The sequence below is a fragment of the Hyperolius riggenbachi genome, chromosome 1 (assembly GCF_040937935.1).
Source record: "Hyperolius riggenbachi isolate aHypRig1 chromosome 1, aHypRig1.pri, whole genome shotgun sequence".
Lineage (NCBI taxonomy): Eukaryota > Metazoa > Chordata > Amphibia > Anura > Hyperoliidae > Hyperolius > Hyperolius riggenbachi.
The window spans coordinates 445,925,252-446,069,430 of NC_090646.1; the positions used below are offsets into that span (position 1 = coordinate 445,925,252).

The 144,179-nt window shown below is 43.4% G+C and overlaps 1 protein-coding gene and 1 long non-coding RNA gene across 5 annotated transcripts; one reads left to right on the forward strand and one right to left on the reverse strand.

Annotated features, from left to right (window-relative positions):
- Positions 1 to 3,555: 3,555 nt before the first annotated feature.
- Positions 3,556 to 43,824, forward strand: LOC137519746 (uncharacterized). The gene is made up of 3 exons (XR_011021127.1): positions 3,556 to 3,663; positions 18,500 to 18,631; positions 43,740 to 43,824. It is a non-coding gene; the product is annotated as an uncharacterized lncRNA (long non-coding RNA).
- A 5,485-nt stretch (positions 43,825 to 49,309) lies between these two features.
- On the reverse strand, positions 49,310 to 120,047 carry CABP1 (calcium binding protein 1). Of its 4 annotated transcripts, XM_068238685.1 has the most exons (7): positions 86,436 to 86,668; positions 85,458 to 85,619; positions 57,628 to 57,658; positions 55,465 to 55,608; positions 55,087 to 55,196; positions 54,819 to 54,966; positions 49,310 to 50,572 (listed from the first exon to the last, which is right to left on the reverse strand). In XM_068238685.1, the coding sequence occupies exons 1-7, from the start codon at positions 86,478 to 86,480 to the stop codon at positions 50,547 to 50,549; spliced, it is 666 nt and encodes a 221-aa protein (XP_068094786.1). In that variant the 5' UTR covers positions 86,481 to 86,668; the 3' UTR covers positions 49,310 to 50,546. The 4 variants fall into 4 exon arrangements, with proteins under 4 accessions (XP_068094786.1, XP_068094785.1, XP_068094788.1 ...); XM_068238684.1 differs by lacking the exons at positions 85,458 to 85,619; positions 86,436 to 86,668 and adding an exon at positions 119,083 to 120,047; XM_068238687.1 differs by lacking the exon at positions 85,458 to 85,619 and having other exon boundaries at positions 86,436 to 86,664.
- Between the last annotated feature and the right edge of the window lie 24,132 nt (positions 120,048 to 144,179).

The window sequence follows — 144,179 nt, forward strand, 5'->3', positions numbered from 1 at the left end:
CGGACGGAAATCGTTCATTCTGTCAGCGGTGTGCGCGGCGATTTCACAGCCGTTTCGATCACTGTGATCGAAACAGCTGTATATCGGCGGGAAAATCGTTACGTGTATGGGCCCCTTATGAAGTAGATGCATCCTAGAGTGTATCATGAGTCAGTGAGTCAGGAATAGTGTAAACACATCTCCCTGCTAGTTATATTTCAGCAATATTACAGCTCATCTAGTTACTTGTTACCACCTCAGATCAGCCTCCTCCTCATGTCTCCTGCATCCCATGACACAGTGAAGTATATCTGTGAGCTGTGTGAGAAATGAAGGATGACTTTTAAGCAGGGAGAGAGGAAGATAGAACTGGGTGAATAAATAAAGTGCCCCTAGCACTAGTGGTAATGTGTACCCTAATACAGAGTATTAAATAAAAGTTGTTTTAATTGGTAGTGTTCATTTAAGAAAAAAATGACTCCTTGCTTTATGAAATTTCTTTGCTCTATTACCCAAAATAATTCTGTCATTGTTTTCATGTATTAAATCACATCCATAAGAAACACGGGGTGCAACAGTTGATTAGATGAACTTCTTATTTTTCACCAGCACTGCCCTTTGGGCAAGACAAGGTTGCTGGTTCAGAAAGTCCTGAGCTACTCTTTCCAGCAGACACATTGATGATGGACACAGACTATACACTGCACAGAAAGGAGACAAGATTTTTGTGACACAGAAATGCTCTATAGCTTAGCCTAGAAGGTGATCAGGAGTGGAATAAATCACAGCAAGGCTGTCAGCTGTGTGCCACAGGAATGCCTCAGTGCAACCATAGTGCCCATGGTCAGTCAGGCTGCTATGAAGGGGGTGACAGGGCTTATGCAGCTCAGGGCTTTTTGAAATCGTAATCTTCCTTGCCCAAAGGGTAATACAAATGATGAGCTGGTGGCTAAGTTTGCAAAGTCTTGTTGACATGTCATAAATGCCATAAATAGTTAAGCAGTTTCCCACTTCCCTCCAAGTCTTGTAAGGGATTCATTGATTACTTCAATATGAAAAATGACAGAATTATTTTAGGAAAAGGAGACAGAAATGTTACAGAGTAAAGAGTTTTCTGTAATAGGGACAATAATAATTCTGATATAAGGTATTCAAAAAAATAGTTATTCATTTTTCTCTCTCCTCCACTTTTCCTACTACACTTGTACAAGCATGCTCACATATAAGCAACTACCACAACCTAGAAACACAATCTGTCTCTGATGCTATGGCACCTCTCCTCACATCATCCTTCACTGACCCAGACTCAGCAGCTACACACAACTCAATCACACAAGTCATGGATGCCGTCGCACCTCTTACCAATGTCTGCCCACACCGTGTCAGTTGCCAACTCTGGCTGGCCAAAACAGCTTAAAAGGTGCTATAGAGCAGTGTTCCCCAACCCTGTCCTCAAGGCCCACCAACAGTGCATGTTTTGAGGAAATCTGTAGAGGTAGTTAATTAGCACTACTGAGACACTAATTACCGCTCCTGTGAATGTATGTGCCCTGCTCTAGAGTATCTGAACGGCACTGGAGAAAACAAACACATCAGAAATGAGGACTTCATTTCATACAAAAAAGCCTTAAACAACTTTACAAATGGTCTCTTTCCTGCAAAACAGTCCTATTTTTCTACTCTCATATCCAGTCTGGCTTTCGTGTGAACCACTCCACAGAATCAGCCCTTACAAAAGAGGCCAATTATCTTCTTACAACTACAGTACATCCAAATGCCATTATGGGGTGAGTGAAGGGTGAAGTGTGTGACCTCTTATACACTTTGTGGGCTTGATTCACAAAGCGGTGATAACCCAGTTATCACGCCTAAAAGACTTTAGGCGTGATAACCTTTGCACTAGCAAAGTTATCACCGCTTTGTGCTCTAACTCGCGCGAAGCTACCGCGCGTACGCGCGCGCAAAGTCCCATAGGGCATAATGGAAGCTTCGCGCGAAGCGCCGGGTGCTGCGCGCGGAAAATTTGCGCGAGTTTCTTCTTATCATGCCTAAACTGAGTTTAGGCGTGATAAAGGGGTTTTCACTCGCGTGCAAACACTTTGCACCGCTTTGTGAATCAGGCCCTTTGTGTGTGTTCTGTGTTCCTGTCTTCCTTTTTCTGGTGTGCAGATCTTTAAAGAGAGCCCACGGTGGGCTAATAAAATAAAAATCTGATCCGGGCTGAGCTGATCAGGTAACCTCAAAAACGCGCTCCTGTGGGCCACACTGGCCCATGTTCCCTTTTGTGACCTCTGGAATGAGAGACTGTCTCATTCACAGCGTGCAGGGAGTTGGGGGAGCGGCAGGGGCCCAATGGCAGCTCTGAAAATGCTGCAGGAACGCCCCTGGTGGGTGTTTTAAACAGGGAATCCCTCTCCCCTATGTTTACTTCCGAGATAGCGACAAATAATGTCGCAAATTTTGGGGGGCCAAAGCGCAGCGGTAGGGGGGCAGAGAGCGGTGATGTGGTGACACAGAGGCATGGCATGAGGCAGAGAACATGCCTCTGTGTCACATCTGCCCTTCAAGGAATCGCCTCGGGTTCTCTTTAATGTAGGTCCAACTACTGCCAAGGGATGGCCCTTTTTGACATGATATGTACTCGTTGACCATGGACATAGTGTTCACTTGCGATGTAATAAAGAAACCTTTTACTAGATGTAAAAAAGGAAAACCGAGAGCCCAATATAGTGTAGTATGTATTGTAATAAAGTGGAAAATGAATGTACGAATGTTTATACTCACAAACCAGGGTTACCGCACAAGTAACCACTGAAGATGCAGGTGTGGAGATTAAGGCCTGTCCCCATTTAGGGCTAAGATGTCGCTCTCTGTAGTTCAAGAAGAAAAGGATGAAGGTGAACAGAGGCGCCAAAAGGATAAAATTAGCTAAAATTGTTAAAATCGCTGTGGAGACAGTGGTGGACTTACCTCCCCCAAGCAGACAAACAGCTGTCAATTTTTAACAAAATAAATGTATTTACATACTCCAAAGTGTACAGCAATTAATTTCACAGTTTTATTCCTGCTTCCTCAGGCAATAATAAGGAGTATCACACAGCTCAAAGGCGTACAGAGGTGCTAGGCTAGGCTCTAGGCGTACACCTGACTTTGAGCTGTGTGAAAAAGCCTTCTTATTATTGCCTGAGAAAGCAGTAATATACCTGTGAAACGCGTTGCTGTACACTTTGGAGTATGTAAATAAATGTATTTGGTTAAAAATTTACAGCTGTTTGTCTGCTTAGGGGAGGTAAGTCCACCACTGCCTCCACAGCGATTTTAACAATTTTAGCAAATTTTATCCTCTTGGCGCCTCTGTTCACCTTCTGCTTATACTAGATGTGTACTTAAAACATATAACAATACCATGCTAAACATTCTATAAATAAGTGGATCTATCACTACCATTACATGTTACACAACTCAACTGGTTGGTAGCACTACAACATAACTTTATTATTTTGTGCAAGAGTATCGTTTTTCTTCATGAATAAACAATATTGGTCCCAATTTTTGTCTTCCCAGGCACAAGAGAAACTCAAAAGAAGAAGTCTCATCATAAAGACAGCAAGCAGACCAAATAAAGTGTATTGGTGTCAATTTGACTTAACTCACTGCTAAGAAAACAGGAGCTGTATACCTCCAGTATGTTCACTATAAGCTGTTGCTCTGTGCCTGTAGGGATAGTAAACTAGCTGCAGTGTGTGCTGATCTCTGCTACCCCAGTATGTACAGTATAAGCTATTACTCTGTGCCTGTAAGGATAGTAAACTAGCTGCAGCGTGTGCTGATCTCTGCTACCCACAGTACAGTATAAGCTGTCACTGTGTGCCTTTACTGACAGTAAACTAGCTGCAGTGTGTGCTGATCTGTTACCTCCAGTATGTACAGTATAAGGTGTTGCTCTGTGCCTGTACTGATTGTAAACCAGCTGTAATGTATGTACAGTATTGGTTGTAAAGCCTGTACACACATACAATTTTGAATAGCCAATTTTACTACTTCTAGATATTATGAGAGCTCAACTCTGTTCACAGTATTCAAAGTCTCTTGGCCCTCATACTACATGCAGTGGTAAAATTGGTCAGTGATTGACCAATCAAAATTAAATGTGTATATGCATCTTTATTCTATGCCTATACTGATAGTAATATATCTAATTAAAGGCTAGGGGGCTTCATCCAACATTTTGCTGGGCGGGCCCATTATTATTAGGTTACACCGCTGTTACATTCATGTAATTTGGTCCCACTCATAGCCACGCCCACTCCCTGCATGGCCACACCCATTTTTGCCACGGCAGATCCTTCCCACCCGGTGCCCATTGGTGCCCCAGATCTTTTAGGATCCTAGCAACTCATGGCTTAGCTCTGCTTATTTGACATAACTCATGGTTTACCTCTCCTTATTTGACATAACTCATGGTTTAGCTCTCCTTATTTGACATAACTCATGGTTTAGCTCTCCTTATTTGACATGGCTTAGCTTAGCTCTCCTTATTTGACATAACTCATGGTTTAGCTCACCTTATTTGACATAACTCATGGTTTACCTCTCCTTATTTGACATAACTCATGGTTTACCTCTCCTTATTTGACATAACTCATGGTTTACCTCTCCTTATTTGACATAACTCATGGTTTACCTCTCCTTATTTGACATAACTCATGGTTTACCTCTCCTTATTTGACATAACTCATGGTTTAGCTCTCCTTATTTGACATAACTCATGGTTTAGCTCTCCTTATTTGACATAACTCATGGTTTAGCTCTCCTTATTTGACTTAACTCATGGTTTAGCTCTCCTTATCTATTAATCTCATGAATTATCTCTTCTTATTTGTTTATCTCATGCATTAGCACTTCTTACAGTTAAAGGAGTTATCAGGAAATAAAAGGTAAAATGAGAGCTAATTACCCAGTACTTCGTCCAGCCCCAAGCTCCCAGCATGTCCCTCGCCGCAGCTCTGCCCGCAGCTATTCGCCGTCTCGCGGTGACTACATCAGGCTGACCTGGAGGTCGGCCTTTACTGCGTCACCGCCACGTGGACCGACACATACTGCGCAGGAGCTCCAGTCCACGTGGCGGTGATTGACAGCACCTCTTGCGCAGGCCCAGTAAAGGCCGACCTCCAGGTCGGCCTGACGGCATCACCGCGGACCGGGAAGCAAAGACGGGGAACGGCTGCAGGCAGAGCTGCAGCGAGGGATATGCTGGGAGCTTGGGGCTGGACGAAGCCCCGGGTAAGTAGCCCTTGTTTTACCTTTTATTGCCTGATAACTCCTTTAAGGTGAAAAATAAGTAATTTTTGTGAATCAACCCCTTTCATTTATGTAAACGGACGCCATCCCTGCAGTGGAGTGGTGGGAAAGATGGCTGGTGCAGGGGCGGTGATGGCCAGCGGCGATCAGAGTATCAGACATAGTTCGACATTCTAAACTATAAAGGATGGCGCTGTGCCAGATGTTATGAGGCAACAGCGCCACCTTGTGGCAGCAAGATTTATTGTGTCTTGCAGGAAAATGTCAATGTTTTACATATTTCCACTAGGGATGATCAATGATATGCAAATACTTCTAAATTTATGCAAATTTATGCAGCCTGAAATTTTATCAATCATGTCCTACATAGGTTTTAACTGATTGGTCCAATTTCAAGCTGCATATATTTGCATAAAAAATTATATCAATTTGCATAAACTCAGAAGTATTTGCATCTCTTTGATCATTCTAATTCTGACACAGGAAAGGAAAGGGTTACATTTTTCCAGTTTCTTTACACATCCATCATACATTTAACCCCCTAGTAGTCGTAGGTAAGTGTGATGCACACCTCCAGTTGCCCAAAGGGGATGTGCCAAGGCTCAGTCCAGCAGTACTCCAGACAATTCAAACTTAGGAAGAAGATTGCCGGCACCATCCAACGTAATTTTCATGCTCTTTTTATTTTTCAATTCATCACAGCAAATACATGGCGACGTTTCGAGGGTAACCTCTTTATCAAGCTCTTGCTGCAAGTGAAATACATTCAACCTAACCAAACCATCTTTATATACTATCCATGAAGTGCACCTGACCAATGAACCACCGATTTCATTACCACCAATCATAATGGTCCTTGTACATAGCGGACCTGATGGGGAACTGTCTTAACTTACTCTCATTGGTGCATTTGAACTGGGGCATCTCACACCCCCACTACACACCCACCTTGGATCACGCCTGCACCTCTCAGGTGTCAGCCATCCCCGCCGTCCTCCCGTCTGGCCGCCGTAGCGGACCTGACAGAGAACTAGCGTGATGACGCGTACATACCCGCACGCATGCGTAGTATGACGCGTCGGGCCGTCACTGTATGACGAGCTCTGCGGGCACGCCCGCAGATTCTCGTCATATGATGTTAAGAGAGATGCCGGCGCGCCCAATGGGCGGAGACCAGGAAGTAAACAAAGCGGCATGCGGCCAGTAGCTCGCATAAGCCGCTGTGTTGCAACGCCAAATAGGCGTCATATAAACGCTACACTCTAGACATCTGTCATCACTCTAACTACTATGCATATATACATACATAGCTACACTTTATAAGCAGGAACCCAATTAGATGTAAAATTCAATTTTGATTAGATCAACATATTAATAGATAAAGTTACTATAAACCAACCATACTTATACACAAGTACCCGGACGTTTTAATGATAATAATCGTAAAAATCAATATGCCACCACATTAATACCAACGTTCAAGCACATGCGCACAAGTATGTGTCTTTCAAGGTAAAGGGAAAGGGACATCAAGAAGCCAAACGTGCCTGTGTCAAATGGTGTCGCAGAGTATGGGAACTATCAAATCATATTATATATCTGGATACAATGCAGCCGTAAGGGTCTACCTATAAAAATGGTATTAGATCTAATTCTCTATTGAGACCCCTCGGCTCCATTGTATCCAGAGTTTTTATCCAAAATGCCTCCCTCCACAATAGTTTTTTAATCCTATCCCCGCCCCTTCTTAGAGGCATCACTTGTTCTATTACCATGAATCTCAACTGACTGGCATTATGTTTAGCCTGTACAAAGTGGTAAGCAACCGCCTGGTCTGTTAGTTGTTCTCGAGTCGCATGTTTATGCGAAGACAGTCTTTTTTTCAACTTTTGCGTTGTTTGTCCCACATATAATAACCCACAAGGGCACTTTAAAGCATATATCACATAGGAGGAGTCACAAGTGTGACATCCTCTGATTTTATATTTCGTGCCCCGATGGGGATGAACTATTTCTTGTCCCCTAATTACGGAACTACAGTGTACACAGTTGAGGCATGGATATGTGCCTCTCCTAGTAGTCATGCATGTCGGTCGCTGCTTATCACCTGTATCGGCATGTACTAGTTGGTCTCTCAATGTGGGTGCCTTTTTATAGGATATAAGGGGGGGGTTTCTAAAATGTTCTATTTCTGGCAGGCTGTCTGCTAGTAGATACCAATGGTGTTTGATAATTTTGGCAATCGTCTGACTTTGAGTATTGTATTTCGTTACAAATGGAATTCTATTGTGTATCCGTCTCCTACGTCTTTGTCCCTCACACTGCGTCTCCACTCTGGTACATGCTTTTTGTATCACTACTGGCGGATACCCTCTTCTCGTAAACTTATCCCGTATCTCCTCCATCCTCTCCACCCGTTTGCTATCATCTTCCACTATGTTTTTTATTCTCTGAAATTGACTGATAGGGACCGACCTCCTCGTGGCCCACGGGTGGAAACTCCCATAATGCAGAAGGGAGTTCACATCCGTGGGCTTTACGTAGAGGTCGGTAACCAGACGGTCACCCTGTCTGGTAACCATAGTATCCAAAAAACTGACCTGTTTCTCTGAGCAGTGTACTGTAAGTCTAATGTCTCTGCATCTAGTGGCTACCTCATCCACGAACTGTTGTAGGGTCGAATGTGACCCCGCCCACACGCAAAATATGTCGTCTATATATCGGAACCACTTAATAGCGTGTTTCTTAAAAATTTCATTCGTGTAAATAAACATCTCTTCGTAGACGCCCATATATATATTTGCGTAGGACGGGGCCACATTCGACCCCATGGCTGTGCCCCGTATCTGCATATAGAACTTATCTTCAAAGCGAAAATAGTTGTATTTCAACACTATCCTTAATAAATCACAGATAAATTTAATCTGTACCGAGTCATAATCTGAAGCTGTTTCCAACATATATTGGACTGCCTCTATACCCCCATCATGTGGGATGGAGGTATAGAGGCTCTCCACATCCAGCGTCACCAATAACCAAGGGCCACTCAGGCCCTCCATGTTTCTAATGATATTCAGGAACATTTGTGTATCTCGTAAATAGGATTTAATACCCACTACAAATGGTCTTAATAACTGGTCTAAATATTTGGCTATAGGGGCCAGGATTGAACCGATCCCAGCCACTATGGGTCGGCCTGGTGGATTCTCTAACCTCTTATGAATTTTAGGACAGAGATAAAAAACTGGAGTTATTGGATGATCCTGTAAAAGAAAAGTTGCAAGTTTATCATCAATAGTATTATTTGCCACTGCCGTCTGTACAACATCACTTATCAGCTGCCGTATTCCACACAATGGATCATTATCTAACATCCGATAGGTCGATGTATCGGAGAGCTGCCGCAAGGCCTCTCCCCGATACATCGACGTATCCATCACCACAACTGCCCCACCCTTATCCGCCGGTTTGATAGTAATGAGCGGATTATCTGCCAGTTCTCTCAATGCTGCCTGTTCCTGTCTACTGATATTTTTACGTACAGTGAAACCCGTCAGATTCTGTTTTCTAAATAGCTCATCTATCTCATTTTGAACTTTTTTTATGTAAATATCTATAATTTGACATGATGGGGGCTGAAATTTGCTTTTAAGGCGTAAGCCTGTATCCTTGAGTTGCAGCTGTTCAGTTTCAACATCACAGACCGGAGCAAAGTCCAAAGTTCGGGGCAATGAAAAGAAATATTTCAGCTTGATGGCACGAAAAAATCGCTGTAACTCTATATCCACTTCCAATGGACTAGGAAAGTTAGTTGGTGCAAATGATAAGCCATAATTCAATGCAGAGAGCTGCGTATGGGTAAGTGGATAAGAGGAGATATTAGTAACTATCATGTTCTCCGATATGGTCGATTTTGTCGAGACCGAAGTCGCTCCTTGATTCCCCCTTCTCTTACGTCCGCCCCTACGTTTCCTTTTTGACTTGATGCTAAATCCGAAGACATTTCTTGGGATGAGCTAGTAGGTATTCCGGATATTTCAGATTGGCCATTTCTTGGCTTACTGCCAGGTCTTCCACCTTGTCGTGGCCTCCGTGGGAGGCGGGAGCTTTGCACTGGCCTCTGCCAATTGTAAATGAATCCACTAGTATAGTCGTGCTCATCTCTTTGATATTTCTCACGTTTTATAACTTGTATTTGTTTTTCATGTAGCTCAAGATTATTTGTCAATTCCTCCTCAAATGCATCATATTCTGCCACTGGAATCAGTTGTCTGAGTTTAGTTTTAAGTGCAATCCGTTGTGACTCCAATTTGGGAAGCTCCTCTTGTATACGTTCTATGGTCAGTACCATTGAATCAAATGACGCTCGATTCCATATCCTGCTCCATTTGTCACAGAATGTCTTGTCTGTAGGAAACATTATGGGGGAGACGTTAGATCTCATTCCTCTGGGTATGCGTTTGACCCTATGGTACTCTGCTAGAGTCCTTGCATGTAATTCAAAAGTAATATGGGTTCTTGCAAGTTTAATGATCTGTTTCCGTATCGCCTTGTCATCCGCCATATTCAGAAAGGCTACCTCTTTGGAAACCTGTCCCATAATCCTGGTAGTCTCCTCTGGGGTGTATGAGAATATGAGGGTCCCCACATCAATATCCTCCATGGTTGCACTAAGGGTGCTCTCACAATGTACTGGTAATCCACTAGTAGTCGTAGGTAAGTGTGATGCACACCTCCAGTTGCCCAAAGGGGATGTGCCAAGGCTCAGTCCAGCAGTACTCCAGACAATTCAAACTTAGGAAGAAGATTGCCGGCACCATCCAACGTAATTTTCATGCTCTTTTTATTTTTCAATTCATCACAGCAAATACATGGCGACGTTTCGAGGGTAACCTCTTTATCAAGCTCTTGCTGCAAGTGAAAATTGAATTTTACATCTAATTGGGTTCCTGCTTATAAAGTGTAGCTATGTATGTATATATGCATAGTAGTTAGAGTGATGACAGATGTCTAGAGTGTAGCGTTTATATGACGCCTATTTGGCGTTGCAACACAGCGGCTTATGCGAGCTACTGGCCGCATGCCGCTTTGTTTACTTCCTGGTCTCCGCCCATTGGGCGCGCCGGCATCTCTCTTAACATCATATGACGAGAATCTGCGGGCGTGCCCGCAGAGCTCGTCATACAGTGACGGCCCGACGCGTCATACTACGCATGCGTGCGGGTTATTGGTGGTTATTGGTGGTTATTGGTGACGCTGGATGTGGAGAGCCTCTATACCTCCATCCCACATGATGGGGGTATAGAGGCAGTCCAATATATGTTGGAAACAGCTTCAGATTATGACTCGGTACAGATTAAATTTATCTGTGATTTATTAAGGATAGTGTTGAAATACAACTATTTTCGCTTTGAAGATAAGTTCTATATGCAGATACGGGGCACAGCCATGGGGTCGAATGTGGCCCCGTCCTACGCAAATATATATATGGGCGTCTACGAAGAGATGTTTATTTACACGAATGAAATTTTTAAGAAACACGCTATTAAGTGGTTCCGATATATAGACGACATATTTTGCGTGTGGGCGGGGTCACATTCGACCCTACAACAGTTCGTGGATGAGGTAGCCACTAGATGCAGAGACATTAGACTTACAGTACACTGCTCAGAGAAACAGGTCAGTTTTTTGGATACTATGGTTACCAGACAGGGTGACCGTCTGGTTACCGACCTCTACGTAAAGCCCACGGATGTGAACTCCCTTCTGCATTATGGGAGTTTCCACCCGTGGGCCACGAGGAGGTCGGTCCCTATCAGTCAATTTCAGAGAATAAAAAACATAGTGGAAGATGATAGCAAACGGGTGGAGAGGATGGAGGAGATACGGGATAAGTTTACGAGAAGAGGGTATCCGCCAGTAGTGATACAAAAAGCATGTACCAGAGTGGAGACGCAGTGTGAGGGACAAAGACGTAGGAGACGGATACACAATAGAATTCCATTTGTAACGAAATACAATACTCAAAGTCAGACGATTGCCAAAATTATCAAACACCATTGGTATCTACTAGCAGACAGCCTGCCAGAAATAGAACATTTTAGAAACCCCCCCCTTATATCCTATAAAAAGGCACCCACATTGAGAGACCAACTAGTACATGCCGATACAGGTGATAAGCAGCGACCGACATGCATGACTACTAGGAGAGGCACATATCCATGCCTCAACTGTGTACACTGTAGTTCCGTAATTAGGGGACAAGAAATAGTTCATCCCCATCGGGGCACGAAATATAAAATCAGAGGATGTCACACTTGTGACTCCTCCTATGTGATATATGCTTTAAAGTGCCCTTGTGGGTTATTATATGTGGGACAAACAACGCAAAAGTTGAAAAAAAGACTGTCTTCGCATAAACATGCGACTCGAGAACAACTAACAGACCAGGCGGTTGCTTACCACTTTGTACAGGCTAAACATAATGCCAGTCAGTTGAGATTCATGGTAATAGAACAAGTGATGCCTCTAAGAAGGGGCGGGGATAGGATTAAAAAACTATTGTGGAGGGAGGCATTTTGGATAAAAACTCTGGATACAATGGAGCCGAGGGGTCTCAATAGAGAATTAGATCTAATACCATTTTTATAGGTAGACCCTTACGGCTGCATTGTATCCAGATATATAATATGATTTGATAGTTCCCATACTCTGCGACACCATTTGACACAGGCACGTTTGGCTTCTTGATGTCCCTTTCCCTTTACCTTGAAAGACACATACTTGTGCGCATGTGCTTGAACGTTGGTATTAATGTGGTGGCATATTGATTTTTACGATTATTATCATTAAAACGTCCGGGTACTTGTGTATAAGTATGGTTGGTTTATAGTAACTTTATCTATTAATATGTTGATCTAATCAAAATTGAATTTTACATCTAATTGGGTTCCTGCTTATAAAGTGTAGCTATGTATGTATATATGCATAGTAGTTAGAGTGATGACAGATGTCTAGAGTGTAGCGTTTATATGACGCCTATTTGGCGTTGCAACACAGCGGCTTATGCGAGCTACTGGCCGCATGCCGCTTTGTTTACTTCCTGGTCTCCGCCCATTGGGCGCGCCGGCATCTCTCTTAACATCATATGACGAGAATCTGCGGGCGTGCCCGCAGAGCTCGTCATACAGTGACGGCCCGACGCGTCATACTACGCATGCGTGCGGGTATGTACGCGTCATCACGCTAGTTCTCTGTCAGGTCCGCTACGGCGGCCAGACGGGAGGACGGCGGGGATGGCTGACACCTGAGAGGTGCAGGCGTGATCCAAGGTGGGTGTGTAGTGGGGGTGTGAGATGCCCCAGTTCAAATGCACCAATGAGAGTAAGTTAAGACAGTTCCCCATCAGGTCCGCTATGTACAAGGACCATTATGATTGGTGGTAATGAAATCGGTGGTTCATTGGTCAGGTGCACTTCATGGATAGTATATAAAGATGGTTTGGTTAGGTTGAATGTATTTCACTTGCAGCAAGAGCTTGATAAAGAGGTTACCCTCGAAACGTCGCCATGTATTTGCTGTGATGAATTGAAAAATAAAAAGAGCATGAAAATTACGTTGGATGGTGCCGGCAACCTTCATACATTTAACCCTAAACTTTGAACACTCAATTGTGAGCCATAGTGATTGGCAATTATTGACGTGATAGACTTGATGCTTTCTTTAAAGCATACAGAAAAAATATCAACGTTATATAAATCTAATCTTGGTGCTTTGGTAAATAGACTCAGTTCATGCTCACTAAAAACTAATTTCCCCTTTACATTTTTATTACTACCCCTGACAATATTTTAAAGTCTGATAATCACTCTGAAAAGACAGGGTGTTGAATTTGTCTCTGCAGATTTTCCGGGCGGTTAATGTCCATGTCAAACCTTATTAGTGAAATCTTGCGAGAGAGGAGACAAATTAGAGGAGCTTCTAAATAAATCTGAGCGGTGTAACAATATCCAAACTGCCGCCTCACTGTACAGGCTGCTTCATTTACATATTCTGATTACTAATTCCCATTAATCTAACATACTTCAAAGGGCTCAGATCACCATATATAGTCTGGCCTTATTCCAGTGACAGGAAACGCTTGGAGAGAGAGAGAGAGAGAAAAAATGGAGACAGCAAGAAATGAGGTATAAATAGATTAAAGATTAGTGACACACTGTTCTCTACAGAAAACTCAACAGCTGACTGTACATCATCCAAATTAGTTTTTCCTCTTCTTGTGAAAGTCTGATTACAGACTTAAAGTGGCCTTTAGCTAGAAAAAATGTGTGTGTACATGTGCTTGTGTTTATGGCCGGATTTGTACTCTTTCCCACCCAAGGACCCTGTCACCAGCCGTCCCCCTTTAGTATAGATATCCAGATGACCACTCCCAGTATAAGTAGCCAGATGACCATTCCCCCTCCCTCCAGCATAGGTTGGCTGTTGACTCTTCCCCCAGTATAGATAGTCAGATGACTCTTCCCCCCCTGATGACCGCTCTCCCTCCAGTATAGGTAGCAAGGTGACCCTTTCCTTCCCCCTAGTATAGCCTGCTGACCACCCGCCCTTGATCCTGTGGTGCCCTAAGCCATGGCTTATGTGGCCTTAGCTTAATTCCTGCCCTGCATGTGTTTGTGAGCAGCAGTGTAGCTAAGGATATATGGGCCCCAGTGCAAGTTTTACACTGGGCCCCCCAAACACTCTATACATAACAATTGATGCGGCGTACTAAAACCTGCCAAGGACAACATAGTGTCAGAGGTGCAAAAAGGGGATGGAGAACATTTTTTTAACAATTACTACTATTCAAAGCATATATAGTATACTATACTATATGACTCTGTGCTGTGTTACTGCTTGTATCCATGTCTATAGTCATCATTCCATTTTACTGCATTGTCAAGCTCATTGTGTTATGTTTTTACATGAGTGCTGCTTGATTATGAATGTGTGTACTGTGTGTAGTTTTTGGTGTTGTGCTATTGTATTGTGTGCTCTGCTTATGGCTCTGTCCATCTGTGCAATCATTAGTGCTGTTTACACATTATCTATATAAGTGGAGCTTCTGTGAGTGTAGAGTGGTGGGTGTGCCAAGAGATGGGCTTTTGTAACCTCATGTTCATTGATTAATGGATCTGGACGATGGGCAGCTGAGTTTCTAGGTGTAGGCTCTATTGCGTTGGCTGCTGTAGTGTGCTGTGCTGCTTTCACCCTCTGCTTACTGTCAGCAGTGTTCTTTTCTTTATAAATTGAGTTGAGCTTTGTTTGGTGGGAGTGTGTATGAGTGGAGTTTGTTGGCTTTGATTTACGATGCTGTGAGCATGTGCTGGTGTTAGTCGGTGGATGCAGAGTGTGGGCGGAGGATAGTATGACCTCATATCCACTCATCTGTATGTGTGTTTTGTGCTACTGGCTGCCATCCTCTGTTGGCAGGTTGATGTGCCTCCTCTCCAGCCTTCTGACATCATATGTGCTTGCTAACCATGGACACTGTGGTCACAGGTATTATAAAGGCATCTTAGATATCTTAGATTATACAGGGCTGGATTTAAGATAAGGCCACATAGGCCATGGCCTACGGCACCACAGGATCAAGGGCAGGTGGGCAGCAGGCTATACTGGGGGGAGGGTCACCTGGCTATTTATACTGGAGGGTGGGGGTCACCTGGCTATCTATAAGGAAGGGGGGAGGGTCATCTGGATTCTTATACTAAAGGAAGGGGGTTAGGGGTCATCAGGCTACCTATACTAAAGGAATGGGGATTCATCGGACTATATAAACTGGAGGAGGGGGTTATCTGGCTACCTATACTGGAGGTGTGGGGAGAGAAGGTCATCTGGCAGCTTATACTAGAGGGAAGGGTCAACAGGCTACCTATACTGGGGGGAGGGGTCACCTGGCTACCTATACTGAAGGAGGCGGCTGCTGACAGTGGCCTTGGGCAGTAAAGAGTACAAATCCAGCCCTGAGATTAGTTCCTTAGAAGTTCATTACACAGGCAGTCCCCTACATACAGACAGGTTCAATTCTGGGAAGTTGAGTTTTTTTTATAAGTTGAGTCATGTATTGTACATATTGGTACATATGGATAAATGTTTCACTTTTGAACAACTTTGGATTTGAACATACAGTATAAACAACCCATGTCAAAGAGGTACCTGGGCTTAGTGCTGCCGGTCTCTCCTTCACAGGTTTGCAAGTAATAGAAAAATATAATAGAGAGAAGCTCAAGAGAGGATTAATTGTTAAAAAGGGAGGCTACTATGATATTACGTACCGATACCTTGGTGAATTGGGGGTCCAACCGTAGAAACAAGGTTAATACATTTTGAAAATTAAAGTCTTTTGTATAGTTCTTTTTAAGCTCCAATGGTGCCTCTCCTTCCTAAGTGGGCGGTTGCCTAACATGCCTGTATATAGGACCAGTGGGAGGGGAGAGCACTATACCCTGTGTGGCCTGAAGAGGCGTGTAACACACATGAAGCAGCTGTTGGCGGCCAGGGGTGGTCTGTCATTAGCTGTCTGCACCGTGTTTAAATAAACTAAGCTAACTGCTAAGAGTGCCAGAGTCCATACCTTCTTTCTTAACCTCCTTGCCGATTATCCCGAGCTCAGCTCGGGGTAACCTGCGTAGGAGGATTTATCAGGCCCCGCTGGGCCAATTTTCAAATTTTTTTTCCCCTACACGCAGCTAGCACTTTGCTAGCTGCGTGTGGTATGCGATCGCCGCCGCTAACCGCCGATTCGCCACTACCCGCCGAGCCGCCCCCCCCCAGACCCCTGCGCAGCCTGGCCAATCAGTGCCAGGCAGCGCTGAGGGGTGGATCGGGGTTCCCTCTGACGTCCCGACGTCCATGACGTTGGTGACGTCATCTCGCCCCGTCGCCTGGCGACCGGGGAAGCCCAGCAGGAAATCCCGTTCTGTACGGGATTTCCTGCTTACTCTGATCGCCGAAGGCGATCGGAGTGGGTGGGGGGATGCCGCTGCTCAGCGGCTATCATGTAGTGAGCCCTGGGCTCGCTACATGTTTTAAAAAAAAATAAAAAAGTGCTCTGCTGCCCCCTTGCCGGCAAGGGGGTTAAACAATGGTTTTGTAACAAACTTCTGGTATGGTCTCTGGAGGCTGTTCTTATAGTGTGGAGCAGCTGGAGGAAGCTTCCTCTTCCTCTTTGGTCAAACGCATCCCCGGCTCCCCTGTAGACGTGAATCAGCATAAGGGCATCCCCAGCTCCCCTGTAGATGTGGGTCGGCATGTTGTTTCTGGCAGGATGCCCGCAGCTCAGAGCTGCCTTTATAGGCTGAGGAGGCGTGTCTGATGGGGGGTCAGCTGTGATGTCATCAGCTGACACCTTTTTGCAGGAGGTGCCTTCAATTCTTGGGGCTGGACTTTTTCTTTGCCTCCTGGGTACTTAAGGCCAGAGTATTCACTTGCTCGTTGGCCTTGATACTAATCAGTTCACTGGTTCTTGGCCCTTAGCTAGTGAGAGTTTGAGAGATACATTTTATATATTGCGCATCAGCACAATATATATGTACTCTAGTCAGTCAGTATTGTATTATTGTAATATTGTGTATTGTATTGTGTACCGACCTTTGCCTGCCTCTTGACTATGAATCTGCCTAACCCTTCTGTACTACTGCCATCGGCCTGCCCCTGACTTCGATTCTGCTAGATCCTTCCAATACGACTGACATCTGACTTATGTGTATGACTCTGCCTGTTATTTGACTACGATTTTGCCTAGCCCTTCTGTACCTCAAATATCTGCTCACGTGAACGACCTCGGCCTGTCTCTGATTACCCTTTTCTCACTAGTACTGTGATGTGCACTTGTTACGCTAGCCCTATTAACGTATCAGCGTGATAGGTTTTCAGTTGTATTCAATGGTCTTTGACGTTGTTTAGACAACTTGCATAAATGTATACAATATTTTAAAATGTAGGTTAGTATCTGTATTATGTTGCTGTGTGGGGTAATGGCATAACGCCACAGGCCTTATATACCACTGGCTCTATCCAGATGTGCCTCTTAACAGCTGTCAATGTTAGCAGCAGAGAAAGGGAGGAATTAAAAGGAAAATATTAATATTCCATTAATTCTCTTGCAAATTTGCATGTGGCAGCTTTCTCATCAAGCTCACACTGCTCAGCCCGATTGATTTTTTTTTTTGGCTTGTACTAATCTCTGAATGCTTTGAGAGCAGCTGCTAGTGCTTGATATGCAGGCTTTGTATATATTCTGCATACTATTAATATAATTCCTCATTGCACTGTTTCAGATACAATGAAACGTAATTGTAATGCTAAATTCTTGTGATGGAAGAGAAATATGGTCTGGTCACTAAACATATGGGTAAATATAAGAACCATAGCTCCTTGGGATATGTTATGAAAAAAAGCTATTTATTTGACTAAAATTCAAGAGCAATCACTGAACAGGCACACTTAAACATACTTTATAGCCATGGGCACTATTATAAAGAGCCTTGTAGGTTACCAAATCATATACTGTAATCATCTTACAAAGGAATTGCAGTAGCACCAGTCTTTTTTTTAGATCCATCTATCCTTGATTGAACAGTCAATGTACTAATGATTAAGAGCGCTGCCAACTTCTCCCTGTTCCCCAAAAAATGTAAACCATTTTATGGTCAGCTGCCCTAGGTTCACACTGTCTTTAGTAGAGGTTAGGGACGGGTCTCTTCCATGAGGATACCTCGACGCAGTGGAAGAGTCTAGCACGGAACACAGCACACAAACTGTTTTTAGAAGCCAACGTCCTCCATTTTGTTGCATCTGTTTTGAATGCAAGTTGTGTTACCTACCTATATTTAGGCTCTGCACATCCATTCAGTTAGTCAATCAGATGCAGCCTGCCTTGGGAAGCACTGCCACCTCCTCCCGCTGTATAGAAATGTAAGTTTACTTATGGCTAGCTGCATCCATGTGCTATTTCAGTTTACATTCCATTTTAATCTTACGGTTTAGTGCATCTGTTTTGAATACAAGGTGTGTATTTAGCTTCTAGGGGGCTCTGCACGCCTCTGTTGGTAGTCATTTCAGTTGCAGCCTGATTAGGAGAACTGCCAATTTCTCACTGTTCCCCCAAAAACGTGTAAACCATTTTATGCCCAGCTGCCCCAGGTTCACACTTTGTTTTTTTTCTTAATTATAGGTTAGGGTCTCTTCCATAAGAATACCTCCTTGGGAAGCGCTGCCACCCCCTCCTGCTGTATAGAAATGTAATAATCACAAGGCATGTAGCAGAGTGACTGCCACAAACAGGATAAGGATTATGCACTTCAAGGTACCGTCTCAGAAGCAGTAAAAATGTATAAAAGTATCTATATCCGAGACTTTCACAAGGAACACACTGTGATGGCTACTTGGCTAGAGCTAGGCAACCGGCTCTTGGCATCTACAAAATGGTAAATCTTGTGAGGTGATGAGGTGATTCATGGTATACAGTGATGATTAGTACTGACCAAATTAATTCAAGAAAGATCAACTGGTGAACCAACATAAGGTTTATGGGTCCACAGGGCACAGCTGTGTTTGCAGCACATACACGACGCTAACCAACCATACCAGTTTCATGTCTGTAAGCTGTTGTAGGGGAGCTTGAGTAATTTATCATCTAGAAAAAAATTGCTATTAACTTCCAAATGTCAAAAACCTTTGCAGTTTCAATTCCAAATTTTGCTATAGAAAATTAGTCCATAAAATCTCCAGGGCTGTATTAGTGTACCAAAGAATAAGAAAATTCCAGCCCTGAAACAGGCATAATACATATCCATCAAATCAGTTTAGAGTTTGCAGCAGTGAAGCTTCTAGAGAAATGACAAAGATGGGCAGGGGCACACCATGCAAGCCACGCCCCAGAACGCTGCAGCCACCCATCCAGCATAAGGGGATGCAGGCATGTGGGAAGCGAATACACCCTGGACCAGATGCGTATCTAGGGGATCTTCCATTATATACTACTTTCCATTTACAAAAACTTTGCCAATATTCTAAAGCAGAGTTATGTTTGTGAATCCATCTGAATCCTGGTTGGTGGTCTGCATGTTTTCAGTTGCTGGAGCTGCATCAAACTGATATAGGAGATTGACAAATGGGCATATGCGGGCTAATCAGTTTTCTCCTTTTAACCTTTATTCACTTGTATTATGATTGCGATAAATCAAAATTAATACTTGTTAGATGTAGTTGTGAATCCAATCTACTTTGTGCCAAGATAGTTGCATCTCTCTTTCCCCTCATAATTGCGTGTTTCAAAAATGTTATGCTTTTGGACCTTAGGTCCTGGAGGGAAGGGGAGTGGATATACTATAAGCACATTAACTGACCACCTGTCTTGAGCTTAAAGAAAAACTATAACGAGAGGTATGTGGAGGCTGCCATATTTATTTCCTTTTTTTTAAAAAAAATACCAGTTGCCTGGCAGCCCTCCTGATCTATTTGGCTGCAGTAGTGTTTGAATAACACCAGAAACTAGCATGCAGCTAATCTTGTCAGATCTGACAATAATATCAGGAACACCTCATCTGCTGCATGCTTGTTCAGGTTCTATAGCTAAAAGTATTACAGGCAGAGGATCAGCAGGGCTGCTAGGCAACTGGTATTGCTTAAAAGGAAATAAATATGACAGCCTCCACATACCCCTCGCTACAGTTGTCCTTTAAACTCCCCTACATAAAAAAGGCAGCAGAATGTACTTTTATAATTGAAAAAAAAAAGATATACTGGTTACTAAAATACGGAATGCTGCTTATTAACTTTTTAGACATGTCATTCCCTGTATTTTTTTTACTGATTCTATCTAGAGTGTTGAGTGATTGACCACTGTCAGTATTGTATAGGAGGCACACTGTTTAATAGTCAGTCTGTGTTGACAGTCTTTTCGAATGGAAGCTTATAGCTACGTGTCATAAGTTTTATAATAGGTGTTGTAGCCACATCACAGCCTCCTGACTTATGTTGTGGCTGCCAGGTTCTGTCACGTAGCCCCGCCCCCTGCTGAAAAAAAGTCATAGTGAGGAACTAGCCAGCAGGTAAATATACCTTCCAAATGACAAGACGCTAACATTGTTAAATGTAAAAAATGTCAACGCTTACCTCTTTAAAGTGGATCTGAAGTGAACTTATCATTAATTATTGCATAATTGTGTTCCTTTCCTATTGTTTATAAGGCATTCCTCAAGCCAAATACTTTTTTGTTTTTGTTTTAATACTCCAATTCCCTATAAACTAAACATGCCACGCCCACAGCTTCTCCAGAGAGCCTTGGCAATAGCAAGGGCTCATGGGAGCTCAGTCTGGGCAGGAAGAGGGGGAGGTGTTACTAGCCATTGATTTCAGAGGCAGAGGGGAGAAGGGAGGAGGAGGGGGGATTTTTTCACATGCTGAGTGCTCAAGATGCAGATAAGCCTGCCTCTGTGTAATGTTTACAAACAACATGGTTGCTGTCATTGTATCACAGAAAGACATAATCATATTCTATTAAATCTGCTTGCAGCTAGATTTGCTGTGTAAACTATCTAAACTTTAGAGAAGATATATAGACAAGTTACTTGTTATAGTTAGTTTTTCATCTCGGATCCGCTTTAAAGGGAACCTAAACTGAGAAGGACATGTATTTTTCCTTGTAAAATAATACCAGTTGCCTGACTCTCCTGCTGATCCTGTGTCTCTAAGGCCCCGTTCACACTTGCGTTTCTGTGCCAAACGGACCGGATGACCGGATCCGGTCCGGTTGCATCAGGTATGTATACGGCTGCGATCCGCATCCGTTTGGTAAAAGTTATAAATAAAACTATATAATTGTTGGGGTCTGGGAGGTCAGCAGAAGGAGCACCTGTAGAATCAGGTCCTCCGCTGTTTAGGCCTCACCTCCACCTCCAACATACTGCCAAACAGCTCCAGCACGTTAGTCACTGCTGCTCCACTCCAGAAATGCTTGGCCCATGTGTCCCCATCCAAAATGGCCGCTAGAATACGCATAGGAAGTGGGGTAGAACGTCAGGTGTTTGTAGCCAGTGTGTTCTGTGCTTTCCGTTTCCCATTGGTTTCTATTTCCGGATGGTGCAGTCAGGCTCCGGTCCGGGTGCGTGGGCCGGATGATCCGGACCCGAAAAATAGCGCATGTTGGAAAAGTGTCCGGAGTCCGGATCCGGTCCGGCTCCGTTCTGTACGGAACGGACGCATGTGAACGTCCGCATAGACTTTGCATTGCTATGCGGAACGTACGTTCCGTTTGTACAGTATACGGTCCGGATCCGATCAGGCGAATCCGGACAGCGAACGCTAATGTGAACCAGGCCTTATACTTTTAGCCACAGCCCCTCAACAAGCATGCAGATCAGGTGCTCTGACTGAAGTCAGACTGGATTAGCTGCATGCTTGTTTCAGGTGTGTGATTCAGGATTCAGCCACTATTGCAGCAAAGAGATGAGGAGGACTACCAGGCAACTGGTATTGTTTAAAAGGAAACATCCATATCCTTCTCGGTTTAGGTTCCCTTTAAGTTAGGAGGTCTATAAAATGATGAACACAATCAATAAAAATCCTTTCTATTTTCTAAATCTTCCATCACTTCCTCCAGAGCTTTAAAAAAATGATTGGTGTTCTGTTTTAAATTTAGCATAAAACTGCCAAAATAATAATAATTAACCAGCGGAAATACACATAGCAATGAAAGAAAGGGTATTGCTGAGGTGGAATCATATCACAGGAATAATATTAAATCTGCTGACAGAATTTAATCCATACAACAGACAGAACAGAAGCTCAGCTAGGAAGAAATGACAGATTGTGTCAACACTATACAGGTAGCAAGAATATTTACTGAGAGAATTTACAATGTATAGCTCAGTATTTAATCTGTTATATAGAAATCCACAGTTTTTGAATTCAATGACCACATTTTCATTTCAGTCTAGGAAAGCCATTTCTGCAAGTTGACACTGACATTTGCACAGCGGTAACTAGCACTGGGGAGGAAACATTACTTAGGAGAGGGTAATATGATGGCACAGTAAAGGATTATGGGAGAGAGAAAATCTTGGTAGAATGGGGCACATAATCCAAGCTTATCTCCCTCCCAGAAGGCAGTCGTTTTATTAGTATCCTATAATCTGCGGCCACCTCCCTGTCTGCCTACTGTTCATACAGTGTTCCAGATAACATGACATTATACTTGTGACATGTATAACTCGCTATTTTCATTTTTCTTCTTCTTGAGGAATTCCATCTAAATGTATTCATAAAACCTGATGGAATGAAGTTCCCTGCTGCTAGTCTAGATCGCACCTAACCAAAAATTGGCTGCAAAACTCCCTGTCCAAAGGAGCGGTCAAAAACAGTCACCCAACTGATGCTGTGTGAGAAACTTTTGGCAATTCAATTCGTTCGATTTCCCTCCTTTGAGAAAACATTGACCCCTTGGGTTGACTATAGCGCTATTCAACTTTTTCAGCTATTTCAGTTTCGATGAAACATATGATTATCTCTAGCATATCCTTCCTAGGCCTTGATGGAATATCCTTTATCTACAATTGTTAATATCCACACTGGATGTGTTTAATGATCAAAAAATGTAAAATGTTAAGTTTACTATGTTGATTACTTATTTACCGGTAAATTGCCTTCATTGATATAATGAGGATTATAATAAAAGTAAAGATCAATTTTGTCTGTATATGCTATTTACACATGTTTGTACCTTACTGTATATACTCGCATATAAACTGACTGGGGTATAAGCCGAGGTGCCCACTTTTTCCTCAGGAACCAGGAAAAAGTTATTGGCTCACGTATAAGCCCCTTCCCCAGTAGCCAGATAATAATAATAATATAATAATAATCTGAACATTTGTATAGCGCTTTTCTCCGTTCTGACTCAAAGCGCTCAAGAGCTGCAGCCACTAGGACGCGCTCAGGAGGCCACCCTGCAGCGTTAGGGAGTCTTGCCTTGAACTCCTTACTGGATAGGTACTTGACCTAACCAGGATTTGAACCCTGGTCTCCCATGTCAAAGGCAGAGCCCTTAACCAGTACACTATCCAGCCACCAGCCAGATGTGCCCCCAGTACAAGTCAGGCCCCCTCCCCATAGCCAAATATGCCCCAAGGCTGATACAGTTGTGTCTCAAGACTCCATCAGCTGGGGTCATAGATATGAGAGACAGCGATTGCCACACAGGAAGAATCCCTGATCGATGCACCGCTGCCACGTTGCTAGCACGCTCGGCTCCACAAGCCAGGGGACACAGGTAGTCTTGAGCAGTGCACTCTAGACACCATGTTACAGGGGATGGGGGGGGCACAAACACAGCAGGGAGGAGGATTGTCAAAAGGTGGATCACTAGTGCACAATCCTTACGCTCCTCTGCCAGTAACTAAACCTGCTCCACCATCTGCTCTACTCCACTGACTCGCATATAAGCCGAGGGGGTAAATTTTCAGCACATTTTTTGTGATGAAAAATTAGGTGTACCGCTGTAATGGATAGCGGAGATACGGCCGCAACAGCAAGCGGCATGGCGGCTATCTCCGCGTCGCAGCCGGCGGTTTCTGCCGCACAGTTACATGCTGGTGCTTTGCCTGGTCCTTCTATCGCTCATAGACTAAGGGCTACGCGTGCGCGCGCCGAGCGAAAGGACCTTTATGCATCTAGAAAGGGGAGTCAGCTGATCACTCGGTCAGCTGACTCCAGCTATGCTCAGGATTGGCTGAGTGACTGGGGCGGCGCTATAGAGCGCGTTTAATATATATACGACCTGCCGGTCAGTTGGTCCGCGTCTGCTGTTGCAAATGCTACGTGTTAGCACTCAGACCTAGTCAGATCCCAAAATGTGCTAGAACCAGCAGGAGCTGGGGATCCACACTTAGCCAGATTCTGTTGATAGCTTAAAGTACTAATTGAATTGTATTATTTGTTATGGCCTTCTGCTAACTTGACTACTCTTCTGTTTTCTGATCCTGTACCTTTGCCTATCTGATATAGTTGCCGACTCTGCCTGAAATACTACTCTGATCTAGCTTTCTGTCTCTGTACCGTATCTGTCCACTCGTTGCCAAACCTGCTTGTCTGACTCTCCTGTCCTCACCAGTGAGCCTAGTCACTGGTGAGGGATCCTCTGCTAGCATCACCTGCTTCTCAGGTGACTACTAGCTGCAGTACAGTCTTTATCACCTGCTCCTCAGGTGAATAGTCACTATAGTACTATCCTCTCCACCTGCCCCTCAGGTGATAGTGGCTACACTACAGTCTGAATCACCCGCTCCTCGGGTGATCAGTACGCTTATTTAAACATAGTTCTACCCGCTCCTCAGGTGAACTATCTCACTATTGTCTGTATCTCCAGCTTGCTGTAGTTTGTATTCCTGTGTTGTATAGAGATATTCCTCTATCCCAGCTCCTCTGGGAAAGCAAGTATCTCTATCATTACTGTTGCACCAAACACCTACCCTTACATTGGTTGTCCTGGTTCTGGCTATACCAGTATTATTGGTGATTCTGCAGATCACACATAATCAGGTATAGCATCTGTATTGTTGGTGATACTGCAGATCACCAATAATCAGAGAAGTATGTTCTCGCTGACACCAATCGTTACAACCGCTATATGTGAGTATATAAGGTATATATGCTATGTTTGGTTATGCCAAATAAAGTATTTTGAAACTAAATGTATTGAGAGATCCAACATATACTGCATGATATTATGTCTAGGGGTATTTAAGCCATCATCAAGCAAGAAAATATGATACTCAGAATAATTCTGACAGTACCTTTTCATCTACTTTTTAGTACTTTTTCAGTTGAAGAGTGCTGAAAAGTTATTTTAAAAAGAAGATGAAAAATGATCTCCTAGGAGAAAAGTTAGGAGAAAAAGTGAACAGCATATTGCCCAATGTCTATTGTTTCATTTTTGTTATTACAGTAAAATCCCCTTTATCCAGAATTCATGTATCCAGAAGTCTCAACTGACATGCCTCAAGGGGAGAACGGGAGTGGAACTTCTGGCTTTTGCAGAGTGGTGCACAACAGAAGTGACAGGGGCAAACGCAGGATTTTTAAGGGGGGGGTTCCTGAAAGGTCCAGAAGCACGTATGTCCCCGAGTGCTTCCGAATGCAGGTGGCTCCATACTGCCCATGCACAAAAGTGCGCTGGCGTATTACGGGGCTGCCTATCTTTGGAAGTACTCAAGGACACGAGTGTTTCTGAGGGCTTCTGGTAGCAGCAAATGTGAACGGGGTACAGCGCTGGAACAACTCCCCAAGAGAGGAACAGGAGATAGATTTAGTTTGGACAATTCAGTGGAATATGCTACATAGTGTCACATAGTACAAGCGATACCCATATGATGCAGGGATATATGCATCTGCGGAAGATGTCGGCGCTACATAAATACTAAATAATAATATTTTGCCTCACCAGGATTGCACTTTTATTTAGCTTTCCTGTAAGACAAGAACACACAGCCAGCACTAGGGGAAAAGGGAAACAAAGGTGAATGAAGGAGGGCTGGTGCACACCAAGAGTGCTTCTGATCGTTTTTCAAATCAACAGTGATTTGAAAAGCGCTTGGCTAATGTTACCCTATGTGGGTGTTCCCACAGCAGCGTTGTGATTTTTTCAAAATCGCAGGTATACTGCATGTAGCATGTTTTTGAGCAATCCATTCAAAAATCGCTCTGAAAATCACTTCACAAAATCACACTCACAAATTGCTAGCGATTGCTATTGTGATTTTGGCGTTGCACTAGCCCAGAGAGAGGAGTGGAGAAATTGAGAATAGCCTGAGATGGAGCAGAGAACTTATCTGTATTGAAGTCCCACATCACACAGGCTACTTGCCTGTAATCGGACTCCTGTCCCTGTCAGTCTCTCACACAAGTCAGAAAGAAGCCCTCCTGGAGTCTAGGGACTGTCAAAAACTTTTCAGCTTGTTATCCACACCTTACCCACACATGCAGTCATTATAACAATGGGGAGAGACCAGACAGATGTTTGCCCACAGACCCTGAGTCCAGGCAAGCTCTGCATCATGCTGTGCATATTTACCAGCTTGCCTGCACTCTAATTTCATCATGTCTGACACTTCTGTGCTGTGGAGAGTCCAGGACTCCATAATCAACATTCTCTCACTGCAGGCTGCATCTTCTTGTGAGGGTTGTGAGGGAAGCTCGGCTGCCTCTCTCATTCTATTAGCTGGAGGGAGGCACCAGAAGTAAGAAGGGAGGGAGAATGAGGCTGTTTATATTATGCAGGCTTCCCTGGCTGAATACACAGCTCAGTGCAGGGGGGAGGTTCCAGACACCCGGAATAGCCCCCTGAGTTCGCCAGTGAGTGACTTACCATGTGTCCATGTACATGTCCCAGCGTTTTATGCGACCTGCATCGGGTCATATGACACGCAGGGACACATGCCCGGCAATTGGTATGGTTTAAAGCAGGGGTCAGGAACCTTTTTAGCTGAGAGAGCCATAAGCTCTACATATTTTAAAATGTAATTCCGTAAGAGCCATACAATATGTTTCAAACTGGGACAGTGCACATGGGCAGCAGAGGGCTCACGTCTCTGTTGCCATGGTGATTTGTATGCAGTTGATCCACTGGGCAGCGGGAGTGTCAGACACATCTTCAACTTCTCTTGGGTTTCCGCAACATCAGCAATTTCCCCGAGAGCCAGACAGGAGAAATACCGACTAATAGCTTGTACAATTAGCTAGCTGACTTGGGGGTTGATTTACTTTGTAGGTCGAGATCCCTGCACTTTGGCCCAATAGGCTGCCTGTCAAGTGGCAGACAGCCAATTGGGCCTATCAAAGTGCGGGGATCTCATCCTACAAAGTCACTGGACCTGACAGGGTCCAGAGTGGGACAATTGGAGCAGCCATTTGTTTTGGGGGAGCGTGAGTAAGTTAGTAGTGCATGCTACAGCAGTAGCGTGCCTACTTTGAAAATGTTACTTGCTCTGCCACACTAAGCTGTGCTACTTGAGCAGTGTAGCTTAGTGAATCAAACCCTACTGATTTGTCTGTGAGCCAGATGTAGCTATCAAAAGAGCCACATCTGGCTCCCGAGCTCCCGAGCCATACGTTCCCTACCCCTGCTTTAACTACCTGCAGACCGCCCCACGACAATGGGCATGGCCACGGCGGCAACCCCAGGACCACATGGCATCAAGTCCTGGGGCTCTGTTTTGCAGGAGATCATGCCGCCCCACCTTCAGTCTTTGAGCGGCAATTGCCACCCGGGAGACTGCTAGACAGCGAAACCGCCATCTTTACACATAGTACAGCGCTGCAATCAGCGTGTGACACGGCTGTCCCCCTGGGGGACAAGAGAGCGATCGCCTCTCATAGGCAGAAGCCTATGACAGCCGATAGCTGTGATTGGCCAGCTGCGGGGGGGAGGGAAGGGAAATAAATGATAAAAAAACTGTATATTTTATTAAAAAATAATCAACAATAATTTTTGTAAAAACTAAAATAAACACAAAGGGGCAATCAGACCCCACCAACAGAGAGCTCTATTGGTGGGGGGAAAAGGAGGGGAGGGGGGAATCACTCGTGTGCTGAGTTGTGCGGGCCTGCAGCTTGGCCTTAAAGCTGCAGTGGCCATTTCAGCAAAAAAGGCCTGGTCTTTAAAGAGACTCTGAAGCAAGAATAATTCTCGCTTCAGAGCTCATAGTTAGCAGGGGCATGTGTGCCCCTGCTAAAACGCCGCTATCCCGCGGCTAAACGGGGGTCCCTTCACCCCCAAACCCACCCCCGCAATGCTTGGTCATAGACTTGGTCGTGAGTGGAGGCAGGGCTGCAGCCGTTAGCCCTGCCTCCAGTCGCGTCTATCAGCGGCGCATCGCCGCCTCTTACCCCGCCCCTCTCAGTGAAGGAAGACTGAGAGGGGCGGGGGAGAGGTGGAGATACGCGCTGACAGACGCGCGTGGGGCAGGGCTGCGGCGGTTAGCCCTGCCTCAACCAGGAAGCGCTGCACCGAGGGGATTTGGGGGTGAAGGGACCCCCGTTAAGCCGTGGGATAGCGGCGGTTTAGCAGGGGCACACATGCCCCTGCTATGTATGAGGTCTGAAGCGAGATTTATTCTCGCTTCAGACTCTCTTTAACCTCCCTGGCGTTCTATTAAAATCGCCAGGGAGGCTGCGGGAGGGTTTTTTTTTAATTAAAAAAAAAACTATTTCATGCAGCCAACTGAAAGTTGGCTGCATGAAAGCCCACTAGAGGGCGCTCCGGATCCGCACTTTCGATCGCCTCCGGCGATCAAAAGTAACAAGGAAGGCCACAATGAGCGGCCTTCCTTGTTTCGCTTTCCTCGTCGCCATGGCGACGAGCGGAGTGACGTCATGGACGTCAGCCAACGTCCTGACGTCTGCCGCCTCCGATCCAGCCCTTAGCGCTGGCCGGAACTGTTTGTTCCGGCTGCGCTGGGCTCGGGCGGCTGGGGGGACCCTCTTTCGCCGCTGCTCGCGGCGGATCGCCGCTGCTCGCGGCGGATCGCCGCAGAGCGGCGGCGATCAGGCAGCACACGCGGCTGGCAAAGTGCCGGCTGCGTGTGCTGCTTTTTATTTGATAGAAATTGGCCCAGCGGGGCCTGAGAAATCCTCCTGCGCAGGTTACCCCGAGCTGAGCTCGGGATAACCGGCAAGGGGGTTAAGGAGGGGGGGGGGGGGAGATTCTTCCTCCTCCCCTTGTACAACAACTCCAAGGTTCTTTCCCCTTCAGATGGGTAAACGACTCCATTAACTATCTTGGTATCCTTATCCCAGCAGATCTCTCTAAGCTGTTCTCCCTTAACTTCCCTCCTTTAGGCCTCGATTCATCATTGACTTTGGGATAACTTTTTCCAGTTCTTTAAATTACCAAATTTTTTCAATTTCGATATCGATAACAATGCGGTAACCATTCGGTACCGTGAGCCGCGACCCTGGAAGTACTGTGCCCGATCAGTGGCGAACGGAGAAGCAGATCGAGGACACAGTACACGAGCAGAAACGAGTCATTGAGCTGCCGGCCGGAGCTCTGACTCAAGGACTGGACCCCTACTGGTAATCTATAAGCACATTAGGGACGTGAGTACATCTATGCAATCACATGATTACGGAAATCACAGACTGTACGCTTCAAGGCTAAACCTCATTAACTGATATATACTGAGTTTTATATACAGACTCTTTATCGAGGAAGATATACCAATGACAACTAAATTTTCATAAGGCACGGCAACTATTTATATTAAGACATATTAGTATTGTGATGATTTGCTCAGCTGCCTGTGCAGGCAGCCAGCCTTTTGACCATTGTGTAGGTTTGCATGTTGCAGGACTCTGGAAAGAAGAGCTTCTGTCAGTTTTGCAGCTTGTGCTTGCAGAGGAATTTGCATACGTTGTCATGCAAATTGCCTGGCCACATTCATTGGAGGCGTGTACTATAAGTACTATGTCTTTCCCACAATGCTTCGCTGTTCATAAGGATTTCGTCCTATGTAACACTCCTGGTGGGGTGTCAGCCTTGCTCTCTGTTTGAACATCAGCTTAGAGTAATTCCTAAGTCTGCGCTAGGCAGATTTCCCTAGTGCTGTTAGGATTGTATTATCTGTATTGCCTGTTCTGTCTTGTCTTGCCTGTTGCCATTGTCCAGTCCCAATGGTGGTTGACAGGAAATGGTTCTGATCTCTGTTCTTGGAGTATAGCTGGTGCAGCGGTTGCTACCAGCTATCTCTTCTGTTCTGTCTCCTGGGATCGCACTAGCTACTTTTCGCTAGCGCTGGGGATCCTTCTGTTCTGTCTTCTGGGATCGCGCTAGCCACTTTTCGCTAGCGCTGGGGATCCTTCTGTTCTGCTACTCTGTACTTGGATCGCGCTAGCCACTTTTCGCTAGTGCTGTGGATCCTATCTCTCGCTTGTCCCTGTTTTCGTGTGTCTGTCTGCTACGCTTGCTGGAGGCTCGGTGAGGTAACCGTTAAGCAAGCGCTCGCGTCCTCTGTTTCATGTTTGTCTGTTAATGGTTAGTTAGGCGTGCTTGTCTCTATTGTGCTTATCACGTGGAGACCGGGCATAACCGCGTGCACTGTTGCGAATGAGTGCGGTGTTCGCGGTTAGCTAGCATTTGTTATTTTCCGTATCTCCTCATTGTATTATTTGCTGTGCCTTTACTAACCTCGTATTCTGTTCTCATCTGCCTTGTGTCTCGTCTGGCGATCGCACCTCTCGCGATTGCGTTCCTATTTCATATCTGCTGTTGTGTGCATGCGGTTGCGGGGTGGCGACTGGATTGGCACACACACATACAACCTGTCCCTTTGCTCATTCTCATTCGCAATCGCCTCTCTTGCGATTGCGTTCTGCGTTTCGTACAATTCCTGTCTGGCATTTGTGGAGGTACAGAGGATTGGTTCCTCTGCACTCCCCAGCGCCATCTGCCGACAGGAATTTTCCCTCTACGGGTGCGTAGCACCTTTTGCTGGGTTCCTGCAAATTATACGCTTGTGGAGGATTTCCGCCGTGTCAGCGCACGCGTTGTGCGCTGATCACGGGGAAAGTTCCACAATCGTTACAGTATGAACAGCCCAACCCAAAACCCCAGTGTAGACGGAAATTCCGATTTGTACGATTTTGTCGAGTTTGGGTCCTGTGTCTTTAAGAGCTTTAAAAGGCTTAATTCAGAGACCAAGGCGGAATTTCTTTCTGAATGTGTGAGGTTTTGTCTGAATCCCACCTTTCAGATTTCTGATCCGTCCACGTCGGCTCTTCTGTTTGCCTATGTGCTCTTAAAAGACGATTTGTTCACCTGGGCTTATAATCTGTTAAAAATCAATTCTTGGAATGGTAATCTGTATCAGTTGCTTGCAGAGATATTCTCTCACTGGTTTAAACTGCCTGGCTTACCACCTGCTCTGATTGAGTGTGTAGCTGCTGATAAGTCAGCTGATCTTTCCCTTCCATGCAAAACTTTTCAGTATGACAATCAGTTCAATGTGTCTGTTGCCACTTCAGGTTTTAAACAGCAGACATGCAAAGTGGCTAAAAAGAGAAAAACTAAAAAACGCAAGCATCGGAATAAAACACTTCCTATTGATGTTTGTAATGATTCCGTCTCCGGCTTTTTTGCCCCAATCCAAAGCTTATGTGGATCCTGCTATAGGTAGGATCGCACACTACATTAAAGCAGTTAAAAAATCTGTTCTTGTTCCTGAACTCCAACCCTATGGAGATTATCTGGATACTGGCCTGTTTGAACCCCCATTTGCTTCCTGGGATGTTGGGGCCTTGCTGGAGGAATTCGATTTTGATTGGAAAGCCTTTTGCGATTTTTACATCGCAAAAAGCGAAGATGTCTTGAATGCTTGTCTTGACTCTATGTACCTTCTGATTGATTCCAATGAATGTGACAAGGATGATGTGGATCTGGTGATCTATGTATGGCAAACGATTTTGGATGAGTTGCACACACACCAACCAATTGATTCCAATAAAGAGACATCGTTGTCGGATGATTGTTCCTGCCTTTCTGGGGTAAAGCATGTGAGTCTTGACTTTGTGCAATCTGAAATGAATGAGTGTGCCGCTGTGGTTGATTCCTGTGCGAATCCTGAAGGATTCGCTCCTGACAGTGTGCAGTTTGAATCTGTGCGATCTGATGCATGTTTCTCGGATGTTCCTGCAGATTGTGATCGGCATGAGTCTGCCGGTTTCCTCAAGGATGTGTGGGATCCTTTGTCATTTAGAAACAGATCTTTGAGATCTTCCGTCTGTGACCCTGCTATGGGGAAAAGTTCTCGACTATGCAGCGTCAAAAGTAAATTTAATATGCCTAATAAAGTTTGTCCTGTTGATGTCACTATTTCTTCTGCAGATGAGTCTCTGTCTCACCCTGTTCTCACCTGTAAGGGCCTGTTGCCTGGAGACAGTTGCTCCAGTGTTTCGGTCCTAGATGCCTTGCAGTCTGCTCCGCAGATCGCGGAGGTTTGCGCTATAGAAGCGTCAGTTTCACAACCTAAAGTGAATTTTGATTCACAGGTTTTGCGTTCTGATTCCTCGGATTCGACATTGTTAGCCGAATCTAAGAGTGAGACAGCACTTCGGTTTTGCGAATCTGATGCTGAACCCTCTTTGCCTTATTCAGAAACGCTTTCTCTGAACCTGCCCTGTACCATGAATAACAATATGATGTCCAATCACATTGACATTTGTGAGTCCCTTTCTTGCTCTGAGGGAAGTTTTGACTCTCCACCCTGTACTCTGGATGAGTCAACATTGCCTTGTACAATATCTCCTGCCCTGCCCCTAGAGGCTCGTCTAGGTATTGCTGCTATTTTTACTTGTTTTTCTGCAGTTTTGGAGTTACAAGCTAGTTTGACTGCCACACAGAATTCTGGGTACAGTGAGAATGAAGTTAGGGAGTCAGTGTGTGTTCCAGTAAATATACCTGTACATTCCCCTCATGATGATGAGATCCAGTCTCAGGTTATGGTGGAACCATTCCTGGGACATCTGCCCTGTCCACAAAATAAAGTTCCAGTTTTGCCCTGTAACATGGATAGTTCAGAATCCTTCCTAGAAAACTTGAAAAATGATGTTCCTGAGGTCTTGTTTGATGTTCTGGAGGTCTCCGAGTTCCTCCCAAAGGGTGCAGAACTTGTAGGAGATGTCTCCTGTCCCCCAAGTCCTTCTGAGGTGTTACCCTCTTCCGTAGGCATTGCTGCCTTGCTGGCTACCTTTTCAGCTCTGGTGGAGCTTCAGTCATGTGTAGTCAATGATGATATTGCAGTCACAGAAATTTCCGAATTTGAATCCGAGTCTTCTTTTGAAAGTCCAGTGCTTGAGACCATTGCTCGTGATGATTCTCTGCCCAGTCCTGGTTTTGGTTTCCTCGTGCCGGACTCTGAGGTTGGTAGTTCCCCGACATGTCCTGAGGTTTCTCCTGTGCTGGTGTACCCCAGTGTGCTCTGTGACCCAGAAAGCCCAAGTGTGCCTCGGTTACCAACGTACTCAGATGCTTCCTCGGTGGAGACATGCTCTGATTTAGCCTGCCTGCTTGCATGCCCAGAAGTGGTCCCTGAAAGTCTTGATCTTGATGGGTGTCCTCGTAATTCTGAATCCGGAATTGTCATTGGTTCCATGGGGGTTCTTGGTAATTCTCCATGTGAGCCTGGTGATTGTTCTGCCCTCTTGGGATCTCTGTGGAGCTTCAAAAGGTTCTGGGAGATTCCGGGAGAAATTTTGCTTGGTCCCCTGGATAAGATCAACGGTGGCTTTTGTGTTGTAAGTGGGACACTTCGAACAGGTATTGTGGCAGGTTTGGTAATTTTCGGACGCTCCTTGGAAGGTGGTGGGTATTGTCTGGAGGGTGTCGATGGCTTCTTCTCTGGCAGTCACAGTCCTGATGGGTGTTATACTGAGACTGGTAGTACTGATGGGCATGTTTCGGTGGCTTCTGTTTCCGATGAGGTCGGTTTCGGGTGGACTGACTCTGGAATTGGACCTTGTCGGGCTACCCCGACCTTCATGAGTCTTCAGTTTGAGTCTGTTGCTAATAGCAGTTTTGAGGGTCGTCTGGAATTCGACCCTGGAGGGGGGGGGGGGGGGGGGGGGGGGGGTACTGTGATGATTTGCTCAGCTGCCTGTGCAGGCAGCCAGCCTTTTGACCATTGTGTAGGTTTGCATGTTGCAGGACTCTGGAAAGAAGAGCTTCTGTCAGTTTTGCAGCTTGTGCTTGCAGAGGAATTTGCATACGTTGTCATGCAAATTGCCTGGCCACATTCATTGGAGGCGTGTACTATAAGTACTATGTCTTTCCCACAATGCTTCGCTGTTCATAAGGATTTCGTCCTATGTAACACTCCTGTTGGGGTGTCAGCCTTGCTCTCTGTTTGAACATCAGCTTAGAGTAATTCCTAAGTCTGCGCTAGGCAGATTTCCCTAGTGCTGTTAGGATTGTATTATCTGTATTGCCTGTTCTGTCTTGTCTTGCCTGTTGCCATTGTCCAGTCCCAATGGTGGTTGACAGGAAATGGTTCTGATCTCTGTTCTTGGAGTATAGCTGGTGCAGCGGTTGCTACCAGCTATCTCTTCTGTTCTGTCTCCTGGGATCGCACTAGCTACTTTTTGCTAGCGCTGGGGATCCTTCTGTTCTGTCTCCTGGGATCGCACTAGCTACTTTTCGCTAGCGCTGGGGATCCTTCTGTTCTGTCTTCTGGGATCGCACTAGCCACTTTTCGCTAGCGCTGGGGATCCTTCTGTTCTGCTACTCTGTACTTGGATCGCGCTAGCCACTTTTCGCTAGTGCTGTGAATCCTATCTCTCGCTTGTCCCTGTTTTCGTGTGTCTGTCTGCTACGCTTGCTGGAGGCTCGGTGAGGTAACCGTTAAGCAAGCGCTCGCGTCCTCTGTTTCATGTTTGTCTGTTAATGGTTAGTTAGGCGTGCTTGTCTCTATTGTGCTTATCACGTGGAGACCGCGCATAACCGCGTGCACTGTTGCGAATGAGTGCGGTTTTCGCGGTTAGCTAGCATTTGTTATTTTCCGTATCTCCTCATTGTATTATTTGCTGTGCCTTTACTAACCTCGTATTCTGTTCTCATCTGCCTTGTGTCTCGTCTGGCGATCGCACCTCTCGCGATTGCGTTCCTATTTCATATCTGCTGTTGTGTGCATGCGGTTGCGGGGTGGCGACTGGATTGGCACACACACATACAACCTGTCCCTTTGCTCATTCTCATTCGCAATCGCCTCTCTTGCGATTGCGTTCTGCGTTTCGTACAATTCCTGTCTGGCATTTGTGGAGGTACAGAGGATTGGTTCCTCTGCACTCCCCAGCGCCATCTGCCGACAGGAATTTTCCCTCTACGGGTGCGTAGCACCTTTTGCTGGGTTCCTGCAAATTATACGCTTGTGGAGGATTTCCGCCGTGTCAGCGCACGCGTTGTGCGCTGATCACGGGGAAAGTTCCACAATCGTTACAAGTATACTCTATCTCCAGTAGGAATTTTTTCTGATAACCTAATTTTTACTCTCAACAAAATGTTTTTCTTTGCTTTATATATATATATTTTTTATGCACATTGGAAGGTCTATGTAAGATTGAGTGTATGAATGATATATACAGGGATTGAATGGCATATATGAATATCCATCATGTGTTGAATATATGCGCAAATATTGTGGTATGAAATTATTTATTCTACGTGACAATTGATTTTATATGCATATTTTGAATAAATTTACATATACTTTTTATTAAGTTGAATAGCACTGATTATTTATTAGTGGCAAATTGATATATACTATATCATAGACCCAGCGCAACTGGCTTTTGTTTATTATTGATATATTGTTTTGTATGATGTGAGTGGGTTCCCATATACCTAACTAGTTTGCTGCAGGGTGAAATAGAAACGCTCATAGAGCACCTACCTAAGCGCCCTCTACTCTTTGGAAGTACTGCATAATACTGGTCCACCCTCCCATTCCCCTGCATACCATATTTGGTATGCCTGGGAATGACGGCCTAATTGGCCCCCTCAGTTTCCACTCAACTGTGCTTCCCCTTCTCTTCCGGCTATGGTTTCATATATAAGGTTATACCTTCCTCCTCAAAATTCTATGTGTTATTAGTTCAGTTAACTGGCCACTTTATATATACATTGCTCATCGTTATTATTCCTCTGCTGAACTCATTCTTTATGATGTATGCAAGGTGTTTTTCCTCCTTACCCTTTCCCTCTATCCTCCCCTTTCCCTTCCCTCTCCCTTCCCTCCCTTTACCTCCTTTTCTTTTCCCTGCCCTTTCCTTTTTATTTGGAAACGTTTTGATTAAGAAACCTTGTTGCTGATGCTCAATGTTATTCCTGTCAATTTTTTCTGTTATATGACTCATTGTTCCTTACTTGGGAATGTTTGTTATGCTATTCCTTGATCTTAATCAACATTGAAGTAAATAAATATGGCATAAAATGCTTCCTCAATAGGATGCTCCCTTTTATACAGCTGGTTTAAACACACAGAGGCTGCCCTGGCAAATTCAATAAAGTGTGGATGAAATGGATGGCCTCTCCCTTACTGGTCACGACAGGGTATCTACAGGTGATATGTTAATGAAGATTGCCTACTTTGTTGTAAGTAATAGTGGTACAATCTTGCAATTTTGTCAATAAACATTTTTGTTAAAAAAAACCTCTTCCACAGTTAGCAGCAGGTGTGCGTATTCTGCAGTAGTGATACTGAGACTTTAGAGGATATTGGCGCAGGATATTTTCTGAGGATATTGGATGGGATTATTAATTAAAGATAAGTATCTGTTATTAATTTAGAATAATAGAGGACTTTAACTCTTTGTGGAAATGGGTAAGGGTTACATCAGTACCCCTATACCTATTTTACCTGTGGGGGGTCAGGTTGACATCTCAAGGCCCCGTTAGTCTTAAATGTGGCTCCCAGATACCGTCATAAGCTGCCCCCCCTAGGGCCTGGCCCTAGACCCACCAGTAAAGGGCTGCTTACTCCCACCAATTCCAATCACGAGGTGGGGATGAGCCCCTTGTCCAGAGCCATTCATATCATGTACCATGTGCACTGGTACAGCTTAGGGTGTGGACCCCCCCATAGCCCAGGCTCTGAACTCTAGCTGTACCAGATGTTAACCACTTGCCGACCGCGCACTCATACTGCGCGTCGGCAAAGTGGCAGCTGCAGGAGCAGCGACGCAGTTCTGCGTCGCCGGCTGCAGGCTAATTAATCAGGAAGCAGCCGCTCGCGCGAGCGGCTGCTTCCTGTCAATTCACGGCGGGGGGCTCCGTGAATAGCCTGCAGGCCGCCGATCGCGGCTCGCAGGCTAAATGTAAACACAAGTGGAAATAATCCGCTTTGTTTACATTGTACGGCGCTGCTGCGCAGCAGCGCCGTAAGGCAGATCGGCGATCCCCGGCCAATCAGCGGCCGGGGATCGCCGCCACGTGACAGGGGACAGCCTGTCACTGGCTGCACAGGACGGATAGCGTCCTGTGCAGCCCAGATCACCAGGGGGGACAGGGAGGAGAGGAAGGGGGGGAATCTCGCCGCAGAGGGGGGCTTTGAGGTGCCCCCCGCAACACCCATCAGGCAGGAGCGATCAGACCCCCCCAGCACATCATCCCCCTAGTGGGGAAAAAAGGGGGGCGATCTGGTCGCTCTGCCTGCACCCTGATCTGTGCTGGGGGCTGCACAGCCCACCCAGCACAGATCAGCTAAAACAGCGCTGGTCCTTAAAGGGGGGTAAAGGGTGGGTCCTCAAGAGGTTAAGATATACTTGCCTTAATGTTCTATAGGCTTTTCAGACCCTTTCAGGATACTTATTTCGTCCATCTTGCTGCTTTATGCCTTATGACCTGGACATGACTAGGACCAGTCGTAGTCCGTTGCATGCGCACTGCACTCTGCCCACCCCTGCCCACAGTTGTGCACATCAGCCATGGCCTAGAGCATGCTGGGCATGCACAATTTGGAAAGAATTGGAACTGCACATGCATTGCCCAGTACTCTTCCGGTGATGACTGCCACATACAGCCACATATAAGTGATACCTAAAGATGTTAAAGGACCACTATTGTGAATTTAATGACATTTTAATAAAGCTCTAATCAAAATTAGCAGAATTTCAGTACATTTTTTTCCATTGGGTATACTGATTTATGTAGAATTCCACAACTTCAGATGTACACATCACTATAGTAATACAGTGCCTTGCAAAAGTATTCACCCCCCTTGGTTTTGTACCTATTTTGTTACATTTCAATCTGTAATTTTTATGCTCCTTAATCTCATGTTTTATGTGATCGATCTACACAAAATAGTCTAAGTTGAGAAAGTGAAATGAGGCAAATATATATATATATATATATATATATATATATATATATATATATATATATATATATATATATATATATATAATAATGTCATGTGCATATGTATTCACCCCCTGTGCCATGAAGCACCTAAAAAGTAACAAGCAACCAATTACCTTCAAAACTCGCATCATTAGTGAAATTAAGTCCACCTGTGATTGTGTGTCTCATGATCTGCCACTATAAACACACCTTTTCAGAATTGCCCTAGAAGCTTCAGCATCACCAAGCAGGAGGCATCACACCATGAAGACCAAGGAGCTTTCCAAACAAGTCAGGGACAAAGTTGTTGTGAAGTACAAAGCTTTGAATATCCCCCAGAACACCATCAAATCCATCATCTTCAAATGGAAAGAACATGGTTTCACAACAAACCTGCAAAGAGAGGGCTATTCACCAAAAGTCACAGACCTGGCAAGGAGAGCATTCATCAGACAGGCATCATAGAGACCAAAGGTAATCCTGCAGGAGTTGCACAGTTCCACTCCAAAGAAGGGAGTATCTGTCCACAGGACCTTTATAAGCAGTACACTCCATAGAGCTGGGCATTACGGAAGAGTGGCCAGAAAAAAGCCATTGCCTGGTGTTAAAAAATAAGAAGGCATGTGGGCAACTACCCTAATGTTTCAAAGAAGAGGCTCTGGTCAGATGAGACTAAGATTTAACTTTTTGGCCATCAAGGAAAATGCTATGTCTGGCACAAACCCAACACATCCCGTCACCCCAAGAACACCATTGCTACAGTGAAACGTGGTGGCAGCATCATGCTATGGGGATGTTTCTCAATGGCAGGGACTGGGAAACTGGTCTGAGTCAAGGAAAAGTCAAAAGATGGGGGTTGCTAAATACAGGGATATTGTTGAGCAAACTTGTGTCAGTCTGGCAGTGATTTGAGACTGGGATGGAGGTTCACCTGCCAGTAGGACAATGACCTGAAGCATACGGCCTCGTTCACATCATTTAGCGTCCGATCGCACGCCATCTGCGCTCCTATGCGCTGCGCTGCAGATCCCATTCATTACAATGAATGGGATCTGCGCTGCGATTCCCAAAAATGCGTGCAGCACGCGATAGTGCAATCGCGCTGCCACGCAGCGCATATGATGGGAACGGTAGAAGGGCTGTCTATGCCCTTCTACCGTTCTTGCGTGTCGCACACTATACGCGCTGCCAAAATGCGGACGGCAGCGCGTATAGTCTGAACGAGGCCTACTGCTAAAGCAACACTTGAGTTGTTTAAAGTACCCCTGACCTGGTGTTAAATTCTTTTAAAAGTGTTCTATTACTGGTGCTGTGACTTTGTCACAGCACAATCATCCCCCCTCCAACGCCCCCTGTGGCCCGTTCTAGCAACAATTATGAGTGGGCAAGAAGTGACCGTTCTTCCTCCCCACTGTGCGTCCTTAACTCTGCCCCCTCCACCTGCCGCTTTAGATCCATATATGTTTTACTGCACAGAGCGCGCTGGGGAGCTGCGCTGTCTGCGGGCTTGTGATAATTGAGGTTGGATATCCTTCCGAACTCAATTATCATAAGCCTGCTGACAGCGCAGCTCCCCTGCGCGCTCTGTGCAGTAAAACATATATGGATCTAAAACGGCAGGTGGAGGGGGCAGAGTTAAGGATGCACAGTGGGGAAGAAGAACGGTCACTTCCTCCCCGCTCATAATCAACGTTCTGCCTCAGTCGAAGACGATGACTGAGCAGGACAGGGTCCACAGGGGGTCCTGGAGGTACTGTCCAGTGACTGGACAACTGAAGAAGTGAATATTATTCACAAGACATGTTTAGTTGTCTACTTGTTATAGGGATCTTTTAAATGTATTTGTAGAACGAGCGGCGGGGACGCCGTTTCATCTGTCCCCGCCGCTCTCTCTGCCTCGCCGCGCGCTGGCCTCTCGCGTGCGCACACTTCGAGACTACTGTGCGCGCGCGCGGTCAGTGTCGGGATATTTACGCCTCCCGGAGGCGAGTCAGCTGACCCGCAGGTCAGCTAACGTCACAGGGAGCGCACCTCGCCCCTGATTGGTCGCCTGGCGGGGGCGTTGCCATGGGCTTCCCTGCCAGCATAAAGACAGCGAGCTATCAGTAGCTCGCTGTCTGTTGTCGTGTATACCCGTGTTAGCGCTCAGACCGTAGACTAGATCCCAGATGTTGTTGCCAAGGATTACACACCTAAGACTAGGATTGATCTATTGTATTATTGTTGTTTTGACCCTGCTCGTTCCTGACTAATCTCTCGCTCTCTGATTCTGTACTACGCCTATCTGATATCGTTGCCAACCCCTGTCTGATCTCTGACTCTGAACCTGCTCGCTGATTCTGTACTTTAGTCATCTGATTCCGTTGCCGACTTCCCGTCTGTGCCTCACTCTGATATTGCCTACCGATTTTGTACTGTACCTGCCTGTGTGTTGCCGACCTATTTCTGTCTGACGCTCCTACTCACCAGTGGGCCCATTGCCACTGGTGAGGTTACTCCCTAGATCCTTACCTGATCTCCCCCGCCTGGGAGGTTAGCGTGGGAACCTTCGGAGTACTACTGTGTGCACCAATCACTTCACACACACACGATTAAAGTTGGTTGCCTGTTACGCTATATCTGTATTATTGGTGGTTCTGCAGATCACCTAATAATCAGATATAGTATCCGTATTATTGGTGATACTGCAGATCACCAGTACTCGGACCTCAGTTGCTACACATTGTCACAATTTGTTTACTATTTATTTATTTATTTATTTATTTGTTGTATTTATAAAGCGCTAACATATTACGCAGCGCTGGACATTAATTTAGGTTACAGACAATATTTAGGGGTGACAAACAGCAATATGACAATACAGGAATACAAGAAAACCAGATCACACAGCACAGTATGAGTACAAGGTAATGCTTAGTCAGTCACTGGATGGGAGCATGGAGTTAGGCAAGTTAGGTTCACTCAAATGCATAGCATGGGTGCACAGTAATAGAGGTGCATGATCAGGTAGGACACAAAAGGAGTGAGGACCCTGCCCAAAGGCTTACAATCTAGAGGGAGAGGTAGGGACACGAGAGGTAGGGGACCAGAGTTCGGCTGTGGGTTTAGAGCAATTGTGAGGGGTGGTAGGCAAGAGTGAAAAGGTGAGTTTTGAGGGCCTTCTTGAAGGTGTTGAAGGAGGGGGCTGCCCTAATGGGTGGAGGTAGGGAGTTCCATAGTGTCGGAGCAGCTCTTGAGAAGTCTTGGAGGCGTGCATGGGACTGGGTGATGCGGGGGACGGTCAGGCGAAGTTCATTGGAGGAGCGGAGTGAGCGGCTTGGTGTGTATCTCTGAGTAAGATCAGAAATGTAGGTTGGACAGGTTTTGTGGATGGATTTGTAGGTCAGACACAATATCTTGAATCTGATTCTGGACTGGATAGGAAGCCAGTGGAGGGATTCACGGAGGGGAGCCGCCCTGGTTTACTGAGAAATATATATTTGTACATTTACTTATCTCCAAAGATTGGTTTCCTCTCAAATTCTTATGTATAGACCAGGTAGGTCTCAGTATGTACAAATCAAATACTGTGTCTACAGTAACTTTCAACCATGCAGTATTTGAAGGTTTTCCTTTTCAGCTATATATACATATCTCCAAACTTTTTGAGATAAGAAAGGACACTTTAAGACACACCACTGCCACACCTCTAACCACACCCTCACCACACCTCTCACCATGCATATCCTTATTATCATCATTCGTTTTTCTCCCTTTTAACGTTTGAAAATATGAAATATATCAATTTAATTGAAGGGAATAAAGTTTTGAGTCAGTTAAACACATTTTTCAGTAGAAAAATACTTATATTTACACAGATCTGTACATCAGTCTTGAAAGAGGGAAGAATGAGGGAGAAACAGAGACAGAGGGATTTTGTTCCCAAAGAGGAAATGTACCTTCGACATTTTAACTTGGGATGTAAAGGGTTTACAACTACTGACACTTATTGAATGTATTATATTCACTGACGGTTCTCTCATGAAGCAAGGTGAAACACTTGCATCAGGCACAGGATACAGCATGTTGGTACTGTATGTTTACACTTACAGAATGCAGTCACGGTAGGAGGAGAAGCGAGAGGAGAGCGAGTGTGGTGAAGAGGTCATCATTGGGAAAAAGCAGCTTGTTGTGCTGGGTGAGGAGTCTGACAAGTTTGCCTCAGGCTGCAAGAAGTCTAGGACCGGCCCTGATTATATTCATACAGGATTAGAATAATATGGTTTAAGGTGCCAGTCATTAGATCATTATGTGATGACTGATACCTTCCTTTTGACCTCTGCTTTACATAACCTACATAGATCTAGGAAGTGGGACTTTAGTGTTGTGGACCTTTGAGGTTGTCAATGAAGAACCAGCAACATACATACAAGGAGACAGAGACAGATAAATCTGTACTGTGGTTTCCTGCATCTCAGTATTTCCACCTGTCATATTCATTATTTTTAAAAAAAAAGTCCATTTTGCATAGAAGTAAAAAAAAAAATATCATTAAGCTGTGGTTTTTCAGGTTTTATTTTAATACAGTCCCCATAACGCTAAGTCAACTTTATAAAAAGAGACGTATTATTTCTGAGTCTGACTACAAATACACCAATGGCTTTTTGTCCTTGCAGCAACCTGTGTTGTGACCTGAATAAACTGGGTCTGTATAAGCTGTGTTGGATGGCAGGCGAGGCACTGCTGCTCCTGCAAGCTGTGTTGTTAGACAGTGTAATCTCAATGTGGATGGCTCCTTTCCTAGAGCGTCTCACGGATAAACACATTGAGATTAGCAGACCAATTGGATAATGATGTCAAACCCAACCGCTGACCTTCTGCAAACCAGAGAGAGGCAGGCCATAGCCGATGTGATAGTTAATAGCCAAATGTGCTTTAGTGCGTAATTGTTATCATTCTATATATATTTCTGCATTACTAACAGGCACATGCTCAGCTGTGTGATCTCTATTATGTAATATAATCATGCAACATCTGCAAGGCCTTTATGTCTACTGGTGGTTTACCGTAATGTGTTCTGTGCCTCTATTTATATGAACATAATATTGTAGATATGAGGTTTTGGCACAGATGCCTATGAATCATGCAGCACACTTTAATACAAGAATAATAACGTGAAGCATTCCATTTATCCAGACCGCACATCTGTCAAACATTCCTACCTCAGGGTCTTCTCAGGACCAGGGGATAAAGACAGTCATTTGGTGTCTCCATCAGAGTTGTTACATATGTCTGGTCACAGAAATAGAACAGTATTGACTTCCATGGTATAAGGCTGACATCCAATACCCTATATTTATTCAAATATTTTCATTATATCTTGAAATGATAGTCCTGAAATTGCTATATAGCTATAGCCTATGCTCCTTCCTGTCACCAATTTATGTCATTGCTTTTTTTTTCAAAATGTGTAGGGTCAGAGGGATACATTGAGTGTTACATCTTCTAAACAACCTTGTGTGTCTCTTACTTATTGTGCTTGTGATAGGCCTATCGAAAAAGCAGCAGGAGAAGAGAAAAAACAAAAACAAAGAGTACACTCCCACAGACACATTTCAGAACTCTGCAAAGAGCATGCATGTATGATTTTATGGGCACTGAGATATTGTTTAGATTGTTTTTTCCTTAAATATGTATGCAATGGGGAGAGGAATCAGAGGAAAAATATATGTGAGGCTGTATGAGCTTTTTAAAAGTGCAATCTAGAAATCCTAGTTGCAATTTGCAAATAGTATTTGTATTGATAGAGCAGATACAGCAAAATGAGGGGAATACCAGTAGTTTAAAAAATGGTGATGGAAAATCACTCCATGGATCATTTCCTCATTCCTGATAATTGCAGAAAAAGAACAAAGCTTCAACCTATTTATAAAAGGCTGATTTATTTCTGCAAAGTTTAACACCACTGCAATGAGTTTCAGTAATCTTCTCCTGAATTTCTTGCTTTCTGCAAGAACAATATTGTTCAAAGGCAACAAATATACATTTGATAAGTGCTGGACTGAAAACCCAGTCCCATGGATAAAGACAGACTACAATGAATCGGCACACAATGGGTTAACCGTGACAAGACTGCGGTTGTGGTACAAGCACAAGAAATGTGAGGGAGGCTCGAGTCTATCGAGAAGTGTTTGACGTTTCAGGGGTGGTACTGCCCTCTTTATCAAGGAAGAGCCTTACCATGATACATTTTATCTTTCTGAATGTGTTCTCAGTATTGTACTTATTCTATGTTAATATGCTTGTTCTATGCTATATAGAGATTTTGTATCATACAATGACTGATCTGGTTTATTGCTGTATCTGTGTAGTGGCATTTAATGCATGTGTTGTTTGTTATATATATATTGCTACCTGTTTATCACTTGTATGATATCAGAGTGTTTATATTTATATACGCAATTATATTATTGTCTGCACTCTAAATGTGAATATCCAGTGCTCTCACTGACAGAAATGTCTAGGATGAGCCATACATTACTTTTCTCCCATGTTGCTGTCACTTACAGTAGGGAGTAGAAATCTGACAGAACCAACAGGTTTTGGACTAGTCCATCTCTTCATGGGGGATTCTCAGCAAGGATCTTATTCTTTATAAAGACATTCCCTGGAAAATATTTATACAATGACATCCAGCCAGCTTCCCTCCTCACTGCACATTTTTTTTGGGCAGCTGGACAGAGCAACTGCCATTCACTAAGTGCTTTTGAAAATAAATAAAATCCTGAGAATCCCCTATGATGATATGGACTAGTCGAAAACCTGTTAGTTCTTTCAGATTTCTACTACCTATTGTAAGTGACAGCAACATAGGAGAGGAGAAGTGTTTTTTGTGGTACATAATGAGGGCCCTAATCAACACCTGGCCATACCCTGTTTTAACCCACATAAAGGTTCTGTTATATTTTACCCTGGGCCCACAAGTGTATTAATAGAAAATCTTCATGTGTCTGTAACGACTGTTTTGCTAACCCTATTAGCAGTCCTTGCCACTATGAACCAGGCATATGCAATTTCCGGCATTGGAGAACCTTAGTAAATGACACTCCTAGTGTGTAACATGATGAATTAAGTTCCCCCCACAAGTTGATTAGTTGGGTTACACTTTATTGTTCTTGCCATTACCAATGACAATAGTGCAGTATCCTTTTATTACAGTGAAATCATTGCACAGAACCTTCTGAAAGGAAGAACTTGTACTGTGAGATTTAAATGTATGTCTTTTTTTTGTAGCAATCTAATCACAACATTCATTGGAGTACAAAGTTAAATATTTATAAAGATGCAGTACACATAAAATGCTAATACTGTCGTGATGCAGTTGGCACTGTTTGAGTCTATGAAAATGATAAATCTGCATCAATAAATCATTGAATATGAACAAACAAAGCACACAGCATCCCAGGTTAATAGTATTGTATGTAGGTAAACAGTGGAGGCACAGAGAATAGGTCGGCTATTCTACAATAGTTATAGATGCTCGCTATGACATATATAATATGTAGCATGCACATTTTGTTATTAAATATAGCTATATGGTGGGGTATTGGAGATGATTCATGCTTCCTTGTCTTTCTGTCGCTGGAGGGTTCCAGTCTGCCCTGAGGAACATGGTAGATTTGCTGGTTACTAGTCTGGCCGTTTCAAGCCTGAGGGTAGGTTTCTCATTTTATAAGCTATGGTACATTTTTTAATGTTGTAAGCTACTGAAAGAAGTGAAACTGATTTGATTTGTCGGTGTAGTACTGAGCTTGGGGGATAATGATATTTAGCATCTCTATACAGGGATAATAGAAAATGTACTGCCTCCATTTCATGCTTGCCACAGAAACACTTTGGTTCCACTCACAACACTTGTGCTTGGTGTGAATCTGCCAGATAGAAACAACAGTGCTATAAAGGTTGTGAGAGCAGAGGCAATAGGGTTACCATAACACATCAATTATAAAACCAATATAGTTGTGGTAAGGTAGACAATTAACAACTTTCGGCCTACCCTTGATAGCCATTTGACTTTTTATAAGATCTGATGGGGGCTAAAGGCCACCAAGTCCCAGTCTCTCTCCAGGCCCCAGGCATCTGCCTAAACTGCCTTGTGGATGATTCGGCTCTGTGTGATATGATAAACAATGTTTTCTTGTTCAGTTACAATAATCATAACTAGGTACACTTGTATGAACTGACTTTAAATATTATTCTTTCATTGGAGATTGGAGGGAAAATGTTAATTTATCTTTGCAGGGAAAATGCAGCCTTTCAGCCACCCCTATTGTGCCTGATGGTAATTGTGACCTTTTACATTATTCTTAGCCAAGAAAAACATTTTCCTTCCGTGGCTTAAAAGAGAAGGCCCTGTCCTTGTAAAAGGGTCAGCAGGCTCCCCATGACTCATACAAGGCTATTCTAGAGCCTTGCTAAGCAAGACTCATTCATGGCTTCTGTAATGGTGGAATTTATTTCATGATGCCGAAAACAGTAAAGGGGATCATTTTTGTCTCACTGTAAAAATTGCCTTGCTCTCACTAGGATTAGGTGTCCTTTAATACATTCCATGTGGATAAATGAACACATATATGCCTGCTGTCTATGCCAAGAAGGCACGTTTTAAATTGCAGGTTCTCTATTTCCATTGCAGCTGCATGGAGAGAAAGAGTGCTTTACATGTGGGCTGAGGGCTCCCATCTGCTTCTCTGTGGCGCTGGAATACATTCAGTTAATTTACTGACTGAGCACTCTACTATTAAATCCTCAGTTCAGCCTCCCATTTTAGTGTACAACATGTGATTGTAAATTTGCATTAATTAGCAAGGCACAAAGTTTTGTGCATTGCACATCTATACTTAATGCAATAAATATATTTCAAATGCCAGGCTAGTTGAGTCCTACCCAGCCCTCTTATTTACCTTAATGCCAGGAGAGCAGGGAGTTCCTTCACCAGCACAGAGCAGATCACCTGACCTTAGGCTGGATCCACACTATAAGCGCTTTTGTGAGCGCTTGCGTTTTATTAGCGCTTGCTGAGCGCTTGTTAAAAAATCTCCAGAGGTAAGTGAAGCTACTTGTTAGCACTCGCTCCTAGTGCATGTAAGGGATGAGGCATCCTGGTGTTCTGATTTAAAACAGACACCTAAACATGCAAAACGCTATGTGCCAACCTGTTATTCAGTCTGGGCTACAAGTATAACAAAGTGCCATTGAAACCAAAATTGATGATTCATTTGTATACAGATGCTGGCAGGATAGAGAGGATAAAGTAGCAGAGGTGAGAACTCCAGTGGGAAGATCTCACCATTGAGATCACCAAAAATAGTAAAAGTCTTTAATGATTCAGCTTACCGGTATCTATTTCTATCCAAAATGTTATTGCTGAGCAGACTGAACCTGTCATAGAGGGTGTTTTGGGGTTAGACAATGCATTATCTTTATGTTTATAATGCAAAACGACAGTTCTATAACAGACAGTCAGCTTAGTCCCAACCGCCCATTATTACATAAGGAGATACCTGCTTTGAGGTTCATTAATGTCTTGTGGATGTTATATAGTTACATAGTTATAGTGGCACCATTTTTGCTACTGCCTTCCAGGATCCACAGAGCTGTGGCAGATCACCACTCTAACTGGAAGAGTCCTCCTTCCTAGCTCTGTGATGGATAATGAGGAGCTATGTCAGTAGCCAGTGAAGCAGTACCACCAGTCCACCACTTAGAATTACAGATCCCTAGTGAGGAGTCAAGGAAAGTTAAATAGGTTTGTTTGCCTGGGACCTTGATTTGGGGTTCTCAGCTCATTGATGCCAAGAGATTACATTTTAAAGCATCTTTCAAGTTCCAAGAATGCACATACACTCTCAGAGACAAATTGCCTTTGGTTGAACATATGGATCAGTAAATACATGGGTGCTGGGTACCCGGTTCAAATGTCAGCCAGGGCACTATCTGCAGGGATCTTGTATTTTCTCCCAGTGTCGGTGTGGGTTTCCTCCCACATCCCAAAAACATACAGATAAGTTAATTGGCTTCCCCCTAATAATTGGCCCTTGCCTATTATGGACAACAACTATGGTAAAGATTAGATTGTGAGCCCCTCCGAGGGACAGGTAGTGACATGACTATGTACTCTGTACAGCACCACTAATGATATTGGCGATATATTAATAATAATCATCATCATCGTCAGTTTATTAGGTGAGACCTACTAACGAAGCCTCACTCTGACCTAAATTACAGTTCTTTTATAGCATTTTTTATTTACTGTGTTTAGCTCTAAAAGCTACAGTTTAATTTTTTTGTTTTACATTTTTGTTTTTTAGGGACATCTGAAACACAACACAATATAATTTCACCTACTAGTTTGAATGGTAAAGTTTTGTGAGTAGAAGTGAGTGTTACTTTACTGTTAGTAAAGGAGTCTCTGACAAAAATTAAAACACATTTTTAAAAAGTTTGTAATATTATGAATACAAAGTCTGAGGTCTAGTGTCTAGGCCCTATTCTATGTAAATCTCTTACTTTTACTACACAGTAGCAAAACAAGATCTTTCTTGAACGTAAAGAGCTTGACAATCAAACCAGTAGGTGCTGACTCTAAGTTTGACATTTTCATTTCCAAGATTTATAATTTTGCTGATAGAATACGTTAAAGGGACACTTAAGTCAAACAAAAAAAATGAGTTTTACTCACCTAGGGCTTCCAATAGCCCCCTGCAGCTGTCCGATGCCCTCGCCGTCTCCCTACGATCCTCCTGGCCCCGCCAGCAGCCACTTCCTGTTTCGGTGACAGGAGCTGACAGGCTGGGGTCGCGAGTGATTCTTTGCGTTCCCAGACACATCAACACCCTCTATATGGTATATGATATATGCTATAGCAGCATAGATGGCGCTATTGTGGCTAGGAACGCGAAGAATCACTCGCGTCCCCAGCCTGTCAGCTCCTGTCACCGAAACAGGAAGTGGCTGCCGGCGGGGCCAGGGGGATCGGAGGGAGACGGCGACGGCACCGGACAGCTGCAGGGGGCTATTGGAAGCCCCAGGTGAGTAAAACTCATTTTTTTTGTTTGACTTAAGTGTCCCTTTAAACATCTTGTACTAAACTGTAACAAAACAAAAAAAATCACTATTCACTGCTGTTCAGCTTCCTTGTATGTTGGTTTGCTAAGAACTGGTCCTTTCTGCTGCATAAATTCTATTTAAGGAGACTTTATTGATAAGTGTATGAGCAATCTGATCATGTGATAGATTTGTAACTTTCTGATTGGTTGGTCATGATCATGTGATCATGTCTTACTTCAGGTTTCTCTGTAGACCAAACGGCAAATACTGTACAAGTCAAGTGAGACATCGGCCAATCACAGACATGCTTGCTATTGTGTATAGCTGACAGATGCCAATGTGTCACCTGAAAAGATTGTTACACACTTACACACTTTTGGCTGCACTTTTGTAATGGCCGGGCAGTAAGTTCTGACCTATGCAGGGGGGGGGGGGGGGGGGGGTTGAGAGACAAATGAGTGCTTCAAGCATTGCTTCAAAGTTCCTACAAAGATCAAAAGGCATTAGGGGACAGTGGTCTGGACAGATTGCTACAGAGGAGGCCAGCAACATTGGGGGAACATCTGTACACACTTAAGATTTTTGGCTAAAATAATTATAAATGATTGCTCTGGCCAAGTGAACCCTAAAGTGTGTACATTGCTTTAGCTCTGCTTAAACAGATACTACTGCATATATGACATACGGAGAATGATAAGTACTTAGATTTATCAGTTCATATAACCCTATAAAACCATATCTAGTTGCATGTAACAACTGTATTCTACACTTCCCTTGCATTGCAAGCTCACAGTTATAAATATTATTCTCTATTTATTAATATAATGGAAAATGCAGGAAGCAGATTCTATTCTATTATTGCACAAATCCTCTAAGAGGTGAAAGTCACATGATGGGTGTTGTCTCATGCACACACAGATTTGTTTCTTCCCAGCAGCCTGTAGCCTACTTCATGTTGTCCAACAGTTAAAAGGTATCTCCTGCTACTTGCTCCATAGGTTGGAAATCACATCTGAGGAAGTGGGATGGCACACTATGAGTCAGAGCAACAGGATTAGCAGGAAGAATGGCCTGTGCTGTACTCCATAGCAAGATACTGCGACATGGCATGTGCCTCCAGAACAGGGACATTATACTTGATGTGGGCACTGCCCTTCCAAGTCCAGATATTAGTGGAGTGATTGAGGCACAGCTTTGCCAAAACAGCGCAGTCAAGTGGGCAAGATGGACGCTAATTCATTAATGGTCAGCGAGACATCATTCGGACAAACTCTGCAAAAAATAAAAATAAATAAATGCTAGAACCATCTTCCAATTACTGCAGAATTCTGAGAGATACAAGCAAACTAAATAGCCGCTTAAGCCCCATACACACGCTCAACAGCGGTCTTTTATGCAGCACAATTATCAAACAACTTTTGTTGTGAAACAAGTTGAAACAACCAAAAAAAGCTGTTTGCTATAGTTCACACAACTGATAAGACTGATAAGACGCCAATCCTCTGATGAGTCTTATCAGTTGTGTGAACAACAGCAAACAACTTTTTTTGGTTGTTTCAACTTGTTTCACAACAAAAGTTGTTTGATAATTGTGCTGCATAAAAGACCGCTGTTGAGCGTGTGTATGGGGCTTTAGGCATGTTACGGAAATTTAAGTCACATTTATCAAGAAAGGTATGGAAAAAAATAGCGTAAAATCAGTGCTGTAGTGCAAGGCAGCCAGTCATTAATTGGAAAGATATACAAAGTAACAAATTGTCCTTCCTGGACAGTACAATACAACACAGAGAGGAGAGACAAAAAATGTATGTCCTTTCTGACTCCCAATACACACAGAGATAAGCTGAGGGTTATTAGAACTCTGGCAATACTAGAACACAAGTGAATATAAAGAAATACAAATTATATATATATGATAATATTTGCAGTTTTCTAGACTAGGCCTTTCGAAAAACAATAGCAACAATGTTGATGAGAAAATGTGCACTACACCCTATTTATAAACAGGCAAACAGGAGGTTTGCCAGAAAAGTTCACTTTTTTTTAATAATATAATGGCACTTTTCAGATTGCCACATTTATACCGTATATACTCGCAAGCAAGCCAAATTTTTAAACCCCAAAAAGGGGGTCAAAAGTTGGGGGGTCGGCTTGCTTGTGAGTCACCTGTGGTCCGCGCCCCCCACTCCTCCGCCGCCGCTATCACCTGAGCTGGCGCCGCATCTTCTATTATTCCTCTCTCCGCTCGTATAGTAATTCACAGCAGCGCGCCCCACGGCAGCTGCTGTGATGATGAAGCAGGAAGCCATAGAGAGAGAGCGGCTTCCTGTAGCTATGGGAACCGCTCTCTCTCTATGGCTTCCTGCCTCGTCATCACAGCAGCCGCCGTGGGGCTCGCTGCTGTGAATTACTTTACGAGCGGAGAGAGGAATAATAGAAGATGCAGCGCCAGCTCAGGTGATAGTGGCGACCGCGGGGCGGGGGAGAGGGGGCACTACCTATACTGGGCACTGTACTAGCTATACTGGGGCACTATACTGGGCACTACCTACCTATACTGGGCACTGTACTAGCTATACTGGGGCACTATACTGGGCACTACCTACCTATACTGGACACTATACTAGCTATACTGGGCGCTATACTGGGCACTACCTACCTATACTGGGCACTATACTAGCTATACAGGGCACTATACTAGCTAAACTGGGGCACTACCTACCCATACTGGGCACTATACTAGCTATACTGGGGCACTACCTACCCATACTGGGCACTATACTAGCTATACTGGGGCACACTGGGGCACTATACTAGCTATACTGGGGCACTATACTAGCTATACTGGGCACTATACTAGCTATACTGGGGCACTATACTAGCTATACTGGGCACTTTACTAGCTATACTGGGCACTTTACTAGCTATACTGGGCACTATACTAGCTATACTGGGGCACTACCTACCCATACTGGGCACTATACTGGGCACTATACTAGCTATACTTGGCACTTTACTAGCTATACTAGGGCACTACCTACCCATACTGGGCACTATACTAGCTATACTGGGACACACTGGGGGGGATCACGCGGCCAGCATTTCCTACCCCCGGCTTATATGAGGGTCAATCATTTTTTTCCCTGTTTTTTTCAGGTAAAAGTTGGGGGGTCGGCTTATATGCGGGTCGGCTTGCTTGTGAGTATATATGGTAAGTGGCAGTTGACTGAAAAGACCACCACTTTTCAGCATGAGCTCTACTTTTATAATTGCCATTATTTAACACACTTTTGTTCCATTCATTTCATCAAAGAATATTACATCAGATTTGACATTAATTGAAGGTCAAGAAGCCATGTACCTTCACTTCTCAAATAACTGTGTGTCGCTTTATCCTTAAATCACACTGGCATTAGGAATACAGCCAAGGTATTGTTACAAAAGGAGATCACACAAACCATATTTTATTAAGCTGAAGGCACCCATTAATGTAGTGTTCTGTGCTAACCAGCTTTTATTTAAAAGCATTAAAGAGACTCTGAAGTGAGTCTACAAGCATGTAATTACTGTAAAGCACCTTACATAGTGCTAAACCGCCGCTATCCCGCGTCTAAATGAGGGGTCTTTACCCCCCAAATCCCCTCTGTAAATCTCGTGGGAGAACTTCCTGAAAAGGCAGAGCTTAGCCCTGTAGCTCTGCCTCTCAGCGCGTCAATCCCCGATTATCGCCTCCTCTCCTCCGCCCCTCTTAATTTGCCTTCACAGAGAGGGGCGGGGGAGAGGCGGAGATCCGTGTGGCGATTGACGCACATGGAGGCAGAGCTGCAGCTCATAGCTCTGCCTCCATGAGCAGCAAAATCCACGACCAAGAAAGTCTTAGATTTTGCAGGGGGGATTTGGGGGTAAAGTCCCCTTGTTTTGCCGCAGGATTGCGGCGGTGTAGCACTATGTAAGGTGCTTTACAGTAATAACATGCTTGTAGACTCACTTCAGAGTCTCTTTAAAAAGCATTCAGGAATTAACCTGTGGGTTGATGCTTTACTAGCTTAAAGAGACACTGAAGTGAAAAAAAATATATGATGTAATGAATTGGTTGTGTACGGATAATTACTAGAACATTAGAAGCAAAGAAAATATTCTCATATTTTTATTTTCAGTTATATAGTTTTTTTTATATATCATTGCATCATTCTCTAATATTTGCAGTTTACACACTACTTAGCATTCTAAATGATTTTACAGAACAGCAGTGAACTTGTGAACCACTTCTCTGCAGAAAAAAAGAAAATACAATGACTGACAGTTGAGATAACAAATTTCAGACCGGGCTCTCTGTGTCTTTGAAGTCGTGGAGCTCAATGGCTTTTTTTGCATAGATAATAACTGAAGTTTCTTAACTCTTCCTGTACTGGAAACAATATTAGACTAATATATCTACTTCTTATCATGTCATAATTTTTTTTTCGGTTCAGTGTCTCTGTAAAGCGGAAATGTAGATACATTTTAAACACACTGTTTCACTTGCCTGGGGCTTCTGCAAGCCCCCAGCAACCGTCCTGTCCCGCACCGGTCCGCCACGAGCCTCTGTTCTCCTTCCGCTGCTCCGGTTCTTGACTTGTAAATGGAGACCAGCGCAGCCTTGCCACACGCATCTTTTCTTTGCTTTCCTCACTGCAATAGCGCTATTGCAGACTGGAACGCGAAGAAAGGATACGCGTGGCCAGAGCCGCGCATGCACTGTGGTCCGGCGGTGAAACTGAAAGTAGCTGGCGGCGGCAGAACGAAGGCTTGTGGAGGACCGTATGTATAATGTTTTGGATAGGTAAATCTACAATAGAGCCTCGGCAAGATAAGCAGTATGTTCTGTATAAAAAAAAATGTCTGTTAGAGAAAATATACATATTTCAGTTATAATGTATGTAACTAACCACAGTCCATATATGTTACTCCTATACTGTACTTTGCATCTCTGATAGCTAAGCAGGCTGTTTTGGAACAAATTGGTTTCAGTAAGTTGTGCATGTCAACAGTTCAGCCATTTAATGATGTCTGACTAAAAGTATTCATGTTTAAATTGAGACTGAAGCAAGACCGTGGCTCATATGCAATTAACTTTTTCTCCTGTGTTTTTGTATTGTTATGCCTTTTATGCCTCAATAAAATGCCTTTGAAACCACCAGCAAGCAAGAAAATACTCAAAATCATTGAGAGTACTTTTTCACCTACCTTTTAGTACTTTTTCAATTGTAAAGTGCTGAAAAGGTTTTGAAAAAAAAAAAAAAAAAAAAGAAGCTGAAAAAATATCACCTAGGAGAAAACTCATGGAAAAAAATGAATTGCGCATGGGCCTGTGTTCATGCAACAGACTTGACCGACTTATTTATTTTGATACTATATTAACTATACAGTGCCGTGTGTCATGCCTGAACTGGAGTGTTTTAGAAAAGGGCCCCTCATTTTCCCTTTTCAGTTACCTGTTATTATATTCCAAACATTGCTACATTTATGCTATACTAACCTTCAAAGTCCACCTGTCCATCTCCATTTAAATCAACATCACGTATGATATCTTCAATGTCCCTGTGACCAACTTGCTGTCCCAGAAGCTTTTTCATAGCCTCTCGTAGCTCACTTGTACTGATCTCTCCATCGCCATTGGTATCAAACTAAAACATGTATGAGATATTATAGGTGATATGTAGATATTAGAGATGACATATGTAGATAATAATAATGGTTTGACAACAGTGAATAGGTTAACAGAGTTCAGTCCATGTTCTTCTTACCTCTTTGAAGGCATCTCGGAGCTCTTTCACTCCAATCATATCAGCTGTCTCTGCAAGAAGCTTTGGACCCATTAACTCCACAAAGTCATCAAAATCCACATGACCTCCGACTACAAGTAATGAGAAGAACATCGGATGAAGAGTTATAATTCAACATTACAATGATTCATGTAGTCAGTGTGCTTTATTTATATACGGTATTGGTTTGATGGCACTTTTACATAATAAGAAATGATTTGGATGTTGACAAGTCACAGCAGATATTTAGGGACACACTGCTATTGATAATTACTGAGACATGAGAGGCATAAAAGACCCTGTGATTTATTACTTCTGTAAAAATTAAAAAGTTTAATTATAGACAAGAAAATGACTCACGGTTCATATTGATTTGCTGAGACAGTTCTATCAACTCCATCTCAGTTGGCATATATCCCATGGTCCTCATACAATCCCCTAGGTCCTTACAGCTGATATATCCATCCTTGTCTTTGTCAAACTCTTTGAAGGCTTCTCTGAGCTCTGTGAACAACAGAATAATTATTACAGTTACTTAGGGTTATCTGAAACCTTTTGGAAAAACAGACAACTTGTTATACAACAAGAATACCTAATACCACTTGAGGACCACAGGTTTATACCCCCTAGTGACCAGGCATTTTTTTTCAATTCAGCACTCTTCAGCTTTAACATTTTATTGCTTGGCCATAAAACTTAGCAGCCAAATGAATGTAACCCTGCTTTTCTTCTCACTAATAGAGCTGTCTTTTGGTGGGATTTGATTGTTGCTGCAATTTTTTTTTAATTTAATGAAGAAAGACCAGATTTTTTTTTTAAACACTATTTCTTTTACTCCCCCTCCTTCCCCCTTACATTGGCCCTAGACTGCACTCTATACACAGCATTCCACTCTCATAGGTATCAGCCTATGAGAGGGATTAGATTGTGAGCCAATCAGAGGGATAGCTAAGTGACAGGGCTGTCCCCTGTACAGCGCTGTGCTAGATTGCAGTGCTGTACAAATGATAACTGCCCTTTTTTTTATATTGCAGCCTGCCAGCTCCGATTGCGGCTGGCAGGCTGCTAATGGATCTTCGTTCTGTGTCTTTACAGGGAACGGGCTCTCATGTACACGCGTGTTCCCTGCTAATCCCCGCCTCCAGGACTTGACACCAATCGGCGTTAGTCGGTCTTGGAGGTGCCACTCTCCCACCGCCCATCGGCGTGAGGCGGTCAGGAGGAAAAGATTCAGAAGGAAGTCAACCAATGATTATGAATGAACATCATTATAATACTTTGGGCACCCATGACTTGTGCAGGTCTGCAGGACATTACTCCCCAGACATCAACTGATTATGCCATTGGATACTTATTAAGGAATTGTAAACTAAAATTTAAAAAATGGTGTATAAATACAGCACATGTGTAAGATATTGCTGTATTTTTTGCTCATCTGCATCCTTTTTTAGAATGTGTGAAAAAATATAGGAGCGATTTCTCAAGTTGCTTCCAGTGATTCTGCTACTGTCACTCAATATGCAACAGAACTAGAATTTGACATTAGTGTTTTGTATATGTTGTATTACTTCCATTACTTGCTTTGCATCTCCATCGTATTGTATGTTGCTGGCTAGCCTAGTATTTATTTATAAATAGTTGTCTCTAGTTCTAATTTATATTATGCCTGGTATACACCATGTAATTTCCACTTCTATACAAAATCTATCAGAAAAATTATCTGAAATCAGGTCAGACCTGTTGGAAATAATCGATTCAATTCAATTCGACCCATCTATCTGATAGCGATTTGCATAGTATGTACCTGGCATTGGAGTACTTTACTGTGAGCACCAAGATGCCACAGTGGTGACGGTGACAACAGCAACCTTGCTGACTAAAGGAACTAAACAGCTAAGCTAATCTGATACTACTGTGGAGGTATATGGAGGTATATTAGGGGGTATATTAGGTGCTCAGGAAGTCAGGTTTAAGAAATACCTTTCTTGCCTTTTTATTAGTGCCATTGATTTTGGATAAATGGCTCTAGTAACATCACACTAGATAATCCTAATGGTGCCAGAAGACCAGTGATGAGCTAGCTGGGGGTAACAAGGAAGGCAGTAAGGAAATGTGGCAAGAAGCCAAGACAGCAATAATACGTGTCAACAGGTTGTTGTGGTTAGAGGGGGTAGTAGTACTGTTTATTACAGTAGGAAAAACAAAAGTTTGCTTTCTTAAAACAGAAAGAATTTGCGATAATTCAGGTTGGAGTGAGCTTGAGATGTCTCCCAGTGCATCACTGCTGAATATATGCAAATTAACCATTGTTACAGTAGACGTCCTCTATAGTCAGTGCTTGTTACTAATATAACAGTAGAGCTATGTATGGGGAGTCGGGGACCAGATAACCTAAGGCCCAGTATAAAGCCAAAGATCAGTGATCTTTAGAGAACAACATTGTCACATCTTTCATTCATAGATCACATAATATTCAGTAGACCAGATTATAGTGCTTTGTTTTTACACACAGAGGTTGTTTACCTTCTATTTCCTCTGGACGTAGCTCTCTGTCCTACAACAGAACATATTGAAAGGCAGATTAGAGGAGAGAAACAGAGCATTGGCAGTGAATGAACAGGATTAAATGGCTGAACTACAATAATCTGCACAATAATCATGCACATGACTCTGGGGTTATAAGGGAAAGGTATGTGTATGCTCGGCCTTGTATGTTTATCTATAAGTATGCAATAAAATTACATTCAAGGTACACATGATGCCAGGGGTAAATTGTAGCTGTATTCTAGACATTACATGTATATCCTGTACTGTATGCACTACTATTAATGATACAAATATTAGTATGACCCTGACAGTTCAATGGCAATTATGCATGAGGCTGCACTCCCAGTGCAAGTATATAACGGAGGATACAGAACTCTAAGGGGGTTAAAAATATCCATAGTAATTTACTGAACGCAACAGATTTTTCCATATTGTACACAAGCAGTAACACTTACAACCACTAAGAGCCCCTGGAAAAATGCCAATCCACAAGCCTTCATACTCTTTCAAATGACAGCTGGACTGAGATATATGGTTGTTTGCTGTTCTGGTTGACAAGGCTTAATTTACAGACTTTAGATTATATATAAAGTCTAGATTGCTCGTAAAAATATAATGGATAGGCATTTGTCTAATCTAAATATCAAAGACTGGCCCTTATTCAACTCACTTTTTCTCCTAAAGTTTTCTCCTAGGTGGTAATGCAATGCAATTTAAAATGCACCAAAAAATAGGTGAAAAAGCACTGTCAAAATTATTGACTATTTTCTTGCTTGCTGGTGACTTAACCTCCCTGGCATTATGATTCCCGCGGCTGCGCGGCCGCGGGAGGGTTTTTTTCACCTTTTTTTTTTGCATGTAGCTAGCCTAGTGCTATGCTTCATGCTTCCATGCTTCCCCCCTCCCTACGGCGTCCCCTCGTATTGTCCGGTCGCCGCCAGCGCCGCTTGCCCATAAGGAAATCCTGTTCTGAACAGGATTTCCTTGAGGGCTTCCCCCATCGCCATGGTGACGGACGGAGTGACGTCATGGACATCACAGGGAGTCCTGATCCACCCCATAGCGCAGCCTGGCGGCGATTGGCCAGGCTGCGCAAGGGGTATGCGGGGGGGCCCTGTATCACGGCGGGTAGCGGCGCATCGGCGGCAGGCGGTGGCGAGGTGCTAGCTGCGTGTTAAAAAAAAAAAAAAGGATGCAAATCGGCCCAGCAGGGCCTGAGGAATCTTCCGCGGCGGCTTACCCCGTGTCCACGAGGTTACCGCTAAGGAGTTTAAAGGGCATTTTACTGATAAGGGCCTCAATTCTGGTAGGGTTATCAAACAAATTACTTCATGTGAGGTAATTTACCTCATGAGGTAATGACATTTATCAATTCTATTCGGTTTTAGTCATGTTTTACCTCATGAGGTAAATTATGAGGTAATTCACGAGGTAATTTACCGAAAATAGCTATTCTCATGGAAATTAGGGGGCATGTTAGCACATAATTTACCGATCAGTTTAAGACCTGCCTGTACCTTGAGGTAAAGTCAATTTGTATGCATTTTGCAGTTTTTAGTGGAGTTCCTATTGCTGTTTTAGTGGAGTTCCTATTCAGGCTGTGTAATAGAAAAGAAAAGTAGATATAAAATGTCGAATATTTACTGATTTTTTTTGTAAGGGATGCCTCTCTCTCTCTCTATATATATATATATATATATATATATACAAACACACACACATATATATATATATATATATATATATATATATATATATATATATATATATATATATATATATATATATACTTTTCATAGGTTGCTACATAATCAAATACACATTTCCCCTAAAAGTGTAGCTTGAGTTGGGAATCTGTTTGCTATGTACACACACACACACACACACACACACACACACCAGTATGGAGAGCGTGCAGTGCACAACGGAGTGACATCCGGCAGGAGGGGTAAGAATGAGAACAATGGACTTGGCTGCGATTGGCGCTTAAAGGCTCAATATGTTGTGATGTAAGGGACCTCAGCAGACCTCAGGAAACACCTGTACTTATACTATGTTCTTGCTGCTTCGGCCAAGAATAGTCTTGCGCGTGTCAAAAGGCTTAAGCCACAAAATAAGCTGCCTTATTAGCTGTTTTATCTCAGGGCTAATTGTAGAGGCTCACTCCATGCTGCTGCAACAGAGGATGGCACTGTCAGAAAAACAAATGCTTGCGCACACAAGTGTTTGTATTTCACCTGCATTTGGATAATTTCATAGTTGTGTCTGACTAGAGTTTGCTCCATTAAAGGGAAGGTCCAAGCAAAATAAAAAAATGAGTTTCACTTACCTGGGGCTTCTCCCAGCCCCCTGCAGCCATCCTGTGCCCTTGTAGTCACTCATGGCTTCTCCAGTCCCCCGCTGGCAGCTTGCTGACGCATTGAACCAGTAACGCGTAAAAATGTATGTGTTAATGTTCTGCACTAGCGGGAATGCGTAAAAATGTACGCAATGCGTCCCGCCGACCTCCGAGGTCGGCAAGCTGCCAGCGGGGGACTGGAGCAGCAGTGAGTGACTACGAGGGCACAGGATGGCTGCAGGGGGCTGGGAGAAGCCCCAGGTAAGTGAAACTCTTTTTTTTATTTTGCTTGGACCTTTCCTTTAAACCATTGAATTCAATTACACCTATACAGGGGCGTATCTGAGTAATATAGAGCCTATGTCAAAGACTGAAATTGTGCCCCTAAACCCCCCTCCCCCTGATCAGAGCCCCCTACCACTCTAAATACAGCATCCTATCTCATGTACATGTGTTATGATTGCCTGTGTTTTTTGACTTGGGATATTGCTGATGTTACTTTTTGGGAAATGTCTCTAATTATTCCCTCTTTGTCCTCTTTTCTAACACTAAGCCAAGTGCGCCCTACAAACGTAAGTTAAGTAGCCATGTTCCCCAGATAACAGAATTAATCTGATTCGAGGTCTGAGTGATGGGATCAGGCATGGTGCCACCGCACAGGGGCAGGCATGGCGCCCATGGTGCTGTGGCGCCCATGGCACGAGCCATGTCTGTACCCCTCTAGATACACCTCTGCATCTATAAATTATTTAAATCATAGGATAATACAGGTGAAACTCAAAAAATTAGAATAATGTGCAAAAGTCCATTTATTTCAGTAATTCAACCTAAAAGTTGAAACTTATATATGAAATAGGAACCCTTTGCAGGTGTTTTTGATTAAAGTGGAATAAAACTCTGACATAATATTCAATAAAAATGTGTTTTCCATAAAAGGTACTCTTTCGTTGGTACTTCGTACCGCTCAGACTAGCCAAATTTAACATAACTAAAACACCAAACTGTTTCAGGGGGTGCTCTTCTCTGGGTACACATGGACATGTATGGTGGGCCTGTAGAATAGTCCGTAGACTATGGATGAGGGTATGTACTTGGATATCATCCTTATTACATGTCTATGTGCCCAGACACCCTGCTCACGCTCTTCCACACATGGATCTATCTCATACTCAAAACTCCCTAATTAATTATATATTTATTGCCACTACACTTACTTGGATCTATTCTATTCTTTGAAAAATTAAGAGCTAGAGTGGAAGATAAAATGGACAAATTCAACAAAATTTGGCTACCCCTCATAGAGTACCTCTATGGTCCAGACTATTGTAACTGGGTTAAGGATACCTGATTTTGCCCCAATCCGTTTTAACAAGACCTCATAGCATCTTGCCTTACGGTAGACCACTCCCCGCCCCCCACCTTCTTACTTACTTACCTAATTCCTTCACTCCTTTTTTCTTTTTCCTCTTTCCATCTTCTTCAAACTCACATACTATAACTTTATTTCAGTCTATGTGCTCCACACAATAGACTAAGTTGGCTGAATTGCCCCTTTCGCAATTAGCGAAGCAAATATATATTCCTCCCTCCCTGCACACCTCTCCCCTTTGTGTTATCACCCCACTGGTGGTTAGGCCAAGTAAGCCTCTAAATATTAACAGTGAGGGGTTTAGCTCCACCCGGCCTTTATGGCTTTATGAATGGGTGGCTGACTCCTTATATAAATGTCATAAGTCGCTTTGCATCCCACTTCACCCAATTAGATTGGAAGATAAATGATTGCTGTGGCCTCAAAGAATTTGATTTATGCAACTTTTGATCGTCCAACCTACTGTCTTCACAACTGTCATAGTTGTACTTGTTTACACTGCATTTATATTCTGTATCTTATACTGTTACTAAGTGTTATGTGGTTTGTGGTTCTATGATTGCTGACTTATGTATTCACAATCTATTGTCTTCAAAAATTTCTTGTTAATGTATGCTTCATTATTCTCAATTTCAATAAAAATGATTGAAACACAAAATGTGCTTTCCTTTTTATTACCCATACAGTTATCATATTTGCATTTGTGCACAAGTAATATGGTCTGTTTACAAATTACAAGTTCCCAAAGTACAGTTTATCTGCTCTGAAAGCTGACATTGCATTTTATTCATAGATTTGAATATATAAATACAGCAGCTATCTAGTGAGAATGTCTCTTCTGTCTCTGCTTATCAGCTAAGTACAGTTCCGTTTCATTTCCGTGGTTGGCTGTAACTAATTCTAGCAGGAGAGGAATGTAAACAAAAGATAATGTTATCACCTCTTTGGCTGCGGATCATAAGCTGAAGGAGCTTTCCACTGCAGAATGAAGTGCTGTGTTTAACTGTTAGAATGCTGTTCTGCTCCAATTTTTTTCTGGTAGTAGGTTTAACCACTTGAGGACCCACCCTTTACCCCCCCTTAAGGACCAGCGCTGGCTTGATTGATCTGTGCTGGGTGGGCTCTGCAGCCCCCAGCACAGATCAGGGTGCAGGCAGGGAGATCAGATTGCCCCCCTTTTTTCCCCCCTATGGGGATGATGTGCTGGGGGGGTCTGATCTCTCCTGCCTGCTGTGGGTGGCGGGGGGGGGGCACCTCAAAGCCCCCCTCCGTGGCGACATTCTCCCCCTCCCTCTCCTATCTGCTCCCCCGGGAGATCTGGGCTGCACAGGACGCTATCCGTCCTGTGCAGCCAGTGACGGGACGTCCCCTGTCACATGGCGGCGATCCCCGGCCGCTGATTGGCCGGGGATCGCCGATCTGCCTTACGGCGCTGCTGCGCAGCAGCGCCGTACAGATGTAAACAAAGCGGATTATTTCCGCTTGTGTTTACATCTAGCCTGCGAGCCGCCATCGGCGGCCCGCAGGCTATTCACGGAGCCCCCCGCCGTGATTTGACAGGAAGCAGCCGCTCGTACGAGCGGCTGCTTCCTGATTAATTAGGCTGCAGCTGGCGACGCAATACTGCGTCGCTGGTCCTGCAGCTGCCACTTTGCCGACGCACGTTATGAGTGTGCGGTCGGCAAGTGGTTAAAGCTGTAAATAATCTTTTACAGCAAAGAAGAAATGCTGAGCTTCAGACCACTTTAATTTGCTAATTAGAGTCTGACACTTTGAGCCTAGAATATTGAACATTTTCACAATATTCTAATAGTCTGAGATTTTGATTTTGGGGTTTGCATAAGCTGTAAGCCATAATCATCAAAATTGTAACAAATAAAGACTTGAAATATCTCGCTTGGCATGTAAATGTCTTGATTCACTAAGACAAATAGCATGCCTTATCAAAGTTAACACGCCTTATCAGAGTAGCATAGCGAGCACTACAAACTTATGCCTGCTAATTGGCAATGACGAGAGCTCCACTCGTCCTGCCCTGAGCCCCTGCGGGTTCGTAGCGTTCGCTATGCTACTCTGATAGGGCGTGTTAACTTTGATAAGGCATGCTATTTGTCTTCAATGAATTGTGAATCAAGCCCAATGAGTCTATTTCATATATTAGTTTCACCTTTTAACCACTTGCCGACCACCCACAGCCCATGGGCGGCGGCAAAGTGGACACCGCAACGACCGCAATATGCCCATCGGCGGCAGCTCGTTGTGGCCTAGCTGGCCGGGGGATCGCGCACTGCATGCTCCGCCCACCCGTGACCTCAACCTGCTGGACAATTAGCAGCGCCGGCTGGTTATTAACCCCCGATCTGCCACGATCTAAGCGTATAATACGCTTTGTAATATATACAAAGCGTATTACACAGGCTGCCTCCTGCCCTGGTGGTCCCAGTGATCGAGGGACCACCAGGCCAGGTTGCAGCCCCCCCAGTGAGCACACACACACACTGATCTGCCCCCCCTGTCCTCTGATCGCCCACAGCACCCATCAGACCCCCCCTGCCCACCCCCCAGACCCCTGTTTGCACCCAATCACCCCCCCTAATCACCCATCAATCACTCCCTGTCACTATCTGTCAACGCTATTTTTTAGATTACGGATTCCTGATCACCCCCCTCAGATCCTCCCCAGATCCCCCCTTGTACTGTATACAACTATTCTCCCCTGTAATCACCCACTGATCAAACAACAAACAAACACAGAACATTTATATCGCGCTTTTCTCCTGGCGGACTCAAAGCGCCAGAGCTGCAGCCACTAGGACGCGCTCTATAGGCAGTAGCCATGTTAGAGAGTCTTGCCCAAGGTCCCCTACTGAATAGGTGCCGGCTTACTGAACAGGCAGAGCCGAGATTCGAACCCAGGTCTCCTGTGTCAGAGGCAGAGCCCTTAACCATTACACTATCCAGCCACCGCTGGATATCCTGCTATCACCTGTCAATCACCCATCAATCATCACCTGTCACCACCACCCATCAGATCAGACCCTAACCTGCCCCTTGCGGGCACCTGATCACCCGCCCACACCCTCAGATTGCCCGCAGACCCACCCTCAAATCACCCCTGAAAGTGCATTGTTTACATCTGCTCTCCCCTCTAATTATCCACTGATCACCCATCAATCACCCATCAGTCACCCCGTCACCACCTGTCACTGCTACCCATCAGATCAGACCCTAATCTGCCCCTTGCGGGCACCCAATCACCCGCCCACACCCTCAGATAGCCCCCCAGACCCCCTCTGATCAACTCGCCAGTGCATTGCTTGCATATATTCACCCCTGTAATCACCTACTGATCACCTATCAATCACCCCGTCACCCCCTGTCACCACCTGTCACTGCTACCCATCAGATCAGACCCTAATCTGCCCCTTGCGGGCACCCAATCACCCGCCCACACCCTCAGATAGCCCCCCGACCCCCTCTGATCAACTCGCCAGTGCATTGCTTGCATATATTCACCCCTGTAATCACCCACTGATCACCTATCAATCACCCCGTCACCCCCTGTCACCACCTGTCACTGCTACCCATCAGATCAGACCCTAGTCTGCCCCTTGCGGGCACCCAATCACCCGCCCACACCCTCAGATAGCCCCTCAGACCCCCTCTGATCAACTCGCCAGTGCATTGCTTGCATATATTCTCCCCTGTAATCACCTACTGATCACCTATCAATCACCCCGTCACCCCCTGTCACCATCTGTCACTGCTACCCATCAGATCAGACCCTAATCTGCCCCTTGCGGGCACCCAATCACCCGCCCACACCCTCAGATAGCCCCCCAGACCCCCTCTGATCATCTTGCCAGTGCATTGCTTGCATATATTCTCCCCTGATCACCCATCAATCATCCCGTGTCACCACCTGTCACTGCTACCCATCATACCAGACCCTCATCTGCCCCTTGCGGGCACCCAATGACCCGCCCACACCCTCAGATCGCCCTCAGACCCCCCCGATCACCTCCCCAGTGCATTGCTTGCATCTATTCCCCCCTCTATTCACACCCTGAGACACCCATCAATCACCTCCTGTCACCACCTGTCACCCCCTAGCACACCTACCCATCAGATCAGGCCCTAATTTGCCCCGTGTGGGCTGCTGATCACTCGGCCAAACCCTCAGATCCCCCCCAGACCCCCTACCGATCACCTCCCCAGTGCATTGATTGCATCTATTCTCCCCTCTAATCACCCCATGAGACACCCATCAATCACCTCCTGTCACCCCCTAGCACTCCTATCCATCAGATCAGGCCCTAATCTGCCCCCTACGGGCTTCTGATCACCCAGCTAAACCCTCACCCACCCCACTGCAGTGACAGAATTTTTTTTTCCTGATCACTGATCACCCTGCTTATGACCGGTTCCACAAAATTCAGCCCCTCATAGACCACCTGTCATCAAAATTTGCATATGCTTATACCCCATAACAGTCATTTTGAGGCATTTAGTTTCCAGACTACTCCTCACGGTTTTGGGCCCCTAAAATGCCAGGGCAGTATAGGAACCCCACAAGTGACCCCATTTTAGAAAGAAGACACCCCAAGGTATTCCGTTAGGTGTATGATGAGTTCATAGAAGATTTTATTTTTTGTCAAAAGTTAGCGGAAATTGATTTTTTTTTTTTTTTTCACAAAGTGTCATTTTCCACTAACTTGTGACAAAAAAATTAAATCTTCTATGAACTTACAATACACCTAACGGAAAACCCTGAGGTGTCTTCTTTCTAAAGTGGGGTCACTTGTGGGGTTCCTATACTGCCCTGGCATTTTAGGGGCCTTAAACCATGAGGAGTAGTCTAGAAACCAAATGCCTCAAAAGGTCCTATGAGCACCTTTAGGCTTTACAGGGGTGCTTACAATTTAGCACCCCCCAAAATACCAGGACAGTAAACACACCCCACAAATGACCCCATTTTGGAAAGTAGACATCCCAAAGTATTCAGAGAGGGGCATGGTGAGTCCGTAGCAGATTACTTTTTGTTTGTCACAAGTTAGCAGAAATGGAAACTTTTTTTCTTTTATTTATTTTTTTTGTCACAAAGTGTCATTTTCTAACTTGTGACAAAAATCTTCTATGAACTCACCATGCCTCTTAGTGAATACTTTGGGATGTCTTCTTTCCAAAATGGGGTCATTTGGGGGGTATTTATACTATCCTGGAATTCTAGCACCTCATGAAACCTGACAGGTGCTCAGAAAAGTCAGAGATGCTTCAAAATGGGAAAATTCACTTTTTGCACCTTAGTTTGTAAACGCTATAACTTTTACCCAAACCAATAAATATACACTTATTGGATTTTTTTTCTATCAAAGACATGTAGCACAATACATTTGGATAAAAATGTATATAGAAATTTTACTTTATTTGAAGAATGTCAGCACAGAAAGTTAAAAATAAATCATTTTTTGACAAAATTCATGTCTTTTTTGATGAATATAATAAAAACTAAAAATCGCAGCAGCAATCAAATAGCACCAAAAGAAAACTGTATTAGTGACAAGAAAAGGAGGTAAAATTCATTTAGATAGTAGGTTGTATGACCGAGCAATAAACCGTTAAAGCTGCAATGGTCTGAATGGAAAAAAAAGGCTCTGGTCCTTAAGGGGTAGAAAGACTGTGGTCCTCAAGTGGTTAAATTGAGTTACTGAAAGAAATGGACTTTTGCAAGATATTCTAATTTTTCGAGTTTCACCTGTGTAACTACCAGCTAAAATGCAGGTTTTCACTTCCCCATATGAGCTCACTGAAAGTTCAAACTCTGCATTTAAGATATGTCTAGAGTGCTTCAGAGACACAGATCAGACCAATTATAAACACATGTACACAAGCCCTAAAGATTACAAATATCAGTAAAGCAACAAAGAATAAGTGCTAGTGCACAAAGGCCCTTCGACACCAGTTAATGTTCCAGCTATACCAGTGTCTGATAATAAATGGATAATGAAAAAATGTATGCTGACCTTGAACTGATGACAAACTGAAGCCTTGTGATTTAGAATTGTAGTGATTCAGAATTGTAGTGATTTAGAATTTGAATGAATTAATTTATCGGCTTCTGTCTAAAGGCTACAGAATTTGTCATGAAATAGGTTTCTCTATATTTAACCAGTATATCTTGTCTACAGTTCCTACGGCTGCTTGTTATTATGCATACCTGTGACAGTTCCTGCTGTTGTTCTGCTATGTTCTACTGTGCACTGCTTAACGAGAACCTGAACTGAAAATCAAAAGTCAAAATAAACATACACATGTCATACTTAGCTCCTGTGTAGTCTACTCATCAATCTCTTTCTCCTCTTACGCATCCTGTTTGTCCACTGTGATCAATGAAATTCTCTGTCCTCCATTTTGAAAATGGCCATTACCCCATAACAGCTTCCTGGTCAGCACACTGTTAAACTGTAATATCACCCATTGGAGCCATAGGGAAACATGGACATTACCTTGCACATTCAGTTGTAACTGACAGCAGCTGATATATAACTGACAGCAACTGGTATATTTCTGTTCTGACAAAATATTGTCAGAACTAGAAGGGATCACTGTAAGAAGAAAATGGTGAGCATCTTAGTGGAGCTGATGGCGAGGCAAGTATGTAATATTTATTTCCAGTCATGCAATTATTTTAAATAATTTTACTCAGTTCAGGTTCCCTTTAAACAGACATCCCACCAAAACTTTCAAAAATACCACAACATTAGTACTATACACAGTACATACTGTCTTTTCAAAAACTCTTATGTCTTTTAAGGTTGGAGTCCCTACATTTGCATGACATCTTGCAGCATTTATGACTATCCAACCATTCCTTACTTCAGCAAAGGGTAAGGCTTAAAGGGATACTGTAGGGGGGTCGGGGGAAAATGAGCTGAACTTACCCGGGGCTTCTAATGGTCCCCCGCAGACATCCTGTGCCTGCGCAGCCACTCACCGATGCTCCGGCCCCGCCTCCGATTCACTCCTGGAATTTCAGACTTTAAAGTCTGAAAACCACTGGGCCATCATTGCCGCGTCCTCGCTCCTGCTGATGTCACCAGGAGTGTACTGTGCAGGTATAGACCATACTGGGCCTGTGCAGTACGCTCCTGGTGACATCAGCGGGAGCAAGGACACGGCAACGCAGGCGCAGTGGTTTTCAGACTTTAAAGTTTGAAATTCCAGAAGTGAACCAGAGGCGGGGCCAGAGTATCGTTGAGTGGCTGCACGGGCACAGGATGTTTGCGGGGGCCATTAGAAGCCCCTGGTAAGTTCATCTTATTTTCCCCTACCCCCCTACAGTATTCCTCCCAATCTAATAACTGTGATCCGAAGGAAGCGATCGATCAAGCCCATAAATGGGATAAAAAAAAATTACACATCTTTTTATTGCTGGACATTGTTATGCCTGGTGTTTGTTCTCTTGATTTTGATGCTTTTCAAATAATGCTTAAAAGCGAAAACATTTTTTTTTTACCAATCTATACATTTCAAATGGAATACATTTGATAAGCAGATCAACACTATCCGATCCGATCAAACAGAAGGTTGATCGTTCGCTAACTTGCACCTTTACCCTAACCAAGTGTCAGCAGTGGCAGGTTACTATAATAGTCATGTTGCAGCGCATCATCCAATCAGCAGAAAGGATAATTGGCTGTAGCTTACCTTCCCTGCAGGATCTTTACACTAGCAGGTGCAGAAAGAGAGCAACCAAAATTGCCTCTGACCCCTCTCACCCAGCTCACTCCATCTTCCAGCGCATGCCTTCAGGAGTAAGATTCCGGTCAATCGCTACCAAAACCTCTAGACACAGGAACAGTTTTTTTCCTCAAGCACGTTAGAGCTGCTAGGACTGAAAGTAATCAGCACAGAACTAAACATGAACAATTCTCACATTGCTTACTGCCACTATACTTATAACGTCCTTAACTTGTAATATTCACACTGTCTGTCCTTGTATTGTTTTTGTTTGTGTTTGTTAAGCAACTGCCAAGACAAATTCCTTGTAGGTGCAAACTTACTTGGCGAAAATAAATTGATTCTGATTCTGATTCTGATGTTTAGGGTCGTTGTCCTGCTGGAAGGTGAAACTCCGCACCAGTCTCAAGTCTTTTGCAAACTCCAAGAGGTTTTCTTCCAAGATTGCCCTATATTTGGCTCCATCCATTTTCCCATCAACTCTGACCAGCTTCCCTGTCCCTGCTGAAGAGAAGCACCCCCAGAGCATGATGCTGCCACCACCATATTTGACAGCGGAGATGGTGTGTTCAGAGTGATGTGCAGTGTTAGTTTTCTGCCACACATAGTGTTTTGCATTTTGGCCAAAAAGTTCCATTTTGGTCTCATCTGACCAGAGCACCTTCTTCCACATGTTTGCTGTGTCCCCCACATGGCTTGTGGCAAACTGCAAACGGGACTTATTATGCTTTTCTGTTAACAATGGCTTTCTTCTTGCCACTCTTCCATAAAGGCCAACTTTGTACATTGCACGACTAATAGTTGTCCTATGGACAGATCCCCCCACCTGAGCTGTAGATCTCTGCAGCTCGTCCAGAGTCACCAGGGGCCTCTTGACTGCATTTCTGATCAGCGCTCTCCTTGTTCGTCCTGTGAGTTTAGGTGGACGGCCTTATCTTGGTAGGTTTACAGTTGTGCCATACTCCTTCTATTTCTGAATGATCGCTTGAACAGTGCTACGTGGGATGTTCAACGCTTTGGAAATCTTTTTGTAGCCTAAGCCTGCTTTAAATTTCCCAAAAACGTTATCCCTGACCTTTCTGGTGTGTTCTTTGGACTTCATGGTGTTGTTGCTCCCAAGATTCTCTTAGACAACCTCTGAGGCCGTCACAGAGCAGCTGTATTTGTACTGACATTAGATTACATACAGGTGCACTCTATTTAGTCATCAGGCAATGTCTATGAGTAACTGACTGCACTCTGACCAAAGGGGGCTGAATAATTACACACACCCCACTTGCAGTTATTGATTTGTAAAAAATGTTTGGAATCATGTATGATTTTCGTTCCACTTCTCATATGTACACCACTTTGTATTGGTCTTTCACGTGGAATTCCAATAAAATTGATTCATGTTTGTTGCAGTAATATCACAAAATGTTGAAAACTTCAAGGGGGCCTGAATACTTTTGCAAGCCACTGTACACCAGACACAACACTCTTCCTCTATACTCTTTCATTCAAACACATCCTCAGAAACATGAGTGTTATTTCTGGCTCAGTATAGTAGGACATAGAAGCCTTATTCAATTCACTTTTTCTCTAGGTGATATTTTCACACCTTATCAATACACTGCCCTTTAAAGGGACCCTGTGCAGACCGTTAAAATGAAAATCTGCACTTAACTGGGGCTTCTTACAAGCAGTACATCACTGCAATAAGTCCCAGCCATGCTGATCTATCATGCATACAATTACAGTCCACTGATGACAAGGCAAATAGGAGTGAGCACAATAAGCATATCAGCCAGAGCAGCAATGCAACATACACAGCATTAGCAGCGTTAGCACAGTGACAATACAGTCTCTTGTATAGGCGCTTATGCCCATTTAGCTCTCCCCACCGATGGGATGCCGTTTCTCTATGTTGTGCTACTCGTTGGTAGCCTCTCACTCATATATATATATATATATATATATATATATATATATATATATATATATATATATATATATATAAATTACAAAAAAATAATAATACATAAATAGTTGCCTTAGGGACTGAACTTTTTAATAGGTATGTGAAAAGGGTATATTACGGTTATTTATTAATTTGCGAGCTTATAATTAGTGATGGGCGCAAAACTGAAAAAAATGCAACTTTATTTCCAAATAAAATATTGGGACATTGTACTAGGGAAATATTTTAAACATTGCAGTAACCGGGACAAATGGCCAAATAAAATGTTTGGGTTTTATCCACAGTAGAACATTTTATTTTAACACTATAATGGCCGAAAACTGAGAAGTAATAAATTTTTTCCATTTCTTTCTTATTATTTCAATTAAAATGTGTTTACAATAAAATTATTCTTGGCATAATGTACCTCCCAAAGAAAGCCTAATTGGTGGCCTAATTGGTGTCATTGTGATTAGTTGTGATTAAGTTATTGGCAAAAGAGTGGGAGGTGCGCCGACAGATGAAAATTGCTCTGGTCCTAAAGGGGTAAAAACCCCTCAGTGGTCAAGTGGTTCATATGCATTTTATTGACAAGGTGTGAACATATCACCCACCTAGGATGCCTAAAGTCTAGCCCAGGGGCCGAATTTCTGGTGGTCCCCCAAAGCTCTCTGCAATGCTAATTCTGTGCAGGCCGTAGCTGCGGTGCCCCATGCAGTGGCCACCTTGTGTCACCTCTCTGCCTCCCCCTTTGCTCGTCTGTAGGTTATCAGCCACCAGCTGCTGTAGCAGTAGTAGCCACAGATTAGCAGCTGCACCTTTGCCAGCAGCTGTAACAGCCACTGATTAGCAGCTGCCACTCTGCCAGCAGCTGTAACAGCCACTGATTAGCAGTTGCCACTATGCCAGCAGCAGTAACAGCCAATGATTAGCAGCTGCCACTGTGCTAACTGCATGCAGTATATGGGTTATTTCCCATGGAAATGTTTTATTTGACAAAATGTCAGAGGCATAGTGTAAAAATTGTGTTTAATATTGCTAGTTTGCCCCCTTACACTCTCAAGAATGGCTATATGGCCCTTGGCCTAAAAAAGTTTGGACTCCCCTGACCTAGGAGAAAGCTTAGAATAAAGAGGTTAACTGCATATGGGTCTGTGTTTATGTATTTTTTCATCTCACTTGAAATGAAGAAGTTCATGAAGCATCTCTTAGAATCCAGGTTCTCAACACATTGTACACATACCCCAGAGGCGCTTTAGTTGGGCTCAGGGGGTACTTCAACTTGTCAAAGTCAATCTGTTATATTACGTTTTGAGATGAAAGGTGATAAACAGTATATAAATTAACCAGAATAAGCATTTATAGTTAATTAAAAGCATCAAAGAATGTTTGGAAAAACATTTATACACAATTTATGAAGTAGTCCTAAGCAAGATCTATGCGTCATGGGCTTCCTAAGATCAGGGCCGTATTTAGGCCTAGGCCTTCTAGGCCATGGCCTAGGGCACCACAGGAGGAAGGGCACCAAAGCAGCAGGCTAAACTGGTGCAGCAATTGCAAGCTTGCAAATGCTGCAATGCATGAAGATCAGGCGAGTGCCTGACAGTGGTATTCTACTGCTAGCTGCCTGTGCAGCAGCCACCTTGCTCTCTGTGTATGTTTGCATTGTGGCCAGCGGCTATAGAATTGAGCAGCATTGGAGACAGAAAGGAAGAAGAAGCTTCTGCACTAGAGATGAGCTGAGAAATGGGTGACACTGATGGCTGCTGTGGTGTGAAGGCGAGCTGGCTGCCTATACTGAAAGGTATGTGTGTGTGTGTGTGGGGGGGGGGGGGGAATGAGGGATTAAGGGAGTCATCTGGCTACCTATACTGGAGGGAAAGGGGGAGGAGTCATCTGGCTACATATACTAAAGGGAAGGGGTCATCTGGCTACCTATACTGGAGGGAAAGAGGGGAGGAGTCATCTGGCTACCTATACTGGGGGGGTCATCAGGCTACCAATACTAGAGGGAAGGGGGAGGAGTCATCTCGCTACCTATTGAAGGGGGGCGGCTGGTGACAGTGGCCTAGGGCAGTAAAGAGTAAAAATCTGGCCCTGCCTAAGATGATGTTACTCAGAACAGGGGGTATTTATCCAATACAGTCATTATCAAGGGGTATATGCTCTAATAATTTTGAGAAACACTATCCACAAACACGAAAAAAGGTGTTGCGTTGAAATTACTTTTTTTCCCCTCTTAAATATGCTTTGTGTGTTAAATTGAACCAAGTACCATTTTTAGCTCCCAGGGCATCTCAATAGTACATTGACCTCCCTGGCAGTAATCCTGAGCTGAGCTCGGGCTAGCCACCGGGAGCTCTATGCAGAGCGCAGCGGGAGCTTTTACTCACCTCCCGCGGGATCCAGACGTTGGTAGCCGTTCTCCTTCCTGTCCTCCGAGGCTCTGAAACACTCTGAGATCGCCGTCATTGATCTCTCCAAAGAGTTACAGTGCAACCCGGAGGATGATGGAGGTAAAATTACATCGCTGGAGCCCAGGGAGATGAGCCAGAGCAGGGGCTGCTGCTGGCATTCTGGGGGCATGATTATTTCCTGATTTTAGGATCTAAAACCTTTTAACCACTTAAGCCTATCTGAAGGAACATTCTTGTCCAGATAGGCTGTGCGCACTCCCGCTGGCCGCGTGCGTGCTCCCGCCGCCGACCGTTAGCCCAGCGATCAATGAATGGGATTATAGATCCCATTCATTGATCGAAGCCCCCCGCAGAAAAACCGACAGCCTCTTGTCAGACGCTGCGGTTTTTCTGAGTTACAAAAAGCTTCCCGTCCTCCTAATGCTTCCTGGAACTTTTTGACTGTGGCCATCTTGTGGCCAAATAGTAAAACTACACCCACGTCCATTTTTTATTACTTAACCACTTAACATCTCAGTCGTTTTCAGCTTATGCATCCGAGCAATGTTCACCTCCCATTCATTAGCCTATAACTTTATCACTACTTATCACAATGAACTGATCTATATCTTGTTTTTTCCGCCACCAATTCGGCTTTCTTTGGGGGGTACATTTTGCTAAGAGCCACTTTACTGTAAATGCATTTTAACAGGAAGAATAAGAAAAAAAATGAAAAAATTCATTATTTGTCAGTTTTCAGCCATTATAGTTTTAAAATAATACATGCCTCCATAATTAAAACCCATGTATTGTTATTGCCCATTTGTCACGGTTATTTCACCATTTAAATTATGTCCCTATCACAATGTATCGCGACAATATTTTATTTGGAAATAAAAGAGCATTTTTTCCGTTTTGCATACATCACTATTTACAAGCTTATAAAAAAAAAGAAGAGAGAAATATTTCATCTTTACATAGATATTTAAAAAGTTTAGACCCGTAGGTAAATATTTATGTTTGTTTTTTTTTATAGTAATGTTTTTTTTGTTTTTTTTTATTAAACATTTTATGTGGGCATTTTTGGGAGGGTGGGATATAAAAGTGTTTTATTTGGGGAAATATTGGTGTATTGTAATGTTTTTGGGAATTTACTTGTAGTTTTACTTTTTGGCCACAAGATGGCAATCTCGATTTTTTTTACATGACGTCACTCTAAGCGTACAATGTACGCTTAGAGAGACACAGCTTCAGAAAGAGCGAAGCTTCCGAGAGAAGCTGTCGCTTTTTCAGCGGGGGAGAGGAATCAATGATCGGGCTCCATAGCCCGATAAATTGATTCCGTGGCTACCGACTCCGCGGCCGGGAGTGCGCGTTCACGCGCGCGATCGGCCGCGGGAGCGCGCCTGTCCTCCTTGACGTTTTTATACGTCAAGGAGGACAAAGTGGTTAAATACATTTTTTACATTTAAAATTAGCTGTTTACCTCCCACACCAAAAATTACCCAAATAAAATTTTTAATAAAAAAAACAATTACAATTTAAAAAAAAAAAAAAAACATAAATAGTTGCCTAAGGGTCTGAACTTTTTAAATATGCATGTAGATCCATGTCAATTAATATATTTTTTTAAATTATGGGCTTGTAAATAGTGATGGACGCAAATTGAAAAAATGCACCTTTATTTCCAAATAAAATATAAACGCCATACATTGTGATAGGGACATAATTTAAATGGTGTAATAAGCGGGACAAATAGGCAAATAAAATACATGGGTTTTAATTATGGTAGCATGTATTAATTTCAAACTATAATGGCCAAAAACTGAGAAATAATTATTTTTTTTTCCATTTCTTTCTTAATATTCCTGTTAAAATGGATTTAGAATAAATTAATTCTTAGCAAAATGTATCACCCAGAGAAAGCCTAATTGGTGGTGGAAAAAACAAGATATAGATCGATTTATTGTGATGAGTAGTGATAAAGTTATTGGCAAATCAATGGGAGGTGAAAGTTGCTCAGATGCAAAAAATAAACAACCCCGTGGGCTTAAGTGGTTAAAAAGAGGGGGGGGGGGGGGGGGGTAAAAATGCATGCTAACAATGTGGCTCATTATTTAAATACCTTAAATTTTACCTGTTCTTTTTACATTTAAAAGTTTAGCAGGTTTTATTACCCTACTTCTAAGGCCTGCCCGACCGCAAAAAAATTCAGGCAGATAAGGACTGATTATTATAATCAGTTATTGCACACATTAGCAGGAAAAAGAAAGTGGCGCCTGGTTCCTTTTAAGAGCTGTTGTAGACTGACTGAAAACTGTAGCTTTTTTGTCCCTATGCCCTTACAGCTCCCCTTGTTCTTTAACCTCCTTAGCGGTAACCCCGTGTGTGACACGGGGTAAGCCGCCGGAGGGTGCCGCTCAGGCCCTGCTGGGCCTATTTAAATAATTTTTTTTTGCTGGACGCAGCTAGCACTTTGCTAGCTGCGCCAGCACCCTGATCGCCACCGCCGCGCGCCCGATCGCCGCTATCCGGTGCGGCGCGCGCCCCCCCCTCCCCAGACCCCGTGCGCTGCCTGGCCAATCAGTGCCAGGCAGCGCCGAGGGGTGGATCGGGTCTCCCAATGACGTCCCGACGTCGGTGACGTCATCCCGCCCCGTCGCCATGGCGACGGGGGAAGCCCTCCAGGAAATCCTGGGCTCGCTACATGATTTAAAAAAAAAAAAAATTTAAAAAAACTGCTGCGCTGCCCCCTGGCGGTATTTTTCATACCGCCAAGGGGGTTAAATGCTGTGAGTGTGAGTCTGTAGATCCATGGAAAGACTGCATGCCAACAATGTGGCTCATTATTTAAAAACCTTAAATTTTACCTGTTCTTGACTGTAGATCCATGGAAAGACTGGTCTGATGCATTTTATGTGTTCCCTTGATATAACATTACAGAACCCTGACATGTGCCCAGTTCAAGTTTATGATGCTTGAAATGTCGGCTTGCTTGCTGACTGACATGGTTAAGTTGGGATCAGTTCTAAGGAGGATACTGTATTGGGGTGAACTGGTTTAATGCAGAAATACTGTACGGGCAGTTTTTTTTTATCTAATATCCTCAATTTTATCATATTTTGTGGCTTACATCATAGTTCATGACACAGGATGCCGATTTTATGTATTTTGAGGTGCAAAGGGTTAACATTGGGATGTCACAGCCCTTTACCACCTGGCGAGGCCTCATTTGAGCTCTCTGCAAGAAGAGTGTAACATCAGTTATTATTATTGTCATATATCCATTATAGCCTTGCCGTAAGCTATGCTTCTGCTGTCCCTATGTCATTACAGCAAGTGTGAGATTGTTGTTTCCTAGAAGATTGGTTTGATACATAACGTGCGTGTCCTCTGGATTTGATGGCACAGAAACCAGATATGGGCTCAGTTCAAGTTTGCGATGGGTGAAGTGCCTGTTTGTGTGCTGGCTGGCGTGATTACAGTAAGGATTAATTTTAAGGAGGAAAGTGTGTCATTGCCATTTATTTTGTGCCTCAATGTCATTTTGTGTGTGAAGTGTTATTAATTATTATATGGTAGAGTCCCAGTCATCTGAAACTCAGCTAACCAGCACAAATTGCCGGCAGGTTTCACAGAGAAGGGTGACGTGTGATGTAATTGTTGAGCTCTGCTGTGCTCCAAGTCTGGGTTGCCAGGCACCCCCAAGGCTTCATTGTTACAGAAGTACAGTACAGTACTGCTCTACAACTGTACAGTACAAAGGCCATTAGTCTGTGGAAGTGCAGTACAGTACACAGAGGAAAGAGGCCATTAGTCTGTGGAAGTGCAGTACAGTACACAGAGGAAAGAGGCCATCAGCCTGTGGAAGTGCAGTACAGTACACAGAGGCAAGAGGCCATCAGCTTGTGGAAGTGCAGCACAGTACACAGAGGAAAGAGGCCATTAGCCTGTGGAAGTGCAGCACAGTACACAGAGGAAAGAGGCAATCAGCCTGTGGAAGTGCAGCACAGTACACATAGGAAAGAGGCCATCAGCTTGTGGAAGTGCAGCACAGTACACAGAGGAAAGAGGTCATCAGCCTGTGGAAGTGCAGTACAGTACACAGAGGAAAGAGGCCATCAGCCTGTGGAAGTGCTGTACAGTACACAGAGGAAAGAGGCCATCAGCCTGTGGAAGTGCAGTACAGTACACAGTGGAAAGAGGTCATCAGCCTGTGGAAGTGCAGTACAGTACACAGTGGAAAGAGGCCATCAGCCTGTGGAAGTGCAGTACAGTACACGGTGGAAAGAGGTCATCAGCCTGTGGAAGTGCAATACAGTACACAGAGGAAAGAGGCCATCAGCTTGTGGAAGTGCAGCACAGTACACAGAGGAAAGAGGCCATCAGCCTGTGGAAGTGCAGTACAGTAAACAGAGGAAAGAGGCCATCAGCCTGTGGAAGTGCAGTACAGTACACAGAGGAAAGAGGCCATCAGCCTGTGGAAGTGCAGCACAGTACACAGAGGAAAGAGGCCATCAGCCTGTGGAAGTGCAGTACAGTACACAGAGGAAAGAGGCCATCAGCCTGTGGAAGTGCAGTACAGTACACAGAGGAAAGAGGCCATCAGCCTGTGGAAGTGCAGTACAGTACACAGAGGAAAGAGGCCCTCAGCCTGTGGAAGTGCAGTACAGTACACAGAGGAAAGAGGCCCTCAGCCTGTGGAAGTGCAGTACAGTACACAGAGGAAAGAGGCCATCAGCCTGTGGAAGTGCAGTACAGTACACAGAGGAAAGCGGCCATCAGCCTGTGGAAGTGCAGTACAGTACACAGTGGAAAGAGGCCATCAGCCTGTGGAAGTGCAGTACAGTACACAGAGGAAAGAGGCCATCAGTCTGTGGAAGTGCAGTACAGTACACAGAGGAAAGAGGCCATCCGTCTGTGGAAGTGCAGTACAGTACACAGTGGAAAGAGGCCATCAGCCTGTGGAAGTGCAGTACAGTACACAGAGGAAAGAGGCCATCAGTCTGTGGAAGTGCAGTACAGTACACAGAGGAAAGAGGCCATCAGTCTGTGGAAGTGCAGTACAGTACACAGTGGAAAGAGGCCATCAGCCTGTGGAAGTGCAGTACAGTACACAGAGGAAAGAGGCCATCAGTCTGTGGAAGTGCTGTACAGTACACAGAGGAAAGAGGCCATCAGCCTGTGGAAGTGCAGTACAGTACACAGTGGAAAGAGGTCATCAGCCTGTGGAAGTGCAGTACAGTACACAGTGGAAAGAGGCCATCAGCCTGTGGAAGTGCAGTACAGTACACGGTGGAAAGAGGTCATCAGCCTGTGGAAGTGCAATACAGTACACAGAGGAAAGAGGCCATCAGCTTGTGGAAGTGCAGCACAGTACACAGAGGAAAGAGGCCATCAGCTTGTGGAAGTGCAGTACAGTAAACAGAGGAAAGAGGCCATCAGCCTGTGGAAGTGCAGTACAGTACACAGAGGAAAGAGGCCATCAGCCTGTGGAAGTGCAGCACAGTACACAGAGGAAAGAGGCCATCAGCCTGTGGAAGTGCAGTACAGTACACAGAGGAAAGAGGCCATCAGCCTGTGGAAGTGCAGTACAGTACACAGAGGAAAGAGGCCATCAGCCTGTGGAAGTGCAGTACAGTACACAGAGGAAAGAGGCCCTCAGCCTGTGGAAGTGCAGTACAGTACACAGAGGAAAGAGGCCATCAGCCTGTGGAAGTGCAGTACAGTACACAGAGGAAAGAGGCCATCAGCCTGTGGAAGTGCAGTACAGTACACAGTGGAAAGAGGCCATCAGCCTGTGGAAGTGCAGTACAGTACACAGAGGAAAGAGGCCATCAGTCTGTGGAAGTGCAGTACAGTACACAGAGGAAAGAGGCCATCCGTCTGTGGAAGTGCAGTACAGTACACAGAGGAAAGAGGCCATCAGCTTGTGGAAGTGCAGTACAGTACACAGAGGAAAGAGGCCATCAGCCTGTGGAAGTGCAGTACAGTACACAGAGGAAAGAGGCCCTCAGCCTGTGGAAGTGCAGTACAGTACACAGAGGAAAGAGGCCATCAGCCTGTGGAAGTGCAGTACAGTACACAGAGGAAAGAGGCCATCAGCCTGTGGAAGTGCAGTACAGTACACAGAGGAAAGAGGCCCTCAGCCTGTGGAAGTGCAGTACAGTACACAGAGGAAAGAGGCCATCAGCCTGTGGAAGTGCAGTACAGTACACAGAGGAAAGAGGCCATCAGCCTGTGGAAGTGCAGTACAGTACACAGTGGAAAGAGGCCATCAGCCTGTGGAAGTGCAGTACAGTACACAGAGGAAAGAGGCCATCAGTCTGTGGAAGTGCAGTACAGTACACAGAGGAAAGAGGCCATCAGTCTGTGGAAGTGCTGTACAGTACACAGAGGAAAGAGGCCATCAGCCTGTGGAAGTGCAGTACAGTACACAGTGGAAAGAGGTCATCAGCCTGTGGAAGTGCAGTACAGTACACAGTGGAAAGAGGCCATCAGCCTGTGGAAGTGCAGTACAGTACACGGTGGAAAGAGGTCATCAGCCTGTGGAAGTGCAATACAGTACACAGAGGAAAGAGGCCATCAGCTTGTGGAAGTGCAGCACAGTACACAGAGGAAAGAGGCCATCAGCTTGTGGAAGTGCAGTACAGTAAACAGAGGAAAGAGGCCATCAGCCTGTGGAAGTGCAGTACAGTACACAGAGGAAAGAGGCCATCAGCCTGTGGAAGTGCAGCACAGTACACAGAGGAAAGAGGCCATCAGCCTGTGGAAGTGCAGTACAGTACACAGAGGAAAGAGGCCATCAGCCTGTGGAAGTGCAGTACAGTACACAGAGGAAAGAGGCCATCAGCCTGTGGAAGTGCAGTACAGTACACAGAGGAAAGAGGCCCTCAGCCTGTGGAAGTGCAGTACAGTACACAGAGGAAAGAGGCCATCAGCCTGTGGAAGTGCAGTACAGTACACAGAGGAAAGAGGCCATCAGCCTGTGGAAGTGCAGTACAGTACACAGTGGAAAGAGGCCATCAGCCTGTGGAAGTGCAGTACAGTACACAGAGGAAAGAGGCCATCAGTCTGTGGAAGTGCAGTACAGTACACAGAGGAAAGAGGCCATCCGTCTGTGGAAGTGCAGTACAGTACACAGAGGAAAGAGGCCATCAGCCTGTGGAAGTGCAGTACAGTACACAGTGGAAAGAGGCCATCAGCCTGTGGAAGTGCAGTACAGTACACAGAGGAAAGAGGCCATCAGTCTGTGGAAGTGCAGTACAGTACACAGAGGAAAGAGGCCATCAGTCTGTGGCACTCCACGCTCATTGTACTCTCCTGAGGTTTTTCAAGTTAAAGGGGCACTATGGCGAAAAATGTTAAAATATGTGCAAACATATACAAATAAGTACGTTTTTTCCAGAGTAAAATGAGCCATAAATTACTTTTCTCCTTTGTTGCTGTCACTTGCAGTAGGTAGTAGACATCTGACCGAAGCGACCGGTTTTGGACTAGTCCATCTCTTCATAGGGGATTCTTAGGAATGTATTTATTTTCAAAAGCATTTAGTGAATGGCAGTTGCTCTGTCCAACTGCCAAAAAACTGTGTATTGAGCAGGGAAGCTGGCCAGCATCATTGTTTAAATCCTTTTTAGGGAATATCTTTATAAAGAATAAAAGCCATGCTGAGAATCCCCTATGAAGAGATGGACTAGTCCAAAACCTGTCACTTCTGTCAGATTTCTATTACCTACTGTAAGTGACAGCAACATAGGAGAAATGTAATTTATGGCTCACTTTACTCTGGTAAAACATACTTCTTATTTGTCTATGTTTGCACATATTTTACATTTTAAAAATTTTCACCATAGTGCCCCTTTAATATACTTTCAGTTATAGATAGTATTTTAACATTAAGTTATATAGTGTGGGATATAGTACCGTATTAGCTAGGTCTATTTTTAACATTGAGTCTCAAGCAACCAGAAAGCACACTTATCCGGCATCAGCCGATCCCAGTCAGTACCAGATAACCGAGGCTCTACTATACTTTGGTATTAACGGGCTGCTGTGGTCATATCAATTCATGTCACAGCACTGTGCCCAAGTTATTAATCAGTTACCACAGGAGAAGGGTAAGAATTAACCACTTTGCCCTCCTCGACGTATAAAAACGTCAAGGAGGACATGCGCGCTCCCGCAGCCAATCGTGCGCGTGCACGCGCATTCCCGGCCACGGATTCGGTAGCCCAGGAATCAATGTATCGGGCTATGGTGCCCGATCACTGATTCCTCTCCCCCGCTGAAAAAGCGACGGCTTCTCTCGGAAGCTACACTTTTTCTGACTCTATGTCTCTCTAAGCGTACATTGTACGCTTAGAGTGACGTCATGTAAACAAACTCAAGATTGCCATCTGGTGGCCAAAAAGTAAAACTACATCTAAAAGTAAAAAAACATTACAATACACAAAAATTTCCCCAAATAAAACACTATTTATATCCCACCCTCCCAAAAATACCCACATAAAATGTTTAATAAAAAAACAAAAAAAAAACCAAAACATTACTATAAAAAAAACAAAAAAAACACATAAATATTTACCTAAGGGTCTAAACTTTTTAAATATCTATGTAAAGATGAAATATTTCTATATTTCTTCTTTTTATAAGCTTGTAAATAGTGATTTATTTCCAAATAAAATATTGTCGCCATACATTGTGATAGGGACATAATTTAAACGGTGAAATAACCGTGACAAATGGGCAAATACAATACGTGGGTTTTAATTATGGAGGCAAGTATTATTTTTAAACTATAATGGCCGAAAACTGAGAAATAATGAATTTTTTCATTTTTTTTCTTATTCTTACTGTTAAAATGCATTTACAGTAAGGTAGCTGTTAGCAAAATGTACCCTACCCCCCAAAGAAAGCCTAATTGGTGGCGGAAAAAAAAAGATATAGATTAGTTCATTGTGATAAGTAGTGATAAAGTTATAGGCTAATGAATGGGAGGTGAACATTGCTCGGATGCATAAAGTGAAAACGACTGAGGGCTTAAGTGGTTAAGATACAAAAGGAGCAGGTAGGGGGAGGGGGTTGTTCAGGGAGTGGACACATGAGTAGGTCCATAGCCATGGAAATGGCTATGGTCGCACCACAGCATGAAACAGTGCAGTGGTTTAGAAAATTCTTCTTTTCATATTTTCATTGAAAGAGCTGGATATGAAGTGCCTACTGCGCAGTCCAGCCTAGACTGTGGAAAAGGGAAGCAATTTACAGCTATATACTGAGAGGCCACATGACCACCGGAAGTGCTGGATATGAAGTGCTTACTGCTTACTGACAGGTCATATGACCACTGTGGTGCTGGATTTGAAGTGCCTACTGCTCAGTCCAGCTTAGGCTGAGGGAAAAGGAAGCAATTTACAGCTATATACTGAGAGGTCACATGACCACCGGAAGTGCTGGATATGAAGTGCTTTCTGCTTAGTCCAGCCTAGGCTGAGGAAAAGGGAAACAATTTACAGCTACTGTATATTCTGAGAGGCCACATGGCCACAGCTTGTTGTATGTTGGTAATGTCTGCAATCACGACTCTGCAATTCGCCAGTAAAGCATTTTACTCCGTCTAGGCTAGACTGAGCAGTGGTTTCTTGGTGGCCACCAGTTTGTAAAGCATGGCTATAAAAAGATGCACCTTGTGTTTAAATCATTGCTCTTTTTGTTTGTACAGCAGTGTAACAGTGTAATTTTTTTGCCTTTTTATTAACCAAGGCGCATGAGGTATTAAAGAGAAAATAAAGAGAATGATCCGGTGTCACAGTAATGGAAACTCTAGTGCCGGTTTATACGTACACAAGCTAGCATGGGATTTTTTTTTTACCACAAAAGCAAATGTATTGTTGGAGAAAGAACAGAAAAGTTGGTTTACCTATGATAACCATATAGTTCAGCAGCAGTATTCTACTGCATATGTTATTATGTTAAATGCTGCTGTGTCCAGTAATCAATTATTTCTTATAGTCTCCTAGTTAAGAACTGAAGATCTGAAGGATCTACGTTCATGTATATACTGCTGTCCCACACTCAATGCAGTATCGACCACTGTGTTGAACTGAGACTTTTCCGCAACAATCATTCAAGTAAGCAGTTTAGCTCTACATACAGTCTAATATAAATGTGACATTGCATATATATACAGTTTATCCAGTATGCCAATATGAGAGAGAGTAATATGCTTGTGCTCAATGTATAGATTGTGAAAGAAAAATCATTGCTTTATTTTACAAAGAATCCTTAAAGGGGAACTGAAGAGAGAGGTATATGGAGGCTGTCATGTTTATTTCCTTTTAATCAATACAAGTTGCCTGGCAGCCCTGCTGGTCTATTTCTCTGCAGTAGTATCTGATTAAAACCAGAAACAAGCATGGAGCTAGTCTTGTCAGATCAGACTTATAAGTCTGAACCACTGAAACACCTGATCTGCTGCATGCTTGTTCAGGGGCTATGGCTAATAGTATTAGAGGCAGAGGATCAGCAGGGCTGCCAGGCAACTGGTATTGTCTAAAAGGAAATAAACATGACAGCCTCCATATACCTCTCTCTTCAGTTCCCCTTTAAAGGACAACCGAGGTGACATGTGACATGATGAGATAGACATGTGTATGTACAGTGCCTAACACATAAATAACTAGGCTGTGTTCCTTTTTTCTTTCTCTGCCTGAAAGAGTTAAACATCAGGTATGCAAGTGAAGTTTCTGTCGGAGTCGGGACTGGGTCAGACTATAGCATAACCCTCACTGATAGGGAATTACAGCCATAAAATACTTTCCTGTCACTAAATGGCTTCTGAGAGCAGAAAAGCGATGAAAAGGGTCAATAATTCATAGATTTGAGCTCTAGCAAACTTCACTAAAGGTGTCACTGAGCAGGGACAATGAAACTGTAAAAACTTAAAAACTAGATGTAAATATAAAATAAAATGGTGGCAAATCTAAATAAGTCATTTTTAGGAGAAGGAGGGTAGATACAATTGTTTTTCTCATCAATTTATTTTCACCTTGGATGTCCTTTAAGTAACTGAAATATATTATATATGAATTGCATGTATGGAAGCCTTAGGCCTCTTGCACACTACATGCAATTCGGACTTTTTTATACGATCGGATGTTTGATTCCAATTAAAAATAGTACTGCATGCTGCTATGTTTTTTAATCGTATTAAAAAATCGAAATCGCATGTAGTGTGCGAGAGCCCTAAATGTGTTTAATCAAAGGGAGTATTAAATACCCATAATTTTCTGTGTGTTCATTCCCTAATACACTATTGCGCTGCAAATATTATCCTACATGGTATCATGTATTATCATGCATGCTATCATGTATCCCCCCCCCCCAAAAAAAAATGTAAAGACACAGGACATTGCAAAGGGCTTTGGCCCTCTGCTCCACATATAATGAAACATACACACTGCTGTGCCCATAAAAGCATGCTAAAGTACATGAAATGAAATAACATTCTTTCCACCATTAATACAGTACAAAGCTCTAAAGACAAATGATAAGCATTTAACAAGAGATACTGTAATCAGACATAAAGTACAAAATATTCTCAGTATTTAATTAAGTTGTGATAGACTGCTTTAATGAGTGACATAAATCACAGAGCTATCAAAGCAGGGAAAAGCAAATCCTTCCTGTCATTTCATACAGATCCTTCACAACAGCTTATTTCAACTCTGCTGTATTTCAAGGCAGTTATGAGTATTTTGCTAGTTTTTCTTCAGACTTTGTAGAGTAGAAATTACTTTTAATGTCTAATCTAATCACTATATAACAGACACACTATATTAAGAATCCATTTAGCAATAACAAAGTTTTATTTTTCTAACCTTAGCATGGGGCTACATGAAGATATGTGTTGTGTCGCATGATTTATGACAACATTAATGTACAGGATGAGTCTTGTCAAACAATAATGGGAAATATTTGGGGGGCGGGGGGGGGGGGGTGATGGAAGGGAAACAACTCACGTACAGGCTGTCGACTCTCTGCGAATCCCTTCCGGAGAAATATACAGGCTGGACCGAGCAGGTTGTGCATCACTGCGCAGTTTTGAGCCAACAGCATTAGAGGCCCCTGAGCACCCTCTTCCCCAGACTGTGGCGATCTGAGACAGCTTCGCTCCTCCTGGTGCATCTTACAACATACAGAGTGTTACCAGAACACTGAGGGATCAGTACTGTAAAAGGGCTTCTACCTATCCTATTGCATCTATATATGCGACCTATAGGTCACTATGAGGCCTGTGCTGTCACTGACATTCCTTCTTTTCAGCCTTCCATCTACACCCTCCCATTGCTTTCCCAAGAGCAGGCTAGTACTGTATTATTTTAAAGCCCTTTCTATCTGCTCACATCCCCAACTCTTTCTCTCTGCATACCTGGTGTTTGATAGAAGAACATTTCCCAGACTCTCCTTCTCTTGCCATCTCCTTCTCTCCTCCCCTGTGTCTCCTCTCTATATAAGGAACTGTTTGAGTCTGGTCCTGCCGGACCCTCCATTCCCACGCCTTTATAAGACATCATTTTCCTTGCCATTTGTGTGCCTCCTTTGGGAATATACAACCAGGTTCATAGGTCATAGAACAAATATAGAATGCCATTACAGTTGTAAAAATAAATGGGAACTAAAAGTGAGCAGTGTTTATAGACAATCCAAATAATATCTGCACACAGAGCAAATTGCATTAGTGGATGGACTGCGTGGCTGACAGAAGAGTCAGGAGACATTCTGCAAGTGTAAATTAGAGGCAGCAGAGGGACCAACACTTGTGCTCTGCCCTTTGCTTTATTAAACAGGACTTACTCACATCTGGAACAAAAGGGGATTAAAGAAGTAAAAAAACAAGAACATTTTCCTCCCACCCACCTCCCCCATATAGGTTTTGTCCTACAGCTACCTGTTCTTTGCTTTTCCATTAAACCCTTCTTTGTCATGTATGGGGAGACATACCTTCTGCGAGAGGTTTCGAAGAGGTGACTTCACACAGTTCCCCATAACACCCAGTACAGAGCAGAGGATGAGCTTTCCCAGGGGAAAAGAGATAGAGAGGGCAGCAGCCAGCGAGGCATCCCGCACAGTGAGCGCCTCTGAGCCTGGGGGGCAGTCAGCAGCGTCCCACAGATTAGACCCTTTGAGCTGCAGATTGTTTCTCTGATAGAGCCTCTGATTACAGCAGATAAACTGCAGCAGAAACTATTCCCTGATGAGCTCAGAGAATCTGGCTAATTTGGTGCTGGCCCCCTTCCCCCATGAGCCTTACAGCCTTTCAATGACATGATGTGGGACAGATCAGCTTGAGGCGTACACAGCATTCATGCCACTGACGTCGGCTCTGAACAGCGCAAGAAACCTGATTTGGGGGTTTCATAGGAATGCTTGTTTTCAACGTATTAACCTTGCTTCCGTCATTGGGACAGGGATGTGATGAAATGGTTAATGAGCACTGATTTGCGATGTTTTCCCGTGGCTGCATGTTCTGGGATGCATGCTCGCCAATAGGCACAATGCAGGACGAGAAGCTTGTCAAACAGAGGACAATGTACCATTGTGGCTGGCATGAAAGACTGAGGCTGAGCTTGTCCTACTCATGGGTATAATAACACTACGTACGCAAGTCAACATAGCCGAGGACTTGCTGCATAGCATCTGCAATCTCAATTCCTGGAAAAAAGGGGGATGTAATGCAAGACAAAACTGTCTGCTGGATCACACAGCTCAATATGAGGAGAAAGACAATAACACATCTTCCTCTGCCAGAGTGGGTGAGAATAGGATGACTGCACTGGCAAATGTGCAGAAAAAAATTAATCAGAGGTGAATGGACATTAAGACTTCCACTTTCTAGGTCAGTAGCTACCATACAGAGCAGAAAGGCTAGACAAGCATCCAATGAAAAGACAATGATTGTGATGTGATTATAGTTGTACTACTAATAAATAAGAATAGTGATTATGACTGTATATAATGCATTCTATCACAAATCTATCTTCCAACAGGACTTTTAAGGAAAGTCTTGCCAAAATACACTGCTTACTATAAGCTGTGGGCTTTGCCAAGTGTAGTGATATGAAAAAATGAATGAATTAAGAAAGGCTTCTAAATGGAATGTACTGTATACTCCAAGAGAAGATGAATCAGTATTTACTGCTATTATGTAAGTCTGGGGGTATTACATAGAAAGGATGCTGAAGACTACAACAGGCAGGCAGGGAGATTACTCTCTGGAAGAAATGCTGCTTTTTACAGTGCTTATCCAAGTTAACAAATCTTGTCTTCCAGCTGCCCTGTCTATTCAGAAAAGCAACAGCTGTCATAAATTAAGGCTGCACTTTATCTTATGCTTCCTAAAATAAGAATCACATTTTGAGAGTTGGTCATAAAGCCTGCTTTGAAATCATTTGCCATTTTCACAAAAAAGATATGTATGCTGTAATTCAGTGGTATGCAAGATATTCTGTACTTTAGTTTAAAGCATATGTAAAGAAAAAAAATGTTATAGCCAAATTCCTTTCCCCAAACATGAAATTGTTGATACTAAAAAAGGCCCTGTAAATAATTTAATTTGATTCTTTGTCTAGTGGTCACATGACAGTCGCTGGGCTCTTCCTGCTGCCCTACACTGGCCAAAGGAAAGGGATGTGGCCCAGGCTCCCAGAAGGCCTTGGAAAGCTGGCACCACAAAATCTAGGAAGGATAATAGATTTTCCCAGCTTTCCCAGCTCAGTTAGCCCATTTATTCACATATAATAATTGGAAAACATTACAGTGTATGGCCAAGTGCAGAATGGACAAAGATGAAGAAACTTATCCTTCTAGTGGATGTCGATCTGAGTGAACATACATTACCCCACCCTGTGGTTCATTAGACTGCAAAACAAAAGGTACATATACATACTTCCAGTTTTCCCACTGAATAGACAGGTGTCTATTTACACTCTACTTTTGGAAACCTTATTGCTGATGAAAAAGATCAGTTAGACCATGTTCAGTGTGTCGGTGGAATTATTTAGGCACTGATTTTTTTTAGTCATGCTTAATTATGCAAACCATGCTTCCCTACAACTTCTTAGAAAACTCCACGGTCTTGTTACTGTGTATCTGGGATCGGTTTACATACTACAGTTTACCATCGCTAGTCTAGTTTAGGGGACCCAGCAGTAAACATCATTGGGAACAGTTCTTCAATCACAGCTCCCTATTTAGCACGAAGCAGTGTGATTGGCCGAATAGCGTGGGAGGAGTTTACTACAACCTATCTAAATCCTAAGTTTGAGAGGGTGCTGTCCACCTAATCACATTTGCGGAATTTCCCTACGAACTAGGTCCACTTTACCATCCTAATGTTACCTGTATGTTGGTGCAGTGGAAAGGCAAATCTAGGCAAATGTCACATTATTGCCTCACTTGGCCTATCAAGCATGAGCACTTCTACCTCCCCTTTCCCTTCATTGGCTGAACTACAGAATTTGTTGAACAGGATTTGCAGAGGCTAATCAGATTCTAGAGCTGTGGATTAAGTAGCTGATTGCTGTTCAATTATTTAAGCTGCCAGCTAATTAATCGTAACTTCCTGAATCTGATTATTTATTATTCAGTATTTATTTCTACTGACTACAAAATCTCAAAAGTGCTGCCACATTAAAAAGTAAGCTACTGAAACAAAGTCTGAATAAAAGAAATCTTGCAATCCATATTGTATATAGATGTTCCCTAGAAATAATATTTTTTTCCTGTGTAGCTGCAGGAGATTGTTGGGAGATTAGTCCCATGAAATGAATCTCCCAGCGGTGCCCCTATAATGGAAAAAAATCACCTCAATGAATGACTTTTGAGCAATTGATTTTCTTCTCCATCCAAGTCTATGTAAAAATCCAGAGGAGACTTATAAAAAATGATTTGTTATAACACGGAAAAAAATCAGCAAAGAACTTTTCAATAAATGCAGGCTAGGTCTGTAGGACCAGTTCTCCAGTGCAAGAGAACCTTTTATTAAATCAGATCTAACATGGAAAATAAAGGAAACCTCTTAGGTTTAGGACCAGAGAGGCCTGGCTACTGCAATATGGGTTTAAATATGTGACCAGGATATAACGTTATTATAGCATATAAATATCACAACAATAAAGATTACCTAAAGTAAAAGTAATGTGGCCAGTGTATCTTACCTATGGCTTCTTCCAGCCCCCTGTAGTCCTTCAGGTCCCTCACTGTCATTCCATTGCTGACCCACTCAGCAGCTGTGCCCCTCCGAAAACTGGCTGACTGAGCCAGATGTAAAAGACAAAGACAAACACTTATATAGCACTTTTTTCTTGGCGGACTCAAAGCGTCAGAGCTGCAGCCACTAGGACACGCTTTATAGGCAGTAGCAGTGTTAGGGAGACTTGCCTAAGGTCTCCTGCTGAATAGGTGCTGGCTTACTGAACAGGCAGACCTGAGATTCGAACCCTGGTCTCCTGTGTCAGAGGCAGAGTCCTTAACCACTACAGTATCCAGCCACTCCTTTAACTATCCAGCCACTCCAAAGAAGGAGGTACATATATTCATTTTCAAATATAAAAAAAGTCATTCAGATACATTAATTACAACCGGACATCAAAAGGTGTACATGCAAAAAAGGCGGTAGGTAAACTTGGGCACCCAATAGTACAATATTGGTATATTTGCCGATATTCTACTATTACTCTGAAAATGATGATAGTAGTATCTATGTTAAATACTGATATTCGAACCCAGGTCTCCTGGGCAGAGCCCTTAACCATTACAATATCCAGCCACATGTAGGCTCTGCACAAAAGGGGACAGCTGCTGAATGGAACAGAGTGGAATCAGGGGTGTAACTAGAAATCATGGAGGCCCCCCAACAAGACTTTGATGAGGCCCCCTTAATGTTCAAAACCCTTCCATTGCCTCCCATTGGCGAACCTCACAGCCTGGGGGCGCATCTTACAGGGGTCATAAAACAAGTTTGACCATCAAAATCTTCACACCCATAACATGAGTAACCATAAAACACCTGGAGTATCGGATGGAGGGAAGGTTATTTGGTGGGGCCCCCATACCTCTGGGCCACCCTGCAGTGGTAAGGGCTGCTCCCCTGTAGTTACGCCCTTGAGTGAAATGACAGTGCGGGACCACAGGGGGCTGGAAGAAACCCCAGGTAAGTTAAACTTGCCACACTACTTTCACTTTTGGTTTCTTTTAACAGTAAAATATATAGGTTCATATGTAATTCACTTTTTCTCCTAGGTGATATTTTAACAACTTGACATAAAATGCCCTTTAAGCCAACAGCAAGCAAGAAAATACTCAAAATAAATTTGATAATAATTTTTCACCAACTTTTGGGTACTTTTTAAATTATAAAATGCTGAAAGTTAGTTTAAAGAGAACATGAAAATGATCTCCTAGGAGAAAAAAGAATTGCGTATGGGCCATAGCTTTAATATATCAAGCTAGTACACATTAAAATAAATTGTTTTGCAATATATGAAGAATATAAAATGTAGTGGCTAATTTACCGTATCTAGTACACCTATGGAACACCAGAAGCACATGTGAAGGCAGACTGTTGCCTCCTCAGAGGCTCAACAAGAGGTAGTAGTCACAGTTTAGTACATTTTTTCCACGTATGTACCGTAGATGCACAGTATGTTTACAGCAATCTTTCATAAAATTATCACCTGAAACAATCACTAATGAGTGTTTAAAGCAGAGTATGTACCGTACATATGCTACTGATGCAACACATGAAAAAGATCCTTTATCGGATGAGTATGAAGTAAACCTAACAGCTGAAATAATTTCCCAAGACCAATTTTTTGTCAAGGGCAAAACTGCATTCATTGCCTTCTTAGGAACAGTGCAGCCTGCTGTATGTATCCTCAGGCAATGTCATAGAATACAGCAGAGGCACACTTCCACGTTTAGCTATAAGGGAATGGGAGGCGTATTAAACCTGGAAATAGGCTGCAAATTCCCACAGTGGCCGACTGTTGGAACTTTTTCTTGTTTACTAAATGTCTTGTTCTTCTAAATGTGCCTAAAAATACATTGAAAAAAGGTCTGCCTTGGAAAGTAAAGTAGTTACTGCTGGCAAATAACTCTGTCTCGGGTTTCCTTTAAATGAGGATTCTTATCAGATTCAACTGAAAACATGCTTTTCATTCAGAAACTATGATAACTAATGCCGCATAGTTATAAAGGAAAAATCATCGTAGGTGAAAATATTCTGAACATTCAAAAATTATTCAGGCTCATCCCATTTTGGAAACATCATCGCCTCTTGCTAAATTATTTAATTCTTAGTTATATAAGAGATAAAGCCCTATAATGTTAAAATAAAATAATTTTTTTTTTGCACGTAAAATATTACATTGACTCAATTACTTAAACCCTTTATTATGCTATTTGAAATTTAGCGCTGGTACATTCCATTCTATTGATTACTTCAAACTCAGTGACTCAATGACCAAGTTTGTGAGCTTTGGGGTCCTTGGCATCAATAATTAAAATTTTCCCATTGAAATGAAACACATTTGATTGGCTGTTTTGGCTCCACACACTTTTTTAAATGTGAACCCCAGTGACCTAATGACCAACTATACGAAGCCTCCGCCATTAACTGTGTAGGAATGGCAGCAATTTAAATATTCCCATTGAAAATCAATGGCATGTGGAGAGTGATAGGCCTACTTGGGTAGATATAGAAAGCCACCTTATCTCCCCTATTAACATCAAGAACCTCCTCTGGCTCATACCAGCACATCGCACTAGGATTGACAACCCTATTATAAAACATTCCCTTCAAGTGTGGGATAGCTGCAAATACTCTGGGCGTTTAATATCAGCCCATAGGCTGCTCCTGTCCTTCCTGGGTAACCCTTCATTCCCGGCAGCTTTAAAGTCTACTGGTTCATACCAATGGTGGATCTCTGCCAATCTCCATAGGATCCAAGAGCTAGTCACTGATGCTGGTGTTAAATCGTTTGCGTACCTACGAGAAAAATCTGCAATTCCCCCCTCCGAGTCATTTCGATACATGCAAATATCCCATTTTGTAAAGCAGCACATTGTAAACGTAGATTCCCTGACGAGTAGAACCCACTTTGAAAACATTTGTGGCTCTAACCCCCGTTCCTCAGGGATTATCTCACTCATATACAGGGAAATCACGCTTTCCCGCTCACAAAGTAAACCCTACTATATACTCCAATGGGAAAAAGACTTAGGCCTGCAGATTGACTACACCGACATATGTGACATCTGGGACAACATCCCTAGGATATCAATAAATGCAGACTTGGTTGAGGTAAATTATAAACTTCTACTTAGATGGTATTTAGTTCCTCAGAGAGTAGCCAAATATAATGCGAGGTGCTCAGGTGGTTGTTTCAGGGGATGTGACACGGCCGGATCCTTCGCCCACATATGGTGGACTTGCAAAAAAGTGCGTAGGCTATGGATCAGAGTGTGTACATGGGCTTCATCTCTGATTAATGCTCCGGTTCCACGGAAACCGCTCCATGTCTTACTGGGTTGTCCCTATCCACACCTAACTGCCGCGCAGAACGCTCTTCTCAATTATATTTTCACTGTAACAAAAATTAAAATAGCAGCAGCTTGGAACACCCGGTCTCTATGCTTTGAAGCTATCAAGCACCGACTTGGCAATTTACTGTTCTTTGAGAAGCTGAGGGCCCGTATGAATGACAGCATGAAGAAATTCCACAAAACCTGGGATCCCCTTATCAACTTGCACTGGTACGTACCCAATGAGCTTGTATTTAAATGACCCTCGTCTCTGGACCCTTTCGCCGCTGGGCTCTCTTGCCCACCCTTCTAACTTTCCCCTTCTGCTCTTACCTATCTGCTCCTCCTTTCCCTACTTCTGACTTCTCTCTTCTCTTACCCTCTATACCCAACGCAGAGATAGTAGAGATTTACAAATACAGTTGACAAACATTCCTCAAACCGCTGAAGAAGTGTAACTTGCACTTCCTACACTCTATGCCTCACCTAAGTGACTCTTTATTGTACTCAGTGCTCAGCTTAAAGTAACTCATGCTCACCATAACATATAGGCAGGCCTGATCTCACTGGAGGACAGGCCCTTTATCTAATGAGTACAGATTGTGTTGTTAGGGATAGTCTCCACCCGGCCGTGAATGGTTGATGTAGGATGGAAGACTCCCCCTCTATTACTGTATTGGAGTCCTTTCTATACAATCTCCAATGTTCGCATTTCCATCAGAATCCAGATAAACCCCGAAGGAGGTGAAACAGATAACTCATAAGCCCTCTTATTGCCCCTCCTAACCATTTGACAATGTTAAATATTGTAGTAAAGCGCTCAATTGTACATGAATGATTAAATTCCTTGTCCTGCAAGTACCCATCAAAAAAAAAAAAAAAAAAAAAAATCTATTCCTTTTCACAAACAGAACATCAGGGGGCGCTGTATGACTGATATTGTGGTGAAACCCCTCCCACAAGAAACTCTGAATACGTACTCCTGGCAGTTTCCTGTCTGCGAACCTTGTTGCACTGTGGGAGGTAGCTGTTTACAGCTGTTTCCAACTGCCAAAAAAACATGCAGCAGCTACATCACCTGCCAACAGTAAAAATGTCACCATGTCATAAATGTCAGAATGTAAATCAGGGATTTAAAATATTTTACAATGGGCAAACACTGACTAAATCATTTATACATAATTATTGTAAAAATGAAGCACTTTTTTTTATTACATTATTTTCACTGGAGTTCCTCTTTAAGTGTGAATTGAGCCATAGGAAACCATGGGCATTACTTTGAAAATCAGTTGTCCTTTCAGTTATACAGTAACTGAGAGCAACTGATTAAGTGTAAACGGGGCCTAATTGTTAGAATTACTTGCCTATGTAGCAAAAAAATATATTCATTCATTTACTTATCATTGTCTTATCCTCCACTGTAAACTAATATTATAGATGGAGTAAACTTTTAATAACGCTTATGCAGTCCATATGAGGAAACTTTGTGAAAATGTATTTAGTCAAATTTGTTTTGTAAAAATGTCTAACTGTACTGAAAATAATGTATTCTGCTCATAGGCAGGCACTGGTGACACACATCCACTACATGTGACAAATGGAAAACAATTGTGTCATGTTGAAAGCAGCTCCTGTAAAGTGTTTGCTGTTCTTTGTTAGAACAGCAGAGGGCATGTCTATGACATATCACAATACTTCAGGCTTCTCTAGCTGTGACACTACAAAGCTCTGCTGAACTGACGGATAAAAACATACACTGACTGCACAATGAAAAAAAAATGAGGACACTCAGGATTTCTCAGGAGACGGTACATCAAAGTACATTTCATACATCACTTAGACATTGCCTGGCATCTTCTACGCTCTCACCGAAGTCACCTGTAATCTCTGGCAAGGACATGGAATGCATTAACACAAACTCTGCAAAGGAGAGCAAATTCATTTTTCAATCACTATTTATAAGTGTGTGAGGAGACAGATGAGCAAGACCAGGTTATTTTTTGACATACTGTATGATGTTTTATTTTTAGCACCGTGCACCTCAAAGTGAACTTGACCCCAAATTTGCAAAGTGGTTCAATTTCCCAGAATCACCAGGTGCCTACATTTGTTGTGTGCAGTGCACATGGCACCTCCACCTCACAGTGTGCTGTTTAAGTGACCAATCTCACTGTGTCCACTTGGAAGCACCTACCGTTGTTCTCCGAAAATAAGACAGGGCCTTATTTTCATTTTTGCTTCAAAAGATGCAATAGGGCTTATTTAAGGGTGATGCCTATTTTTCCCATAAACAACATTCTTTGTTCTTGGAAAAAATAACTCAATATTTATTTAAAGGAAATCTAAAGAGGAAAAAAAGCTTCCTTCCAAGACCCTCTGGCCAACAGAAGCAACCCCCTCAAAGCTGGCCGGCCATGCGCTTCCTCTGCTACTGTGCATGCGCAGAATGCTCCCAGCAACAGGAGTGTGATCAGGGTGCACGTGGCTTGGGGCATGTGATGTAGCCTATGACTGGCCAGCTTTGAGGGGCTCACCACTGCTGGCTGGAGGGTCTCAGAAGGACAGCACAGGCACAGGATGGCTCCAGGAGACTGCAAGTAAAAACTGCTTTTTTTTTTTTCACTTAACCACTTCAGGACCACAGGGTTTTCCCTCTTCAGGACCGGAGCAATTTTCACATCACACTCCTCCCATTCATTTGCCAATAACTTTATTGCTACTTATCACACTGAAATGATCTATATATTTTTTTGCGGGACAAACTAGGCTTTCTTTGGGCAGTACTTTTTGCTAAGAATTTTTTTATTTATATGCATTTTGCAAGGAAGAAGTAGAAAAAAAAAATCACCATTTCTCAGCTTTCAGCCATTGTAGTTTAAAAATAAAATGTGCTATTGATGATGAAACAGACATTTTTTTGCCCATTTGTCCCGGTTAGTACGACATTTAAATTGTGTCCCTAGTATAATGTATGGCAATAATATTTTATTTGGAAATAAAGGTGTCTATTTTTCCGTTTAGTTTTTTTTTTTTTATATTATAATAATAATTCCAAGCCTTTATTTACAAAAGCCACAGTATTATACCCTCTTGACATACATATTTAAAAATTCCCTAATTTAACTGTTTGTATATATTTTTTTAAATGGTGTAATTTTTTTTATTTTTTGTTTACAAATGTTTTATTTTGGTAACTATGGGGAGGGGAGGAAGGGGCTAAAAATAATAATAAAAAAAAAACCTATTTAATTCTCCTATGGATTTGTGTTTTAGGGTGTATTTGGATGTATTTTTACTTTTTGGCCACAAGATGGTGCTCAACTAAGTTCCGTGTTGAGTAAATATAACACGGAACCAAATGTTTACATATGTTTTTGTCGGATTTTTGTTACTCAGCACTGCAAAAAGCTGTAAGTCATCGGAAACACAGTGATCAGCGATGGAAACAGCTGTTATTCATTCCCCGATCACGGAGAGACAGGATAGCGGCGATTGCGGACGGGAGACAAGCGGCGATCGTGAGCGGTGTCGGTAAATAAACAGTAAGCTTATCTACTCCCCTGAGCCTGTAGTGAAGTTCTGTGGGGAGTAGATAAACGTAGCGCGGGTCCCCACGTGGTTAAATAACCCTTTAAAATTTACATCACATTGTGGAACACCTTCATAACTTTCCAAACCCAGAATTCTATCAAGAATTTCCCATAATTCACTCTATTTCATTTCTCCATGTAGAACAATCTACATTTACCAAGGTTCCAGCACTTGGAATCTTGCCAAAAGGTTTACAGCACAGTTGTGCATTTTGGGGTGCGTTATGCTATTTTTCTTTTTTACAATGACTATTGATTTCACAGAGAAAACATGTGTTGTGGGAAAGTAGTGCCGGTTGTTTCTTTCTCTTTTTTTTTAAGGCTATGTGGAATTGCAGATGTCTTCTGAAAACGCAGGGGCACCATAGACTGTCATTACATGCGTTTTTTTGTACGCTGCAAAATGCTGCAGTTTTTCTCAAGCGTAGCTCCTGCCAATGATTGGCCAATTTTACCACTCCCATGTAGTGTGAGAGCTTATCCACACAATCTGTTCCTAGTCTTTCAAATCTGTTGGTTTTCATGCTATCAAAATTGTATGTGTGCACCAGGTTTTATTGTTTTTGGTCTCAAGGTCTTTTGAATGTCATTCATTTGGGGGTGACTGCTTTCCTTGGTCAAGGGTCTATCTGTGCTGCTGAAAAAGTCTTAATTTTTACTTGTACAATATACACCATAAATGCATGGACACTATTTACATTGACTTTTTTTATGAACTGTAACTAGGGCTTATTTTTGGCGTAGGGCTTATATTTTTTGAGCATCCTTAAAAATCATACTAGGGCTTATTGTATATTTTCTTTCGTACTTGTCCACTGCGTTAACTGAAAATATAATTGCAACGTGATAAAATAATATTTTCATGGGGCTTTCCCATTTGGGGCTTGATTCACTAAACTGTGATAACTAAAATATCACACCTTATGAAAAGATATCACACCTTATACAATGATATCACACCTTATCAAAGTTATCGTGGCAGACAAGCCAAGGAAGGGTGAGTGCTGAACTATTTGTGATTGACTGCAATAGAGCAGACGCAAGCAGCCTCTCAGTGCAGCCTTACTGATCCCCTTTCCTCTACAATGGTGCTTTCCCAGTGGAACAAGCTAAGTGAACGGGGAAGGAGAACTTATATGGCAGCCATGCTGCAAGAGCTGGAGGATCAGATGTCAGGTACTTTTTGCTCTGGTCCTTGACTATCCCTTCAACTTTTATTGCTCCCCCATCCTGACTTCTCCTCCCCTTATCCTGGCTGACCCTTTCCCCTCCCCCCTCAGTAAGCTACAGCCAGTCACCTCTCTGCCACTCTCTCCCCTCACCTTCAGCGGGTTGCTGTAATTTCTCATCCATTCTCCCATCCCCTACAGTCGCCTCTCTCTGCCACCCTCTACTCCCCTGCTGCCACCTCTCTGCCACCCTTTCCTCACCTACTGTCACCTCTCTGCCACCCTCCCCCCCCTGCTGTCACCTCTCTGCCACCCTCCCCTCCTGACCCTCTCTGTCCCTCTCCCCTCCTGTCACCTCTATACCACCTTCCCCTCCTGACCCCTCTCTGCCTCCCTCCCCACCTGTCATCTTTCTGCCAACCTCCCCTTCCCTGACTGAGAACTGATATTAATCAATGGGCTAGTTCACACTTGAATGTGTTTTTCACATGCAAAAAAAAACAATTGACAGCAATGTAACACTGTCAGACAACTCATGCAAAACTGACACAGAAAACTGACAGACAAGTGTAGATCCAGCCTAAGTGCATCACAAGAAAGTGCAATGATATTGCTATCAGGGCCGGATTTGTACTTTTCAGCGCCCTAGGCCAGCTGTCACCAACCGCCCCCCCCCCCCCCCCCCCTAATTCTGTCCAACTCTGACTAGTTTGAACGGGCTCTCCTCTATGTTGCTGCTCTGCCCCCTGTTCAACAAAGAAGCAGTGCATGCTCTGCCCACTCCATGTATTTTTGCACTCCTGCCTGGATGCACAGCAGCCGGTAGCGTTTTGGGCATGCATAATTCAGAAATGATGCTCATGTATGAGCAGCACTTGTCAAGTACGCACACCCATAACACTCCCTCGGCTCCTGTGCACATCCGTACAGGAGTGTGAAATTACTAGAAGCCCCAGTGGACAGCGTTGCTTTTTTTACCTCTGTGCGACTTGCTGCCGTCAGAGCCACAAATAGGGGACAGTGTACCGCAATGGAGAGAAGCTCATTCACAATAGAGAACAGGTAAGTAGAAAGGATCCGACACTACCAGGGCTGTGGAGTGGGTCCAAAAATCCACCGACTCCGACTCCTCAGTTTAGGATTCCACCGACTCCGACTCCTCGACTCCGACTCCTCTAATTTGCATATTACAATTTTGTTGATTAACAGTATGTAACGTGAAATTCGTCTCTTAACTGCCAACGCTTAGGAATTTTACTAGACAACTGAAGTGAGAAGGATATGTAGACTACTATATTTATTCCCTTTAGACTAAAACTAGTCCTTGGTAAGAGTACTTGTAAAAGGTACAGACCGGAACAAAGAACATCTATCAGGCCCTAGGCAATGTAACTGTGGGTACATGTAAGAATGATGTGCAGTTACCCTGCAGGGTAGGGATGCTCATTCGGATTCCACGGAAATGCAATTTCCGAAATTCCGATCGGAAATTGCATTTCCACATCAGAATGCGGAAATCGGTAATGCAAGTGTGTTAGGCGGATTTCCGCCGGAAATCGCGGAAATTTCCGCCGGAAATCGCGGAAATTCTGCCCGAATTTAACATCGATTTTCTCAAAAACTATAAGGTCTTTTTGAAAACTTTTTTTTGCATCTTATTCAGAAGATTCAGTTTAATAATCCCTGAAAATTTGGTGTTTCTAGGACTTAAGGGGGATTTGCTATTAACTGCTAAAGTCGGCGGATTTTTACTGTAATGTAAAATGCAGAAAATCCGCATCTGCTTATTTTCTGCATTTACATTACAGTAAAAATCCGCCGACTTTAGCGGTTAATAGCAAAGCCCCCGTAAGTCCTAGAAACACCAAATTTTCAGCGTTTATTAAGCAGAATCTTCTGAACAAGATGCAAAAAAAAGTTTTCAAAAAGACCTTATAGTTTTTGAGAAAATCGATGTTAAAGTCGGACGGAATTTCCGCGATTTCCGGCGGAAATTCCGCATTGGAATGCGGAAATTGGTAGCGGAAAGCGGAATCGGTATTTGGCAATGGCGGAATGCGGATTTACCGCGGAATCGGAAATTGGCATTTCCGACCATCCCTAACTGCAGGGGAATGAGGAGATTCTTCCTCTATTACACATCTGAACATGGATCAGGCCCTAGGCAATGTGACTGTGGGTACATGTAAGAATGATGTGCAGGTACTCTGCAGGGGAATGAGGAGATTCTTCCTCTACTACACATTCTTCATGCACAATCTGAACAAGGTTTATGGGTGAATAGACAACACCTCTGTGTTCAATGTGCACATCAGTGGATTCCCTGCAGCTCTGTGGAGAGTGCATATGTAGAGTATAGTACTTCTGTGTAACAAAGTAAACCTGAGACAGATGAAATTAAAGTTTTATACATACCTGGGGCTTCCTCCAGCCCCCTTCAGGCTAATCAGTCCCTCGCTGTCCTCCTCCGCCACCTGGATCTTCTGCTATGAGTCCAGGTACTTGAGCCAGTTGGGCGTAGTGTGCATGCACACACTCCGCCGCCGGGAGCGTACTACACCTGCGCAGCACTATTATGCAGGTGCAGAATGCTCCTGGCTGTGGAAGCGGCACGTAGCCAGACTGCTCTGACTGGCTGAATTACCTGGACTCATAGCAGAAGATCCAGGTGGCGGAGGAGGACAGCGAGGGACCGAATGGCCTGAAGGGGGCTGGAGGAAGCCCCAGGTATGTATAAAGCTTTTCTTTTAATTCGCCTCAGGTACCCTTTAATTCATAGTCACCAAACCAAATTTTAACAACATATCAATTTATTTGATTTCAAATTTATTTGATTTCACCTACATACATTTGCATAAATCAGCATCACTGCAGAATTATTTCCATCTCATTGACCATCTCTATTAGTGACACGGCTACACATTAGGCTTTATACTTACAGCATAGATGTTATTTTGTATATATAAGAGATTCCTGTGTACACATCATGTATACAGTCACAATCAGATGTGTATATCTGACTTTTTTTTGATTGGTTTATTTCATTTTTGTGGACTGAACACAGCTATTACTGTATAAATATACTGTATATATACATTATTTTTAATGACTATTATCTGAGAAATAGAACATTTTATCATATTTTCTATTTTAATCACAGTTACAAATTCATTAGGAGTCGGAGTCGGTGCATTTTTTCCCGACTCTGACTCCAGGCACCCATAATTGCTCCGACTCCACAGCTCTGGACACTACACACACTGGCATAGATGTAGCGTAATGCTAGGTACACACAATGCAATTCTGACAGATTTACTGTCAGATCGATTATTTCCATCATGTCTGATCTGATTTCCGATCAATTTTTTGATCAATTTGCTGTTCACTTCTATGAAAAATCATTGCGAAAATTGATTGGAAAGCAGATCAGACATGTTGGAAATAGTCGATCTGACAGTGAATCAGTAAATCATGATTATGCACTTGTAGATAGCTGCGTATACTTTTGATTATGCACTTTGCACCCTAAGCACTTTATTATTATAGCCCTGACGATGGCTCTCTCTTAAAGGAGCCGAAACATGTCGGTTAGGTGGAGGGTTTTTCCTATGTAGAAGTTACTCAGCATAAAATACTTCAGTGCCTAGTATTGGGATAGATAAGGTTTGACTATATATTGAATTAGTCTTCCTTAACCTACATTCTTTTTGTCCTTAAACTACCCAACTAGGTTTATGTGAATTTGATCATGAACATTAGATTGAAACAACGTTTTTAATGCAATAAAATTAAAAGTTATATTTTAGGTGGTCTTGTTTAAGGTCTGCGAAGTGTGTGAAACTGACAGTAAATCTGTCAGAAAATTGCATCATGTGTACCTAGCATAAGCTCAAGTGTACTTTACACAGTGACAATTTAGCACTTAGGACAGATCTTAAAATCAGTCAGCAGGAAGTTTTGTAACAGAATAACACTTTATATTGGATAACCAAAAGAAAAACAGTGAGCCTTTGGCTAATGAGCCATCTTCAGACTTTGTTCCTGTATACAAGATGTTAGGGCACCCAGCTATATATACAGTCAGCAGGAGATGCATTGATTGTTTTGTAAAAATAAATACATGTAACACAGTTGTCATTCTGTTTCAAAACATCCTGCTTTCACTGATGGCTAACACAGTACAATGCTTTGCTGGCAAAAAAAAAAGTCAGGAAAGAGTTAAACTATAGCACAAAGAATGTTGCTGTCATTCTCTAGGAGAAAAAAAACAAGTCATAAATTAAACAGATCTGAGGTCTTTAACAGCACTGACCTACTAGTAATAAACTAACAGTCAGGGAGAGGAGAGAGCTACTAATTCCTGCCTGTGAATGTGTGCTGCATGAAAAAAACTAATCCAAACTCAAGAGTTCTGCTACTTAAGCCCATATATTTTTCTTCTCACAGCAGATTTTTGTCCCCTCTCATCATACAGAGGACATGATCATCAGGTGAGGTTACAGCAGATGCTGACTTTCATAACATACACTTTGCACAAGTGAGAGAGATGCAGGGATCTCTGGAATTCAGGCAGCCCAGAGTAAAGCAGGAGAGGTGATTTACTTTGACATGTGACCTCTTATCTCTCCAAGTCCTGTGCCCTGCTGATTTTTATTCGCCCTAAGCCATGGCCTTTGTGGCCTTACCAAAAATCCGGCCCTGATTGCTATGGGACTGTCACACTGAGTGCAGTGCGGCGTGCCTACAGTGCGTTTACAGGGTAATGTGTGAATTTAAAGTGGCTGCAAGGAATACTTTAATTGGGCTGTATACCTCATTGTCACAACAAAATGCTAACACAATACGACTTGTGAAAGGAGCCTCTGTATTTCACCTATAAGATAATGTCACACACGTACAGTAACTAGGGTCATAACTACAGCCATGCCAGTCCACGAGTTTGCTATGGGACTTCACAGCATGGGAGCTGGCAACAGTTCCTCACTTCACAGTTACTGTATGAGAACAGGCATCAATTACAATTAGCGGAGTACTTTGAGTATAAGACTGCCATGAAACTGATTAGTATGCTGCTCTAGACTGATTCATGCTGTTTTAGAAAGTCTAATCTTGCTAGAGGGAAGCAGGACAAAATCAGCATTCCATTGCTGGAGCAGACGGAGATTCGGTCCTACCCGCACTATAACTCGGGCAAACTGTAACGGACACTGTGCACATAATAACATGCTTGTAATTTTTATAGCATGAGGGTTGCTATGGTAACATGCTTGTTAACGCATGTTAACGCAACTTGTTATCCAAAAACGTGGTGTACAGAGTACATTTAGATAACGTAGTTTGTTACGGATGTGAATATGCCCATATAACTGTATGGGCAGCGCATTCACATCCAACAATGCTGCTCCCAGCTATGCGCACAGGGTGAACACACCCTTAAAGTGAATCTGAGGTGAAATAAACTGATGAGATAAAAAATTATATTTATCCTCCTACTCCTAAAAATGACTTTTTTAAGTATCCCAGGGTTTTCTTTTATATTTAAAAATGTACAAAGTAGGTTGAATGTCTATAATCAGTGTCAGCCTATTTAGTTTCCCAGAGTTAGAAAAAGGTCAATAGTTCGTGTATTATATCTCTCCCTGCCCTCAGAAGTTGCATTCTGGCAGGAAAACTTTTATGGCTGTAATTTGCTTATCAGTGATGGTTACTATATATTTCCGACAAGACAGAAGCTGTCACTTCCATGCCTAGAAATTAACTCTTTCAGGCAGCAAAATAAAAAAAAAGAAATACAGCCTGGTTATTAATGTTTTGCACTGTACATACTGTACACTTGTTTATTTCATCATGTCACATATTGCATGTATTGCATCGGGTATACTTTAATTATTTCCATAAGATCTGATCATTACATTACATTACATTACAGAGCAGGTGCAGAGACGAGCAACAAAATTGATGCGTGGGATGGAAGGTCTCACTTATCAAGAAAGGTTAGATAAACTGGGTTTATTTAGTCTAGAGAAAAGACGCCTTAGAGGGGATCTAATTAACATGTATAAATACATCAGAGGGCAATATAATACCTTGGCGGATAAGCTTTTTGTCCCTAGGCCTTCTCAAAGGACTAGAGGACATGATCTGCGCATGGAGGAAAAACGTTTTAGCCATTTATTTAGGAAAGGGTTCTTTACAGTAAGAGTGATTAAGATGTGGAATGCATTGCCACAGGAAGTCGTTATGGCAAACTCTATACCTGCATTTAAAGGGGGCTTAGATGCTTTCCTTGCGTTGAAAGACATCCATGGCTACAATTACTAGGTAATGCCTAATGATGTTGATCCAGGGATTTTATCTGATTGCCATCTGGAGTCGGGAAGGAATTTTTCCCTTTAGGGGCTAATTGGACCATGCCTTGTAAGGGTTTTTTCGCCTTCCTCTGGATCAACAGGGATATGTGAGGGAGCAGGCTGGTGTTGTACTTTGTACTGGTTGAACTCGATGGACGTATGTCTTTTTTCAACCAAAATAACTATGTAACTATGTAACTATGTAACTACATTTGCTGGAAATTAAATTGGCCTTATTGAATGGTGTACTACTACTAGAGATGATCAATGAGACGCAAAAAAATTCTGAGTTGATACAGGATTATGCAAACGTATGCAATTTGAAAATGTACCAATCTAATCCCACCGAGGTGAGATTCATTGGTTCATTTTAAATCTGCATAAATCACCATACAAAATGTACATAATCCTCCATCATGTCACAATTCTTTGACAAATCCGATGGTTCTACTCTGTATAATAGCATGGATTTCAAGAGTGACATACTGTGTAGTCCTGCTTTGGTTCATTCTGTCCTGCAATACTGGAGTATTTCATCACACATCATAAGTTTGGTTTACAAAAGAAAAATAATGAATAATGCAGCATTCTTGCAACACTATGAAAACGGAGTAAAAGGTTACTGGAGAAATTAAAATAGAAACGCTATCAGGCTTTCATTCCTGTCTGGATTTCTTTGACTGACATTACTCCTCAATTCCAGTCTCACAAAGAAAGGTTAGTGAGGCAACATCTATCCAATGGGAACACAGACAACAAAAAAAGTGGCGTGGTCAAAGGTTAGAATATAGGCAAAGCTTTTATTAATCACTATCTGTGTGCCTGTTGAGAGTTTTTTTCCCACTCCATGTCTCAGCAACAGTACTGACAGGAAATCTCCCCAATGAAACAAGCTGCAAATAAACCTGCCAGAGGTCCTAACACCGCCCCAGTCTTAAACGATAATGGTAAAAAAAAATGTTTTGGATGATTTACACAGTTTATGTCTATAAATGTTGTTTACAATTTTAACATTTTCATGCTCTAATTTGTGACCTTTTTTAAGACATAAAAGTTACAGCAAATGCTTTTAAAACCATGAGCTGTAAAATAAAAAAAACATAACAAAACAAGTCAAACGTCAGTAGCAGTTCACACGGTACAATGATCGAGCATATGAAAAAATCTAATCAAAATCATATCTCAATCAGTTTTGTAGGAATATCCAATAAATACCTAATCAGGCATGGTGGAAATTTCAATTACGTTATACTACAAAATGTAATGTTAAAAAAATAAAAATAGAACAACAATATGTGGGCACAGTATTATTATATATGTCATTAATTGAGGTTTAGCCCAACTTTAGGCATACCCAAACTGATATGACATCACAAAATAACATGAGTACCTTCACTACCAAGCCTCCTTGCGCTAATTTTTTTTTATTTTTAAATCTTGCATTGCAATACAGTACTTAAAAAAACACTGTGCTTTTGTATATGCAAATACGGCAATGTGTGGCCCTCCTGAAAAGTATGTAGAAACCCGCACACTTTTCTCTGTCCGGAAGAAAGACACCACAGATAGACATAGTGCTGAAAAGTTCAAATGGTAATTCATTTTCTCCCCTGGGAGTTGAACAAACCAGATTCACCCTCACACTGTCATAGCTGCTGTTTACATTCCACATTGTAATTGCAGCTCTTCAGGTGCATACACACCTACCAACTGATGTTGCCCATCAGGGATCAGGACCCAATCCCCTTGGGTGACATCACTGGGCCGGCCCATACAGACGCCTGTCAGCTGTGAAGCTGACAACGTGTTCTGTTGCTATGCAAGGGGCGGAGGAACGATGGTGCGGTGTGTGCGGAATGTCAGCAGCGGGAGGGGGAGCAGCGCCTTCAAAGAAGATGGCTGACACTTGGCAGACTTTATTAAAGCGTGTGTACGAACACTGAAAATAAGAATCTAGCATGTGTACAGCAGCTCCCACCCCCTGGATGCGTTGACTCTCCATCACCCCTCTTCTGCCCCCCTAACAACAGAACTCATCTCGAACTGTCAACAAAGAGATCGGGTCCTGATCCGTGCCAGGCAACCTTCTACATATTTGTGAACCTAGTTTAAGACTGCAGGAATGTTCTATTTACCATTAGTATTACACATACAATTCATTATCTCATATCGTATATACTTGAGTAAAAGCCAAGGTTTTTTGCTCCTAAAATGCCCCCAAAGCAAAATCTTGATTTATCCTTGTGTCATACAGCATTATCTGGTGTCTAATATTTCCCCTTTCTTTCCCATAGAGTGTTCCCTGGTAGTCTAGTTGCCATCCTCCCTCCCCCATACCTGGTGCCTAGTGGTCTCCCTCTCCCATTGTTCCCTGATGGTCTAGTGGCTGCCCTTATTATCTTTTAGTCAGTGGCGTAGCTATGGAGCTATGGGCCCCAGTGCGAGTTTTACATTGGGCCCCCCAAGCACTCTATATGTAAAACTTGATACGGTGCGCCAAAACCTGCCAAGGTCATCCACAGTATTAGAGGTGCAAGAAGGGGCTGGAGAACAGTTTGTTAATGATCACTACTATTCAAAGCATCTATAGAAGTGATTATTACCACCACAGGACCAATAAACAGCTAATACTTTGGTTGAGGAAGAGCCCCATAGGGACCCTCTGGCCTAAGGGCCCAGATGCGGTCGCTACCTCTGCAACCCTATTGCTATGCCACTGCTTTTAGTTTATTTTAAAGGAAACCTGTAATGAATAAAAAACAGCCCTTGGGGGGTACTTACTTTGGGCGGGAAGGCCTTTGGAAACTAATGAGGCTTCACCCATCCTCCTCCGTCCCGGCGATCCAGTGCTGGAAGCCCCCGCACTCCACGTGCTGCAATATTTACTTGTTAGGCTCCAGTGCAGATGCAGTAGATGCTTTCCGATCGGGATCCGGAGAATATAGCCTGTGCAGTAGAGTGGACCCGATCAGGCTCGGCTATTTCTGCCGGAGCCTATCAGAAAGCCACTACTGCACCTGCGCTGGAGCCCTGAAGGTCAATATTGCTGCGCCCTGCTGAGTCTAGGTAGTACTTATCGGGGTAATTTTCAGGAAAGCCAGTGCTGGATCCACGAGACTACAGAGGACGGAGAAGCCATTTTAGGATCCTGAGGCTTCCCCCCTCAGGTTACCTTTAAAACAGGCATGTCAGACCGGTCCTTTCGAGGGCCGAGGTCCTCACACATTTTTGTTACAGCTCAAATTAATTGATGGGTCTGAATCAGGAAAGGCGTGGTCGATCAGGTAGAACACTTTCCTCTCTTTCTCAGTCCATCCTAAACACTGGCATGGATCTGGCCCTCCGGGCCTGGAGTTCCACACCTGTGCTTTAAAATAAGTTTTATTTCCCATGTGTATTAGAAAATCTACAGTGGTGCTGGAAACTTTGTCAACTCTTTAAACCTTTCTATATTTTTTGTGAATGTGACCTAAGGAATCATCTGATTTTCAAACAAGTCCTCAAAGTACACAAAGAAAACCTAGTTAAACAAATGACATGAAAAGATTATTTACAGCATAAAACCTACTACCAAAAAATTGGTAGCAGAACGACATTCAAACTGACAACTGAAGTGAGAAGAATATAGAGGCTTCCATATTTATTTCCTTTTAAGCAATACCAGTTGCCCATTGGATGCAGTAGTGTCTGAATCACACCAGAAACAAACATGCAGCTAATCTAGTCAGATTTGACCATATGTCAGAAACACCTAATCTGCTGCATGCTTGTTCAGGGTTGTTCAGCAACTGGTATTTCTTAAAATGAAATAAATATGGCAGCCTCCATATCCCTCTAGCTTCATTTGTCCTTTAACTGCTTGTCAGCCACTCCTGCTTATTTGCAGTGCTCCTGCAGCGATGTCTCGCATGTGCATCTGAGTGGGCGGCAGCTCGCTCTCATCGTGACATGCAGCGTTTATTTTATCGGGCAGTACCTGCACTGCTTGTCAACCGCTGACACTCTTGTGGTTACAAAGGCTCGGTTTCATTATTTTGCAGCTGGAAGGTGCTTAAACCTGTCAATTGGGCACCAGGCAATTGGGTGCTTTAATGCATTGTTTAGTCATTTGTGTGAAAGAGTCCTAATAAAAAAAACATTCTCCTATGACTTTCTGAAAGGAAACTCAAAATGTTTTCATTTTCTTAAAGTGGACCCGAACTCTGCACAGGACAGAAGGAAAACATAGAGAAATGCACCCTGTACAGTGGGTTGCAAAAGTATTCGGCATGTGAGAAGAGGATCGAAAATCATACATCATTCCAAACATTTTTTACAAATAAATAACTGCAAAGTCCCCACTTTGCAGTTATTTATTTGTAAAAAATGTTTGGAATGATGTGTGTAATTTGAATGAATGTGTGCGTAATTATTCGGCCCCCTGAGTCAATACTTTGTAGAACCACCTTTTGCTGCAATTACAGCTGCCAGTCTTTTAGGATATGTCTCTACCAGCTTTGCACATCTAGAGACTGAAATCCTTGCCCATTCTTCTTTGCAAAACAGCTCCAGCTCAGTCAGATTAGATGGACAGCGTTTGTGAACAGAAGTTTTCAGATCTTGCCACAGATTCTCGATTGGATTTAGATCTGGACTTTGACTGGGCCATTCTAACACATAGATATGTTTTGTTTTAAAACATTCCATTGTTGCCCTGGCTTTATGTTTAGGGTCATTGTCCTGCTGGAAGGTGAACCTCCGCCCCAGTCTCAAGTCTTTTGCAGTCTCCAAGAGGTTTTCTTCCAGGTTTGCCCTGTATTTGGCTCCATCCATCTTCCCATCAACTCTGACCAGCTTCCCTGTCCCTGCTGAAGAGATGCACCCCCCCCCCCCCCCCAAGCATGATGCTGCCACCACCATATGGTGTGTTCAGAGTGATGTGCAGTTAGTTTTCTACCACACATAGCGTTTTGCATTTTGGCCAAAAAGTTCAATTTTGGTCTCATCTGACCAGAGCACCTTCTTCCACATGGTTGCTGTGTCCCCCACATGGCTTGTGGCAAACTGCAAACGGGACTTCTTATGCTTTCTGTTAACAATGCCTTTCTTCTTGCCACTCTTCCATAAAGGCCAACTTTGTACAGTGCATGACTAATAGTTGTCCTATGGACAGAGTCTCCCACCTTAGCTGTAGATCTCTGCAGCTCGTCCAGAGTTACCATGGGCCTCTTGGCTGCATTTCTGATCAGCGCTCTCCTTGTTCGGCCTGTGAGTTTAGGTGGATGGCCTTGTCTTGGTAGGTTTACAGTTGTGCCATACTCCTTCCATTTCTAAATGATCGCTTGAACAGTGCTCCGTGGGATGTTCCAAGGCTTTGGAAATCTTTTTGTAGCCTAAGCCTGCTTTAAATTTCTCAATAACTTGATCCCTGACCTGTCTTGGACCTGTCTTGTGTGTAATTTGGACTTCACGGTGTTGTTGCTCCCAATATTCTCTTAGACAACCTCTGAGGCCCTCACAGAGCAGCTGTATTTGTACTGACATTAGATTACACACAGGTGCACTCTATTTAGTCATTAGCACTCATCAGGCAATGTCTATAGGCAACTGACTGCACTCAGATCAAAGGGGGCCGAATAATTATGCACACACCACTTTGCAGTTATTTACTTGTAAAAAATGTTTGGAATCATGAATGATTTTCGTTCCACTTCTCATGTGTACACCACTTTGTGTTGGTCGTTCATGTGGAATTCCAATAAAATTGATTCATGTTTGTGGCAGTAATATCACAAAATGTGGAAAACTTCAGGGGGGCCGAATACTTTTGCAACCCACTGTATGTATTCAGAGAGTTTAGGCTGTCTAATTCACCCTCATTTGTGTCTAATCTCAAATTGTAATTTGATCCTCCCATGTGTCACATGACTGCCTATGGCAGATACTCAGATAAACCCATTTGAAAGCACGGGTTGTAAACAATATGTCTGCTTCCATGAATCAGGAAGTAGAAACTGTGCAGATGTATTTTAGGATTTGTATGAGCTGTAACAAATAAATGTTTTTGTTTAAAGGTTATTATGCTGTTGTTTATCTTTTAGAGCAGAGAGGAGGTTTGAGTTCAGGTCCACTTAGGGCACAATCATACATGCATTTTGGGCATGTAAAAATGCATTAGATCATGTAGACCATGCTAACTAACCTCCTTGGCGGTTATCACGAGTCAAGCTCAGGGTGGAAAAAACAGTCAGGAGCAGTAATCCCGAGCGTGACTTGTGGTAGCCGCCGGCAGGACTGTGCAGAGCATAGTGCGCAGTAGGCGTTTTTACTTCCCTTCCCCGATGATCAAGACACCGACAGCCATTCTCCTTCCTGTCCTCCAAGTCTCTGCATCCCTCAGGTGAAATCGCCGTTAGTCGTCATGACAACGGATGGCAATCTCACTACAGGGTTACAGCGCCACCCGGAGGACAGAGGGAGAACTGCAGCACTGGATCCCAAGGGAGATGAGTAAATGTTGGGCTGCTGCAGTGTGATTTTTTTTTCCCGGTTTAGGGTCTAAAAGCCTGCAAAAAAATTTGTACCGCTTTTAAACCCCAAAATCCGGAAAGAATCAGACCGCTAGGGGTGTTAATGGGCTGGTCTGCCGACAAAGAAAAAACAAACTTGTAACATGCTGCTTTTTCTAAACGCGTTTTGCTTGTACATTTAAAAGTGTTGTACAGGGAGTTCCCAGCTTACGAACACCCGATGTACGAATGACCCGCTTATGTGAACAACCCGTCATGATGACAGGGACTCCCCTGTCCTGTGCCCCCAAGCCATGGTCAGCTTGTAGAGTATGTGCAACAGAAGCAGCAGCATTTGTCTCACCTGCTCCAGGGGCACCACCAGCGATGAGTGATCTCTTCTCACCCTCACTGTCCCTTCTAGTGCCATGTGGCAGCTTCTCCTACATGTTGAGTGTAATTACACGATCAGAAGGATCCGGCACTAGGGGAACAGTGAGGTTGAAAAAAGGTTGCTCATAGCTGGAGGTCCCCCCGAGAAGGTGAGACAAGCGCTGCTGATTTTGCTGCACATACTCTGAATCAGGCTGGAAAAGTGCAAGAGGGGACAAAAAGAGGCACGAAGGGAAAAACGAGGCACCAAGTGGAACAGAACAAGGCACAAAGGGAACACACTGAGGCACAAAAGGGACAGAATGGAGCACAAAGAGGACAGAAGGAAGCACAGAGGGGGGACAAAAGGTGGCACAAAGGGGACAAAAGGAGGCACAAAACAAAGAGAAAAGAAGGAGACACAAAGGGGGACACAAGTAGGCAGAAAGAGGACAAAACAAGACACAAAGGAGACAGGAGGAGGCAGAAAAGGGGACAAAACAAGACACAAAAGGGAACAGAAGAAGGCACAAAGAGACGGAAGGAGGCACAGGGGGACAAAATGAGGCACAGAAAGACATAGGTGTGGTAGAAGTAACAGTGGCATAGAGGGACACGGCGGAGGCATGGGGGGGGGGGGCAGAGATAGCACAGAGGGGGACACTGAGGCACATGGGGGATGGAAATAGGCTCAGGGGCCACAGAGGAGGTACAGGGGACACAGATGGCAGCGTGCTAACCTAAGAATAGATTCAGGTTAGGAATAGACCCACAGTCCCTATCTCGTTCGTTAACTGGGAACAACCTGTATTGCCCCTGCAGACATATGCATTTTAACACTTGGTAACCACATGTGGTATGCATTAGAATTGCACACATCAAAATGCCGACTTGTACATGTTCAAGTACCAATCAGTGATACAATCCTGTTTGTATGATCTTACCACTTCTATGTAATAAAAGGTTTACTCTTAGGGCTCGTTTCCACTATCGCGAATCTGCATGCGTCCAACGCATGCAGATTCGCACATGTAATGCAAGTGGATGGCCCTGTTTCCACTGTAGCGTTGTTGAGGTGCGTTTTTTTCAGCGGTAAAAAAACGCACAAAAGAGCCAACGAATTCGCCTGCGAGTGGAATGCATGCGAATCGCCGCTAATGTATTTAATAGGAAATTCGCATGCGGCTATGGTATGCGAATTTTCATGCGAATTCGCATGCGAATTCACATAGGTACCAATGTAATTCAAACAGGCAGTGACATGGTTAATTTCGCATACACCCTCACCTATGCGAATTCGCATGTGAATTCGCGGCAAAAAACGCGCAAAAATTCGCATCCGCATGCTAATTCATGGAATTTCAACAGCGGTGGAATCCAGGCGATTCTGCACCGCAATAGTGGAAACGAGCCCTCACTCAGTTTACTCTTTTGCTAAATAGATTTGGTAAGGGCTCGTTCCCACTGTTGCGACGCTTGTAAAAACGCATGCGGATGCGTTTCCGCATGCGTTTTTACCCGCGATTTCGCATGCGATTTCGCATGGCAGGGTGCCATGCGAAATTAACCATGACACTGCCAGGGCTAAATAAAATTGAAAAAGGTGCGAAATCGCACGCGAAATCGCGGGTAAAAACGCATGTAACAAACGCATGCGTTTTTACTATTAGGCTGCATTTCCACTTGTGCGGTGCGAATCGCCGCGGTAAAAATTCGCATGCGGATGCGAATTTCGCATGCGGGTGTATGCGATTCTTCATACGAAGTCGCATGCGAATTCGCATGGATGCCGATGTATGCGAATTTAACCATGGCAATGCTGGTGTGATTTTCCATTGTTTCTATGCGAATTCGCATGAAAATTCGCATGAAAATTCGCATACCCAAACCGCATGCGAATTTCCTATTAAATACATTGTATGCGATTCGCATAGCGGTATGCGAATTCTGATGGCTTTGCCATCCAAATTTTTTCTGCACAGAAAAATGCAAAGGAATCCTGACAAGTGGAAACAGTCCCATTCACTTGTATTGCTATGCGAATTTGCATGCGAAAAACGCATGCGAATTCGCGATAGTGGAAATGAGCCCTTAAATACATTAGCGGCGATTCGCACGGATTCCCGACGCAGGCGAAATCGTTGGCTCTTTTGTGCGTTTTTTTACCGCTGAAAAAAACGCACCTCAACAACGCTACAGTGGAAGCAGGCCCATCCACTTGCATTACATGTGCGGATCTGCATGCGTTGGACGCATGCAGATTCGCGATAGTGGAAACGAGCCCTAACGTACAATCAAGATTGTATCACTGATGGGCAGGTTGTAAATGTAACCTAAATGTGCCCATTGGCAGTGCAGTCTTGATTACACAATATTTTTTTTATTTTTCCAAGGACTTTACTGAGTAAAGTGCAATTATAAAAAACCCTTAAAAAGGCTACAAAAAAAAAAAACAACAGAAGGCACAGTCTAAAGATGTGATAGCATCCTAGATACAAAACACTGTACATAGGAAACAGAACACAGTAGTATTGTACACATTACACAACTAATTCCACCCACCAACTGCATAGAACAGAGGTGCGTTACAAGAATTAACATGACAGATTCACTCTATAGAAAAAAATATAAAAAAATGTTCAGGTGTTTACAAACTTTCAAGCACCACTTCTAAATGCCTACTATATAACAAACTGAAAATTAGGCTTATGCCCTCCATAAAAAACTTGTTATACTGGAATATATCTCTGAGCTGCCCATGTTATATTATGTGTGTGTTGGGGAAAAAAAAGAAAGAAATAGGCCTCCACACGAATGGACTGTATATATTGGTGCAGTTATCTCGACTTAGTCAATGTATCATCTTCCCACACCTTGAAGTCATATATGTAAATGCCCTTCAAAGTAAGGACAGCATCCAAGAATAATTTTGTATTTATATGGCTGTATTATCTATGTTAGGGTGACAACAGCAACTTGTAACTGTGGATCTACTTCTTCAATTGTCACGTAGTAGCTAACAAAACCACAAATTGCTATCAGTGTTTGGTGCTGTCAACTGGAAATTTACAACCAACAGTCACCACTAGTGATCATGGCAAGTGTAGACCTGTGTCCAACAGACAATTAGTGAGGACGGACCATGAACACCTCCCAACAGCTATACTGCTAAGAGACTGCAGTAAGGCTCGATCAGTAAGGTCATGATGCTATTAGGATGCTAAAAATGATATTAAAGAGAACCCTAGCCAAAGCTCAGGTTCAGAAAAACTTACCTATTATTATTATTTATTGTATTTATAAAACGCCAACATATTACGGAGCTCTGGACAATAAATAGGGATACATACATTGCAACAAGGGGTGACAGACAGAGAGGTAGCAAACGGTTATACAACATAGCACAAGGTTATACATACAATCAGGGTATAAAATGCGGTTTACAGAGTCCCGGCAAAACAAGTACGAGTTAGTCCATGAGAAGGGTGTAATTGTTGGGGTAGTAAAAATAAGAAGGACACACTAAGGGAGGGGGAGGCCCTGCTTAGGCTTACAATCTAAAGGGTGGGGGGACACATAAGGTAGGACTGTGGAAAGGGTGATTGACAGAGAGTTAGAGTGTGGTAGATGTGGGGTAGGCTATTTTAAAGAAATGTGTTTTGAGGGCTTGCTTGAAGGTGTTGGAGGAAGGAGGAAGGAGAGGAAAGCCACAGGATCCTATTGAGGCTTACTATGGTGCTCTCTGGTCCCCAGTTGTCACTTACCAACCCTCTAGCTGATCTGGGCCGCACTCCTCTTCTGGCACCATCGTGGCTGTGCTGCATGGACACTGCCTGTACAGTAGCAGCGTAAAGTGTTTGTTAAATCCTCACTAAAAGCCAAGGCCCGTGTGTGCTATAAGCAGGTCCAGGTATGTCCCCTTACTTGGTCCCCGTACTTGGTGAATAAAGTGGATTCTAATTTTAATTTGGAGAGTCCGTGAGTGGCAATGGGGGACAAAATGCCATGGGAAGCCTGATTAGGATCCAGAGGCTTCCCACTTCTTAGATAAGGATGTGATTTTGTACCCGAGCTTTGGCTCAGGTACATTTTAAGTTATCTCCAAGCTTTGTGTTTTACATTTTTTTTAAAGTAAATACAATTAGAGGAGGATATGGAATTTAAATGAGATATTTTCTGTAAGGCCTGGGCTCCGCTTAACTGGATCCAGTGAATCCTACTAGCAGCCTGTGAAGCCTGCTCTTGCTTTGAAAAGGGCTTATGATTGCAGTTATTACATTTTGCTTTAAAGAGAACCCGAGGTGGGTTTTAAAAATGTGATCTGCATACAGAGGCTGGATCTGCCTATACAGCCCAGCCTCTGTTGCTATCCCAAACCCCCCTAAGGTCCCCCTGCACTCTGCAATCCCTCATAAATCACAGCCAAGCTGCTGACACACAGCTTGTCAGAGCTGGCTGTGTTTATCTCTATAGTGTCAGTCTGCTGCTCTCCCCGCCTCCTGCAGAACTCTGGTCCCCGCCTGCGTCCCTTCCCTCCCCGCTGATTGGAGGGAAAGGACGGGGCAGGGACCGGAGCTATGCAGGAGGCGGGGGAGCAGCCGAGACTGACACTACAGATGTAAACACAGCCCACACAGCATGGCTGTGATTTATGAGGGATTGCAGAGTGCAAGGGGACCTTAGGGGGGTTTGGGATAGCAACAGAGGCTGGGCAATATAAGCAGACCCAGCCTCTGTATGCAGATAACATTCTTTAAACACACCTCGGGTTCTCTTTAAGTAATCAACATTTACATAAAAATGGAACCAATTTCAATTGTAATGAACAGCATCAGTCATTTTCATACAGCTCAAAATTTTTATGCAGAGTCACTAGTTAATGATGAGTATAAATCTGTAAAATTCTGAGTCATTATCATTATGTGGCAGCCTAGACTGGTGACATCCGCGGGGCACCACTAGTCATGCTGCTTGAGTCATGCATCTGTGTTAAAATTATATCAATTAAAGGAACCTGTAGAGTTCAGCATCCCATTTTCTCATGCTTATGATGGTACATTTGCATTAATTAGCATTGCACAAACCATTTCTCGCTGCTTTTTTACTTAACCATTTTATAATGACACTAGGAAGGGGGTGGAAAGGGGTAAATGCTGCACTGCTGGCAACAAACTATTACACTCTTCCAAGGGACCACTCGCGAAAATCTTAACATTTAAAATATACGTAAACTTATACAGAAGTATGTTTCTTCCAGAGTAAAATGAGCCATAAATTGCTTTTCTCCTATGTTGCTGTCACTTACAGTAAGTAGTAGAAATCTAACAGAACCGACAGATTGTGGACTAGCCCATCACCTCATTGGGGATTCCCAGGGTTTCTTTTTTTTTTTTTTTTTAAAGCACTTCGTTAATGGGAGTTGCTCCATCCAACTACCAAAAAAGTGTACAGCGAGCACGGAGTCTGGCCACCATCTGTGTATTAATTATTTTCAGGGAGTGTCTTGCCATGCTGAGATTCCCTCATGAAGAGATGGACTAGTCCAAAACCTGTCGGTTCTCTCAGATTTCTACTACCTGCTTTAAATGATAGCAACATAGGAGAAAAGTAGTCTAATCCTTCATTTTACTCGGAATGAAACATGCTTCATATTTGTATGTGTTTACATATATTTGGAATTTTAAGATTTTCCCAACAGTGGTCCTTTAATAGGGCAGAAGTTTGGACAGTTGTCTCTAAAAAGATTGCTCTGTCCAACCAACAGGAAATGGAAGTATAACAGCTGGTTATTATTACATATGTTTATTGCAAACAGTCCAGACTTGCAATGCACAAACCTTGTGCCTTGCTAATTAATGCAAATATACCACCATTAGCAGAAGAAGTGAGGCTAAACTAGAGCTATAAGAGTATGGAAACTGGCATGTTCGACTTATTTCTGTAGATCAGAGCTAGCTCTAAAGCTGTTAACCTTTAATTCTAAGCTAAAGCCAAAATGTAAGCAGGACCAACACTACACTTCTTGGTGTTCAACCCAATCCCTGAAGCTGCTTTGTAAATGTGACACCCCATTAAATCAAAAACAAACAAAAAACTCTGTCTGTCCTTGCCTAGAGAGCCAACAAGAGTGAATAATGCCTTGCCTGTTCCTCCTGGTCCACTATCAGCATTCAAGGGCCTAAACCTATTCCTTCACTGAGAACAGTGGCACTGTGTAACACAGCTCTGAGCACAGAAAAAAAGATTGATATTGGATGGGGCAACAGTCATATGACCCGTCTTGGACCTGACTTAATGGGCATTTTGTGGGAATTTAAACCTAGTGACCAGCTACAAGGATAGGATGGAGCCTAAAAGAGTAAGGGCCCTTTCACCTGTGTCCGTTGCACTGCATCACAACAGGTAATATTGCAGCGCAATGCAATGATATTCCTATGGGGCTTGCACTTTGAGTACAGTGCAGCGGGTTCCAATGCACTAACGCACAGTATGAAGTTCATTATCGGGGCAATGTCCATGTTTACAATAAGGCTGTATTCCCACTTGAGCTGAGAACGGACATTTTTTTTTGTTCTCTGCTCATTGCAAAACTGACAGTGAACGGCACCTATTTTATATATAGGAGCCATTCACACTTGTCAGTCCAGCTACAGATGGAAACCGAGCCTAATGGTAAAGCATACTTTCAATGTACCGTATGCTTCACTGTATAGTCACACATCTAACGTGCACTCCAACTTCTAAGCACTGCTGCGCTGCAGTGGTACTGCAACACAGCGTGCACAGTTCAAAATGACCCTTATTCTTATTTTGGCCATACCTGGACTCTCTTCATTAAGCTTGCGTAAGCATGTCTAATGCACGTTTATTGACATTCACTTCCTGCATACTTGTTCAGGGCAAGTGCATCACTAAGCAATAGTGCAAAGATATGAATAACAGGTCTGAAATATGAACCTCTAAAAGGGACTATAATGATAGCTCCCTCCCATACTTCTGTCCTGATTGGTTCCCTTTAAGGTTAAAAGTGAAGGTCACAACGACAACATCAAGAATTTGAATATGGTGATGTAACATTGCCATTCAGACTACATACAGTTCCTATAAAAATAACTACTGCAGCAAAACAGAAAATAAATATCAAAACAGATGGCGTAAGATACTGGTTGAACTTTGCCTAGTTAATGTGGAAAAATATTATTTCCAGTCTGTGCACTATTTCCTCAAGGTTAAGAGTCAATGATGTTTAATGGGAGGACAAACATTGGTACATATAAAATGTTTGTGAATGCCTGTGTTTTTCCCGTGTCAATTTACAGTGCTAGTAACCAGTAATAAAAGTGTTAACACAGCATGTACCACTCTTGTAGATATTACCTGTCTGTCAAGGTTAAGATCTGTACTTATCTCCACTGAAAACGTCTGAGGAAAGCAGTGCAGCATACCACCTAATTAAGGTATCATCACTGTCACATTCATGACAGCTCCACTTCTCAAGGCATAAATAACATCACACACATAAATAACTGCATTATTTCACAGCCCAGAAGACAGTCACTGTCCAGTGGGGGAACCTTGGATTTCAGTATATTCTTATAGTAAAATGAATTTAGGCTCATGCTTTATTTTAGTAGTATTCATAAAATCCTGTCGAGATCTTAGAAGAACCATCACAAAGTTTTTGATGAGAAAGAATGACAATGATTGTCACACATGCCCTTGACAAGACAAGACAAAGCTCTGCCTCCTTCCCTTTCACATTATACCTTATGATGCTGCAAGATCTATCACGATATCATAAAATGCCAAAATGTCATAGCTATTTCAGGACCACATCAATGACATACAGTTAAGGATGAACTCAGTTGTAGTAGTCACCACCTCAATATACTTGCTAATGTTTACTAAAACAGCATGCAGATATACCTAACGTATATTCTAAAACAAAAGAAAACAGTGAAAACACACCACTTATTAAAAAAAGAAAGAAAATCAGTGGCAATAAAAAGAAGATAACATACATGCAGGATTGTAAGGTCACAGGAGGAGAAGAAAGTCTGGGAAAAGAAGAGTGGTGATGAGACCAGAACTCTTACCTGACCAAAGACAGAGCTGAGGATGGGGTGCAACTCCACAAATAGAGGCTCCGTGTCCGGATCACTGTCGCTGCTCTTGGTCGGAGGAAGGTCACTGACTTTAGGGGGTGGGGTGGGGGCAACTTCTGAAATCTTGGCAGGTTCTTTCTTCTTTGATCTTTGTTCGTGGCTGGTCTCTGGCTGGTCCTTAGGATTAGGAGAGATCTGTCTGGGACTTGGGGTTTGCTCTCTGGGACTTGGAGGGTAGTCCCTTGGACTAAACGACTGCTGTCTGGGGCTCTCGGGGTGGTGTCGGGGACTAGGGGACTGCTGCTTCGGAGTGGGAGAGTGCCTATGGCTGTGTGGAGCCATGTGCTGATGAATATGAGTGTTTTGATTTTGACCAACGTGAGGCTGGTGAATGATGGGGATCTGTGGATGGTGATTTTGATGATTGGGATGGTGCTGAATGTGACTATGGTGTTCAGCAGCAGGTGGGCTGCTGGAGTGATAGTACCTGGAAGGGTGCTGGTGGGAATAAATGGAAGGGTAGCGATGTGGGTTAGCAGGGTACTGCACATAATGGGGACTGTTGTTCTGGTGCCTGGGTCTCCTTGCTCCCTCCTGCGGAGGTAGTCTCCTCATTATTGGAGGGCTTTCTGTTGTCCGTGGGGATAGTCGTCTCCTATCCCCAGCAGCAAGTCCACTCTCCCGGGGGTGACATAGAGGCCTCCTGAAGCTGGGATCAGCCTCGTGGGGCAGCTGGTACCTCTGGTGGGCTCTCTTGCCCTCCCCCGCACTGAGCATAGAGCTGCCGCTGTCGCTCATCTCTGCAGAGCCCGCTCAGTCCTGCCATAGGCGGCTCAGCAGCTCTCGGAGAGCCGTGCAAGAGTCATGTTCGGCCGTGCGGCCACGTCTGTTCAGCACCACCGCGCCAGGGACAGCTCCAGCAGCACACAGCGTGAATGGGAGGGAGTGGAGAGCTGGAGTGGAGAGGGAGGAGCGGAGGAGAGAGTGGATGGAAGGTGGGTGACACACAGAGAGACGAGGAGGAAACTCCACATCATACCCCCCATTCTAACATGTCCTTTCTCTGCCGCATATGAAGATCAGTATTATTATGCTGCCATTCACACTAATATACCTAGAGAAGGCACAGGGCACACAGATTCATCTCTCTATGGCCGATCAGGTGAATAAATAATGATGGGGATCAATATTTCATATTACGCAGTCTCGTCTTGTGTGCGGCATAACTAATAGCTCATACCATGGTCTTGTCACTGGCTGAATACTGACAAATACCGTGGAGTTAGCAAAATAATTGATTTTCTTTAATGATATGTCAAGTTCGCTTGTGGAGTCAGAATGATGTGCTACAAACTGGATAAATTATCAGCTGATCAAAGAGCTATAATAATCAGCTGTTTGTTTGGTTGCTGCAGGATACTATAATACGTGTTGAAAATTATCTAAAATGCATTGAAATAGGTTAAAAAAGAAATAAAATAGAGTGCAGTTTATATATATAATTTCCTTGCGTCAGCTTTTGTTTGGAAATAAATGTTGATGAATAATGGATTCAAGATGTAAAAGCAGCAGAGATGAGAAGAAATATATTCACAGTGTGAGATCATGACAAAAAAAGCAGGACTCAAGGATAGATAATAATTGAAAGGCATCTAATAAGTAAAAGTGACTATAGTACAATGAGCATTCAGTCAGAAATGCTACAAACTTTTCAATAAACAACAGAAATCTATCATTATTAGCTGGGTCTTATGTCCATTAGTACACACCTACCTACCTACCTTAGGGCCTATTCACACTTGCTGTTCGCAAATAGCGTTTTGCTCTGGCGTTTTTCACCATTCACACCTGGCGATCTTTTAGCGATTGCGTTTTGCGCTTCTATACCACTAAAACGCGATCGCCGGGAAATCGCATGAAAATGGTGCAGGCTACGCGTTTAGTGTTTTTGGGCGATTTGCTGCAATTCTCGCAAATCGCCCAAATGAGAACGGGCCCCCTAGACTTTTATTACCCTAGCGCTTTGAAAAGCGATAGCGTTTGAGCGTTTTGCCGAAATCAACGGCAAAACGCTCAAGTGTGAATGGGCCCTTAAAGAGACTCCGTAACAAAAATTGCATCCTGTTTTTTATCATCCTACAAGTTCAAAAAGCTATTCTAATGTGTTCTAGCTTACTGCAGCACTTTATACTATCACTGTCTCTGTAATAAATCAACTTATCTCTCTCTTGTCAGACTTGTCAGCCTGTGTCTGGAAGGCTGCCAAGTTCTTCAGTGTTGTGGTTCTGCTATGAACTCCCCCTTCCAGGCCCCTGTATGCACACTGCCTGTGTGTTATTTAGGATTAGAGCAGCTTCTCTCTTCTCTCTTATCTTTTACAAGCTGGATAAATCATCCTCTGAGCTGGCTGGGCTTTCACATACTTAGGAATTACAGACAAGGGCAAAGCTGTTTGCAGGAAGAAACAAGCAGCCTGAAACTTCAGTGCATGAGAACAGGGGGAAAGAAACACACAAATAATCTCTTGAGATTCAAAAGGAAGGCTGTATACAGCCTGCTTGTGTATGAATGTATTTTCTATGTGTGGACATACTGTACATCAACCTACTTCCTGTTTTGGTAGCCATTTTGTTTGTTTATAAACACACTTTTTAAAACTGTTTTTAACCACTTTTAATGCGGCGAGGAGCGGCGAAATTGTGTCAGAGGGTAATAGAGATGTCCCCTAACGCACTGGTATGTTTACTTTTGTGCGATTTTAACAATACAGATTCTCTTTAAGAAAGTCAAGAAAATGGAAAATAATGTATTTACTTCTACAAAAACGATAGAGTGAATTCCGTGGCTGAATAAGGCTTTTGCCTTTTACTACAGTTATAAATAACTTCCAGCTTGGAAGTGGTTAATATCTCCTAAATTAGAGAGAAGACATGTATGGGGTATAGTTAAGTGATTTGTCTGCATGTATCGTAATCACTTTTCTTTTAGTGTGTTATTATCTGTATAAAAGGCACAGACTGCCTGGCAGAATGCCAGTTCTATTTGCCAGACATAGAGTGGAGTCTAGGGTGCATCCATGCAAGTGGATACATGTCCCTGCGTGTGTCATCACATAGCCACATGTGTACATGCATTCAGGTATGTGGAAATATGTGCGTGCTGCTGCGTAGATAGAAACACACAAACACGGGTGCCTTCAACCTGTGCTTAGCTCTCTATAAATAGCTGCCTGACGTTTCCCCACCCCCTAAATAAAGCTCTGGTTTTGACACTCCGAAGCCTTGAGGGATGAAAGTGAGTTTAACATATTCAGACCTGTAGTGCAACGCAAGAGAAGAGAAAGAACGAGTCAGACAGGCGAGAAAGAAGAATGAGAACAATATAAATCGTGCTGTAAATGGTAAAAGAAGATACACCAAGTTTCACCGTTTTGCTTCATTTTTATGTAGTGCGGTGTTACTACAGGTTAAGGCTAGGTTCACAGTGCTCAGTTACATTGCAGAATAATTCTGCATGTTAACTCACTGCCCATATAATTCTATGTGGCTGATCACAGTAAAGCGTTGTAACTGATCATTTTATTCTAACTTGCTGCATGCAGACTTTGCATTAAAGTCAATGTCCAGTCTCCACTGCAGTTCACACTACTCATTATAACTCATGCATTATGCAAGTGACCACTGTGAATTCAGCCTAAATGTCTGCAAGGCAGCTGAATGGACAGACTTTACTTAAAGGGAACCAGAGAGGATGAAATATACATACCTGGGGCTTCCCCCAGCCTCATACGCACGGATCGCTCCCACGCCGCCGTCCTCCGCTGCCTGGATCCGCCGCCACCGGGCCCCGTCATTGCCGCGAGTCGGCCGGCGGACGCGGCCAATTCTCCGCATCACAGGGTGCTCTCTCCATACAGATACGCATGTAGCTGCCTACTGCGCAGCCGCATGCATACGGGTATGGAGGGAGCCCCTGTGATACGGATAATTTGCCGCGTCCGCCGGAAGTGACGGGCCCGGTACCGGCTGATCCAGGAAGCAGAGGATGGCGGCGTGGGAGCGATCCAGGCTTATGGGGCTGGAAGAAGCCCCAGGTATGTATAAAATCATTTTCTATTTTGCCTAGCCATTCCTCTCTGGTTCCCTTTAATGAATTGTCTCTATATTGGCATGTACCCCTTTAAAAATTTGGTGTTCATGAGTATCCACAGTTGTGGGTAACATCATATGAAGTAACCTTTGACATATATTTGACAGAAGTATGTCTTAAAATGTACCTGAGACTAAGAGGGGGGGAAAATGTATACATACCTGAGGCTTATTCTAGCCCCCCTCCAGGCCTATCCCTCCCTCGTCATCCTCCTCCACCTCCTGGATTTTGTGAAACTGGCACCGAAAAGTGAAACTGGTCCTCCAGTCAGGGCAAGTCGTGTGCGCTCCCCCATCGCGCTTTCATGGCCGGGAACATTCTGCATAGGCACAGAACACTCCCAGCCATGGGAGCACAACAGAGATACACACTCGGTTGGGCCATGCATGCGCAGTACGCCAGGGACCGGAGGCCTTTTTGTGGCCAATTTCTGAAGAACCAGGAGGTGGAGGAGATAGTGGTAGGGGTGGTTCAGCACCCTGTAAGAAAAGGCACAGGAGACAGAAAACGGGAGCCCAGTAGTGCAATACGTCAGAAATACAATGAATGTAAGTAAATAAGAGGCACTACTCACAAAGGGAGGTTGCTGGGGGCAACCAACCACAGGAAGCAGGTGGAGACAATAAACCCGACTCCACTCAGGGTGGTCCTAGCCAGAACCAGAAGGGTGGTCGCTCTCTTAGGGCTCTTTCACATTAGGGCAGATTTTCTGCGTTTCAACGCAAAGGATAAAGTTTGCGTTACCCAAGGTGAAATGAAAGTCCATAGACTTTCATTTTAGCTTTCACATATAACGCAGCCTTTTTGTGCGTTGCGTTCCACTGCACCCAGGCGCAGTTTTTTGGCCAACGCTAGCTTTATGCGTTACAATGTTAGTCAATGTAAAACGCACACTATGCGCGTTTTTAATCCGTTAACGCAGGCAATCAGTCCCAGAATGCAACAGAGGAACAATGTAGAAAGTTGACAACTAAAAGAAAAAAAAATTACCTGCGTTTTTCTATGTGCAGTAACGGATTGAAAACGGATTAAAAACGCACACTCACTGCAGTGCAACGCATATCAAAACGCAGTAAAAGGCATACAACAAAACGTATGCTTTGAGCGTTCTCCAACGCAAGCTCTGATGTGAAAGAGCCCTTAGTGGAAAAAAGTGGGCCAGAGTCCACTGTGGGGACTCCACTAGTGGTTTGTCACCACCCCTCGGACAGGATCTGTTCGAGGGGTATACTTAGCACAACGGGGGAAATAGGCGCCCTGGTATGATAAAAGCATCTAAAATCAGCTTAAAAATGATAAGTAATATGAGGTAGCTTACCTCAATGACGAAATCTCTGTAATTAATACAAAAGATTTGTATTAGCACAGGCAACGCGTTTCGCGGGTCTTTGCCGACTTCATCAGGCCAATAGCAGTGCCAAATAGAAAAAAATCCTTTAGCATAGGGAGCCTCTGAAGGATTTTTTTCTATTTGGCACTGCTATTGGCCTGATGAAGCGGGCTGAAACCCGCGAAACGCGTTGCCTGTGCTAATAAAAATCTTTTGTATTAATTACAGAGATTTCGTCATTGAGGTAAGCTACCTCATATTACTTATAGTTTTTAAGCTGATTTTAGACTGCAGGCGTTTTCGGCTTTTTTTAAAAACGCCCCCCCCCCCCCCCCCCCCCCGACCTCGTGGACAATGAATGTCTATGAAAAGGTTCATATCAGCATGGGTTGTGCGCTGTCCGTTCAGTAAAGCGGTGCGTGGACCATTTCTGAGGCGATTCCGCCTGAGTGGAAGGTATAGGAGAAATGCACAGCGCTCACAAAATCGCTTTGTGTAACGATTGCATTCGCATTTTAAAGAATAAATACATTGTATTTATTCTTTTCCAGGTCAAAGACTTGCGTCAGGGAGTGAATTACAAAACCACTCGGAAAAAAACGCTTAGAAAACCGCTAAGCACAAAAACAAATCACCCACCCAAGCGACGGGAATCAGAAAAAAAGACGCCTCAACAACAGCTCAACGCGGACGGACACGCGAACGGAACGCAATGTGAACAAGGCCTAAAGGACTCAATTTTACTTGGATATGGTGTGGACCCTTATCTTCTATAGATCATCGCTATTCATCACAGTTAGGCTGGATTCACAGTGGTCAGCTGCATAACACGTGTTAAAATGAGTGTGAACCAGTGCTGGGCGTAATGGAAAAAACTACGCTTACGGATCATTACGCGTAATTTTACGCTATTACGCATTACGGAATTACGCTTACGGCGTAGACATTCATTTACGGTACATGTCTGTAATTACGCATAGCCCTTACGCAATTACGCGTAAGAATACCGTAATTAAGGTTGTTACGTTATTGGCTTACGCGTAAATTCCTACTAGCAATTAATGCGGTCATGCTGCCAAGCGGAAAAGTTGACGCATGGATCAATGTTAGGTAGCCGCCGACTTTAAGGGTTAATAGCAAAGCCCCCTTAAGTGCTAAGAGCCTCAAATTTGGAGAATATATTAACGAGATCAGAAGGAATAAGAGGAAACATTTTTTTTTTTCAAAAAGACCTTATAGTTTTTGAGAAAATCGATGTTAAAGTTTCAAAGGAAAAATATATACATTTAAAAACCCGCCGACTTTAACGGTTAATAGCAAAGCCTGCTTAAAATTTAGGAACACCAAGTTCACAGGGTATATTAAGGGGATTAGTGGGAATAAGAGGAAAACATTTTTTTTCAAAAAGACCTTATAGTTTTTGAGAAAATCGATTTTTAAGTTTCAAGGGCAAAAATGTCTTTTAAATGCGGAAAATGTCAGTTTTTTTTGCACAGGTAACAATAGTGTTTTATTTTCATAGATTCCCCCAGGTGGGAAGAGTTTTACTTACTTCGTTCTGAGTGTGGGAAATATAAAAAAAAAACGATGTGGGGTCCCCCCTCCCAGACCTCTTTAACCCCTTGCCCCCATGCAGACTGGGATAGCCAGAATGCGGAGCACCGGCCGCGTGGGGCTCCGCACCCTGACTATACCAGCCCGCATGGTCCATGGATTGGGGGGTCTCGGAAGGGGAGGGGCAGCCAAGCTTTCCCCTCCCCCTCCGAGCCCTTGTCCAATCCAAGGACAAGGGGCTCTTCTCCACCTCCGATGGGCGGTGGAGGTGGAGGCCGCGATTTCCTGGGGGGGGGGGGTTCATGGTGGCATCTGGGAGTCCCCTTTAAAAAGGGGTCCCCCAGATGCCCACCCCCCTCCCAGGAGAAATGAGTATAGAGGTACTTGTACCCCTTACCCATTTCCTTTAAGAGTTAAAAGTAAATAAACACACAAACACATAGAAAAAGTATTTTAATTGAACAAAAAACATAACCATGAAAAAAGTCCTTTAATATTCTTAATTAACCATTAATACTTACCTGTCCCTTTAAAAGCCAGTTCCCACGCAATATCCTCGGAAATATACTAATCAGTTACAATGTAACAAAGTTGTTACAATGTAACAACTTTGTTACTTTGTAACTCCACCGCACCCGACGTCACTCGCCGCTCACCCGCCGGCCGCCGCATACACGCTAAGTCCCCGCCGGCTCCCGCCGTCCACTCCGCCCACACCTGTCACCCATATACATGCTGGCACCCATGGGTGCCAGCATGTATATAGGTGACATGTGGGAGAGGCGGGGAGGGCAGCGAGAGCTGGCGGGACTTAGCGTCCTTCACCCGACAGAGCTCTGAGCTATATAGCTCAGAGCTCTCTAAAGCATCTTTGTATTTGGGCTCCAAGGAGCCCCATTGGTCCTTAGCAGACCAATGGGGTTCCTTCTGATTTAAAGGAACCCCATTGGTCTGCTAAGGACCAATGGGGCTCCTTGGAGCCCAAATACAAAGATGCTTTAGAGAGCTCTGAGCTATATAGCTCAGAGCTCTGTCGGGTGAAGGACGCTAAGTCCCGTCGGCTCTCGCTGCCCTCCCCGCCTCTCCCACATGTCACCTATATACATGCTGGCACCCATGGGTGCCAGCATGTATATGGGTGACAGGTGTGGGCGGAGTGGACGGCGGGAGCCGGCGGGGACTTAGCGTGTATGCGGCGACCGGCGGGTGAGCGGCGAGTGACGTCGGGTGCGGTGGAGTTACAAAGTAACAAAGTTGTTACATTGTAACAACTTTGTTACATTGTAACTGATTAGTATATTTCCGAGGATATTGCATGGGAACTGGCTTTTAAAGGGACAGGTAAGTATTAATGGTTAATTAAGAATATTAAAGGACTTTTTTCGTGGTTATGTTTTTTGTTCAATTAAAATACTTTTTCTATGTGTTTGTGTGTTTATTTACTTTTAACTCTTAAAGGAAATGGATAAGGGGTACAAGTACCTCTATACTCATTTCTCCTGGGAGGGGGGGTGGGCATCTGGGGGACCCCTTTTTTAAAGGGGACTTCCAGATGCCACCATGAACCCCCCCCCCCCAGGAAATTGCGGCCTCCACCTCCACCGCCCATCGGAGGTGGAGAAGAGCCCCTTGTCCTTGGATTGGACAAGGGCTCGGAGGGGGAGGGGAAAGCTTGGCTGCCCCTCCCCTTCCGAGACCCCCCAATCCATGGACCATGCGGGCTGGTATAGTCAGGGTGTGGAGCCCCACGCGGCCGGTGCTCCGCTTTCTGGCTATCCCAGTCTGCATGGGGGACAAGGGGTTAAAGAGGTCTGGGAGGGGGGACCCCCACGTCGTTTTTTTTAATATTTCCCACACTCAGAACGAAGTAAGCAAAACTCTTCCCACTTGGGGGAATCTATGAAAATAAAACACTATTGTTACCTGTGCAAAAAAACCTGACATTTTCCGCATTTAAAAGACATTTTTGCCCTTGAAACTTAAAAATCGATTTTCTCAAAAACTATAAGGTCTTTTTGAAAAAAAAAATTTTCCTCTTATTCCCACTGATCCCCTTAATATACCCTGTGAATTCGGTGTTCCTAAATTTTAAGCAGGCTTTGCTATTAACCGTTAAAGTCGGCGGGTTTTTAAATGTATGTATTTTTCCTTTGAAACTTTAACATCGATTTTCTCAAAAACTATAAGGTCTTTTTGAAAAAAAAAATGTTTCCTCTTATTCCTTCTGATCTCGTTAATATATTCTCCAAATTTGAGGCTCTTAGCACTTAAGGGGGCTTTGCTATTAACCCTTAAAGTCGGCAGCTTTTTTATATTATACGGGAGCGTAATATTACGCGATTACGGCAGACTGTTTGATTTCAATGGGAGTTTACTGTCTTACGCGTAATTTGTTACGCGTAATAACGTAACCTACGGTCTACGCGTAATTAATTACGCGTAATACCGTAACCTTACACGTAACGCTTACGGTGCATTTGTAGTGAATTACGATGCGTAATTACGCTAATGCATAATTTCGGCCCAGCACTGGTGTGAACTGCAATGGAGATTGGATATAGACATTAATACAAAGCCTGCATGCAGAGAGTTAGGGCGCATTTCCACTAGCTGGATTCTTTCTGCATCCGGCTTTCTCCACGGTTGTCTTCCAGGACAACACAGACGTCCACATGCCGCTGCCACTATACTGCTGGGAAAATTGCATGGTTGCTGCAGAAATCGCGATACAAATTCCCGTTTAGTGGAAACAGACCTTTAGAATAACGCGATCCGCTACAATGCGTACTGGAAACAGGCCAATAGAATTGTATGGGCAGTGAGTTGACATGCAGAAGTATTCTGCAACGTAACTGGGCACCGTGAACTAACCCGCAACTACCTACCTAACAGGTGGTAAAGATGTATACTATGCAGTCTTATCAAATCAGTATCACTGGTTGCTGCTGTCAGCCTGCCTCTAACAGGGCTGTCCTGTGCACTATCAAGTCCTCTTCTCCCCACCTGAAAGGTGTCTGGCCTTAGCACTAGTGAAAAGGCATGCTATGATGTGATGGGGGGTTGGAAGGGGCCATGACAAGTATGAGAGCTGGGTGTCTCCTGGGTTAGAAAAGGTGTATCATAGCTGGAAAATGGAATATCCATGTATTCCATACCTGAAGTCTCAGCTGGCAACTCACCAGGGCCTAGTTGAAATGCATTAATGACAACAGCCAGCACTGCTCAGGAGGTAAGGCAGTACTTATAATATGGCATTAATCAGAAAACTGTACCAGTCTCAAGACCCACACACACGTGCAATAATGGTTATCTTTAGTATCATCTTTTTTCTGTACACAGTAATCAACTAACTGCTATCTTCAGATTTGTGCAGGGGTGACGGATGCCTGGGCACCTGTCTTTTCCTGACTTACTAGCACATCTTTTCATGGGAATTTTACATTCAATCCCTACTCTTGGTGTGCAACTCTTGGATACTTGTCATTGTACCTGTTTGTTGGTATAACCAATTCCTGCTGCTATTACCCATTCTTTCGAGGATTGCACTGTCACACTTTTTGACCACCAATTTTTCACAGCGCACAGCCATGCTATATTATCTACTGGGCCGCACCAGAAACAAGCATGCAAGTCCAAATACAAAATCATATATTGGAAGTCTCAATACGAAAATCACATAGCGGAAGCTTCCGGATGCCCACATTTCCCTGTAATGCTGCTAATTGCGGCTTTGTGCGTGGGGGATGGGGGGGGGGAGTTAAGGGTTACGCACCACACGGAAGGAGGGTTAAGGGGTGGGCACTACCAGGGGACAGTTAAGGGTTAGTCATTACCAGAGTGGGTGGGCTTAGGGTTAGGCATCTGTAGAAGGAGGGTTAAGCATTGGTAGAGGGAGGGTTCTGTGTGAGTGCAGGGTTAGGATACGTCATAGTAAATATCAGTAAGGATTACAAATATTTTATTGTCGCAATTATTGGTAAGTAGTAGAATATTAGGAATTTTACTGATATTCTACTAGCAGCACTATCCAGCACCCATTTTTGTAGGCGCCTTTATCATATGTACGCTTGACAAACGAGCAGTTCAAACTTCTGTGGAAAAGAGGCCTTAAAGGGACTCCGAGCTCACCCAAAAAAAGAAAGTTGAACTCACCAGGGGCTTTCTCCAGCCCAGTGCTGGTCGGGAGGTCCCACGCGCATGCGCAGTACTTTCACGCCGGCCGCCGTGATGACGCGAGGCGGCCGGCGTGTGACGTCAGCCGCGTCATACGTGGAAGGAGCAGCCCGAAACTCTGCCGGGTGTCGCCCAGGCTGCGGCCTGTCAGCCATTCCGGAGCGGGGAGAAGGAGAGGAGCCAGGACGCTGGCGTGGGACCTCCCGACCAGCACTGGGCTGGAGAAAGCCCCTGGTGAGTTCAACTTTCTTTTTTTGGGTGAGCTCGGAGTCCCTTTGAAGGAGATCTATAGTGAGAGGTATATGAAGGCTGCCATATGTATTTCCTTTTAAGCAATACCAGTTGCCTGGCTAACCTGCAGATCCTCTGCCTCTAATACTTGTAGCCCTAGACCCTGAACAAGCATGCAGCAAATCAGGTGTTTCTGATTGTAAAACACTGTTATAAAGCCAGTAATGCAGATCAGTAGAGGTGTGTCATGCTCCACATTGTACACATCTGCCAAATCCTTACCTTATCCTAATCTTAATTTATCACCTGTGAAAAGTTTGGAAGCGTCAGATGTTCCCAAAGACTTATACTATAAACAGAACACCAGCCAATAGCAGCAGGGAACATTTCTCGAAAGAACAGACAGGCAAGCTCTATCCGTGACAGTTATTGTGAACTGACTCATGAATATAAGGCGTCTGATTGCATGGAAGCCCAAAATCTCTAAATATAGGTATGAACAAGGCTTACACTCAACAGCATTGTGCAATGCTAATAGAATCACATAGGCTCACAGTGCAGCCTGAAGGTTAGTACAAGTAGCTAATATGACAGATGTAATTACTTACACCAGCTATATTTACATTTTAGTGACTGTTAATGAATACAAAACAGGATTACATAGCAGACCTTCTAAAAAGCTACACAGTACAAGATGAATTACAGTATATTTATTTTTATTTTATTTTAAGTTGCTAAATACCCAAATTACCTCTGTGTAGCAGCAGCACTGTGTTTGCTGCTCCACTATGAAGCCAGCCTTCTCCTGGCATCGCAAGAGGCACCATGTCCCTGGATAATGATGCAAAACCACTCAACTCCCTGCAGTGGCCTACAGGAAGTGGCATGGAACATACCGCTAGGACATCAGATTGCAGCAGAAAATCCCTGGCTGTCTACAGCTGTTTTTGACTTCTGCAGCATCAGGCTAATTCAGATATTTAACAAATTTGAAACAAGCCTGACACCAGAATCAGCTGTAGGAAATCTAATAGACTGCTGGAATCTATGTTTAATATTTTCAGTGACCACTAAAATGTGTCCCTGTTTTCTAGTCCCCCAGTGTTTTCTAGCATTTCAATGTGCTCAAAATTGCCCTTGCATTCTAGTTCACACATGGTATGTACCTAGCATTGTAGGGCCCCCGCCGCATATTACCATGGAGCAAGAGACACAAACCCAAGTGGCACAGAGAGAGGGAGATGGATAGACTAATGTAGTGCAAAAAGATGTGTCATGCAGCAACTGTACACATACTGGATTGACACACGATTCTCCACCACAGCCAAGTGCAAACCAATGTGTGTAGGTAGCTTTAGAGACTGCAGAAAGAGACAGAGAGACCAAACTAGCCCAAAGAGATGGAATCCAAAGTGGTGAAAAGAAAGATAGAGAGCCCAGTGTCGTGGAGGAAGGAAGTGAAATGGAAGAGGAAAGAATGGAAAAATGGAGCTGGAAAAGAGAGAAATGAAATTCCCATCATTTGCTCATTCATTCTAATTTCCACCAGTCTTTGAATACATTATACTATTTATATATACTCACAAAGCATTGAACCACCTGCTTATATCATTCCAGTACCGTCCATCCTAATTCTTCTTACATATTCTACCTGTGACGAGTCTAAGGAAAAGAACTGTTGACCGTGACAACAGTTGGCATGGATCTCTCTCCCAGGGCACAGAGTCTACAGTAAGTGACCATTTGTCTTCAATAAAGCTCCCAACAAAGTAGTCTATTGCCACAAGCCCTAGCAGCAACTGACTACTTTGCTGCAAGTGGCCACTAGGTTATGATCCCCAGCATTACTCCACCGGAGACAAAGAGAAAAAGCCAACCCACAATTGACATATAACAGGCTAAGGTCAGGACTGGTGGCTATCAGGTCAAAGTCGATATTCAGGCCAAGGTCAGGACAAGCGACAGGGTGAAATCATTAAACAGGCAAGGGTGGGTACAGGCCTCAGACCAGGCATAGTCGATATTCAGGCCAAGGTCATTAGCAGGAACAGGGGAGCAGATGCAAATCATAACCGATAATACAGGATACAGGGCTTAAAGTACTACCAGAACTGTCAGCACTAGCCTGTCAACAAGGATGGTTTAATAAATCACATTTGCATGGGAGACCACCCAGAGGTGAAATGGCACCACTTACTGCACCTGTGCATTAGCTTACATACCCCAGCGTAACACCCATGAATGCATCCAGACCAATAAGAGGTAATCTAAAACCAGTATTCCTTATTCTGCTCACCCAATTTACCTCCCGTAGTTGCCCTAAATCTTGTTTATACCACCTCCAACAAACCAAAACTTCGTTCCCCTTATTCTGCTCATACTGCCTTGAGTGTCTGCTCACTCAAACCAGCACCCCCTGAAAAAGATTAAGTCTCCTCTTCTAATACAACCCCATCACCTGTGTTACTCTCATAATCACACAAACTCCCACCCCCATCATATTCCTACTGATCCAACCTCTCACCTTTCCTTTGCCCCCATCTTGTCCATATTCACACACCCTAAACCACTATGCATGGATATCCTTCTCAGCGCTGAGTAATATGTTGGCGCTTTATAAATAAAATTAATAATAATACAATCACTCTATCCTGCTCACTTACATGAACACATCCATCTCAAAAATATTCCTTCCAATCCAGTTAATACAAGTCCCCTTTGCCCTATCCTGCTTATACAATCATTCACCTCCCCCGCTCCCTATACCACTCTTCTTCTCCTACACCCCCCTCTCCAGTGCCCCTTTCCTGATCTAAAAGACCCCCCATCCCTCTGTGCCTCTGTTCTCCTCATACAAACTCCCACCCCCTGTACCTCCCTCCTGCTCTAAAACCCCTCCATCCCACTCCTGCTCATACAATATCCACCCTCCAGTGAGCATCTCCTGCTCACACAACCCTCTCTCCTACCTGATCTGTGACCCCACACTTCTCATACCCTCCCCCCCCCACTCAAAAAACAAAACTAAAAACATCCTCAGGGGGCACTCCCCCTCCTACTCTTGGTTATCAACAATTTAAGCGTCAGGGTCCAAGATGCAGATGCAAAGTGGCCATTATGAAAATGCCCATCATGCTGTCCAAGTGAAGGCTGATGTCCCTCCTTCCATCCTGGCCCACAACAACCCCTTCCAACCTCACATGTCAGCACTTCACTTTACTCTATAGTATGTTCTGGCTGTACACAATCAAGAAGCGGTACAGCAGCAGGGAGGGATATTAAATTTAATAAGCAAATATCACAGCTAGTTTCTCATGTTCTAATAAGGTGCCAGCTGTGTATTCTTGCAGATTGTTCATCTGTTTTAAGCAATTTCAGAGTTGCTATAAATGGAATGACCTGAGCGTCATTCTTGAATTGAACTTCTCAAAAGGATGAAAGAAGTCATAATCATGGAACAATTCACAGTGAGAATTAACAATACATAAGAGAGCTATAATCAATCAAAGGATCCATGGGATTCAACAAGAAATTAACCAGAAAACCAAGTATGCTTTAAAGAAGAGATGAAGAAAAGTGACTTTATTTAGCATTATGATATTATACAGATTGCACAGAAAGGAGCATTGTATCCATCTCTCCTGATAAATGATATTATGTACTATTCCTGCATGATATTGTATAGACCTGATAAAAACTCATGCAGTGTCACTGTATGAATAGCTCTTTTATTCTCCTCTTATGGAAAAAGTTAATAAAAATCACAGTTAACAAATGGATTCCCTTTTTAAGACGTATGGGTCTTGAGGTCAGTTTTAATGAAAATCAAGTGCTCATGCTGAAATTATTTAAAGTTCATTTTTTTTTATTATTTGTCTCAAACTCTCCAACCAACTTACCTAGCACTTTGCCCCAACTCTCCCTCATACTCATTTATGGGGTTCCTTATCTTTGGAGTTATGTGACCCACTGTCCGGTGAATGGCTATGTCAGTTAACTTGAGTAAAACTGTGACAAAACTTAGAAGAGTTTTGTAAGGATCAGCAAGAAGTGATAAGAAAATAATGACTTAACTGTGGTTTGGTGTGGGAACCTGAATTATACAGAACATTTAATATAGACTCAATAATAGGGCTATTTTAAAGCCTCTTAATAGTGGAGGGCTTGTTACTGTTGGCATAATAAAGTTGTATGTGCCAGCAAAGTTTTTTTTTTCTGTCTGATTTTGTTTCCAACTTGTTTTTCAGTTTGATCTAAAGACTGAATGGTCCGCTTTTGGCTTGTGAGATTTTTTTTTTTAATTGGGAAGCTATATGGATGAGGGATCCCCTCATCATCATGGCCTTCTGGGATAAATAACTTAACTATTTTCCCATTTCCTATTACAAAATGTAATTTATTTTTCGTAATTGAGAGCAAAACAACATTTATGGGGACTTGTCACTCAAGGAGGTTCAAAGTGAATATTTTGACTTCCTGTGAGTGAAGCTCCTTGCTGTCAGCTCTTACTACCTCCCATAACTTCCCCTTAAATTATGGCTGTGTTCCTGATCCATTGATAAACCAGTTACCCTGCCTCTGATTATATTTTGTGATACTAATGCTGATCCCTGTTCATGTTGGCTATGCTTCTGTTTGCCACCAGTCCTTAACTTTATTTTGCTTCTAAGCCATCATCTTGTCTGTTGCCTCCCTCGATCTACTGCTTGACCTTTGATTTATGCAAAATCTGCTGTCATCCTTGATTTCCTGCTTGTTTCTCATTTATGCATTATTTCCATCTGAACTGACCTTAACCTATTCCTTTGTCTATGACCAGTTGTAGTCTGCACAAACTCTTTGCTTAAACCTGGCTTTACCTGTTAGCTACTAGTCTCTGACGATCTGCATTGTTCTCCAACCCAGCCTGTTCTTCGTAATCTCTCTCAATGGTGGGCTCACTTATTCTTTCCACTACTAGTGGAGCAATCCCAGGTGCCATGACTTGGTAGTTACTTGCAGCAAAGTAGTTCAGTGCCTACTAGGGGCAATGGTCCACAAACCCTCATGAAACCTTGTGGTATGCTGCTCTAGTGAAGAACAGTGATTTATTTGACAGGGGAGAGCCTGTGTCTACCACTGATGTCGGTGTTAACACTTAACCAGAAGGTTTTCATGTGTCAGTATGCTAATTCTACTATTAAGATTATTGATTACATTGGTACAAAAAGGCTGAGGCACTCTGGTACTGAAATACTTTTTGTTGCTAATGTACTGTTTATCTGTGTCTTAATCCAGTAGAATGATTTTGTGCTCTGAACATTCAATAGTGTTTTCAAAGGAATTGTCTAGGGGTCTCTCTGGAATATCATTGCTTGTGATGGTTCAAGTTAACTCTTCCTGAAGCCTAAAATCCAGTCAAAGTCTTGAAGGCAATCTATTAGGATTTGCTGAAAATCTATCAAGATTTTGACATCGTTCTGATGAAGAAGTATGTTATCAAGGTAATGATACAACATGCTTTCAGATCCCATTTAGCAATTGTCAGGAGAATTCTGGAAATGACATGCCAAAAGTTAGCGATACACTGGAATTCCTCCTAAAGAGTATGTGAAAATAGGCATGTGCCATACCTAAGGACATCTTCCAATTATTTCAATTAACTAGCAAAATTATAGATAAGAGGGGATATATCTACAATTCATTCAATATCATAGTTATACTATATATATAATTGAGGGAACCATGAATGCCAACATGTACTGTGACATAATGAAGCAGAGCAGGAGCCTCTTCCTTCGGAAACGTTGCTGCAGGGCAGAATTCTAACATAACTAATCCAAACACGTCTCCAAGATGACCACTGTCTTGCTAAAGAAACTGAGGGTAAAGTTGATGGACTGGCCAAGCCTGTCTCCAGACCTAAACCCTATGGAGCATCTGTGGGGCATTGTCAAATGGAAGGTGGAGAAGAGCAAGTTCTCTAACATCCACCAGCTTCATGATGTTGTCATGGAGGAGTGGAAGAGGATTCCAATGGCAACCTGTGAAGCTCTAGTGAACTCCATGCCCAAGAGAGTTAAGACAGTACTGGAAAATAATAGTGAATGGTGTACTCGGTTTTGTGGGATATTGTATACACACACACATGCAAATATAAGTTACCAAGAAGACATTCATTATTGTTATTATTTATATAGCAATTTACCATAGTGTGAATATATAGCCATGCACTAATTGCCTCTCAGATGAGCTTTCAATATAATCCCTATCATTGTCAGTCATTGTTTTGTGTTCCTATTGCAGTCTAAGGCCGCCAATTTTAGGGGGGAACCAATTAACCTACCTGTATGTTTTTGGAATGTGGAGGAAGGGAGGAAATGCATGCAAACTCCATGCAGATAGTGTCCTGGCCCAGATTTGAACCAAGGACTCTAGTACCGCAAGGCGAGAGTGCTATCTATTATACTACAAAACAACTACAAAGGTAGTGGGAACTTCTTGAATGAATTTACATATCCACTATACTACCATGCAGCCACAAATTTATAAAGGATACACATGTATCTACACTGCTGCTTCAGGCGATGCTAATGCTGCCTGTGATGATACTGATGCCAACTTATATAAAGCGGACTAAGTTGTCCACAAGTAGTTAAACAAATCCTTCTGATTTGTGTTGCACATGTAGAGATGATGTATTTGAAGTGGCTTCAATGAATATCTATGACACAATTTGTCCTGTTTTTCTGTCTATTGATGATTGATGTGATGATCGTTTGTCATCCAGATACATTTCTGAAACTACCCCTTTTCTTCAGACTGCAACTTTCTTGCTAAGGGATTCCTTTTCTTTTTTTTGTGATAACACTAGATATTTTCATTGCTGCGCCATTGCCAGACAATATGTGATCAGAGTTTGTATTCTGAAATGTCTCTGAACAGGGCCAATGTTTACAAATGGCTGACAGAACTGCAGCTGCCAGCAGGCCTTGTTGTCTCCATCTTCCTGTTTCTGCTGTGGAGAACTTCACCCATCGCCATATGCTGCCTTGGAACTTAGAAACTGGCTTGTTTAACTATATGTTACATCATTTTAATTTGAACTTTTTACTGAACATTCTGCCGTTCAAGGATTATAGTTTACATTACCGTTGTTATGAATCACTACTGACTAGGGATTGTAAATGAGATACAAATAATTCCAGCTTGCATGTAAATGTAATGCAGATTGTATGCCGCTTGGAATTGGGCATTTCCTGCTGGTTTTGATTGGTCCAATTCTTACCTGCATGTAAAGGTATGAAACCAAAATAGAAACAGTGTTCTCCCCAGGCTCTTTTAGCCAGGTGCACCACCCAGCTAATTTTGGTGAGCACCTGGCTATCATCGGTTCGCCTCCCCATCCTATGTTGTAAGGAGAGCTACGCTGGTCCTGCATTGCCCCAATGTACAACACCCAGCCACTTTTTCATGCAACCCTTTTGGAAAAAATTCTGGGGAGAACACTGCATTCCTCTGTCATCTGAAGGAGAGTTGATACATTGGCCTTTATTCATAAAGCATTCCCGCATGCGGTGATACTGAAAACAGCTGACTTTACTGAGCACTTAGCAAAATGCCAATTCATAAAAGCTGACACTCCTGAGCAGTGAGGTAAATTACCACCTTATGATGATTATCTCAACACGTCACTAAATGTCAATTCATAAAGATTAGAGCAGGCGGTTTTGGGACGGAGAATACCGTCTGTTTAGAAAAGGTGATAAGAGAGCGGATAACAGCAAAGCTAATGGGGACAGATCTCCCAGGCAGCAGCAGAGAGGACGGAACAAAAACGGCTCCCAGAATACCCCAGGCTGTGTGTTTTTGACCTCCTGGGTACCTGTTATAAGATATATTTCACATCAGAACGCCTGCATCTGTAACATTTCTTGAAGTTCTTCTAAGCTGTGGCAATTAAATAGAATGTTTAGAAAGACTAAGACAGATTCAGCGCAGATTCAGAGCAAGGAGAGGCAGTTAAAAAAAATTCACATCTAAAGGGAAGCTGGGGATGCCTCTTTTGTTGTAACGCTGTCTCTGCACAGAGAAAATGTATCAACTCAGGCAGCTTCTCATTTTACCGCCAGCCTAGTTCGGGAAAATACCGAACTTAGATCGCAACTGTAAACATTTTTATAAATTAGCACACAGAAGTCTAAAATACCGAATGCGGTATTTTCCCTCCAAGATTTTTTCCCCGCAACAGCCTTTTATGAATAGAGCCCATAGGCTGTGAAAGTCTCATTGTGGTATACTAGAGGCAAGCATGTCACATTTCTGTCCTGAAATGGTATCCAGAAAGCTGGTGGTAGTAGTGTAACGATCTTTAACGCTACCTCTGTGGTGGAAAGCAGCGCAGCTGCTTTCACACCTGATGTCACCTTTCTGGCCAAGCCATCCCGGGAGTCGCTCCCCGACTCAGCTGGGACAGGGATCTCTGTTGCAGCAGCTTGGGTCCACACGCCTGCACATGGAGCAAAAGGACCTTTACATGGAGCTAAAGGACCTTTATGGGCAGAGGAGACAGATCAGCTGACTTTGTGGTCAGCTGACTTCCACCTGTCAATCTTCCTTGCAGGTTGGTTCAGCCCCTCGGGCGGGGCTGCTTGAATCTGCTGTCAGTATTTAAACATGGAGTTGTTACTCTGTCTTCGTCTGTCGTCGTGTACACTTGTGTCAGTACTCAGACCATAGTCAGATCCCAAAGTGTGCTAGAACCGGCCGGAGCCGGGGATCCACACTTAGCCAGATTCTGTTGATAGTTTAAAGTACTAATTGCTTTGTATCTGTGTTCTAGCATAGTTTCCCAAGGTGTTGACGGCCACGGATCTCACACCTTAGCGTTAGGAAATTATACTGTATTGGGCTCTATTCACAAAACCATGTGCGGTAACTCTTTTTTGGGTGAAAAATTACCTCCAGTGATAATTCACTAAAAATAGTGAAAAAAGTGAGTATTCACTAAAAATGTACCAAGTGTGATAAATGTTTGATAAAAGTGCGGTAAAACAGGTGATAAAACAGGTGATAAACAGGTGATAAAACAGGTGATAAAACTGTCAGTAATATGTACGGAAATAAAGCTTGTTTGACCACTGTAGGGCAGCCCATATGCTTGCCACCCATTATACAGAGACGACCCAGGAAAGCCAGTCACATTTAAAGTGGGACCTCAACTCTTGCACAGGACAGAAGGAAAACATATAGAAATGCACCCTGTATGTATATAATTTAGCCTGTCTAATTCCCCCTCATCTGTGAATAATCACAACTATAATTTGAGCTCTCAGCTGTGCCAGCTGGCTGCCTCAGCAGAGCAGCTAATGTGTAAACACAGGATGTTAACCCTATGTCTGCTTCCATGAAAGCAGGAAGTACATACACTGGAAATTGTTTGCTGGATTTGTATCAGCTGTAACAAAGAAATGTTTTTCTTTAAAGGTAATTATGCTGTTGCTTATCTTTTAGAGCAGAGATGAATTTCCTCCTCGGCATCTATTAAATCATCTAAAAGACTGTACTAGGTCTGAAAGTGCGCCTTGAGATTAGACACACTCGTCTTTTCTGCCTTCTATGTAAAACTGACATAAACTCGAGCAAAAAAAAGCTCAAAAGGCTCCATCCTGAAGGCCAAAAACAGAGAAGTGATAATTATCACCTACCATTTGTAGGTGATAAAAACATCCTTAATTAACACCAACTTTTAAATTGAGAATCTCAAATTGGAGATAAATTTGAGGTAATTACCATTCTTTTACCTCACTTTTACCGCATGAGGTAAAAAAAAATTGTGAATTTGAAAATGGAGATATTTTGGTCGGTGTTTATCACTACCTAATTTAACTCATGCGGTAACTCATTGAGAATAGAGCCCATTATCTGTTATGACTTTCTGCCTGCCTGACTATTCTCCTGAACTCTGATCCTGTACCTTGCTATTCTGATACCCTGTTGCCGAACACCGGCTTACCCTTAGACTCTGCATCTGCCTCCTCATTCTGTACCCCGATATATCTGATACCCGGTTGCTGAACCCTGCCTGTACTTTAGACTCCGCCTCTGCCTTCTGAATCTGTACTTTATCTGTCCATGTGTTTTCGACCTGGCTTGCCCGACCACGAGAACTGACCTTACTGTTAAAGGCAGTTCCCAGATCCGTTAGTGACACTACCTTTGGTGTCACTCACGCTCTGTCCTTCCTGCGCTCAGCCTGACTTCTCCCTCAGGGGAAGTCTAGGCCTTCGGAAGGAATCAGTACTTGTGCAGTACTCCTTGCTGCCCTGTACCTGCTCTTGAGGTGCAGCCCTCAAAACATTACAGTTGCACCAAACACTCGTTACTCAGGTGTCCAGAGGTTAGCTTATATATCTGATTATCGGTGATACTGCAGATCACCAATAATCGGGTATATTCTGCATTCTCGGTGATACTGCAGTTCACCGGTAATCAGACCCTCTCTGTGTTACACCTATCGTTACAGAACGCCAGATCTGTTAGTGACACCCTCTCTCTGGTGTCACTCACGTTCTGTCCTTCCCTCTCCCTGTCTGACTCCTCCCCGTGGAGAGTCCAGACTACGGAAGGAACTTGTTGCTCAGACTGCAGTAAGGTCTGAATCACCTGCTCCACAGGTGACCGTTAGAGCCGTGTTATTTGTATCTCTGAGACTGCAGTAAGGTCTGAATCACCTGCTCCACAGATGACCATTAGAGCTGTGTTATTTGTATCTCTGAGACTGCAGTAAGGTCTGAATCACCTGCTCCACAGATGACCATTAGAGCTGTGTTATTTGTATCTCTGAGACTGCAGTAAGGTCTGAATCACCTGCTCCACAGATGACCATTAGAGCTGTGTTATTTGTATCTCTGAGACTGCAGTAAGGTCTGAATCACCTGCTCCACAGATGACCATTAGAGCTGTGTTATTTGTATCTCTGAGACTGCAGTAAGGTCTGAATCACCTGCTCCACAGGTGACCGTTAGAACCGTATTTATCTGTCTGTACCTTCCAGCCCCACTAGGGGGCCTTGTGTCTAGTCTGTTCTGTTGGTGTCCTGAGTGTTCCTTACCAACTCCTGTGGTAAGGTCCTGTAAAACCATTATTCCGCAGATCACCAATATTCAGTCATCAGAGTAGTGGCATTAATCGTCACAGAACGACAGACCAGAAAAAACATGGTGACACTTGGTGAACGAATCGATGTGTTAACCGCTACTCTTAATGAGTTCAAGAAAACGGTTAATACATTGCAGACTCAGGTTGACCAACTAACTGAGTCAATTAAATGTATTTTAACCTCTATTGCACCTGTGTCACCCCCTCCTGTAATTGAATCTAGAGTGCCCTCTCCAGGGAGATTCTTAGGGCATCACTCTAGGTTGTCTGAATCAGAGAGGATGCGAAGACGCCAAGAGGGTCTGTCACAGGAGCCCTAGTGGCTGACCGCACTTAGCCTTCTAAACGGTGCCAGCGCACAGATCGTGCAAACTCTGGTCGCAGTCAATGCGCAGGAACCGTTAAGAATTAGCCGCAGACAACTCAGAAGGGAGCCTGTGAGACACGGGTGATTACAACTTCACCCACTGGTTCAGAGTAAACTGCCACCACCGCGGTTACCATGGGACCGTGGAGCCCACTAACTGATTAGTCCTGCGAATAAAACGGTTAAACACACGATATTCTGTCTAGCCAACAACAAACAAACAGTAGCGTATCTTCAGAGACCCGGGATCAGTTCTGTGTGTGCTGATAAGCAGGGTAGCGGACAGTGAATGACTTGGAGAAAGTCGTTTATTCACGCAATATAAATAATTAATATATACAGACAATTATTAAAATCACAATTATTAAGACAGTAATAGCCAGTATAAAAAATAAAAGAAGGGAGAAAAATACTTAGTTCCTGGAAAGATGTCCTTTTTGTGGGAAAATCAGAAAGTTCAAGCAAAACGGTTCAATCAAAGTTCAGCAGAATTCTTTGTTCCAGGTTACAGAAGATGGCCAATCAAGATGGCCGCCAGCACATGTTCCTTTGTTTCAGAGCTTCATTCAAAGTTCAGCAAAATGGCCACCAGCCCTATGTCCTCTGAGCTGGCAGCAGGATGTTCTCATATGGATGGAATGGGAGGACTTCCTTCCCAGGCAGCTCATTCACTTTTAATGGAGCTGAGATCAGAGGCGGGCTTCCAGAGTCGGCCCCCAGGCCGGACTATGGTAATCACATCTGGGCAGGGGCTTTAGCAACCTCATAATCCTGACATGTTCCCTAGGCAGACCTGCGCGGCCGGCACACAAATAATAATTACATATTCTCGATCCCCAGAACCTACCGATTAATATGATATCAAACTTGGGCATGTTTGCATGCCCGGCTAAAAAACGGTGGAATTCCCCGAGTTCTGATTCTGCCAGTGGCCCCAATTTAATATCAAAATACTCACAAGATCCGGACCAGCAGAAGGATATAACTCCCACAGCTCTCCGATGTATGGTACTTCTAAAACATGCATAAAGATCATAACTCTATGTTTCCCTATCCTGGCTGAATGGTTCCGCTAAGTCTGCCCCCTGCTGGGATTAGCTTCCTTGGCTCTGAAAAGACTCCTGGTTTGTTAATTAACATCTGAGTGTTACCCCTCTGGCTTCATTAGCAAGTCACAGGGCACAGGCTTCATGAAGAGAACTCTGCTAACTACTCCCCTGAAGACAGCAGAGACTCCCCAGGCTGGACTGCCTGGTGTCCACAGACATGAGATTCTGATTGGGGCAGTGCAACGACAACCGAGGCAGGAAGTCGATTGCGGCTGCGTTTTCTGCGCACTGACGGCTCGTCCGTCACAGGGTCTTTGCTGCTATTGCGGACAAAAAGATCATTGGGTGCAGAATTGCAAGAAAAAGTCAAGGAAAAATTTTTTGGGGATGGTGAGAGGCTCGAATTCTATGGAGTCTGCTGCGCCGTCTCCAGGAAATACGGGATCTGGTACTTGTTCAGATCCCGGTCTCCAGAAACCATGTGCTGGTGTATCTGAACTCCTGGTGGGAAGTCTGTCACTGAAGTCTTTCCCCGATTTAGATACCTCCCGTCCGTCTGATAAATCTTTTCCATGCTCACGGTGTAAAGAGGATTTTGTATATTATGCAGATCTCCTCAATCATAGAAAGTCTCACGTACCTCCTGCACAACCTATTATTCTTGAGAAATCGCATTCTGGTGAGAACTCGTTTAGGGGAAATGCAACCTCACTGGGATCGGAAATTAGTTTTGAAGAACAACAGATTGAGAGCTACAATGCGGATAACATTTCCGAACTGTATGAGAGTGATGGCTCTATTTATAGTCATGGATCTGCTGCACAGGGGTCGAGCTTGCTTCTTGCAGCAAATCAAGTTCAGAAGTCTGAAACTGTGCAGTCCTCAGTTCCATTATCTGATCAGATTCAAAGTAATAAGAAACCACATTCATGTTCTGAGCATAATATAGATCGTGTCAATCATAGTAGGCCCCACTTTAGGGGATACATATATTCATGTTCTGAGTGTGGGGACTCTTTTGTACCTGAACTGCAACCTGTGGTTAATGGGAAATCTCACACAGGTGAGAAATTGTACTTGTGTCCTGTATGTGAGG

What these genes read in the sequence shown, in the direction of transcription:
- CABP1 (XM_068238684.1), bottom strand. Translation starts at nt 119,889, where the DNA reads ATGAGCGACAGCGGCAGCTCTATGCTCAGTGCGGGGGAGGGCAAGAGA. An exon ending in TCAGCAAATCAATATGAACC is followed by an intron (nt 55,197 to 55,464) that starts GTGAGTCATTTT and finishes CATTACTTGTAG; the next exon opens with TCGGAGGTCATGTGGATTTT. An exon ending in TCCGAGATGCCTTCAAAGAG is followed by an intron (nt 54,967 to 55,086) that starts GTAAGAAGAACA and finishes TACATGTTTTAG; the next exon opens with TTTGATACCAATGGCGATGG.